Source organism: Epinephelus moara, chromosome 19 (assembly GCF_006386435.1).
Source record: "Epinephelus moara isolate mb chromosome 19, YSFRI_EMoa_1.0, whole genome shotgun sequence".
Classification (NCBI taxonomy): Eukaryota; Metazoa; Chordata; class Actinopteri; order Perciformes; family Serranidae; genus Epinephelus; species Epinephelus moara.
Window position 1 is genome coordinate 22,110,180 of NC_065524.1, and position 112,172 is coordinate 22,222,351.

The 112,172-nt window shown below is 41.0% G+C and overlaps 4 protein-coding genes across 9 annotated transcripts; 2 read left to right on the top strand and 2 right to left on the bottom strand.

The window, feature by feature from the left end:
- Positions 1-8,073: 8,073 nt before the first annotated feature.
- LOC126406734 (semaphorin-4G-like) lies at positions 8,074-38,544 on the bottom strand. The gene is made up of 16 exons (XM_050071201.1): positions 38,208-38,544; positions 31,870-32,146; positions 25,734-25,882; positions 23,534-23,596; positions 23,331-23,429; positions 22,872-22,962; positions 22,677-22,790; positions 21,161-21,315; positions 20,083-20,258; positions 18,182-18,326; positions 17,164-17,386; positions 14,700-14,815; positions 14,451-14,605; positions 13,980-14,038; positions 10,453-13,072; positions 8,074-8,998 (listed from the first exon to the last, which is right to left on the bottom strand). Exons 2-15 carry the CDS (start codon positions 32,015-32,017, stop codon positions 12,063-12,065), a joined length of 2,703 nt encoding a protein of 900 aa, XP_049927158.1. The 5' UTR covers positions 32,018-32,146; positions 38,208-38,544; the 3' UTR covers positions 8,074-8,998; positions 10,453-12,062.
- Positions 38,545-44,232: 5,688 nt separating this feature from the next.
- tp53bp2a (tumor protein p53 binding protein, 2a) lies at positions 44,233-75,757 on the bottom strand. Of its 6 annotated transcripts, XM_050070857.1 has the most exons (22): positions 75,631-75,757; positions 75,179-75,335; positions 62,646-62,793; positions 61,443-61,556; positions 59,866-59,936; positions 58,946-59,047; positions 57,680-57,854; positions 57,302-57,483; positions 57,007-57,171; positions 56,755-56,793; positions 55,055-55,102; positions 53,479-53,662; positions 53,082-53,138; positions 51,230-51,352; positions 50,904-51,025; positions 50,402-50,786; positions 48,383-49,233; positions 47,491-47,628; positions 47,193-47,326; positions 46,381-46,547; positions 46,026-46,225; positions 44,233-45,449 (listed from the first exon to the last, which is right to left on the bottom strand). In XM_050070857.1, exons 2-22 carry the CDS (start codon positions 75,203-75,205, stop codon positions 45,408-45,410), a joined length of 3,474 nt encoding a protein of 1,157 aa, XP_049926814.1. In that variant the 5' UTR covers positions 75,206-75,335; positions 75,631-75,757; the 3' UTR covers positions 44,233-45,407. The 6 variants fall into 6 exon arrangements, with proteins under 6 accessions (XP_049926814.1, XP_049926815.1, XP_049926816.1 ...); XM_050070858.1 differs by lacking the exon at positions 56,755-56,793; XM_050070859.1 differs by lacking the exon at positions 53,082-53,138.
- A 3,691-nt stretch (positions 75,758-79,448) lies between these two features.
- LOC126406952 (exportin-5) lies at positions 79,449-95,648 on the top strand. Its single transcript, XM_050071560.1, has 33 exons — positions 79,449-79,660; positions 80,251-80,372; positions 80,459-80,531; positions 80,621-80,758; positions 81,071-81,253; positions 81,374-81,400; positions 81,512-81,697; positions 82,999-83,075; positions 83,169-83,213; positions 83,314-83,404; positions 83,991-84,074; positions 84,211-84,336; positions 84,416-84,506; positions 84,596-84,724; positions 85,060-85,175; positions 85,279-85,434; positions 86,170-86,211; positions 86,305-86,394; positions 86,563-86,762; positions 86,848-86,950; positions 87,236-87,417; positions 88,770-88,870; positions 88,954-89,050; positions 89,137-89,272; positions 89,447-89,545; positions 89,656-89,702; positions 90,171-90,277; positions 91,052-91,114; positions 91,210-91,304; positions 91,394-91,501; positions 92,013-92,150; positions 93,261-93,425; positions 93,707-95,648. The coding sequence occupies exons 1-33, from the start codon at positions 79,559-79,561 to the stop codon at positions 93,851-93,853; spliced, it is 3,666 nt and encodes a 1,221-aa protein (XP_049927517.1). The 5' UTR covers positions 79,449-79,558; the 3' UTR covers positions 93,854-95,648.
- A 4,922-nt stretch (positions 95,649-100,570) lies between these two features.
- Positions 100,571-101,546, top strand: LOC126406942 (cystatin-like). The gene is made up of 3 exons (XM_050071536.1): positions 100,571-100,956; positions 101,032-101,139; positions 101,254-101,546. Exons 1-3 carry the CDS (start codon positions 100,747-100,749, stop codon positions 101,341-101,343), a joined length of 408 nt encoding a protein of 135 aa, XP_049927493.1. The 5' UTR covers positions 100,571-100,746; the 3' UTR covers positions 101,344-101,546.
- The last annotated feature ends 10,626 nt before the right edge of the window (positions 101,547-112,172 follow it).

Below are 112,172 nucleotides of genomic sequence, written 5' to 3' on the forward strand. Positions count from 1 at the left end.
ATATTTGTGTATGATTATTTTATATTTCAATAACTGTACAGCACTTTGGTCAGCTGAGGTTGTTTTTAAATGTGCTTTATAAATAAAGTTTGACTTGACTTGACTTCACCACATCTTACAGGGAAAAATGTATTAGTTATTTTGCAGATTCTGCTTTTACATAACAGAATCAGTTCATACATAGTTATAAATAGACATAATTATATGTTATCAATCACTGGGTCAATCAATCATCTATTACATGGAATCATACGTGGTACAACTCCAGTGAAATGCGATCCCTTCGCATCCTTTAACTTGTGCATTGTAATTTAATTAGATGAATGATTATTTGATCATTTTGAAAGTGGTCATGATGCATGATAAGTAGCCTACCTTTGCTTTTGCTAATTTAAGTACATTTTGGTGATGATATTTATGTACTTTTACATAAGTATCAAATATACTTGAATGCAGGACAGAGTATTTTTACATTTTTGTATTTCCATCTTTACATAAAGGTCCAGTTTGTAGGATCTAGAGGGACATATTGGCGGAAATAGAATATAACATTCATAACTATTTTCAATAGTTTCTTTTCAATGTATTTTTGCTATCTGAGAATGAGCCCTTCATGTCTACACAGGTAGCCGGTTCACTTCCAAGGAGCTCACTATGTTGTCTCTACAGCAGCCCAGAATGGACAAACCAAACACTGGCTCTAGAAAGGGCCATTCACTTTTTCATGTCAGCCACCATAGTTCTCCTACTAGCTTGGCACACAGAAGTTTCAGTTGGTTGCAATGTGCAACCTCACCAGCAGATGCCACTAAATCCTACAGACTTGTCCTTTAAAGGTCCGGTCTGTGGGATTTAGAGGGATCTATTGGCAGAAATGGAATATAATATTCACAACTATGTTTTCATTATTGTATAATCACCTGAAACTAAGAATCATTGTGTTTTGGTTACCTTAGAATGAGCTGTTTATATCTACATAAGGAGCAGGGGTCCAAGGAAGCAGTAGGCGAGAATAGGCTACTGTAGAAATCTAGGGCTAATTAAATAGGGCCACCCATTACCTGAAGTCTAATATGTTTGATAAAGAGGAGGTATTCATTTGGTTGCAATCTGCAGCCCCACCACTAGATCCCAGTAAATCCTACATACTGATATCTAAGTAAAGAATTAAAATCTCTCTTCCACCACTGTTACTGTTTCAGTGTGTTTTACTGTTATCCTGTGATTGTCACTTGTTGCCACAGTGGCTGCTCAGGCTGTTCAGTAAAAAAAAAAAACATGTCTCACTGTATAGCAGCATAAAGTATCTGGAGTGTTTACTTGTTTTAATCTTAGTTGCTGGTTTACATACTACTTTACAAAGTGAGGAAATTGTTTGAAACTCTGACTGGTGTGTGTAAGAATACAAAACTTCTTGTCTCAGTAAAAAGAATTAGAGAGACAGTTTCCACCCAGTGACAGTGATATTACATCAGTTATGTTGATGTAGTGTTTAATGTTTGAATTTCCCCTGGGGAGTTTAATTTTTGCACAGGAAGGTCAGAGGTCACGGGCAGCTGTGGAACAGCGCCTCTGGAGCTGGCGTGAGTTCAGTGTCACTGTTGTTCGATGACACATTCATCAGGTTGGATGTTTGCTGACATGAAGGAAAGATGCCAGGTTTTCTGGGTCAAGGTCAGTCTCCCACTCACTATGCCAACCTGCAGGCTTGTTGTAGTTAGCCAGATGGGGTCGTGTTTGTCTTACGGGACAATTAAAGGAAATCAACTCAGGCTTATCTGCCACAATCTGAATTGTGAAGAAAAATGCAAACGTCTAGCTCTCCATTCAGGTTGAAACAAAGACGTTATCATTGTTTGACTCAGGTCTGTCCCACAGTCCATCCTGCATCAAACATATGGAGAGAGATAATCCTGCTCCTTCAGCCCAGATGTCATCCAGCCAGGCAGGTGGTGAAAGCTTAACTGGCTTCTGGACTAGAAAACAGTGTATACTAATACAAACAATGCCTATATTAAGAAACACAATTAGATCGCTTGCATCTCAGATTATTTTGTTTCCTTCAGATTATCCACGTTTGATTTGAAGAACACTGTGTTTGTCCTGCAAACAGGGAAGATACGAATAAATGTGCAACCACAGGTGAATGGATGAGCTGAATTAAAAGGAAACTTGGTAATCAAACAGCAGCTTTTATCATATATATATCAGTATATTTGCTGCTGAACTGAGAATTCATGCCAGAGGATTTTCCATAAACAGACTGTCAGTGACCTCCAGTGGTAAACAGCAGAAGTACATTTGATGTAATTGGAAAGAAAGAATCACTAGGTGGCGCTGCAGGTGTGGGGATGAGATGCATCACGGTGTGAGCTCATAGTCCAAAGGGGAAGTCAGTGCGTGGCTCTGAGCAACACACACACACACACACACACACACACACACACACACACACACACAGAAAGAGAGGGATAGAGAGAAACACCATAATTACTTATGGTGATGGAACATACAGCTCCAACATGAAGTGCATCCTCCTCATCCTCACTCTAAAACAAGTGCTCTCTTCCCTCAGGCCACTCTCAAACATCTGAGCTAAACATGATATATGTGCTGTGCTGGAGGATGTTTACACACTGTCAATATTTCAAAGAGTCCAAAGGTCAAAGATCCGACATTTTGTCTCTGCCTCTCCTGTGTGTCAACAGCTGCTGGTCTGTGTGAATCCTCTTTACATCTACATAGGTACACAACACCTGAGCAGCTGTCTGTGTTTGTCTAAATCTGTTTAATTCTTACATAATGCAAAGGAATGGAATAAAATCACATGTTGGAGCCAGTTTCGGTGTTATTCCTCACTGCAGTTTCACCTGAGAGCTGTTATTAAAAGAGCTATCTGGCATCAAAGTGTTGTATCAGAAAAATCTGACACACTTAAGTGTGTGTGTACCTGAGAATGTGGTGTGACTGTTTTCAAGCTGATCATCCAGGTGACGTGTCACCAGGACACAGTCACCTGGGTGTGTTTGCGGCCTCCCCGGTGAATACAGCTCTAATTTCCTCCTCCTGTTACTTCCTCCACTCCTACTGCGCCATCACAAAACCACAGGGCATCTTTTAATGTTTCGAAAAAGCTGCCTTTGTATTGATTTCGTTGGCTGCTGTCAGGAAAAATCAGAGGAAATTGGCTGCTGTTTAGACAACTACAACAAAAGCCTCAAGTGGTTTATTCTTCCTGGCTTCCATTACAATAAAACCAATAAGCTTTATATGCCAGGAATCATTTTAATCTCCTATAATTAACCCTGTTTTGGGGGTTTCCAGGATAGAACTTGATATTCACCACAGGTATATCTTTAGATACCAGCCTGTCTGAGTTTGACAGGCATGTGTCTTGTCTGAAGCAACTTTGACAGACAGACAGCAAGCCGGTCGGGTGGAGTTGAGGAAGCAGATAAAGGGCTGATTGATATGGCAGTGTGGCGTATGTGACAGCAGAGACGCGTGGCTTTTCTGGCAAACCGGTCTGGGAGGAGGCAGAGAGAGGAGCTGCTTGTTTGCGTGAACCAGCAACAGTATCTGTTTGTTTTGGGGAAGAAAAGTGCAGAGTGACACACTTCCCTTTGTCACTTCAATAGACAGGCTTTCCATAATGGTGACATCCACTAAACTATCTCAGGGCAGAATCAACAGCTAACATTATCACAAGCCTGTTCATGGAGCTGCACAATGGCTGCACACAGAAGTAACAGTGAAAATCATCAGTGTTTTTATTAACTGAATGGATACATTTGGTTTGCTCTTACTTGTTTTTCCTCCTTTTTGGGGGGATGTGAGACCACAGGGAAGGACTTAAAGACAACGCTGTCACGCTTGTCCCAGCAGTATTAGCTGTACTGTACTTCACTGAGGCTCCAGATCCTCTTAATTCATCCCAGCTGTCAAAACTTTAATACCACATATCTGTCTGTGTGACATTTCCAGCATCACACAGGGTGCAAAAAAGATTCAGAAGACGTACGCAGAGTTGGGAAATATCTTTTGATGGGTGGATGAAGGAAAGAAAAGGTTAAAAATACGCCTTTTCACATCAAACATTAGACACCAAACCTTGAATTCAGCTCAGTATTTCTCATTTCTTTGTTATATTGTATCTGCAACACAAAGCAGTGAGTGTATTCAGCAGTTTTGCACAACAGAAAGTAGATAGTCATGTACAAGCTATTTGTCCTTTCGCCAGTCCTAATGAGTCACACTGACTTTGCTTTCTGATTTGTTCCACATGACATTTTCCACTTGTGTAACCGTGGTTTAATATGTGGGCTTTTAGGACACTTGCTTTTAAGGGTGTGTCTTTGTGTTCTTGTTGTTTCTGTGACAAGCACAAAAGCACCGCTGCACACGTCTAAATGAGAATTTAGAGCCACGAATAAACAGCACAAAGCAGAGCAGAGACAACAGAGCCAACAGGAACTAAAAAGAAAAACAAGAGGAGCGGGAACTATCAACCGCAACGATATGATTCCTACAACTCTCTACTCTGTCTCACCGAAGGTTACCTTGATATATGATTGATTGTCTGCAAGCTAAAATCTTATCTTTCACTATCATCTGTCACTGACAGCCCTTTCATCTGTCTCTCCTGGGATGATATTTATCCACAGCGTGGATTCACAAGGAAGACAAAAAGATCTGTTGAAATATTTTTTTCTCTGAGATGTCTGGTCCAGGAATAGAACAGGTGTTTTAATCTCAGATTAAGTTACTTGACAGGTTATTTCTTTGAGGTGGAGAGCTTTACAGGCAGATAAATCGCTGTCAGTGTCTCTGAACAACAATAAAAATCTAACTATAACCAAAAACATGCAGCTGTATGTTGAATATTGATGAGAATGATTTTGGAGTTACAGTTATAAAATTTTGTATTCTGTACTTTAATGACCCTGCCTCTTGAAAGAAAGACTGCCACTTAAATTGGCTCTTGAATTATTTTGCATCTAACTAATTTGTTGTATACTTATTATCTTTAGACAGCTGCATATCTCGGAAAGACTATTATTCTTTGAATGCAAGTATAATGAAATAAAGCTGGACTGAACTGAATTAAACTGAACCAAATGAGGTTACGGGGAGTTTTTGCCCAAAGCTTAACCTCTCAGGCAGACCTTTATCTCATCTCCTTCAATTTACCCAAACAAACTCTTATCTGAAGTGGCTAAAACTAAAAATTTGATGAAGGCAGATATTCTCAGGTTATCTCAGCTTGGGAAGATTCAAAAGAAATTCAATAAAACCCTTGTCCCCCTACGATGTCTACAATCTAAAACTCTCGTCCCTCAAACAGAACAAAATGTTTGTCTCGAGTAGTGTCCTCATTTTGACCACTTCAACTTGGCAATTTTCTACGGAGGCCCATTTCCACTGGTGTGATGAACAAAAAAGATTCTGTAGGTCATTATAATGAGAAACCATAGCAAAATAACTTAGTATCTCATAATAATGAGAAACTATACTAACCCATTATTTCAACGTACGTAAGCCATCATTTTCATTTTGAGATACTTAGTCATTATTTTGAGATGCTAAGTCATAATTTTGAGACAAGCAAGTCATTATTTTGACTTTATAGGCTGTATAAAATCAACAGATGTAGCCACCATGATGAGACAGAAGTGACCATGTTTAGACAAAAGGGTGGAGCTGTGGATGAGCCAGCCTGTCCCTCAAGCAGCCCTGGTTTTAAATATGCATAACTTTAAGCCTTAATAAAATTTAAACAGGTGAGTTGCACAAAAAATCCCCCCACAAGTTGGGCATTTTAACATTGGTGTCTATGGGGATTGACTTTCTTATTGGAGCCAGCCTCAAGTGGCCATTTGAGGAACTGCAGTTTTTGGCCCATCTGCGTTGCCTTCATTTTTAGCCCCACAGACTGACACTTGTTTGAGATACTAAGTCATTATTTTGGTAAAATTTGATCAGTTTTTTAAATTTTGTGTCACGCACAACCCTCATGGGTTTACAGAAACCATTAAAATGACGTTGCAGTAAACAATCCAACGTACATGTTATTTTACTGCTCAGTCCTGAAACAAAATACTTTGCCTTTTATCCCAGAAATTCATCCCAAAAAAAAGGTTCCCTTTCTGAAAAATAAAAATCTAATTTTTCATGATAGATACTCATTTATCATGATAGATAGATGAATATAGTTTGTTTTACTGAAAAGTACAACCCCTGTGTCTTCATATACAGGACAGTAAAACAAGAGATGAACCTCATTCTCAACTTCACCTAAATTATATAACAAACAAATCCTGTCCTCCCTCTGTCCTTACATTTTGTACCTTTTCTGTAGAGAAATTTGCATTCAGACTCCATTGATTCTTTTAAACTCATTATTTCATTCAAAAAACATCATTGAATGACTTGTTGCAACCAGAGAGCAAATCTGCAAAGTAAGTCATCATTTTTTAGATATTATATTAATATTTTGAGATGGTTTGTTATCATAATTAATAGCAGGATTTTGTTAATTTGAATGATATTCAGAAGAGGTCAAATTATCCGGTAATTCACAAGAGAACAAGACTAAGAGTGAGGCTAATGCTGCCATGCTAACATGCTCACAATGACAAATGCTGATGTTACTAACTGGTCATGTTAACCATCAAAGTTTCAGGTGTTAGCATGCTAATATTTGGTCATTAGCACCATACACAAAGTAAAGGTGATGGGGACGCCATTAGCTTTGCAAGTCTTTGGTGATTAACGACAGTGCTAGAGGAAAAGTCGACTAAAATTATTATGGGACACACGAACATCTTTACAAAATTATATGCAAATTCATCAAGTAGATGTTGAGATATTGGTGTCAGATTTATCTTGTGACTGCTTGTGGGTTCTCCCCAGAGGACCCAAGTCTTTTGTGTACCCTGTTATGTGTACATTTTGACTCCAACACTTTCATCAATTTAGTTCTAATGCAAAATAAGACAGTAATGTGTCATGGCTGATCAGCACACATCTCATCAGAGCAGCAACATTTAATTAATTTACACATTTCTAAGTAAATGAAATGAAAATATTCCACTCCGCCACTTGTGAGGCAGATCAGGTCCTTAATGCTGACCCTGATTAAAACCGAGGCAGCGTTGCACAAGCAACACACCAACCATGACTGTTTGTTAATCACATGTCAAGCTGTACGCACTGCAGGTACCTGGCACGTTTACAACTCGCCCTTTGGCTGTGTTTGACTGCGTGTGCATGACACGGCTGTCCTATTTATGGCTGTTTTGTCGTGCTGCCGCCTGTAATAAATTACATCAGCTGAGTTATTGTCTAAAGCTGGGTGCAGCCCTCTCACCCAGGAACATGAGGAAAGGTCACACGGATGATGGAAAGATCTGCGTTATATATTGACTGTGGCATTTCTGAAAGATCACATCAAAAGGCTCAGATTAAAGCAGGGCCGGCTGCTCTTTTATAAAAGCAGAGGTAACACTTTCTCTTGTAATGCCTTTATGTGAAACAGGACATGTAGTGTATGTTTGGGTTTGGTCAACAACACTGTCCTGAGACTCTCCAGTTGGATCTGAACCAGTCCTGGGACATCAACATTTTCCATTCTGTGCCGTGCTGTCTTACAGCCCCAGGCCGTGCTGCAGGAGCTCAGGCTAGCTTCCAGTAACAAAGCAGACGCCTCCTTTTCCTGAGTATCTGACAGCATTTATTAGCTCATACAAACGCTCAGCCTCCTCTAGGACATTGTTGCGATGAGGGGGAGTTAAACACGAAATTGAATCCCTTCAGTTGCCCGTAATCATTGGTAATTGTTTCAATGATGACACCATGGACGTCCAGGTTTAAAATGCTGTTGCGTATTCCCAGAGTTAGTAAAACAACAGCATTATCCTTCACTTTTATGCCTGTCATCATCACTAATCTTGCAGCAAGCTTTTCATCACTCACAGTTGACTTCATGTTGAAGTCACTTTCATCTGCATGTCTTTGTGAAATGTGAGAGACAAACTGTAAATATACACAAACAATGATGAGGAGAGGAGGAGGTTGAAGTACAAAGTTTTATTTGAACTCATTATGACTGAAATGTGAAGGAACCCACTGTCCCTTTGTTCTTTGTTAGTTTAGTAAAAGAATTCGCTGTGTGCGCAAGCTTGGTGTAACATGCAAATAGAGATCAAAACGTATGTGTGGACATTACAGTGACAGATAAAGTGAATGATCCCTAATTAATAGCTTAGAGTGAATGTGTAAATTGTTGTGTTTTTCCTCCCATTAGTAGGTTATAAAGATTAAATTCTGTGGTGCCTCTGCATGCTTTTGGCTATCGTGCTTCTATTTATTACATTTTGTGCAACACAGCCGGCTTGTGACGCTCCTCTTTGTCCCAAGCGGCACCGAAACAGCAATATTAACAATAACTTCCAAAACACAATGTACAAAATAACAAAATAAATATGCTTCTTTTTTTAAAATCTTTTCTTTTTCTGGTTTTGCAATAAAATAGGCTCACAAAGCTCTTTTTAAACAACCTTGGCACTTTTCATTAATATTAAGATGAATCCTTGTTTCTTTGACTTTAAGGGAAAAAAAACAGCAGTGTCGAAAATTCATGCAGCAAGTGTGAGAAAAAGGTCATCATACGTCGAGTTTGGTCTGACAAGTGTGCATCAAACAGAGGCTGCACACAAAGAGCTGCTGTCTGCGGAACAAACGTTCCTCGGTGCAGCCAACAATTTTCATTCCAGTTGTGGGGAAGCTGAGCTGTAGGTGCAGAGACTCTCGTGTTGTAGCCCTTATCCGGCTTCTCTTTCTCTTCTGGCGCCACTGTCCACTAATGATGCTGAATTTCATTTCACTGCTCATTAAAAAAACATCTTTGCAGTGGGTCCTGCCATCTAATGCTGGCGGAGAGATGGTATCCCCGGGAATGGAATTAAGAGAAACTCAAACTGACCTGTGCACATCAGACCTGCAACAAAAAAGGATGGAAAAAATTGCAGTAAGTCTCAAAAATGTGGCTCCATTGTTTGTTATTTTAAAAAGCAGTCACAGCATCAGATCTGACTATATGTGGACAAGGTTTTTTCAAACCCAGCTCAAAGTATTTCCATATTTGCAACACTGATCTTCAGTATTTTTGCAGGACTATGTCTTGTGCTTTGAAATGAGGTCAAAGGGCTTTAATGAAGGCTTTTAATGTGCGAAGTGTGCAGCTACGGCCTTCTCTTTTCATGTCTTTGATCAGTGCCACTGACTGGAAAGCTTGGCTTATTGAGAACCACAGCGGCACGTACAATGTCTCACACCCTGACATCACAGGCTTGTTGGATTCAGTCACATGTGCGGTAATGCAAGTGTGCCTCAGGATCATATGTGGTGGAGTACAAATTGCTTTATGTGCACATAAGCATAGAATGTGTACTTGAGATGCTTTTGCATTTCTATTTTGACATACAGTAATAAAATACAAATCCGCAGTCTGACCCCGGGGGTATAAGAAAATAATTGGGAGCTCGGAGAGTGTTTCATACTGTAAATCTCTGGGGAAAGATCTCTAACTCATTCTGTCTCTTCTCTCCCTCCTTCAGCAGTAAGGTCAGACAAGTGTTTAATTAATGCTGCCCTCTGACTCAACAACAGTGAGATGCAGCAAGAGGACACTGATAAGGGAAATAAACTGTGTGATACTGAATGATAATGACCAAACTAGTTGAGATATAAACTTGAGATACAAGTGAAAAGAGCAGAATATTATCTTAGCTTCATTTTTTAGAAAGACAAAACTGCAAAAGAATTGTCAAGCATGAAACTGGGAACCTGAGAGAGTTGAGCATGAAGCTCCTCTGTCATCCTGAATTCTAGAAATTAAAGGGATAGTTTGGATTTTTTAAGTGTGGCTGTATGATACTTATCCATTATAGTTAGTGAATAACCTACATTAGAAGGTGGTCTGTGCAGCGTGCTGGGGGTGTGCCGATCAACATGTTCTAAAGGTAAAATACTGACAATGGACAAGTACCTCATTCAATGCCACTTCAAAAAATCCAAACTATCCCTTTAACACGCAGTTTGACTTCCATGGTTGGGTTCCTCTGATGAAATGTCCTGGTTGAGGTGCTACAGTATGTCTGTGAATCAGTCTGTAGCAGATGTTCTCACTTGTGCATCTCCGAACCTAAACTTTCCCACAAATTATAAACAACCCAGCAGTCAGATCAACAAGCTGTTAGCATGCAGAGGGATTTAAATCCAGTAAACTGAGCGATAACATTGCACTCTCAGCGTTCTGTATGTATCCAGTCTTTAAAACACCGGTGCAGTGAACACGCACTCCAACCCTGTGATCTATGCCTTTAAGTGCTTGTTTGGCAAAGTGCCTGTGTAGGAGAGATGATGTGCTGGTAAGATATATAAATGATTTACCTTGGATGCTTTTGGTGAACGCTGTGCCCCCACAGTCTGTCATCCTGCGTTACAGTTTCATGCAGGGTGTCACTCAGCGGTGGCTTGAGACTCAGCTGAGACACAGTCAGGGTTTTTGCGTCTAATCCACTCGTGTCAAATGAGGTCCAGCAGACAAAGCTGTGGCCTTCGCTGCTGCAGCTCTTCATACTGAGAGGCGGCCAATGAAAAGCTCCTCTGGCCTGCTGGTTCCTGACAGGCTGCAGAGTCAAATAATATAGCATCCAATACCTTTCCCAAAGCGCTTTAAAACTGGTATCTAAAGTGCATTAAAATAATACTGTCATATATTCTTCAGGTTGTGGTGAAATAATCATTATTTAGTATTTCTTTCATTATGTAAAGGTTACACAACATTATTTCCTTGTTTATTCTTTAATTTCTTATGAAACTGTATATATATACTATGGACCCATAAAATGTTTAATGATGTCACTTGTTACCTGTTTGAAGGCACTGCAGACATGAGATGAAACGTTATAATAAGGCATCACCATGAGGCAATTTTTAACCATTTATGATGGATTGTGAGCCTCAACTGCAGCCGTAAATCAGAGCTCCAAGCAGAGTTATGCTTTATTGTGTTAACAAATATTCTAACAATAATTCAAAGTTTACCTGTCCTGCATATAAAGTAATTACCAATAAATCATTAACTGTGGCAGTCAGAGGTTATTGATTTAATTTCTTATTATTTAAACACCACATTTAAATGACTATTTGAATTATTAATATTGTCATTGATCAATAATTAAATATGTCATTAATGATTCATATAAAACAAGGTAATGAATTTAGAAATCCTAAAACAAATATATGGTTAGTAATATTAAATAATGATTAGTTCACCATTTCTTAAAGATGGCTGGTGTAAAGTGAGCTGTCATGAGTTGTATATTATTTTGTGTTGGTTATTGCAACTGGTTAAGTCAGTATGAAAAGTGAGAACCTCGCAAACCAAATTCCTTCGCTCTCCATGTCCATCTCCCTCAATATTTATAAAGTGTGAATGTCATGTTTTAAAAATGCATAGGCCATCTGCGCACTTGTCAGTGCAAACAAACTTTGGCTAGCTGCCCTCCAGTTTGGATCGAGCCAAATACGGCCGCCACACAGCAGAAGTCTTCACATGTATTTATGTTCCCATGGGGCTCCGCTCCTCGGTGGAGTCTGTGTGTCTTTTGCTTTTTGCTTTGTGGATCAGGGAGCTCTCTGCAGCTGAGATCTCAGCCCTGATACTCGGATCAGACTACAGACTGACTGCAGAAGTCCTCCTGGGCAGTATTGAGGTGAGGTAGATTACACTTTCTTTCCATGTCATGCTCTGTCCTTCACTGGCATTTCTCATTCTCACTTGTTATGTGTTTGGGAATTAAGGTTGACAAGCAGCTCACAGTTGCAAAAAGAATGGACGCCTCATCATGGATTTGTAAAAAAAGAAAAAGAAATCCAAAGAATTTAGTTCAGACTCTCTTATTGTTTTAGTCCTCAACAATAATGAGTCATATGACAGGCACTTCAGCACCAGGTAAGAACACAGCAGTCCTCCCACCACAGGGGGAGCCGCGTCTCTACACAGAGCTCTCGTCTGGCCTGGGCAGCAGCTGAGTGTGTTTCCTCTTCTCTAAAATCCTGTTGAGCTCCTCGGCAAAGGAGTAACAGAGCGGTGACGTGCTTTCAGACTCGCTCTGCCGCAGCAGCACGTAGCTGTTGCCATTCATCCTCCTTAGGACGCTGGGCAGCGTGGCCGACAGCCCGTTGGGGAAGTCACACTCTGTAGAGGGATGCTGTGGGGTTGGTGGGAGAGGAGGGGCTGGGGGAGGAGGCTCCTTATTGGGTGATGGGTGACCCTCACCTGGGACAATCTGGAGGAAGCCTCCATCCTGGATGTTGCCGTTATGCTGCTTTGAACCTCCGTTACAAATGCCGTTGCCATTACAGTGGCTTGAGATGGTCTTCAGCTCCATGTGGGTGGAGTTCCTGTGCTGTTTTCTATTCCTGCTGTGTCTCTTACTGTTCGGGTAGACAGAAGCTGCAGCTCGTAATGAGTACTTCCCTCTGTTGCCCACTCGTAGGCAGAAGCCCACATAGACAAGGACCACAGTGAGGACCACACACAGGCCTCCGAGGATGGTGATGAGGGACAAGTACATGGCCTCCATATTCCTCGGGGACAGCAGCTCTGAGTGAGGAAGGAGAGGAGCCGGGGGTGGTGGCAGGGGCCTCTCAGAGGAGGGACGCTCAGTGGGTGCTGGCAGAGTAGCAAAGAAACTGTAGGGGTCTTCCGTTGGCTCAACGGGTGGAGGAGGGGGCAGGTCCAGGCGGATGGTGACATTGTAGGTAACTATGGCGACTTTGATGTTGTTCTCCACAGCGTAGCAGGTGTACAGCCCACTCTGGTCCTGCCGGGCCTCGATGATCAGCAGGCCATCTGTGCCAGTTCTGAAGCCGGAGTTGAGGCCGTAGCCCTGCAGCTCGCTGCCATCCAGAGTCCAGAGGGGCGTCGCCAGGTTGGAGCTGAGCTCACACTGCAGCAGCACGTCATCACCCACACGCACAGAGCGGCTCCGCATCACAACATCTGCAACACACATTAATACACATAAATTCCAACACTCATACTACCATTACTATTAAGTATGCCAGAAAAACATTTAGTGTGTCCTAATACATACTATGTCAAATGCTGTATGCCAAAAATGCCAGAATGTCCTACTGCATCTGGTCGCATTTTGCAGTATGCAAGCAAGCAAGCATGCTCCTCTGGCTGTTCTGACCCACAGTGCTCTGGGTAGCAGAAGATTCATCACACCTACTGAGCCGCAGACAGGTGACAGCCCTTTGACAGCTCATGTTTTCCACTACAGATTGCAATGAGTATGTGAGCATTGGGTATTGTGAAGTATTATGTCCTGATTGTGTGCAATAACACACACTGTGTAAGGGCAGCTGCAGTGCATTTAAGTAAAAAGAGGAAGTGTGCAATTTACAATGCAGGATGAGTTTACAGGTGAAATCTTATGTTAGCATCTGACTTAATATATAAAGAACTTAACCCCATACTGAACTTAATATATGCTGTCCGTAGTTACTAAACATAAACATAAACTCCGATGCCATATTCTTTTACTCCTGCCATAATTTTACCTTGTACAGAGAGAGAACAATGAAGGGGCAGAAGATGCTACATTTTATTGGATTGAAATTGTGAAGAGAGAGAAGGCATTTGCCTGCCTTGAATATCAAACAGATTTCTCTCCAGAGATGGCAAAAATGTGATTAAAGTAGGGAAGAGAGGATTTTGCCAACGCAGTGTGCATAATCAACTTTCAAAGAGGCCTTCATGCCATCTGATGACAACGATGCATCTTTCGAGTCCTTCCTAACATTCTCTATTTTTAATCTCCCTTTCATCATTCACTGCGATAAAAAGGAAACTTTTTTTGAAGCAGCAGCAGCACCTTGCTGCAGATGAGATTTCAGCGTACCGTCTTGTGTGTTTTCACATCCTCTGCTGCCTTGCTGGATGTCTTGAATTAAAGTGGATCTGGGAAAAGGGAGAAAACATAACAATAAGTATTTTAGTGCAAGCATGTACTCGCTGTAACATAAAACATCACCAGTATTGTTAGTCCAGGTACTGAGATCTCTTTGTGCTATATTCTGTCTCATATCATTTATTGTCTCCATAACAGCTTTGTACTGAGTAAGCAAATCTCTTAAGGTTTAATCAGCACACTTAAAGTACACAGCTGCATGTTTACGATCTCAGCCGGCATCAAGTTTCTGCCAGTGTTGTGATTACTCAACAGTTCTGGGAGCTGACACTGTGACAGGGCAGTGTGATACTTGAGGTTTGTCAAATCAAACACACAAAAGGGCACCTGCAGGACTTTAATCATCTGATCCAATCACACACACACACACACACACACACACACACACCCTTCACCACCCACCTGTCTGCTTGTGCCATTACATCCACACACTGGGCTCCGTTCCAGGCACAGTGAGGGTCCCTGGCAAAGATGCAGTCGTAGCAGGAGGTGTATCTGCGACAGTTAGAGAGGGGAAGCTGTACCACACCTGATGGAGAGCCCACGTACACGCTCATCTTGAAGGGGACAAAGAGGATTTAAATACTATATGACCAAGATCACTCCTTAAATGTGTATGTTCATGCAACAGTCAAACACCCTGTTTGATACCTGTTTTGCAGATAGCAGCAGGCTGTCAACAGGCTGGGGTTCCTCAAAGAGTTGAAGCTCCTCGATAATGTGCAGCTGACCCTCGATTTCTACAGCTTTATGTAACCAGCCTTCATCTGAGTGACATATACAAACACTTGAATTAAAAGGACCGCAACACGCAGTAGCCAGCACTACCAGCATGCATTTCTGTCAGCCAGTTTCCAAAACATCTCATTGTGTTTTAGATTGATTTTCTACCTTTTAAGCAGCCATTGATTTTAGGTCTTTTCAGTATGCAATATAAATTAACTTGCAAACACTTGAGACTTGCTTCAGACAGGCAATCCACTTCAATTTTGTTTCTTATCAAAGTTACAACATTGTTGACTCTGAGTGGAAATGCAGCCATTGAGGGAGGTTTACACCTCTTCAGTGATCCAATCACAGGGGGACAGATCTAAGTGTGTCTGTTCACACCTGGCATAAGAATGTGTCTCCACATATGTCTGGAGTAACCACTTCTGATCAGATCTCACTTCTTCACTCTATATGCATATAAACACATACATCATTTCCATTTGCAAAGACCTAGCGCGTTGTTGTTTTCAAGCAGCGGGAGGTCTGTCGTTCTATACGCACTCCTCAAGGCCAGATTATGAATTAGTTTGCCTCGTGGGGACAGACTGCAGGAGATTGTGGATGATTTCAAAGAGAAACAGGAGTTTGGGCAGTTTAATAAGAATATCTGACAATTTGGGTTTTTTTCATGCATGTAAAGTTTTAAAGTTTAACTGGGGCACAGCAGGATGTTCAGAGTGACAGCGGGATTCCTGTAATAAAGTAAACAAGCTAACAGCACTATCGACGGATCGGAAATGTGCAGCAACATATTTGCACCAACACTAGATATCAAACAAAAGCTAGAGACTGTGTCATATTAAGTTGCTGTGAGCTGTAAAGTCACCACTTCCAAGCAGAGGAGAGAAGATAATCTTATCTTAGAGCCATACATTGGAAAGTTTCTCCTCCTCTGTGCCGCTGCATTGTGTCTACAGCGGTCTGTTCCAAACAGTAGCGTGAAAGTCAAGAGCGCTCACTCTGCAGCAAAATCTGGGGACCAAAATGTCCCCAGACTGCACAACACAGTGATTAGCTGAAAAAAAAAAACTGCTCGACTTAAAGCTGTTTGATCCAACTGAAGGGTCTCTGACTGATGATTCAAATCTCTGACTTTCAAGGGACAGCCCTATCTAATATTCCCATCATTTCCCCCCTACAACAAAGCAAAGGATTACTTAAATCGCAAAGGAGTTGTGGTAACACAGCAACACACACACACACACACACACACACACACACACACACACACACACACACACGCTGTTCAAAGGACATCAGTTGAGTAGGCGGTCCTTCAATGTGTCCCAGGACACATTATTATACACTCTGCTGAAAGAATGTGACCATATGCAGATTTGTCAGACCACCTCCGAATGTGGTCTGGCAAGACTGAACTCAAGATGCATTGAGAATGCATTGGGTTCATTGACACCTGTACTTAAAGCTGTCCATGTGTGATTCGATCACCTAAGATGCATGTTAATGTCAGGTGTAAACAGGGCCTATGATGTGGAGTCCTCTTGCAAAACACAACCTTTTTAATGCAAGAAATAGACACAATTCCAACTTTCCTCTTCATGCTGCGTATTTCACATTTTTTGATTGATTCTCTGAAAACTTGTAATGCATCCAATAATCATTTAAGCAGGCATTTGTGTTTGGTAAATATTTTATATTGTGGAGTTTGTCTCATGTTAAGTACAAATAGACCATTAAATCAGTAACGGACTGGGCTGAGATGTAACTTTGGATAAGAATCAACTGCCGTGAAACCCTTGCTAAACATTTTCCTCGCCTAATGGACTTGTGGATACACTTTAAAGACTATGTGGCCTAGGAACTTGGAACATGGCCACTAACACTGGACTCTAAAGTCTCCTTGAACACATCAACAACCTGATAACCATGAATAAATATTGTAATTTAACAAAAACAAATAACAGTGATGAAATGATGGGCTGCCATTTTTGACCCGATTTTCACATTGTAGTGCAATGAATGGGAAAATCTAGCTAATTGGAGGGTTAGAAAAATATGTCAAGAAGTATATGCAATGAGTAATCTATAAAGCGCTGTGACACAAGACTCCAGGAGGCCAATGCACTCAGAAGAAAAAGTCCAGTGCATAACCCCTCATAAAATGAAAGTGGATTTTGTTACCTTTGGAGTAAGCCGTCTATATGCAAAGCTAAGCTAACTGTCTCCTGGCTTTACTGTAGCTCCACATTTAGTGTACAGACCTGAGAGTGGCATTAATCTTTTGATTTAACTCTATGCAATACAGCAAAAAGCATATTTCCCCAAAAATCTATTTATTCTTTAACAGATTGCACAATTAAATCTAATGTGAATTCATACACACCTGTGCCCATGTATAATACATGGTATGTTCGTCCATCTAAGCCTTGGATCAAGTGTACGGCCATGTGTGTGTAGTCTGTGGTCCGCCTGAACAAAAGGGGGCGTCTGTCTGAAGGCTGGACCTGCTGGGACATCAGAGGATGCCTCCTGACAAAGTTCAGCACATCATCGGGCAGGGAGGTGGAGACGTTTATGCCCCTGGCCCTCAGAGCTTTAGTTATACACTGCAGAAAAAAAGCCAAAGAGAGCAATGAGAAAGGGCATGATGAGCAAGTAACAAGGCACGATGTGGGCCGCTGGGAGAGGAGAGACAATTCCTGGCTCATTTGTAATAAAGTTCACTGTAAATAGAGACGGAGGGTGGAGGGCAGAGAGGATGTCACGAGGCTTAGCGGGATGGTCTGTGGGGAAAATTAAGGGATCAAGAGGAAAATGCAAGCCTGTGGAAGATAGTGTCGGGAGAAAATGCCACTTTTTACTTGGACAACAATGAGCCTGTGTGAGTTCAGCAGCCGGCCTGAGCTGACATGCGGGCGACTCAGCTCTATCTGCACCTGACTAAGGGAACGACTTCCCTTCAGCCAACTCCTCTAAGAGGCTTTCACGCTCCCAAGTTAAAGCCCTTGACCATTTCTTCTTTCCGTTTAATAGCAACGTTAAAATTAAGTCCAACAAAGTGTTGAAGTGACACTACAGTGGATAATGTCTGCTCCTGCTAACCATGCCACAGCCCTGACTGCCATGCTAAGCCATTGTAGCCAAAGCTGCAGGCTGGAGTTAATCGCCATGGAAATGGGTTTCAGTGACATAAGCTGGTTGTGTTTTGAACCTCATCCTTGAGGCTGCCACTCGTCCTCTCTATCATTGTCCCTCTATCTTTACTTTGATGAGTGTCATCTGCTCTCTGTTGGGGTTTTCTGGTGTGGGTACTTGGAGGCTGAAGAGGAGGAAGACATTTCTTCTGTGCTTCATCTTGTGTTTAAGAGACGGCGTGTGTGTCTGCGTGCATGTGTGTTTACCGTTCCAGGTCGGGGGTCAGGGATCTTTCCAGTGTACTCTTTCCACTTAGAGCCAGAGTCCTGGTTTTCCATGTAGGGTCCTTGAAAGGCCTCTTGGACTTCAGACAGAGAGAACCGACACACCGCAGACGCCTTAACGTTTTTCCTAAAGACAGCAACACACGCACAGGGTGAGAAAAAGACCAGAGCACAGGCTGGGAACAATAACAGCAGTAAACCCAGTGTTGCCATAGGGACAGCAGTAGAGGTACAGTAGATCAGTGGCTCACCTAAAAGATGGAAAGACACAAATGGGAGGGAAGCACAGAGGAGGAGGTGAGCACTGTCAGAGATAGTACGAAGATAGTTAGAAGTCGTACATCTCTGAGAAGAGTAGGAGTGAGGAGGGAAGAACTACAAACTGGTTTCAGAGAGGTGTAGTAGGAGTTGAGGTAAGAGGTGGAGATCAAGAGGAGACAGCAGCATCCCAACAACAAAAACACTGAAAATAATGACTGTTTGTTTATGCTTTCCACACTGCAAAATCTTCTGCTTTGGCATGACAGCCATAACAATACTTGCAGTAATGAACAACACTGAAAAGTGGAAACTAGTTTCTACAAATGTACATTAGTTTTAATCTGTAAAGGTCTGGTGTGTAGATCTGAAAAGCACCAGTTTCTTTAACGTGAAACTGCTTTATTCATTTTTAATTTGGCTCCTAATAAAAATCTCCTGAACGTCTGGATCTTGAGTTATCAGAGGACAAAGGTGAGCACAGGTTAGCAGGTGATGGGCTAGCAGCCCCGCTCTGACATGCCAAACAGTGTGGAAGAAACACTGATTTCTAATGTGAAACTGCTTTATTCAGTGTTTTTACTGCTTCAAATCACCTGGTCTATTCGTTTTGGAGAGGAGGTGACCTCTGAGGATAACTCGGCTCCTGAAAAAACCTCTTCAACAATGAAAATTGAGGCAATCTGCAGTCTTCACTGCTAGATGCCACTAAATCCCCCTAAATGTTACACACGGGAACTTTAAGATTTTCTTGGAATCAAGCCCATTTTTTGGTAATGTTAATAGTCTGCATTTTCTCTGCAATAGCTATTTCATGTTTAAATATTCAGTAATTATCTCTGTGTACAGTAGTTGTTTTTTAGAGTGGCAGACTCAACCATAACAGCCTGACTGCTACCTGTTTGCTAAGGTAATCTCTTTAAACAGATGTCTGTATCTATATATGCAGCATGTGTCGTCAATGGGACAAGATTTTGTTATCAGAAGCATTCTGGTTTCTGTTTGTAGTCCAAATAGTATTGACCAATCACGTTTGAAAGGCAGGCAAATAGTGGAGAGGTGGAACACACTGACCGAAATGCAATCTTGGAACCCATCGGCTATCGTCTGATAATGATTGAGTTGTGGCATGGAACATCATGTCTTTCCAGGTTGTCCGCTGGCTGCACCAGATCTCCTGACATATTGGCCATTGCCACCAGAGGCTTATTGTCGTCCAACTGACAGCTGATGGGTTCTGATATTGCACCTAAATTAAACCCATCATGTTTAACTTCCAACTGCAATTGTTCATCAAAAATGCATCTACACAACAGGAAGTAATGGAACAAGGAGGAGGAGCCACTGTGAGGAGTTAAGAGGTTAACTTCTCCATCTGCATTTCTAATTAATATTCTCCCCTCACACTGCTGTAAAACCTCACCCAACTTCTTTTTTTTTTCTTACATCGTTTGGCTGAAAAAGTTCTCCTCTCCTTGTCTCACCTCTCTCTTTCATCTCGTCCCTTCCTGTCTCCTTCGGCTGTCTCAATGTATCGATCGCTGCCTTTCATCTTTATCTCACTCATTTACATTTGCATCCTCAAAGTCGCCTCCAGCCGTGACAACACACAAGTTCCCACTCACCACTCCAGGCCGAAGATGCCATAGAAGAGCGTGTCCTGCGGCATGAGGCCAGGTGTGACAAACACGCTGCGCAGCATGTTGAAGTGGAAGTCGTACTCGGGCAGAGAACATGTCAGCCTGGCCTTGAGGAAGGACGTCCACCGCTTCTGGAGAGTTAAACGGCCTCCCCGGTCGCCCTGAGGGAAGAAGAGTGGGGGAGAGAGGAGAAGCAGAGGAGGAGGAGAGAGCAGACAAGGTGATATGAGGTAAGGCCTGGATAATTGATAAACAGAATGAGCACTTGGCTCAAGGTGGCACACAGAGGGAAATGAACCTCCTGAAGCGTGCAACAGATGGCATGTGGAAGCAATAACGATACTTTCAATAAGATTATGGCTTCCCATAGGTAAGACTCCCTGGTGTAACATACAGGTTTGTGTATGAGTATGTGTGTGTTTGTCCCTCAGCAAACTGCAGCACACATAAAGGTTGAATAATATTTGACAGGTTTACAATGGAGAAACCTGACTCAAGGCCACAATTCTTTTGAAAATCAAGCAGCTGACATCTATCTTGCACTTTGATGATAACTTTTAAATGTATTCAGCCTATGGCAAATTGCAAATGTCACACATGCCGCCGTGAGGCATTTCTATTAAGATGAAAAAACAAATATGCTGCCAAGCTTTCAAGGAGAGAACCTGTGAGCTGACTTTATTTTAAGGTGCCACAGGAGAGAACAACAAGTTCACTGTACAGTTAGCGCTCATTGATCTTAACTCCTTCCTGGGTAGCAGGAAATGTAAATCATTCACGTTCTAGGCAGCAGAGGATGCTAAACAGCCTGTCTCTCTCTTGCAGTCATCCATCCCTCTCACTCCGACCCACACTGACTCTGCAACCCATTCATCAGCTACACAGTCTGCTCCTCTAATCACACTGGGGCCTTGTTACAAATGCATTATCCATCCAGCCCCTCATCTGTTATAGCACCCTCTCCTACAGTATCACCAACCACGACTTCACTCAAACTACTCTGATGCAAGGCTTCACTCCCAGTTGTAAATCATAAGCTGCATCTTTTTAAATCTGCACTCACCTTACAAACGCGAGCCACTCGTGCCACCCGGCTGTGGCTGTAAGTTGTCGTCTGCTCCTGGCTACTTTCAGTGAAAAAGTAATAGATCTTATCATCGTCACCGGTGTTGCTGCCCAAACTCTCCCTCACCAGCGCCGAGCCCACGAATTCTGCCTCTGTATGGGGGAGAAAAAGATGCACTGACTCATTCTGTGTTTTTTTTTTTTCCTACTTGATAAATGAATTAGCAAAGCAGCTGACATGAGCTGAGCTGACATGATGCACTGAAACTGGGTATAGCTGTTGCTCTGAACAAAACAGTTAAAGTAATATTCTACCTGTCTGCCTGAGGTTTCTCACCAAAACATGAAACAATAAAGCTAAAGTGAGATAGCTGCAGATAAGCATCTTCGACTGAGCAGTCTGCTACTTGTAACACCAGGGGAAAGGAATATAACAGTCTGAACAGACGGTGAAAGCAAAACCAAAAAGAGATGATGTTTAGATGCTCTGGTTATCTGCAAAACATCACATTGAAGTCATTTCAGCCACGTTTCTAGAGAAATATATTAGCAAACATAAGAGTCTACAGTCACACTGGTGGCTTTGTGAGGCTGTACTGAAAACCACAAATGTCAGCCTCATGGAGGATCTCAAAGAAGAGTTAGGGGATCATCAAAGTTATTCAGATACATTGTCTGGGAATCATGAATGTCTGTACAAAATGTCATGGCAGTTCATGCGGTAGCTGTTGAGATATTTTAGTCCAGACAAAAGTGGTGGACTTGAACTAAATCACGGGCTAAATGAAAATAATGAGCACTCCTCACTTTCACTCCGCTCTTCAGTACAGGCAGCTGCGTACACAAAGGCAGCTGCCCAGAGGAGGAAAGGCTTTGCCCTAAGATAAAGTTATCTTCTGCCTTCTGCATACTGTAGAAGTGGTGAAATTACAGCTCACAGCAACTTAATATAATATTGTCTCTGGCTTTAGTTTGACATCTAGTGTCGACAGTTAGCTATATTACATGAACGTCACTGTCACAACGAACGTCCTGCTGAATACCATTCAAACTCTCAAACTCTATATGGAAATAAAAGGAACAAACAGTCAAATATTTCTACGAACAGCCAAATCTGACTTGACTGACATAATTCTGAGTTAGGTAGGCTACAGACCAGCTCGCTTCTGGAACCAGCCTCAAGTGGCCATTTGAGAAAGTGTAGTTTTTAGAACTTAAGCACTGACTTAATTTTTCAGCCACAGACGTTGCTGCTTTGACTAAACACAAGTTGCAATGTTTAACAATCAGTGGAGCAATCAGTAGAAAAACTAAAATGATACTTTATCGTCAGCTGGCACTGGTAAAGGATCAGTATCTGAGCTGCTGTGGCTACTTCATCAGATTAGATCTTGTCAGTCTGGAGGCCTAAACATTGTCTCAACTGGTTGACAGACAGGGGCTCTGACCTACTGGACCACCCTGTCACCTAAACATGCTAAAAGGGCTTTTATCATTCCAGGAGATTAACCCACCATTCAGCCAGCGTGTAGGGGCATCTTCTGTCTTCAGCGTGGGGAACGGAGAGTTGCGGCGGATGTCTGGAAAGCTCCTAAACTCGTATTGGGAAGCTGTATACATCTGCTGGTCTGGAGGAGAAACAATTAATCAGCCTCTTCAGTTTTTTAGTAAAACTCTGGAGGTGACTGACAACTGCTGGAAGTGCTTACCGACGATGAGGGCAGTGTAGCCTGTTGTCGGGCCGTAGGGACATTTGTCTCTGCCTTCTTCAGGTGGAGACATAACAAACCTCTCCTCGTCCTATACAGGACAGAACATTTAGTTTAATCTTGAAACCACACATGAGATTATACCTCACTTCCTGTTGGGATATATTATGTTTATATACATAAATATATTTATGTATATTTATTGTTTTTTTAACCTTGTCTACTGTTTTTCATGTATTTTTATGCTGAGCTCTTGCAACTCGTTTACAATGCAGTTTTTCTGCAAATGGCAAATAAACTGATTCTGATTCTGATTCTGATTCTGATGAGGAATCACAAAAAACATGTTTATACAGTAAATTCAAGATGCAAACAGACTGCACTTGCACAGAAGAAGAAAGAAACATCGAATGTATTTAAAGTGCTCGAAGGGCTGCAATGTGTTTTGCATTGACGTACTATGTATGCACAGAGGGGTCTGAATGCATGAGTCCCACACATGTAGAGATGAGTTGAGTTGAACCTCTGGAGGAAGCGGATGTGATTAAAACACTCCGTCTAGAAGAGGAAGACAAAGCCAGAAAACATATTATGGTGAGGGAATGAATATCAATACAAAAAGATGAAAAGGAAGGACTAGGGAGAAAGAGATAAATGCCTACCTTATTGTCTTTTCCCTTGAGCAGACACTGACGTTTTTGCTCGGGGGAGGCTTCCCACTCAATCTAACACACACCACATAACATACAGTAAGAGCACACAACAAGTTGGATGGTTTCATATCAGCGACTTGCATAAATTTGAGCAAAATACCACAGATCTGACAGCAGAAAAACAGAGAGTGAGCTCTTTTTGCTTTAATAATTCATACCGTAGGAATTTTGACCTCACAACATCTGAATTTACTGTGCTGTTGAACAGCAGCATGTTTTTCTAACTCTTCTGTAACAGGTGTATTTACAGCAGGAGATGTAGGTGTGGCTGTGAGGGAGTGTTACGCACACACACCAGCAATTATACTTTATGACAGACGCCAATGCTGTATTAACATAATTAGCATAATAGCTTAACGTCGCGTTGTCGGCAGACATGAACAAGGTTTTTCGGCTTCAATGTGTGCTTAAAGGGACTGTCAACATTAATGACATCATCCTACAACACGCAGCAGTTTAAGAACGAGACTTAATCACAGCAACATTGCTGGCAATACAACTTAAAGGGGCAGTTCACCCCAAAATCAAAAATATATATATTTTCCCTCTTAGCTGTAGTGTTGTTTATCAATCTAGATTGTTTTGGTGTGAGTGTTAGAGATATCGTCCGTAGAGATGTCTGCCTTCTCTCTGATATAATAGAACTAGATGGCACTCAGTTTGTGGTGCTCAAAGCCACATAAAATACATTTTAAAAACTCAACACCAATGTTTGGTAAAAATAAAATAGTTCCTACATTAAACTGCTCACAAGGTTTGTGGATTATCTTGAGTAACCAGGTCCTGATTTCTAGAAAGAGACATTGCTGTTGAGTTTTTCAAATGTATTTTTTGGTGCTTTGAGCACCACAAACTGAGTGCCATCTGGTTTCATTATATCTGAGAGAAGGCAGACATCTCTACGGCTGATATCTCCAACACTCAGCAACTTGCACACAACAATCTAGACTGATAAATAGCACTACAGGTAAGAGGAAAAATATGCGTTTTGATTCCAGGGTGAACTCTCCCTATAAGGTAATGTAAATAGATGGCCTTGCCATCAGCTAATGGACATCTAACTATAAAGCAAGGAATCTTCATCTGTCTGTCTGAGTGTGGGTCCTTCACATATCTCAAGAATAGTTCATCCAATCTACTTCACACATGGCAGGTGTACTGCTGGGGACCAAAGGACATGCAGTGTTGAATTTGGTGATATTCGCACACGCAACATGTTCAATTAATTGATTAAATAAACAATTTTGTCAAAGTTATTAAAGTTTGAATAAACAGGTAAACAGCACTCTGTGGCTCTGTGAAGCAGCAGGGGTGGGCTTCAGGGCTCTGCAGAGAGTCAAGCATGTCTTGCAGACTGCACTTCACTGGTGGGTCTGACCACGAGTAACCGTGATTTGGCTGTGTTTTTCTTTGCCACATAAACTTACAACACTAATAACGTTACAGCCAGCAAAATACCTCCACTAATTAAATCCATGCTCTACTTTATGACTGCAGTGGTGATGTGTCAAAGCAAGGGACTTAATTAATACCTCCAATAAGTGTATGTCACCGGTGTTTCTGATGAGTAGCCACAACTTAGGTATTTTTTTAGGGGCAGATTTAGTGATTAGGGGCCCAGGACAAACACCGTCTTGAACAGGCATGTTTTATTTAAATAACTGAACTCAATTTTTGATACTATTTATGGCTGTAATTTATAATTAATTATGCTGCTGCCATTAAATGTATTTTTTTTTTAAAATAAAACTGACAGCACTGAGTTGAGGTAGATAGTATGCTAATTACTGCATAAATCAGAAACTCTTTCTGTGTCAACATGCTCCCCTATGTGGATGATAATAACATGAATTCTGTATCTATTTAGAGTTACAGTGAGAAGATACAGTAGTTCAGTTTCTTCTCATTAATATGTAAGTTTATGCAGCAAGATGCTCCTGTGGTTTAACTGTCTTATTATTGTGTTAAGAGTAATGTGACTACACACACTCAAACACACAAGAGGAGATGACATGGGAATAAATAGTTTTGCCTCAAAATGAAATACTGTTGCCTCAAAAAGTTCCTGCGCTGTGGAATGCAAATGAAGCCGTGGCAGAGTTAAAGATATGGCAGCTGAGGTGCACAACACAGAAACAAACAAACTCACAGTGAGAGGCGAGCTGGCTGAAATGTCAGAGGCATTGAGAGCGAATACAGCCCCCCGGGCCCCGACGTAGAGACGCTCACTGTCAGCCTCCAGCATCATGGTACTGTAGTTGACTGCAGAGGAGTGGAAACGTCTGCAGCCCTGCAGACCTGGGAAAGGAGAGAGGAGAGGAGAGGAGAGGAGATGAGAGGAAGCAGGAGAAGGAGAAGGAGAGGAAAGTTACTGGTTGTTAATGATTGCTTCTGCTACATCTCTTTATCAAAACATCTCCTGCTGCTCTTTAAAAAAACATACATCACAGACACACACCACCAAGGTTGAATCAGTGATATGATTGGTGAAAGTTTAGAAATGACACACTGAGAATCAGCGGGAGCAAAAACCAGTAAAAATAACCCAGTTTTTCTTTTCCTCAGATATTATCAGAGGCATATCCCTGGTGTGATTATTGAACGGCAAAAGTGGTTGAAAAAGCCTGATTCTCATTTTTATGGCACATTACCACCTGGAAATATCTCCACACAAACACTGTCAACTGCTATTGATTATGGTCTGTCTCTATGGGAACAACTGTGGGTTAACAAATAACATTTTTCAGATAGAGCATCATTTCTTCAATTTCAGATTTTCTCCAGGAATTGACTTTTTAATCCTCTGTAGTGCCACTGGACTAATTACTGTATTATGTACACATAAATACAAAACTCATTATACTGTCATTTGGATTTTTATGTGGTACTTTAAACAAAAAACAAAGAAAAAAATCCCCACATGCACTATCATCTCACTGAACGCCTTTTGAAAGCCCTTTAATGTGCATAAAGTTCTTGGCATCAGAGTGGAGGCATATTAAGAGCGAGCACTTTTCCAATCAAACCTGGCGGTATGAGAATAAAGAGAGAAATAGAAATCTATTCATCTCCTGTGATGGATTTCTTGCTGTATGATTGCCGAACGTTGGCGCAAAGTGGTAAGAAGGCCTCGCTCTAAAATCTCAGATTCTTTTTTTAGACTGCTGACAAAAAATCTATTAAACTCCATTGTAGTGTAGCTGCACAGGAAATCGCTTTATGTGACTTCACAGGTGCTTGTGTTTAGTTAGAAATAAGAAAAGTACACAAAAATGAAAAAGCAAAACACTATCAGTTAGGGCCACAACGAACAATTATTTTCACTATCAGTTCATTTGTCCATTATTTTCTAAATGAATTGTTTTTTTCAATAAAATATCAGAAAATGTTTAAAAATGGTTTATTTCCCAGAGCCCAAGGTGACGTCTTCAGTCCAAAAGTTCAAAGCTATTCAGTTTATTATCATGTATGACAAAGAAAAGCACCAAATTATCAATTTAAGAAGCAGGAAACCAGCAAATGATTCACTTTTTCGCTCATGAATGATAAATGAGTACTCGATTATCAGAATAGTTGCCAATAAATTCTCTGTCAATCAACTGATTAACTGACTAATCATTGCAGCTCTATTGTCAATATCTGCTTTCTGGCAGCAGTGATGTTTAAAGGTAGACATTTCCTTTAAGACTGTTCATATACTGACTTTCCTTTGCTCATTTTTAGCGCAGAAATCATTGGTCAATTATAAATTAGCTGGCAGACAGAAAATGAATCACCCAAAAAATGATGATCATACGTTTACGTCATTTAACAAGCAAAAATGGCCTCAAATTTAAAGGTTTCTGTCCAATCAAATGTGAAGACTTTCTGTTTTTGTGTGTTTTAGGGTTGTAGCTAGCAATTACTTTCATTATTAACCAATTTGCAGATTATTTTCTTGATGAATCAACTAATTGCTTAGTCCATAAAATGTCAGAAAACAGTGAACAACACTAAGAGTCTACAGCCACACTAGCAGCTCTGTGAGGCTTTACTACTTTTCATCTTTGTTCAGTATTGGCATGTTAACATTCACATAGCACCAAATACATATGAAAAGTCAGAGATCAAAGTCAAGTTGTTAAAATTCATCCTGAGAGGAACACGTAGATATGTCAACTTTTATTTAATCAGATAGCCTCAAAATAAATAGCAAGATGTCTTTCACGAGGGACCCAAGTAAAGAAAACTATTGACTTAATTGACTTTAAAATCTTATTGATTACTTTTAAGGCTCTTCATGGCCTGGCTCCAGATTACATTTCAGACCTTCCAGTCCCTTATGAACCTTTGCGTAGCTTGAGATCCTCAGGCAGAGGTCTACTGTTTGATCCAGAGTCCAGGCTGAGGACCAAAGGGGACAGAGCTTTTGCATCCAGGGCCCCGAGGCTCTGGAATGACTTGCCCGAGGATATAAGGCTGTCTGAGTCACTGTCTTTGTTTAAGTCTCTTCTAAAAACGTTCTCCTATCAGAAAGCTGATTTTATCTGAGCTGTCCATCTATTTTATTTCTATCTTATTGACTTATTTCCCATTTATTATCTTGAGATTAGTTTTGACCTTTGGTATATCATCTTTACTTTGGTGACACATTTCACACATTTCACATTTTAGTTTGTTTCATTCTCCCTGTGTTTTGACTGTGTTTAGTTATATTGTACAGCACTTAGTAAGTGTATTTTGAAAGGTGCTATTTAACAGACATAGCCAGACAAAAAAGGACAAACAGGCCTACATAATCAGACATAACAAAAGCATATACAGCATCAATGAACTTGAATGTCTTTACCAAATTTCATGACGATGCATCTAACAGTTGTGGAGTAGTGTTGCAGCAGTATACCGTACCATGTACATTTGCTTATCTACAATATTTTTTAAAATGCAACAGGTTGTGCCATCTCAACTGTGCATCTCCCTTCCTCCTCGACTGCCTCAACCATTCGTTGAAATCTCCTATCGTTGCAACTCGTTGTGGGGACATTCCACCTAAAACCATGAACATCAACCTCATGGTGGCGCTTGATCATCAATTTAAAAAACATTTCTTTGGTGGACCACTGCCACACACAAGAGTCCTGCTGCAAGCAAATAAATGTCACATATTTGGTGTGTCTAGCATCACAAACATAAGATTTTCTGCCTTTCTCAGCTTTATATAGCTACATAAGTCCATATAGCCCTGACCAGAAATGAAATTACAACTCCACCATGGACAATAAAAGCCAAGGGATTATGCTTATCCTACACAGCTCTGCTGAGCAAGAAGAAGATAATGAAAAGAGGCCCAACACAACATCAGATATCAGAGAGCCACTTCTACTTAATGTGGGTTTCTGTGGTTTGAGTTTTCTTTGCTTTGCTTCTGTCCCCCGTCCAGTTTTCCAGGCTATATTGGGATGCATCTGTTTTGACAGGACAAGATACTAATGAGCTTCACTCATACAAACACTCAGTAAAGAGACATGCTGCACAGCGTGCACGCACACACACACACATATACACACACGCTTACAAGACATGTTTTGAAGTCACTTGCTGAAGTCATGAGATGACAGAGCGTTATATAAGCTCTAAACATACGATCTATCAGGACTCCACTTAGCTTGGGTAAACATGACACCACGGTCAACACACACACGGACACAGAGAACCTCTAGGCATGACAACATCTACGTAAGAGTGCGACGCAGTGTTGCCACTTGTGGAAAAAATTACAGCGATGTCGTGGTTTAATGTCTAATTAAAATATCTGACGTGACTAATGCTGAGCAGGTTTTACTATCAGCTGGGGTGGAGTGTTGACAGCAATTAAGAGTCACAAACTTGAAAGTGGGCCACTTTTCCTGCCAATTCATGAGTACAGCAGCTCAGCTCGGCCAAACAGAACAGTGTCAGACTTCCTGCCACTCCACTTCCCTGCTGAAGACTGCATGGTTATCAAGTAAGTTGTCATTAAGATTCCTATCAGCTGCTGCAAAACACAATCCACTCTGCTCACTCCAGCAGCAGCAGCAGCAGCAGCAGCAGCAGTTGGTTCCCATCCCAGACTGCTTTGGGTGATCAGGTGTCTACTTTTCCTCCCTCGTTCTCAGCAGGAGGAGGAAGAGTATTACCTGTATGGGATTTTCAGAACAATACCTTTTCCTACGTGATATAAGTGCCTCATTGTGAGTGAAGACAATGCATTATAGCAGAGGCAACGCCTAGGTTTCCTCAGTGTAATCCAAGCATTAGGACACACAATGCCTAACAGCTGGAGCCAGGTAACTGAAAACTACCTCGCTCAGAGTGTGACGCAGCAGAGGAAGATTTATTAACTAGATTTGACAGCACATTTTAGCCTCAGTTTACCAGATCGTGCAGGAAAAGGGAGGTTTGATTCATTCTTTAGGGAAAGACAAGGAGGGAGAGAGGCGAAGAGGAGCCCAGATGATATTATTTACTAAGCAAACACTTGGAGGGACCTCAGCTGATCAACACAGCATGCACTGTTCAGGGACACACACGCAAGCACGCACATTCTCTGAACCTCTTGGCAACAGGCTGTGACGTGACAGCCTTACATACAAATTCACACTCGATTGTCAGGACTGTTTACGGTCCAGAGTACTCTGTCAGGCCAGCAGACGGTACTGAATAAACAAAGTTAAATCCACTGACTGTAATTCCCAAATACTTGACAGGTTGAAATCAGTGTGTGCAATGAGAAGGTGTTTAGATGTAACAGCAGTTTTCATCCTTGAAAACAACCTGCTTCCTCTCTGTTTTGCCAGCGTTTAGCCTCTCAGCTTCTCAAAACTGAGCACTGGAAATCGTCAAATTAATAACCCTTAACGATGTCCCTCCCTTAAAATGTTTTTCTTTATGGTGACACTGCAATGAGGAGAGAACACAGGTACACATGTTTGATTGCTTGTGAGCATCCATGCATGATTTAACAACCCCTCACAGGTTTGGAGGCTCTGCCTTTAGGTTGCTAAGAAACACAGAGATTAAATGGATTAGAGGTGAGTTTGCATATCGAAGTCTTCTCATCAGCAGGAGCGAGGCAAAAGAAACAAAGACAAGAGGTGAAGGCGAGGTAAAGGAGTTAAAGGAGGGCAGTGCAACCATGAAAAGTACAAACTAATGAAGAAAAAATTGAGCAAGAGAGGCAGAGCTTAGGTGCAAAGGCGGAGAGATGGATGGCAGAGGAGGGGGAGTGGATGAGAGAGTGACGGGGCAGCAGACACGGAGATGAGTCGTGTAGGAGGACCTGTGGGCAGGCTCGAGCGCTAACCGATGATTTACAGAAACTGAGATAAAGGTATCAAGAGAGATCTGTAGCAAGAGGAGTAACAGGAGAGAAAAAAATGGATAATGAGTGTAAGTCGGTGATGTATTGTGAGAAAGACAAGTGTTTACAAAGAGAGAAGGGTAGAGGAGGGATATTGTCCTATGAGTAGATCTTATAAAGCGAATCTGGCTGCAAGTCAAAGTGGAGATGTGAGAAAATGTCTTTCACACGTCTGCGTATCAACAAATAAAGTCCAGGATCAGATAACAGCGCTGGTTTGAGGAGGTGCACACACACTTGCCCACACATGCACAAAAAGGAAAATACTGTATACGGCCGTCTTGCGCCATACTACAACAGTTGTCATGGTTACGCTGCCTGTGAACTACCTACAGTGGTGTCAGTCTCCCTGGATGCTCCGCAGGGATCCAAGTGTAAGCACTTCACTCATCTTGCCTCTGTCTGTGTTACACCTCAGGCTACATGCCATCACTCAAACACGGTAAAAGAATAATAATCACACTTTGATAAAAAAAAAAAAAAAATCTATATGATTTACAGAAGAAGCAGGTAAGAATTACCAGAGGCAAGCGGGTGTATGCGCAAGTTGGTGTGCAGACAAATGAGATTGAAAAGAGGGAAAAGACAAAGGAGCTGAGCCAGGAGAGAGTAAAACAAGATAAAGAGAAAGGCGGAGGCACCTGCAATACAGACACTCAACATATGAAGAATTTCTCTCAAGATGTATGTCGTGAAACATGTTACTCTCAGTTTGAATGTAAAGCAAGGCATTAATAATTGAGTTATGAGTCATCTTTAGGTATTAAACAGAGAAAAATCAGTTCAGCATTTAAGGGTCAAATGATAAAGACTTAGACCTTCTAACATGAATATGATCCAACATAAACTGTTTAAAAATTATGCAGATTTTAGACCCCTCCCCCTGTGTGCTTGTGTCCGTGCTTACCGCCGCTCAACACGGTGATGCGTGGAGTCACATCCAGGTCCAGGGGTGTTCTGAACGGGTAGCCGGCTGCCGCACACACACAGCAGCTCAGCAGCAGGAGCCGCACCGCAGAACACCGAGCTCCCTGCATCTTCGACGAGCGTCTCATGGGACACACACTCTCCAGCCGGGGTGTACACACATGCAAAAGGCGCTCACACAAACATATTCACCCCACGACTCACACAGACCCACTCACTGGCAGTGGCAGGCAAGCAGGCAGCCTCTTGAAAGAAACCTGAAAGAATAAAACACACACAAAACCAACAGTGTTAGCAATCATGTCTACACTGGAGGGAAAATGCTGTGCCTGTGGGCACTGTGACTGAAAGTGCCACCTCAAAAACTCAGAGAAGTTAAAAAAAAACAGAGGGAAAGCTAGTAAAGTTGAGCGGCACAGTTCAAACACATTAAATAAGCTGATGTGGAGGATTTCACAAGGATGACGACAGAGATATGAAAGAGACACAAAGTGCATTCGCTCAATAAAATATCGGGGGGCTTTTGTAGATCAATGCCGCTGCATGTTGCAAAGTCTTGCAGTGTGTGAGCAGCAGCTGCCCAGGCTGAACACATGACTGCAAATATCATTAACCAAACAATGACTGCCAAACAGAGCTACGTGGCGATATCACGAACAAACACTTGAGGATTTGAACGGAGATGTGGAGCAATCCAGATTGATAAGGTGTGAAAGCAGTTCAAACAGCCGGCGTACCAGTGAAGAGACAAATCCACAAGGGAAAGAGTTTGAAATATGATCATCTCTATGATGAGTGTGTGTTGTGATGTGAATGCCAATGTTGTTTCTGGCTGGACAAGACCCTCTTTTTGAAGAACTGAAGGGAAAGATGGTGAGAGGAGGGGAGGGAGGAGATGGTTTGTGTCTCAATATCACATGCACCAGTGCACACACCAACACTGAGAATACACTCTATACAATTGAGCATCACCGACATCCTCCAGTTTTATTAGGAGGAATGGTGACATCTCTCTTTCTGTTTTCCTCTGTGTCGCTCTTTCAAACAGTCTCTCTTTCTCTGTCTCTCTGCTAATACTCCACCTCTGTCTTCAAAATGCTTTCCCAGTTCCCAATGTAAACAGTCACTCCTCTGCGCTTTCTTTTCACAAAGCATGCCTCCAGCACACTAAAGAGCTGAATGTCCAAGGAGGCTGCTTGTTCCTCCACGCACACATGCACACACACAAACACAAACCTATTTACACGCATGGATGCAACCAAAGAAAAAAAAAAGAGCAGAAAAGTGAAGCCATTAGCACAAGTGTCTGTGACTGCACTCTTACAGAAAGTCCCAGCGGTCCCTCAGGGTTGACACCATGACAACGGCTGGCTTGAGCGTTGCATAATGTAATGGACAAACACAGCAGAATGCAGGTGTGGGTAAGAGAGATACTGTTATATCAGCAGTAGGTAGTAACAGTGAGACGGGGAATCACAGGCTCATGGACATGCAGCACGTACTGCATACATACACTGTGATGTTATAACCTTGTACTACCCACTGTTCCACCCACAGGACAATAGCTCTGAGTAAGACTTTCATGGACTGCTAGTACTATGGAAAAATACATGAGTATAGTCCTGAACAAGAAATGTGCGTCCACAGACGGACAAAAAGACACCCTGTTGTAAAAATACATAGAGTATCACTGGAAGCTTAAAAGTATGGTGTCTCCAGAGGGTCAACTCTAAAGAGGTTTTGCATGTTTTCAGCCCATTAAATAATACATATATTCTTTTTTAGATTGATTTTCTATCTTCCTGCAGATGTCAGCGTCAGTTGATTTCTCTGTGAGATGAACTCCGCAGAGAGATGTGAAACCTGCTGTAGATTTTGGTCAAATCTAGATGAGACAGCAGTACAATGCTTGGCTTTTGTGGCGGTATTCCTGCCTGTTTCTCCAAACTGAGGGCGTGCCAACCACAATCTGGAGGTAAGACACTAACTACGGATAAGTACCTCATACAACCCCACTTCAGAAATCCAAACTATCCTTCCCTCGTGGGAAAAGTGAAGTGATTGTTTAGTGCTGAAATGATTAATCTATTGGTCAACTGACAGAAAATGAATCATCGAACCTTTGCCTGTTCCAGCTTCTCTAATGTGAGGAGCTGCTGTTTTTCTTGGGTTTATTTCACTGTTTTAAAATACCTTTGGGTTGTGGTCTTTTGGCTGAACAAAACATGCAATCTGAAAATATCACCTTGGACTCTGACAACTTTTGATGGGTGTCTTTCATTATTTTGTGACATTTTAAATACTAAATGATCGCCAGATGAAATTGCTCATTGTCTGTGAGTTCATTGCATTGAATACAACTTCTCAGCAGCTGATTCTAAAGTCTTGGATGTCGGACTTTCTCTGAATACACTGGCAAGGAGGAGTTTTAGAAACTGTCCCTGATGGCAAATTCATTATTTTTGACAGAAAGGAATTTGAGCATAAGGGTGAAGTCAACTAAATCTTCACAGTGAAGGATTTCAGGTCTCTGCAAAGGGATGTCTCTACCGTACTGCAGGAAAATTAAACCAATGGCTAGAAGGTTGGAAATCAATCTAAATGCTTTGCAAATGTTATGTGATCCTCCAGGGGTAGAGAAAAAATGTACAACTCCTTGAGCCTCTAACCCTCAGGATAATCTCAAAACACAGCGAGGCTGCTTTTATTAATCCTGAAATGTAGCAGTTTTAAAGGTTTTTACAGCTCTGTCTTGTTCCCAGTACGGCAAATATACTTTGGGGACACCAATTATTTCAGTCGTACTCTCTTTCAGGATGTGCTGCTTCTCCTGAGGCCTGTCAGACCCTGTACAGGTGTGTCAATCGCCCTCCCAGCCTTGTCTAAGCTCACCTTAAAAGGTGGCAGAGGAGGTGCACTGTAGGGCTCTTTATAAGTCATTTATCGGACTCATGTGCACCAAATCACTCAAATGGGCTGTCAGGGTCTGAACCCTTTCAGTCAATCAGTCTGTCAGTCAACCACAGGGGTCCTGGTGTGGTCTTATAATCCTGAGAGGAAATGGAGTCTATTCAGATGGAAATGTTTCAGAGGAATATGAAGGGAAAGGAAATATGAAAGGAGGAAAGCAGCGAGCAAGGAGGTAAAATGCTGTTGGAAAGTCCAGCAGCAAAGAGCAAAGAGCCAGTAATTGTAACATTCCCAATTCTCTGTCATCTAAAATCCATTACTCCCCAACTTGCTCAGAGTACCGCGGACCGACCCCCCTAAATGCAGAAGCTTTCAATAGTTAATTGGCCACTGAAGCGCACCAGTCAAAACTTTGAGAAAATGTAGAGGGAGACATTTTGAAAATAAAATGAGGGCTGACCCAGAGGAAATCACAGTGACTCTACCGCTCGCGACCTAACCTTTCTAATCTGTCTTCCTGCTGATCTCGCTGCCAGCTCTCTGTCCCATGACATCCATTCACGGAGATGGATTTTATCAGGCAATTATAAAGTGTCTATAAACCTGCCTGAATGGAGGAGATTGGAGCGCTGCAGTGACAGCTCCATCAACAGACGACGATTGTCCCAAAGGACTCGAAAGTCTCTGTTTTTTGGAGTTGGATATGTGTGTGTATCTATGTGTCTGTGTCTATGTGTGTGTGTGTGTGTGACGAATAGTAGAGAAGATTACAGTCAAAGCCATTGAGCTGTGCTTCAACTGAGAGACAGACTGCTTAAAAACACTCTTGTTTCACAGACAGACAAAAGGAAGCCAACTGAACTGAACTCTGTTTGTACCCAGTACTGTAGCTTTACACTTTGTACAGTCACTTTGTGAGTGTAACACTGTGCTCTTTACAGAGACACTGGAGTTTTTCTGACAATGTGACACTGAGGCAAACTGTGTACAGCCAGTGTGTTACTGAAATGTTGCATGACACAACCTCACAGCTTATTTGTTTCAATCTTTTCACTCTGCGGCTGGTTCTCTCTGGGGTTACAGGAAGTCCAAATGCAGCAATGATTACGAGTCTAGAGTCTAAAATAGGAAGTTTGGACCAGAGGTGTCAAACATGCGGCTCGCTGACCAGAACCAGCCCGCCAAAGGGGCCAATCTGGCTCACTGAATGACTTTGCACACCCTATACTGATGCACTTATGGAGGCTAAGAAGAGGTGCCAGGTTTCAGGACCAAGTTAAACAGTGAGTAGATGTAAAATGCTGCCTTAGAGGCATTTCTACCCTGACAAGAATACAGTTCTCTGAAGAAAAAAAAAGATTTTAAACATTGTACAAAATATTCAGCTTCTTCAGTACAAAAGAATCTGCATCAGACGTCTATATCAAAACAATATTGGTGGAACGCTGTTGACAAAACATTTGAGTAGGTATACGTGCGGGTGGAGAAGCTACTTGTCCAGTCCACTAGCTACATGAGTCACCCAACATACCTACATGATCGGCCCCCTTCGCTCTTTGGCTGAGAAGCGGAAGCCCTAAAGAATGCTTAGTAAGCAATGAAGTGTGAGGTTAAAAGAGAGGCAGTTAAGGTTAGAGTTAGGACATGGGTTACATTTCGTATTTATAAGGTTAATCACATCTTCCGTGAACTTAAAGGTGTATTATCGCTACGTTTGACATCATTAGCGTTTGTGCGTTTGTCCTGTACCAGTGGTGGGCAGGGGTTGTGTGTTGTGTAGGCTCCTTTCGGGATGTGGCTGCAGCTAAAACGTCTCAAAACTTTTGATTTGTATATGGTTTGTGCCAGCATTACTACACAGAAGTGTATGGAAAAACGTGCATGTAACGACAGTGAGTAATAGACTAACTGAATGTGGAAAACCTGAGACAGAATGTTCTTCTTTATACTAAAAGATAGGAAAATTGTGAAGGTGTTGTTATAGCCTTTAGGTTAGTACGCTATGGATTTTCTAGTCTGATTGAGCTGCATGTGGCCCATGAGCTAAAGTGAGTTTGACACCCCTGGTTTAAACCTTCACAAACAATAACCAATCTCACTGAAAAAAACAGGAGGCTTACAATCAGTTCAAAATAGCATACAACGCTCCCTGTTCTTAGAGCCTGGGGTCAGAGAGGAAAAGAGCAACAGAGATAGAGAGACATGCAATACACTGTGTGCTACAGATAGAAGTAACAATAGTAAACTTAGGCTGAACTGTAATATTACACAAAGTGCAAACATTTATTTGGCATATGGAACAACTTACTGTTGTTTTGCATGAACATATATCATGTTTGCAGTGTAGATGTAGCAAGGACAATAAATTATTACAAAAAGCATGATCGTGATAGACACTGACTGCCCAATTGTGTGCTGTGCTAAATGCCAGTGAGTGGTTGCAGCAGAATGAGTTACTCGTGACTAAAAGCATTGGTTAAGCCATTATAAATGCTTGATTATAGATGAGCAACATTTGAGGAAGAGGTGATAACCCCTTTATATCCTTTGAAGAATGGGGTGAAATAAAAAAACAATTAGAAGAGACCATCAAGGACCCTATCTACATAACAATTACATACTTTGTGTTAATGACCAAATCTTTGCATATCTTACAGGCCTATCCTTCCACTTACCATCTTGAATTTTTAAAGACTAAGCCAGGCGATAAGGGGGTTCACTGGGTTTCTCTACACTAATGATTAGATCACAGTTACAAAGACCATCAGCTTGGACAGGAGAAGGCTGATTACCAATCTCCAACAGATCAATCATGCTCTATAAGCACCTTCAGCATCATCAATGTGTGTTTACAGCTGATCTACTCCTATCAGAGCTGCTCCTGCCACATGTTTCCCATATGAATCACAGGCTGCAGCTTTACTTTGCATGCTGCCCAGTTCGCCCACATCCCCTGTTGATCTTTCAATCTTACGGGTAGGAAGTCTGTCCAGAAAATGCAGTTCCCGATGAGTTGAAACGAGGTAATGCAGTCAAGTGAAGCAGGAAGGCACATTACGGTTCACTGTGTGACTCAAATACAGCCAATTTTACACACAATCATCATGTTAGTTGGATTTCACACCTGTCTGAATTGGCTCAACTCACAGGTGGGCTGAATATCCCATAATAAGACGTATTAATCCCAAATTTTATATTGTACAAATATCCCAAGTCTGTTTTAGACCATTGCATAACTGTCATAAAGATTTTAAAAGATTAAAAATAAACAACGACGACACAGAGTTATATCACACACAACTATGACTATAGTAGAAATACTATAAAAGCTACCACAATAGAGCAATACAGGTATTTTCCTCTCGGTTGTATCTAAGCAACCATGGTGTAATGTTCAGGGTGTCTTACCTGAATCACGTACAGTTTCCTCAAAGATAAAGATATGTAGGTTTCCTTGAGCTCAAGATAATCCAAGTGGACTTTACACGCCGAAACACACTGTCAAACACACAAACACCCTCTGAGCGACACACAGTACTAACAGTGGCATTGACTCGAGCCTCTTCCCCACTCATTTGCCGTCACAGGTGGCCCGCCCTCCCACGACGCTCACTTCTCCGGTTTATTTCTCACCACCAACCTCTGGATAAGGTGGTCCGCTCCCTTTTATATAAACCAGCTCGTTGTTATTTGAAGATGAGACGGTTCCTAGTTCCACTTTTTCGGTGTAATATGAGCTCCAGCCTGCGCGAGGACAGTTACAGTTATGAGGCAAAGTGAAAAAGGTGCACGGGTGCAACCTGTCCATTTACTGCTGCTGGGTGGCGTCACACTGACACCTAGCGTGCACTGAGGGAATTGCAGCCACACAGGTGTGGTGATTTTATAGAGTCATATACCAGCCAGGGGTGTGCAAACTTGTATTGAATGGGGGCCAGATTTAGTATTGTCATGCTTTTTGAGGTGAGGTTAAAAACATGTGCTCAAAAATAAGTATACACCTGGAGCTGGATCTCTTCTCTGTGATGTTGGGGATGTTACAGAAAGAGACTTGTACTGTTAATTGAATTATATTATCAGGGAAAATGTTCATTTATAAGGCAACTGGAGTAAGATCTTTAAACATCTATACATTTAGGGGCTTCCTTAAACACCAGTTTATTTTTGGAAGGATGTTTTACAAATAAAAAAGGTTATTTAGATAGATGGGGAACGTTTATTGAAGCTGAGGGATGGTGGAAAAGATATGTGACCTAACTTAAAACTCTTCAAGAATGCCTTAAATTGTATTTATTTATTTTATTTCATTGTTTGTCAATTTGTTAAGCTAGTTTGGAATATTGTCATGCATGCCAGTATGACATTGCTATTGTATGACTATTTGTCCCTGTGTTGTGTGAGGTACATTGTTTAGTTTTTGTGTGCTGTTTTTTTTTCTGTTTTTGTGGTGAAGGAGTGATACTGTTTGTTTGTGTATTGGTTGTGTTGTATGTAATCACCACCTGCATAGACTGAGATCCAATTCTACATGTAAATAAATGAAAAAAAAAGAAAGAAAATGATGAATGAATTTTGCCAAGTCTGTCAAAAACGTGAACTAGAATGCAAACAACTGTAAAATAAACCTACTAGTGTTTCAGGTTCACTGTTGCAAAATGTACATTTTTCATCTGAGTCAGAAAATCTTGACACCATTATGTTAGGAGGGTAGAAAAACATTGTCTTACATGTTTATTAGTACATTTTGAATTTTTAATATCCATCCCATTTATGAGTAACACAGTTACTATTCTAAATTCTGTATCTTGGTAAGACATATTATTTTTTTAACTGGCCTAGGAAAGCCGAATACATTTATTTATTCATTTTGAGCAAATACCTATATTACACAACTATGGATAATACATTTCTCCTGTGACCCCAGATTGTATATATAAAGCTTTTCTGATTGAAACCAGCAGTGCTTTAATCCTTCCTGACAAAAGGGAGAAAATGATTAAATCAAGTGGACCTAAACATGTGATTCTCCAGCATTTCATAGTGTAGTGATGCTACTTTGTAAAAAAAAAAATCAGTAATTCTTGATTTCAAGCCCCTGAAAACGTGGTTCTCCTGTGGCCCACCTTGGCCCTGGAGCCTTCAGTAGCACCAGGGTACCACATGGCAATTAACAATCAGACAAAGCAATAAAGATATTAGCCAGAGCCCCATGTCACATGGAAGTTAAGCATATCAAAGGTGTCTTTGCCCTAGATGGCTTCACAACATTCAAAGTGGTTAATAAATAGTTAATTAATAAGGTGATTACTTATCAAGTCCTACCTCTTTATATATATATATATATATATATATATATATAAAGATAAGTAATCACCTTATTAAGCAATTGAGTCCAGAGGCAACAAGCTGTAAAGACAACACAGATGTTATCACCTTATAGACTGATATGGCAAACAGCGGCCTTTACATCTGGAAGATTTTTATTTGGAGTCATGTGTCAGGCTTCCTGGTGAATGTCCAATATTCACTCTGTTTAAGCTCAGTTTTTTTTGGTTTCCTAAGGAAGTATCCAGCTCTTTAGTTGTGTTGGCTAACTTTGTTTGGTGCTGGACAGAAAAAGTACAGTGGGGATATTGGAGCTTTTTCAAGCAAGGCAGAGATCAAAAAGTGGCTTATGGTATGCAGCTCCTGTTCTGGCGGCATGTTGGCTTTTTCATTGAAAACAGCTGCCTGCTGGAGGAACAACACTATGAGAGCATTGAGAGTCAAGCAACACAGTGAGGGGCCATAAAAACAAAACACTGACACTAAAGATGCTGCAAAGCTCTGTGAAGCTGAGGGGAACTTTTCTGCAAGTAGTCATGAGATCATCTTTTTTAAATTTCAAGGTCAGTATGAATTGACTGCAGGTTTAGACAGAGAATGGATGTTTGAAACATGAACTAGAGATGTCAGGTTTTTCCTTTACTTTTGTGGGAGACTCACATTACTCACACTCAGGCATGCAGACATAATTCCACCTGCGGCTCCTAGTCTGTTTCCTCGCCTCCCTCTACCTCTCCTCCAGACCCTCGGGTAAAATGTTATATTTTGCATCTGTAGATTAGGTGAGATTCATGGTGCAGCAGATCCTATAACCCAGTAAATGTGGATGTTGTGGATACAGGAGCTCAACACTTAATGAGGGTGCCTGTGAGGAAAGCCAGCTCCATCGCTCTCCCCGTTCCTATCCCCAGAGAGATGCAAACCCAGTGAAATAACATGCCCAGAGGAGATATACATGGGATTTTAGTCATTATATTGCATAAGGCAACAGTAACAACATAGATCAGATATTTGTTTGTGTGCATGCACCCTGCAGTTTTCCACACTGTTCAGAACAACACAGAGGGCTTGTGTGCTGCAGAGATCGATGATTATAAAGAGGAAAAACAGCAGCTATCTGTCACACCACTGTCTTGTCTCAGTTATACAGAACTTTTAATCTATTATGAATGCATATATCAATTATAAATGCAGTTAGTCGTGTTCAGTGGGCAGTGTTGATGTTGAATGCAAGCTTTTATCTCAACTCCTTAATGCAATTTCATCAGGGGATTTGTGCAGCGTAGGGGCTTTGTCTTACATTCAGCTGCATTAACCCCATAAAACTCGCAAAGGGACAAAACAGAGGAATTTCACTGGAGCTCATGGGGGAAGAAGCGTCACTGTTGCAGGTTACCATGGCAACAGAGGCACCTGAAGAAGTGGTGGGTTGGTTCGTTATGATGACATACAGTATGTTGTGGATATACTCAATACATTGCAAGGTGCAGCACTTTTGTTTTTCCTCCCAGTGTGTGCTTGCTAATAATAACAATAAAAAATGGACTGAACTGTTTCACCCCGCCCGCCAGTCTGCTACTGAGATCCACAGAGACCTGCACACAAAACACAGCATCCAGTCGGGCTCAAACCAGTCAGCTGAAATCCTAGTCATAAAAACTGTTCATATATAAATCATATATATTTTATGTACAATCTAGATCCAAACATAGGTTGTGTTATTTGGGGAAGCTGATGGAAGCCCATCTCCACCAGTGTGATGACAAAAAGATCCTGTAAGTCATCCCAAAATTATGACTTAATATCTCAAAATAATTAGAAACTTCTTCAAAATAACGACTCAGTATCTCAAAATCATGGTTTAATATCTCAAAAAAAGAGAAACTTTCTCAAAATAACGACATAATATCTCAAAGTAATGACTTTGTATCCCAAAATCATGACTTAATATCTCAAAATAATTAGAAATGTTCTCAAAATTATGATTTAATATCTCAAAATAATGAGAAATGTTCTCAAAATAATAACTTAGCTCAAGATAATGACTTAGTATTATAAAACGAAATTAAGAACATACTAAAAAATATGGCTCAATATCTCAGAATAATGAGAAACTCCCTAAAAATAATAGTAGTATCTTTAGATAATGATTTAGCAGTCCCAAATAATGAAAAAACTTTCTCAACAGTAATGACTTAAATCTCAAAATAATGTCATAGTATTCTAAAATAACGAGTTAGTCCCGAAATAATGTGAAACTTTCTCAAATGATAACTTATTATTGCTACACAATGAAAAACTCCTTAAAAGTAATGCTGTAGACCTTAAAATAATGAGGGAAAAAACTCACTTTCTCAAAATGAATACTTAGTGCTGTCTTTTTTTATTTTGCGAAACTAAGGCATTATTTTGCAGTGCTACTTATTTTGATGAAGTTCCTCATTATAATGACTTACAGGATCTTTTCCTCAACATCACATTAGAAAAATGGGCTTCCATATAAACTTACTAAACATGGAAAGGGAGTATAGAGGGGTAATGTATCATGTTATGTTGAGCATGTTAGCATGCTTAAGTTAGTATTCAACTCAAAGTACTGCTGAGCCTTGTAGTTTACACATCACAGAGCTGCTGGCTCTGACTCTTTCAATGCCAATTCTTGTACCATTACTTGTATTAGTGTATTACAGGCTCTGGTGAAGGCTTCATAAATAGTTCATATGGACAGTAGTGTCAGCTCATCTCCTGACCCAGGGAGTCTTTGGTGTAACAGATGAACCCGTTCTGAACACACACAAAACACAGATCACCAGCAAGTATAATGACGGATAAACACAAATGTACATTCAGTACTTGCTACACCAATTACTGTTATTCCCTCCTGAGATTCCTCCTGTAATTCATGTTGATGCTTTTTATATTTCAGATTGTTTCTGGCCACACTCTGTTGGGACCACGTTGGTCGGTGTTGTGTTGAGTGAGGTGATTAAAAGGAAATTAAGTTATTATTTAGCAACACTCTGTAATTATTTAGTCTTGGGACAGAGAAGTAAAATAAAATGTGTTGCCTGCTTTATCATCAAAGACAGAAAACGATCTCCTGTGTTAATATTGTTAGTTTATACTGACTTTACAGAAGCATAATCCGACAAACAAAAGCAGAATGCAATGTGAAACACCTGTGTAATTAAAAACACCTGCCTTTTGTTTGTACTAATGTTGAATGCTGAGCAAATGACACACACAGGCCTACTAATGTGGAAATATAACTTAGAAAAAAAAGTCAAGGCTCACTATATTTAGTCTTGATGAGTCCACAGTAAAAATAAAAAGGTTTATTTCACAGTTTCAGGACTTTTACACACTGTGTAATGTATGGACAGATGTTAAAATGTCTTATCTCACAAGATTTTCAGGATGTTATCTGATATCAAAAATACTATATTATGCTACTGGTGCAATAAATTAAATAACACTGATAAACTGAACAATAATTGTGTTAAATATAGCTGCAAACAGTGATTAGTGGTGTCCAAACACAAAGGGACTTGCTCACTTCATCCCTTCCTCTTTTCTCTTTAAGTTTCAGACTCTGGAAAACGGTTTGATCTTACTGTGCCCTGAACTGTTGTTTCAGAGGGGCAGTTAAACCAGCTGTGGGAGACTTTAAGATGGGTTACCATTACTAGCTGCTAAAGGCTGTCTTTCTTCTTCTCTGTGGAGTGAAATATTTTCAGAAAAAGCTACAGTATCAGTAGCAGTTTGCTTTAGCCACACAACATCATGCATTCATTCAACACTGCAAACACACCACCAACTTACAGGCTCATTTATTAAGTTAATTTAATCTGGGCTATTACTCAAATACTGGTTCGTTAAATCTGTGCGCTCTCTGTCTTTGTCAGGCTTGATTTGTGCTGTGTGCTGTTCAACATCCTTTTCCTCTGCTTGTTAATTCCCTGTTGCGAAGGGATCGGTACCAACTTCTGCCCAGCAGGGGGCAGCAAAGATTGTGTAAAAAACAGACCCACACATTTCTATTCACCTTTATCACAGTATAGGAAAAATGTATAAAAGTCTGCATTCGTGATCGAGCAAGAAGACAATATAGGCTTAGTACAAAGTATTTTTATTGTAAATGTCTGAAGTACTACAGTACATTTGTGGTTATAGTTCCGACAAAAGGGCTAAAGAAAAAAGTAACAAAAATAAATACATCTGCAGTGACAGATATGTGATGGGTTTTGGTAACTCACTGTGAACTGAGTTCCTTTTTATATTTTTTTTTATTTGACTGTACACTAGAGTGTCATCATCGCTTTCTGATTATTACAAAAAGTCAAGATTTCTGGTACTGCACTTGCCTTCTTACACTGCTATATGGTCAGGACATGGTTGTGATAAAATATTAAATTCATACTTGCATGACATCTTCCTGGTCAAAGTGCCTCTTCAGTCTGAAAGTCCATTTTCATAACGATATCATTCCTACAGTAACTTTTCACTATTTTCTGTGACAGAAATATGTGTATACACAGTATCTATGGCATCTCAACCATGTGCCAATGCAGGAAACAGACTGGCTCTCGGGGTATCATAGACCACAGAATGAACAGCAATAGATCAATCAAAAGCTTTTACCACCAATCATTTGTTTATGCAGAACAATGGCGGTCACAACTGAAGCTCCACACCTCCAGTACAGGTATACAGAGGCGTAGTCACTCAACAGATGACGAGAAACAAGCCCCCCCAAAGATTGTCATGGTGACAGAGCATTTCAAACGCATCATCATCATCATCCACTCATTCACCTCATGCAATGCAGAGCCCCAAGTGTGTTAGAAAACGACCAGTAGCCCAGAAAAACACGTTTTTAAAAGACTATTCAAAAGTGTAAAAATTACTGTCTAGCAATAGAAAATACTGCTTGTTCCATTTACATCCCAATGTTTGAGTGTATCTGTCAGTTTAGAAATAGTTTCAGACACTAATTACAAAAACAGTGGAATAAAGGAAAACAATGCCAATAGTGTCTTAAGTACACAGTACACACAGTGCGGCCTGGAAAAATAAGCGAGGGAGAATCCCTCTGTTTTAGATACAGAAAAAAAAGTGCGAAAAAGAGTTCATAGTTGATCCTTCATATTGTTTGGTCTGTCCTTGTTTCTTCATTTCAGCAGTGTCCTTCTCTTCCCCGGTCTGTTAAAGCCTGTGTGCGTATGAGTGTGTGTGTGTTTTGGAGAGTTCTGGCAGACTGGAATGTGCAGGCATCTTTGTGTTTTAAGCCAGGGTTCTCTGTCTTGGCTTTATTCTGGGGTAGAGCTGTTAAAGACAAGAAGACGACGTGTCAACAATGCACACTTGTACATAAAATGCTTCAACATAAAATACACTTTTCATTACCAGGGTTCCTACACCTTATGGCGTTGCATTTAAGACATTTTAGGACTCTTTCATGCCACTCATAATTGAATTGACATCACTGACTGACATTAGCTATGTCAGATTACGGAAAATTTTTGCCCAAATGTTCAATGTAACATATTACATGACTTCTTTGTCATGTGGCAGAGACAAAGTTAGAGCATACTTTTGATTTTGTTTCTTACTTGGCATGTGGCATTCCACTGTTATGATTCCCATCGTGCCCAGTTTGAAAAACTTTGTGCATAAAATACACTGAGCCTCTTATGCATGGCTTTGTACTGGTTTCAACTATGCTGTGAAATCTTAGTTAAACAACCAATTATGGTTGAAATTACCAATTATTTTGAGATTGATTAAGACATTTTAACAGCAATAAAAACTTTATTTTTACATTGATGAATGCAATGCCTTTCAAGAGTTTTAAAGGATGTGCAGGAACCCTGATTACAGTGCCAGTGACTCATGACTCACCCCTAGAAGGTTGCGGGGGATGTAACCCTCAGTTTCGCCCATGCGTGCCCACCACCATTCAATCTCATCCTCGTCTTCTCTGCGCACGATGGTCATGCAGTCTCCCTCGCGGAACATCAGTTCATCAGGGTTCTCAGCGCTGTAGTCCCACAGACCGTAGACCACGCCCCTGTTCATGATGCCCATCTTCTCTTGCACACCTGGGAGGAGACGGATTTAAAGATCACACAGAGAACTAATGAGCACAAAAAGATTCAAGTGTGTGAGTTTCAGAGAGAAACAGAAACAGTAAAAGGAACAAAGCATGCATAACATATAGGAAAACAACAAAAAAAAAAAAATAGCTTCCACTGACCGTAGAGGAACTGAGAGCACTGGGTATAACCCTCCTCCATCTCTTCACATTTATCAGCAGCTGTTTGCATGTCGCTGTAAGTCATAGCAAACACCGCTGCACCGGACTCCACCAAGAACTTGCACACTTGCACATTGTTGCAGGATGCAGCACAGTGAAGAGGTGTCCTGTGTTTAGGGGGTGGGTGGGAAAGGAAAAGGAGGTCAGAACAGAGGAAAAGGGCAGTGGCGGAGGAAGCGTTCAGATCCTTTTTGTATCCCTGTAGTAACAGTACTAATACCACAATAAATATACTCCATAACTAGTAAAAGTCCTGCATTCAAAACCTTACTGAAGCAAAAGTATTTAAGTATTTTAAGCAAAACGTACTAAAAGTATTAAAACTAAAAGTAATCACTGTGCAGTAAAATTATCCCTGTCAATGTTTTACTATTATATGTTATGTTATTGGATAAGTATTACTGCTGTATTCATGTGTATGTTGCATTTTACTGCTGTAGATGTTTAAGGTTGCATCAATTTTATAAACTGTCACATGGTTTAATCTACAGCAATGCATCATATTCTAAAAGATTATTATGTGTTTGTAGCATTGCTGTCCTGTGAGAACCACATATCTCTAAAAGTTAACTTTTCATGGGGTCAGAAAAACAGCCGTTTTCAGCTTTATGACGATGCATTTTCCAACTGACCTTTTAAAGAGTTTAATTAGCTAAATAAGTAGGAGAATTTTCTTAACATCCCCCTCCTGTCACTGGACAGGAGGGGGATGATAAACTCATCTACCATGTCAGCAGTGAACTTGAACTTACCAGCCATCACTGTCAGCAGCATTGACGTTGACACCAAACTGAACAAGGAACTTGACAATCTCTGTATGCCCGGCGCAGACAGCATTGTGTAGAGCAGTGATGCCTTCATCGTTGGGCTGACTGGGATCCTCCACCTGTGAGAATTTACAAGGGGTGAGGGGAGTTTTAGCCCCAGCAAACAGTAAACTATAATCTCTACTTTAATATTTATGCTAAACTGGTTAATACAGCTGAAAACGCAACATTAAAACCATGTTATAATCCATAGCAAATGTTTCTTGTGGTGAAAATGTCTTACTTCATAGATGATTCTCTGGACCAGGTCAAACTCTCCCTCCAGAGAAGAGTCCAGCAGCAGAGCCAGCGGGTTGAACTTCACTCTCATGCTGTGATCGATGCGTTCAGAGTTGGGCTTGCGCAAGTTGGTCCTCTTTCCCTAAAGACACAATCATAACTGTGTAAAATTATCCTAAACAACCATAACAACACAGAGAAGAGAAATGTTGAATCTAAGACGTGAGTCTGCAAAGTTATGTCCTGAAGTCTGTGCTGCTGAGGTGGGAAGCATCCACTCTCTGTTGTGTTCAATCTGGTCTGAGAGCAGAGGAGGGACTTGTTTTCCAGCTCTAAGTGCATTGCTAATCCAGTTTATCCAGAAACAAAATAGTTTCTCTAAAACCATGATTATGCAACCAAATGGGTCTTAAATGGAGGTGACAAAAGGAGTAAAATGGGTCATAATGCAGATTTCTCATTGGTTTTTTCCTTTTGGGGTAAAACCTGCCACATCACCACTAAATCCACTTAAAGAGTTTCACTGAGAGCTTAACAAGCACATAAACTGGTGTTTATTTTCAACACAGAATGAGGCAAAGTGGGGTGGGTATCCGCTTAGTGTAAGCAGAATTAGACCCATTTTCTCCAGAAACAAAAGCAGTACTTGATATGGATTATCTAATTACGTAACATCAGGCCAGGTCAGTGCTTGTTAACCAGCACGTCGTTAAAAAGTAGAATGTGCACAAACTGTAACTCACAACCTGCCCCCTGGTACTAACAAACCAACATGTAATAGGATAAAGCACATGAGGTTAATCTATGCTGAAGACTCAGGACTGCAGTCACACAAACAAGACAGCTGGGAGCCACATGATAATTGTGATTCAGCATTTTAAGGTGGTAATTCATACCGGTGGCAGAGTGACCTGGCCGGTGACCTCAGGTGCTTTCATGTTAAAGGTGTCCTCGCCCAAGCTGTCCTGCTCTGCTCCACTGGGGTACGGGGGTGGTGGGTAGGGCGGGAACTCTTCCAGGAAGCCTTCTGGAGGCGGAGGGGGCAGGTTGGACATTGCGTCCTCCAAGCCAGCAGGGGGTGGTGGTGGGAAAAGAGCGTCATCTGGCCTTGGGGCTGGGTGGGATGGGGGCGGAGGGGGAATAATGTCCTCACTTTCTGGGATAGCTAAAGGTGGTTTGGTGTGTTCAGCAGGGGCTGGAGCGGGAACATTAGCACCTGGGATTTGAGATGGGAGCTGTCCTCCCTCTAGAGTCTGTCCTGTCTCTGATGGGTGGTTCTCTGCACCACTCAGAGAGCTGGGAACATGCTGCCCCATAGATCCCTCCGCGGCCTCTGCTTCACCAGCATAAGTAGGAGTGGTTGGTGTAGTCACAGTCTCCATAGCTGCCAGTGTGGTCTTCTGGTAGAGGAGTTTCTGAATGTTGGGCCCTGCGGGACCCTCTGGTTCGGTGATGGAGCTGCGTTTCTTCAGCGGCCTTGGGGCATTGTAGAGCTTCTTCCTCAGGGCCTCCAGGTCACCATCACTCTGATGCCTGTAGGGGTTGGAAATGAAGGGAAGCAGCTTGGTGGGGCTGAGGGGCCGGGGGATGCGCTCTGTTTCTGGTTGGGGGCCCTCGGATTGGCTGGGACCCACGTTGTTGGCTCCATTGTGATCAACCTCAGATTCTAGGGCAGGGGAGCGGCGGTCGGCGTAAGGATTGTCTGGATGTAGGGAGCCGCCACTGGGGATCACTGGTTTACCGTACACTGCAAACAAAGATAGAAAACAAGTGTTACAACTGCTGTTAGACTACAGGATGGAGTCACATTAGCGCAGCTTTACACTCATAACAAAATAAAAATCATCATGTTAATTAATCTTTAAATACTGTATTTAAAACCTGCCACCTGACATAACCAGCCTGTGAGACTTCGATCAGATCAGCAACAAGCTCAAGATGCAGGGATAAACACTGCTAAGACAGATCAAATAAAAACAAGACCATCAAAATGCTGCTTGTGTTTTTTAACCGGGTTGTATCAGTTTCTAAACCTGCTGCACAATGACATTTTTGTTCAATAAATGAAACACCAGGTCATTCTAAATTACTGTATAATGGATTACTTAATCATACTGGACCTATTACACTCATATTGAACTTCTTCTATGCCCATTTAGACTTTCTACTTTGTCTTTTCCATCTACAGCATCTACTGAATCTCTGTCAGGAGGGGGGTCTCTCATTTAATTACCTGTTTTTTTCCTGTTTCCCTTAAATGTCTTAGCAAAATAATATTGTATTTATGTCGCAGAGCTAGTGTGAATTACATGAAAATTCTCGGAACAGACGCAGGAAGGAAGACAAAATTTGTTCCTTTTAATTTTCACAGTTCCAGTCAGAAGCAGCAGGTACGGTTGCCTGATATTGCGTTTGTAAAGGGAAGATGTAACAGATGGCTCAACCTCTCTCGCTGCTTCTCTGGTCAGTGGCGTGTGAATATTTTCTTGTTGAGTATGCTGAAGACAACAGCAGTAGGGCATGTTTACCTTTCAGTGAATATATCTCAAGTGACACAATATACTACTTTTCTTTACCCTTGTTTACATCTTGACCCTCACGTTGTTTTAGCTGTACCTTATTTTTTTTTTTTTTTTTACTCCAGCATTAGTCTTCAGATTTAATTTCCATCTCACTTAAAAGGATACTTACTTCAGAGGCTGACGTGTAAACCTGGAGATTGACGTGTTCATATACTTGTTGATTTTGTGTGTTACAGTAAGCATAAAGACAAGGGACAAGGACACATGATGTGTTCATGACCAAACAGACTACACCTATTCAATCAATTACCAAGGAACCCAAATGAGAATGACCCCATTCATCAACACTGTTCATGCACTACATTTAAAAAAGTTACAACTGGATATTCTTACCACTGACAAATCCATTGGTGCGGTTCTGAGACCTGTTGAGAGCACCCTGCACACCAGGCTGCTGCGTGTACATGGAGTAAATGGAGCTGGCCGCTAAGGTCTGGGGCTTACTCAGGCTGGCGTCTTTGGAGGAGGGCAGCTCTGGGGTGAACGGCCGTACTGTGGCTGCAGGTGGAGTGTCCTGCTTGGAGGGTAAGGGGAGTGTCTGGCTCTGTGAGGGCGGGAGAGGGCCGCGGCCCTGGGCAGCCTGGGGCTGCTGGCTGTGGGGCTTGGTTTTAGGGAAGGTGCCTGTGTTGAGACCTTGTTTGCCGTAGGGCACGACACCAGGGCCTTTTGGTTTGGTGGGAACAGGAGGAGGCACCTTGACTGGAGCTTTGGGAGCCGACTGGGGAAATAAGAGGAGAGACAGATAGAAAATTTAACACCAGGGTGTAATCCTGCTGGTAATAACCAAATTAATTTCCTTTTTGGATGTGAGTACAGTGTTTCCATTCCCTCTCACCTGAGCGTCCCTGACCAGATCATCGCTGCTCTGGTTTTTGCGGAGGGAGGTGGCGGGAACCTCAGTTGGCTCGAACATGGAAAATGGACGCACCTTCCTGTCCCTCTTCAGTTCCGTGTCATCTATTCACAAACCACACGTACAGGTGGAAATCAGTTTTGTCTCATGTTCAGACAGTGTGATTATAAAGAAAACAGAACAAAAACCCCTTTGAAAGCTTTTGTCCTGCTGCTTTACTGTTTCCACAGTTACAAGAAGAGACTGCAATGTCGATTCTGTGGAATGGCTGTATGTGCATGTAGTTTGCATGTGTGTATGCCTCTTACCTTGTTCTGTGTTAGAGTTGGAGTGAGAGGTCATTCGTGGCAGTGTTGAAGCTGGACCATGACCATTGGTGTTGGATTCTGGACCTGAAGAGCCCCAGTCTGCCAGCTTGGATGGCTGATGGCCTGTGGGACCCGCAGGAGAGCAAGGAGAGAATAAGGAAATATAATAAAACAGTGTGTTAATGTTAAGATTTAACACAGACATGGATGATAAAATAAAGCACCAGTGCACAAGGAAACTCGCTTCAGCCATTATTTATCCAGATAAACGTTCCCAGAGCTGTGTGTTATGCAGAGTCACACAGAGCAAACAATCATGGATTTTTGAAAAGTGATGGGAATTTTATAGCATTTTGCCTTCTTCATTACTCATCATTTGTTGTTTTGGTTGACTGACTAAGAACCAGCCAGTGGCCATGCACGTCCGCAGACATCCACAGTCAGATGAGCCACAAAAGCATGAGGGCTCTTGCAACGAGCAAGATTTGCATCACATCAAAGATGGCAAAAACATGATGATTTCCATCGCAGTGCCTGCAGAGTGTAATTAAATGCTGCCTCTCAAGAGGTGTTGTACAAATACACTAACAAACAAACACACACACATTTTGCGAGCGAGACCTGATTGGGTTGGTCAGAATCCACACAGAATGTCAGTTCAACTGAAGGTTATGTGTTTGTTCCAACTGACCCATTTAGAGCGGCAGAAAAATAACTGAGGAGAAAGCTCAACAAACACGCTTTAACAAACAGCAGCAAAAACAAGCAAACAGGACCAAAAGATCCAGCCAGGAAATGATGAAAATATCTCATCTTTTTCAGTGAGAATGACTCTCATGAAACATAAACACAATGAAACAAAGCCGCTGAAAAGCACACACACACAAACACAAGTGTGTACCTTTTCTCTTAGCCCGCAGCTCTTTCAGAGGCTTAAGCAAGAACATGGCTTCTGAGGAAGATGCATTCGAAAGACAAGAAAAACAAAGTAGCCTTAGAGCTCCAGATCTCCCCTTGCTCAAGACATGCTGTTGGCTGGGCCCAAGCAGGGGCCCCCCTGAGGGGCCACACAGAGTCCAGCACAACCCCCAGGAGCCTGGCTGATGCTATGCACAACGTCTCTGCTAGAGAAGAACTGGGAATGGGTGTACACTAAGAGCAGATTCCTCTGCATCCCCGCCCATCCCTATCTCTCTTCTTCCCATACTGCAAATCAACTCAGCATGCAGAAATAATTGCGTGCAGCATCATGACAGCCTGGGAAAAACCTGTTACTTTTACTTCCTGTATGTGGAACTGCTTGAAAAGGGAAAACATGGTTGATGAGGAGGTGAGAGAGGGAATGAGGGAGGGGGGTTTCCCTTCTGCTGTTGTTTTGTAATGACTAATTTTGGTGTCGGATCATTCATTTTTAATAATGTAAAGCGCACTGCTGGCCCACTATCCACTGGGGGACTGCTTTAGGGCTACGAGAGCGAGTCTAGAGATGAAGCACGTGAGAAAGAATTACTGAGAAAGAGGATGGCACAAAGAACATCTTTAAATGGGATATGTTGCTCTGGTCCATCATCGGTTCGGCCAGACTTTGTTCCCCTCCATTACACAGCGCACATGTTACTGCAGTCCGCTGGGAGAGGGTGCTGGTGCAACAACAGCTTACTCTGTTCTCTGCTTGCTTTTAAAAGAAAAACAAAAGATGGGCACAAAGAGACACACACTGTGGCATGAAAAACTGTTTCACTCACTGCAAAACATGTCAAAAGTTCTTAAGAAAATGTAATGAGAGTGAAAGCAAGAGTTCAAAATTCAGGCTCAGCAACACTCTGTCACAACACACCATCCAACTAGCTACCTTCTGAGCTCAGAGTGACATCACAACCAGCAGGTGTCCCAGACTCCTCTGCTCCTGCTGGATTTGGGACAGTCTTATCACATTTCAGTTAAAGAAAAACACACCCAATTCCATGATGACATTCACAAAGAAACACAGGGAACTGTAGTTGAGGACTCTCTGCTATTGGTTTCCTTACATATTTGTGGTCTGACAATTTAAGCTTTATTTTGGACTCTGCTGCTGAGTGAGCTGTTGCAGACTCAGCAATCGCCAGATGTAGCTGAATAAATTACATGTAAAAACACAGAAGCGCAGGTCCGCTTCCAAGTCAGAGAACTGAGTCATGGTCAGACAAGAAAAGGCTTGAGTTGAGAGGTGAAAGGCTGCAGACAGTGTGTTGTTTCTGGCTGCTCACCTGTGCTGGCCTTGCTCTGTGGGTCGTGGGCTGGAAGAGTGGCAGTGCCGTCCGGGTATGCTGGTTTTACAAGCAGGTCGTGCCTCACTGGGCCCCTGGGCATGGTGGACGACTGGATGTACGGGCCAACCGCCGCCACACGAGACGGACCCGACTGCTGTCCAGCTTGGCCATCTGAGGGCACCTGTTCATGGTAAGGGGAGGAGAGAAAAAATAAGAGGAGCAGCATAAGTCAGTGAGAGTAATCCAAAATATCTTGTATTAGGGTAGAGAAAGAACACATATAGATGACAAAATGGTAACCGAAAATTCTTATGTTTTGTTAATGATACAAAAAAACAGTTGAGATCATGGAAAGCATGCTGAAATCATGGTTAATATTAAGGCACTAATCAACAACATTAAAAGTCTACAGCAATCCTCTAAAGCGTGATGTTCATTGCATGACAAAAACAAAATTGTGTGATGGATGAAAATGGTGAAACAGCTTCATTGTCTTAGATTCTTGCCACTAGAGAGGCAAAAAATTCTAACTTTGGCCTGAGGGTGGCACCAGAGCGGGTCACAATTTTACTCAAATCAAAAGGATTTATTGTGGTCAGCTGAAATGTTCAAAGATTTGTAATGGAGTCTTCTTTATTTTTCTAACTTGTGGGCGGTGCTAGCGGAACGGGCATAACAAAGACATGTGTGAACTTTTACGGTGAACGGTCATGAAGTAAAGTCTGACAGAAGTGGGAATTTAGACCTGCTGGTAGGGATTGATGATGGGTCATGTTTCTCTGAGGACCATGACCGTCTATAAATGCAACAAATTGGCAATCCACCAAACAGTAATTGAGATATTTTACTAAGGGCCAAACTGTTGGAATGATTAACCAAAATCACCATCCTCTGAGCTCTGCTTTAAACCACTTCCACTTGTATTTTATGGCACTGATTCTTCGCAATCCAACTGTTTAGCTACTACTGAAAAACCTCAGTGCTACAAGAAAGCATATGCATTACAGTTGCTGATTTATGAAGATTTAACTTACCCAGATTTATTAAATATTCATGTCCTCTCATTTTATAAGCTTTTTAAAAACCATGTTCCAACTGAACAACATGCAGTAATTTTAAAGCAGTCAGGAAACATGTGGGCTCTCCCCCTTGGACAGGATGTAAAATCCACACTGACAGTACAACCTCTTAAATCCTGTAGCTTAATTTCAGGCTTAATTAGAGAAATCTTGAAGTTTAAAGACAGTAACGTTGTCATAAATACAACACCTCAAAGAAGAAGTTAATGCTTTTTAAAGCCAATACACAGACTGATTAACTTTCACTTTAAACCTAAGCTAAGTACATGAAACATCTTTCAAAATACAGCTCAACCCTTGGACAAAAACTCATCCTACAGCTGATGTCATTATGAGCAGCTGTCCCTCTAAAATAAGATGAACACGGCTCACTTTGCTCATCAAGAGTTTCAAGGCAAAAAAAAAGACGAATGGAATCTGATGTGCCAAGTCAAACTTAAAAGATCGGAAAGAAAAGAAACACATATGTTTAGCTCCAGCACTAGTTTAGTTACCTGAAGATGAGTGTCTTTTGAAGCCCTCTCTTTACCAGGATAGCCATTCTTGAAAAAAACAAAAGCACAAACATGCAACAGCAGTTCAAGACACCAAACAATCCCCTTTTTCCAGTCTAATATAAGTCTTTTCTGTGTTTCCTGACCTATGTCACTAAGACGGAGCAGGATGACTGTAGGCTGGCAGCTCTTAGACTGCCTCTCTCCAGTCAGTATGGTTATACGTGCTTTTTGGGTGATGTCAGCCAGACGCTCGCTGTTTGGTTGGAGGAGAGAGCAGCTTGGATGGAGTGTGTCTTTGTGCGAGTGTGAAAAAGGCCCACTCATTATGATTCTAGGCAGGGTGTGGGTAAATCACCTCCTCACTAGGGCCTATTCAGGCCTTCATCTCTAAAAACACACACACATGTGCACACATGCAAACAAACACTCATGCACACACCTTTCTCTGTTCTGTGCCTACTCTATTATCAGGGGGGCATCTAAAGAAAAGTTTGGCTTCTTTAAAGTTGGATTAGGGTGCAAGTTGCTACTTTATTTAAAAGGCTTCCAGCAGAGCTTCAGAAGGATATGTTAGTCTCCATTATGACATTTATTATTTATGTTCTAACTTATAGGTCACTTTAGATCTTGTACGCAGCATCTGCTAAGTAAACACTGCATGCTGGAAACTAAGAAGGCTATTTTTTGAATGTACAACACAAGAAAAAAAAAAGAATCTGATGGCAGTGAATACAAACAGCTTTGTGATTTGCATTACAAAGTTATAAATCAGCATTATATAATGAAAAACAATATTTGGGGTTAATTAGCTGAATGTTAATTTGATTGAAAGAAAGAAAGTTAATGTTGGAAGCCAATGAAACACCTTCATTATGTCTGAAAGGAAGTGGACCTGATTGGATATATAATTACAGAAATTACTGCATAGAGGACAGCATAAAATTACTCATTTATCTGAGAGGGTAAAAACATAAATCATCCATCGTCCAATCTGAATGATTATGTTTTCTTTCTGGCGACCCTTTCATCTTTGCTATCCCTACACAAGCAGTCAACCTCAAGCAGTGAGCATGTTAATTTTTCTTCCTCACAGTCTGTTGACTCTTATTTACAGTCCCATGGCAACCTGTGTTCAAAACAACTCCTGGAAAGGGGCGAGAGGAGCAGAGGAGGAGCAGGGCGACACCAGGCAGCAAACTCGGAGCCAAAACTTTAACACCCATACGAGTGAGTACAAAGACTGGATTATTCTGCCTGCTAATTTCTAGTATGTGTTGAATCCTGTCATGTATTTTATTATAAAATGTGTTTGGAAAAGTTTTTTAAGTAAGATGCTTGTTTGTCTTAAGTAAACAAGTCATTTGCCTTTTCCTGTTTCTGTCAGGAGTGCAGCCAGAAAAGATAGCATCTCCCCTGACATTCCTGCCTGTCTGAGATGTCAGCCCGCACTCATTACTCCTCTCTCATCTTCAGGAGTTGTTTCTGCCAAATGGGACTGAAAACACAGCTGAGTGAAGAAGTGGGAGTGTTAACTCAGATGCAGCTCTATGACATGATCATAACGATGATCAATCCCCACCAGCTATCTCAGAAAAAGAGATCAAAGCATGGAAAAAGACGAATAGGAATTGAGTCCTTTGAGTGAGGTGGTCACTAGGTTTGCCCACACAGAAGATAGTGAGGTTAAGGTGCCTTACATTGGCATGGGTGAGCTCTGAATGCCAGGGCGTCTGAGGCTTCCGGAGGTAAAGAGAGATACAAACAGCCTTTATTATACGGCCACTAGGGGGAGCTCTGATCAAAACCATTTCCATCACTTATTTGAAGATATGAATAATAGTGGCTTCACAAATTGTGAGCAAGTCACATTAATGCCTTTCACGAGATATAAATGATGACATATGATGTGAATGTTTTTGTTAATGCTGCTGTGGTGTGACAATACTTACAGGCAAGTTCTCCTTCTGCTGCAGTGCTGCCTTTTTCTTCCACAGCCGATCTCGTAGCTCACTGATGCGCTTGTCCATGGCAGCCACCTCCAGGTTGCGCTTATTCAGGCCCTCTCTCTGCTGCTGCAACTTAGTGTTCTGATCCTGGTTGAGCTTGTTCCTCAGCTAAGCAAAAGGGACAAGACATGAGGACAAAAAGAAGTTACTTTAATGTAATTTAAAACAGATACTCTCTAGTCTTTGGAGCTTAATTTTGTTTTGGTGTTGAATTTAACTTAGTTGTATTTCTGCACACCTGTAGCTCCTTGTAAAGGCGGTCTAGTTCAGCCACAGAGCTCTGGTTGTCATGGAAGTTGTCCATTTTGCCATTTTTGAGCAAGTCCAGCTGTCGGCTGAGCTCCTCCACCTTGGACGCAGCCATCACTAGTTCTCTCTGCTTTTGCTGGAACAGGTTGTTCATCTGCTCTATCTCCTCCACTGGAAAGGGAGAGGGATGAAAAGGAGAGGAAGGTGAAGAGAGGGAACCACAGGTAAAGAGAAGGTGGGTGAAGATGATGGAGGTGGGGAAATGAGAGACACAGAATATTATGAAGGCAGGAGTCAAAAAACTAAATCAAACCTTCCATATACAACATTCTGAGAGGCAACCATTCACTTAAGTCTTAGAGCTTACCCAGTTTGCCATTGCTCAGGCGCTTCTGCTCCACCTGGCCCTTGAGGGCCCGAACCTTCTTGAGCCGAGTTTCCTGGTTCTCGATGTTCTCTCGGAGGCGCTGCAGCTTCTCCTGCTCAGAGGCCTGCTGCTGCTGTCGCTGCTCCTGCTGCTTCAAGTAGCGCAGCCGCTGCTCCTGGACAGACAAAAGAGAGGAGAAAGGGGGCAAAGGTCAGAAACATAATTAAACAGACACATCCCTGTTAACTTTCGTTATGAGTAATCCATTGCCGAGGATGTTTTACTAAACAGCTGCTGTCCAAGTGTCTTCAGAGAAGGCCTTGAACTACACACTGTGGTTAGAAGCTGACAGTAAAATGGCTGCTGTAAGAATGCTATTCCCCCAGTAACTGCTCCTGCAGGCTGTTAGGAATCCATTTTATATCAACGTACCTGGTTAAATAAGACATTCTGTGGAGCTAAACAGTGTCAAATGTTCAAAACAAAAAGCCAGTCTTGAACTGTGACAGTGTGCTGTACACCTGACAGAGCTCTCCCAAACAGGTTCTCAGATGATCACAGCACAGGCTCTATGCGGAACTGCACCATGTGATGTGTGCCGATCGTCATGCCTGATTGTTTACATGGCTTGTATGCAAGTTAACATACATGCCTGCTTGAAGCTACATTCCTTGGCTTGCTATAATATAGATCAGAATGCTTAAGTTTTCCTAATACAGTACATATGTGTGGATCAGCAGAGCAAAAACATTTTAAGGTGCCTCAGCAAGAACCAAAAAAGGCATAGGAGGAAAAAAAAGGTCAGTCAGGTATTTAATTATATCACGTCTGTTTTCTGTCAAATGTCTTTCTCACCGTCACCAATAAATCCAGAGCAAAATGAGAAAAAAAAAGAGATCTTCAAACACCAGAGGAGTCCTACACAGTGAGAATCCAGGGCAGGCAGCTGTCTCAGGCTTCTCAAATTATAAACACTACACCTGCAGCCATCCACAACTCATCTAACCTGTCTATCACAACACGTGCACCCTATCTCAGCATCTTTACTTCCATAAGTGCACTAGACTTGTTTTATAGCCTTTGTTTTGTGTGCTATCTTCTCACTTTCTCCCAATATCCCCTATTTAATCCTGCTCTATTATTTTTCTCTCCTCCTCTGGCTTTTACTTTCATCTCCGCCACTTAAACCTCTTCACCCCCTGTATCCACCCATCTCTCTACCAGTCCCCATCTCCCCTTTCATCTTGCACTCTCGTCTTTATGCACCTTGGAAGCAAGGAGCTGTTGTTGAGCTTCTATTTGTTGCTGCTGTCTGGCAGCCATCTCTTGTAGTTCAGCCAGCGTCATGTCCATCCGGGGTGTCGCCACCTGCGCAGGGACAATTAGAGGGACAAAGGACAAAAGACAACACAGTCAATCTTGTGTAATAAGCTCTATCACTGCTCTATCATTCAAGGTCGAAAACAAGACAATGAGTGTAGCCTTGAAGTCAGAAAAGCAAAAGCAACAACAGACAAACACATGTGGGGAGAGTAGTGGAGCAATCCCTTTACATTCCTATTTAAACTCTCATAAGAGGACCGACAAAGGCCTTTTTGTGATTTCAGGATTTGTATTACATTAATTTTCAAATGATATTCTTAAATTATAAATTATATGAACAATCATGTCCACGTCATGATGCACTGATTATTTTTTTACTTGCATTCATACACTGACTGCAGGGCATTTCTGAACTGAATAAAGTAATAATACCCCTTTGCAAATCATCAAGTAGGCTTGTTGTTCAGTATAAAAAAACAACAAACCAGGTCACAGAATTTTTGTAAACAAAAAAATCTATGACCCACATGACGGGAATTAAAGTACAAAATGGAAACTTGGTGATGACGCATCAAAACATCCTCTGCCTAAAATGAGCCAAGGAAGCTATGACTGTAATCCTGATGTTGTTTTAATGAGGTGAAGTGGAAAGCCCTTATAAAGGAAGTTCAGTTCTATTGTTTTTCCACTTGAGTTCAAAAATTAAATAACTGAGAGTGCAAAAGTATGAATAAGGTGTTGCCAGTGCTTCACTGGCTCAGGTAAAATATTTCATGAGGCTATATCTTACTTTTTTTCTTCAAAAAGAAAGCATCCTGCTGAACGTATTTCAAATTGTGTATAAAGAAGACATCCAAACTCACCCCATTCTCCATTCTTCTGTCTGGGGGACCCTTCACTCCATTCCTCTTCGGCTCTGAGCCTCTTGACCCACCTGAGTAACCGATACAATAAAATAATTCATCAGACATCATAATCTACTGAAGACCTCAAAGCGGCAACCTAAATTTAGTCCAAACCAAAAAACACAGCAAACCGAGCTAACTACTGGCCTTTGCAGACAACTGTGAAAAATGACAGGAACTTTCCCCTTGCCTTTTTGCCCGTCACTGTCTCTGACAAACAAGGGTACACACTGTACGGCTTTGTCTGGACTTGCTGCAGAGGAGGGTGTAGATCAGTAGACAGCCCGGCAAAATAGACTGGCTAGTGCTGAATGATCTTAGCTCCTCTGGGAAACAACTGGGATCAGTGCTCTTTGTGACTTGCAGTAATCTCAGGATTTAACCTAATACATAACCGTCTGGCGGTGGGTCCCACAACTGTGTGTGTGTGTATGTGCTTTTCTGTGTACATGAATGCACTTATATCCAACCATGCTACTGGCATTTGACAGCTAAAGGGTGGGGGGGGGGGTCTAGCAATCCAGATCCCATCTTTAAAGCATCGGACTAGGACCAAAGCCTTTTAGCTTGCATAATGGTTTTAGATGACCCTTGACATACAGTATACATGTTAAATACATGCACTAATTAAGTGTTGGTGTGAACATAACATCATGCTAAGGCTCAATAAGTGACATTAAGTGTGAGATTACTTAGCTAGCTCAATTCAGCAGTAAATAAATGTTGTCCTCTGAACGGGTCAGGCAGCCTTCACAGCATCAGGAAGTATGAGCATTTAACCGCCTGCATACTACAGGTGGCACTGAGTACAGCAGAATTCCCATAAATAATATAAACGCCACAGAAACAGGAGACCAAATGTACCCATCCTTAAAAAAATACGGCAACAGAAAAAGGTATTTCAGAGCTGTGTTGCAAACACTGAGCAGAGCTAAGCTAACAGTGTGGGAAAACAAGAGCAGGCTAAGATAACAGGAAGGGAAAACAGCCATCTAATCCGTGGGCCAGACTCAAGCTGTGAGGGGTAAAAGGGCTTAGTTACGCAACTGGGGGCTGAGAGGATAGCGCACGACCAAAATACTAGAGTTTTCTGTGTTCCTAAGAAAACTGAAAAGTAACAGGCTTATGACGATGTGACTGGGACACCCTGGCCTCCAACAGTACGGCTAAATAAGGCTTGCTCAAGGATTTGAGGCCTGCTAATATAAAACCTTTCCTGGATAAAGGCGGTCGCCAGAGCACCACTTCCGAACCTCTCTAGTGTGAGAGGAGAGGTGGTCTGGTTCATTCTAAGCCTCAAACAAGCTGTTAATATAAATTTACTTTCATAAATCCTTAACACCGGAGTGGATGTGTGGACGTTTAGAGGCTGCTGGCATGTCAGGATTTTACTACGTTGGTGTCAAATGTCTTTTCTCTGGGGACTGCCCTCACCCAAACTATGACTCATGTGAGAGAAGTGACCATAGAAACCCTTGCTTCTGCTTCACTGTCTGTATGCACAGTTGAGCTGTGTGTTGGAGATGGACACTTACCAGACTCCCTGCTAGGGGGTCGATTGTGACGCAGAAAGAAGCGCACCTCTGCCCTGTGTTGTCCCCACCGTTGGAGCACATCCAGCATCCTCTCCCCATCACCTACAGCTCGCTCTGCAGACAGAATACATAAAGATGTCAGCGCTCAGGGGTGAGATTAAAAACACACCCATAAATTCAATATTAAATATCTAATTATACTTAATTTGCCAAGGTTAAAACACATGAAAATACCAATGTAGGTCAAGTTTGCATGTGAAGTTTGCTTTGCAAGATCCCGTCCAACTATTAGCCTGACACTGCTGGCCTACACTGAAATGAGATTCATTTTACCACCATCTGCATCTAGTTGATCTTTCTGAGTAATGACCTCGGGGAAAACAACTGTGATGTGTTGTCAATTATTCTGGCTGGTTCTGAGCCAAAGGGCTCATCATCCATTCCTCAGACATTTTCTTCAACCTGCTTAAGACCATTTCATTACACAAATGGACTGACACATTACAGTCAAGCAGAGGTCAATGAAAGTGATCTATTATAATGGCATGACTGCAAAACAAATCAGTACGACCTGTAATATCCCGGTTATTAATAGCTTTACATCTAAATTTGATGCTAAATGTCATTGCTGTGTTTTCAAGGAGAGTCAGTAGTGGCCTGCAGAGAAAAATGGCTGCAAAATGAGACAATCTTTTCAGACTACTTGTGGAAGTACTCAAACACAATAATTGGCACTTTCTTCACTCTTACGGCAGCGTCACCATGGAAACAGCTACGAAGCCTGGCTCCTTGAGTTTTGATTCTGAATACCTCCTGACTCTCAGAGATGGGGGAAAAAGGGGAAGGCATAAAATCTCAACCCCCCCACCCTCCCACCTGAGAGATGTGGGAGATGTTTGGGTGCTTGTGTTTGTTACAGGGATTATGGGCTCTGCTTCATTTGTATTGCAGCCCCAGAAGAGATAAGCCCTTCAAAAAGAAATCACCAAGCAGTTGACCATACAGCTAATCTCCATATATGGGCTACTTCAGAAAAGCAATTTCCCTCTAATTAAAAGGAAGGCGGCAAACAACTGTCTGCACGCTGACTCCTGTCCCTGTCCCTATCCCACAACCGAAACAGCATGTGACTGTAAATCTCATGCTCTTCATTGTGTGCTGAAGGATAAGGATAACACTGGGTGAGCTGGCACCGTCACTCACCAGATCCACGCCACATCTCTGACAGGTGGCAGTCAGACTCCCCCGGCTCCTTGCACAACTCCACCACATCCCGGCACAGCGTCTCCGGGGTAACGGGAACCTCAGTAAAATGCTGGTCATTGTTACTGAGGTATACTGTCAGGAACATCTGGGGACAGCGGGGGAGAGAGAGGGGGGCAGAAAGCAGGGCAGATTAGACAGAGAAGTTGAATAACAATACAAGATAGAGGAGTGTGTGTGTGTGTACGGAGTGAGAAGTGTACTTCACTCGCACTTTGCAAACATTAGTTATATAACATTTGTAAAAGTAATGGCACACTTCATGTTAAAGTTCTGTATAACTTTGTTCAGACATGACGGCACATTTACAATTGAACTTAATTTGTAGTTGAAGCCAGAGTGGTACGGTCCCATCTAGTACTAACATTTCTGTCCTGACTTTTGCGTAGAAGTGGATGCTTATTAAGACATCAGACCGACATGTCAAATTGTCATCAGATTAACATGAAGGGCTGCGCGTCTCAAGGGGGCTACAGATAGCAGGATTTGTTTCCCAGCCCTCATTCCTGTGTCAACAGAGAAATCAGAGGCCAGCTCCCAGAATTCCATTTCACCTCACGCCATCCAACTGCAAACTAGTGCTGTCACCACTGTGAGAGATCCCTCTATCCCAACACACACACACATACACTAAATACTCCTGCCAAGCAGTCTCAAGAGATAGACCCACTGAGGACTCCGGAGACTCTGGATTTGGATGTCAGTGTGTGACTGACAGATGATTGAGACTGGTTTAGGACTATCTAAAAAGAAATGGACTATCTCAATGAAGATGTCACTGAAGTGGAATGTGAAAGCCTTCAGCTACTGCAGAAAAAAAAATGAACACATCGACACTGAGCAGAAAATTGAGCTGTCTAACAGCAAGCTCCCTGAAAGCTGGTATTCCTTCACATTCAGCTCTATAACTATGACAGCTTCTGTATTGCTGACAGAGATTAGAAAGAAATGCTAATATATGTATATAATACTTAAACAGGATATTCTGTAACTTTATAGTTATAGGCATTGGGAGTCTAACTGAATAAAAGAAAAGAGGTCTATGTCAAATTAATGCCTTGACAGTAAATTTGAAAATACACAGCTGGGAGTGAAATACCATATTCTGTGTAAGTAAGACTCTAAAATCAATACAAATGTGAACATGACAGTGAAAAACAGTGTCTCTGTGTAATCATATACAGATGTATGCTAAAGAGGCTTTCAGGGCTGTGCTGGAATATGCTCCCATCTGTAATCTGATCACACAAAAGGAGAGTGAAAGTATTGATAAGGCCGTAATAAAACTAATATGACATAGCATAGGTGTCCTGGGGCATGGCACAACTTGAACTCATCGGACCTTTCTGTTTCAGCCCCAGCTTTTGGCACAATGTAATATCTTCACAGTGACTTCTGTAGTGCTTCAGCCTAAGAACTGGAATAACCTGGAAAGTGTGTAATTGTTTAAATAGTATTGTTTGTCTCCTAAACATCCAGGTTTGACTGCCACGTTTTTCTATTCTCAGCACGCTGCCGTGAACGGCTGTGCCTACAGGGGCCATGGTGGGAACATCAGGTCAGCAGGGTCACGAGCACAAAGGGCTTGAGGGGCAAGCTTGCAGAGCAGCTGCAGCCATGGTGCGGAAACAAAAGTATTTGAGTTGCTTTTGAACTGTGGGTTGCACCAAGCAAAAGCTCAACAGCCTTAAGATAAGTGGCTTTATTCCCCTTTTCTTCTTCAAATGAAGCTCACTGAGTGAGCGGACAGGTGACATGTTTCCTCTGAAAATCTCCTTAGCAACATACACAACCACAGGAGGTTTGTGTTTTTGCGGTGATGAGGTGACGGTGGAAAGGGGGAGGGGGGTAGCGGTGTGACTCAGAGGACCTGACTCAACTGGTTTGTTCCATACGGATGTAAATGAAAGATCCCCATCAATAGAGCGAATTAGCCGTGAGTCATCCTTGTCAGTAATCTACAGTACAAAAAGCCGTAAGAAGACATTGCCCCTATCACCGGCCATAGAAGACCTAAAAGATCTGTGGTGAAAGACCACCCTGGAGAACAAAGCAAAAACCAAGACTTTTCCTTTCCTGTCTGCTTATCAGAATAGTTTTACTGTTTGTGGTATGCAGCTGAGAACTTAACTGGATTCAGTCAAGATAATAAATGAAACTGTCGGGGACAGTAATTAAAATAAAACCTCAACTGGCATCAATTTCATGTCAGCTTTAAGCAAAAAAAAAAAAAAAAGCCATTCAGAGATCAGCACAGAGCAGCTGACATCATCACAACTTCCCAGCAATGTAGGACATTCAAATGACCCTGTTAATATTTGGAGAGTGAAAGAGAGACAACACAGCGGGGGGGGGTTGCAGGGTGGGAGAGGGCAGGACTGAAAGGGAGCGAGAAGACAGGACACACTAATGGGAGGGGAGTGGAATCTTGGGGGTGGCAATGCCTACACTGAAAGCCAATTCTCTTCAGCACTAAAGTTAATGATCCAGGGCCACCACTACCCAGTCCTATCCTCGATCCACATGAGTTAGCACTTTGCTGCTGACCTTCATCCACCGAATGAATGCGGTCACTGCTTATGGGATAGAATATTGCACACATGTGCCACAAACATAATTAATTAAGATAATCAGGCCAATTTTCATACATCTTTGCATATTCATATTGCCTGGGGACAGATTAAACTCTCACGTTCCATTATCAGTAGACCAGTGTGTGACAACAATATGACTTTACGTGTTATTTTGTTATGCATAAACAGATGCTGTGATGTACAGTCTTTCAAAATGACTAAAAGTTTTCTAGTAATAATAATATTTGTTTTACTCCATAACACCCAGCCCTACTGCAGAGCCTCTGCTATCTTGATTAAAAGGAAAAGACTGTCTTAAGTGGCGTACCGAGACAGATAGGTGAAAAGAGTTCCCTGACTCCTCGTTTTGACTCAGCCAAACAACTTGAGAGTTCATTAAATATTCATCGATACAGCAGTGAGTAAAATTAAACAGCTCAATAACAACCCGATAGCTCAAAAACACACAAACAGTAGCACAGCAGCTCACCAGGAAGCATCGTCTTAGGTCGTCTCACACAACCACGGAGCAGAGCGACACTCATTTGGATTGCATATGACAACGTTTGGCAAAAATATGCTACACTTGCCTCCTGTCTATCAGAGTGGATGACAGAAGCAACTGCTGAATTGCACTTCCTGCCTACCTGAGACAGGGCAAAGGGATCGCCCTGGGGAAGGAGAGGGCGGACAAGCTGCCTTCGCTGCTGCGGTTCACTATTATAGCGATAGATTTCTAATTCCATCACAGCATCAGCTAAGTCAAAGCTGTCTGCCAGGGTTTGGGACTGGTGTGACAGCTCAGAATTGCAAACTGACAATTATAGCCAGTGCAAAGAAATGTGTCCATTAACACTGCAGCCTGCACTGTAGATATTCCTAAGAGCAGAGCAGCTATAAGGCTAGGTCATTGGGGCTATATCTCAGGGATTAAGTTAATCCGCTATATAAAAATATAGCCTTTCAACAGACTACTGGCTCAGTATTACAATAGTAAGCTTAAATTCAATAGCCTGCAGCTAGGCTACAGCCACTAGGCCTTAAGTTTTAAAAAAAGAATATCCTTCTGGGTAACCAAGTCCACAGAGTATGCAGGTGTTCACTCTTACAAACAGAGGTCACAGTCCAGTGCCTGGTTTATGGTGGTTAAATCTATAAAATTAGGAACTGCAGTATCTTGGGCTGAACAAGAAAACTATTGAGTCTTTAGGGTCAATGGCACATGCTTAAGAACATCTGTTGTAGACACAGAAACATAGATCAGAGTGTGTGTGTCTCTCTGAGATGAAAGGCTGTAGCATCAAACCATCAAACAAAAGACACTGTAATAAGAAAACATCTTAGAGGGAAAGAGTGGCTACAGCTGGCAGCATGCACTTGACCTGCCCTGCTGAAAAAAGCTGTGAGGTTGAGGAAGAAAGACGTGAAAAAACAAAGAGATATTGTAACAGTTATTATGGAGGGAAACAGGTTTCTTTGTCAGTGATTCTATAGTGTATGAAAGTAAATAAATGCAGCCCCAGTAGGGAGGTGCAGGACTATATTGCCATTTACTGTAAGCTGAGGATATCTGCTACAAAGCCTACAGCCCATAAGATGCTGATGTGGCCCTTTGCTGTGTAATTTGGATCCCTTCTCCCATTAAATCCAGAGGGGCCACGAAGCAGATGCCATTGATTGCAGGCCTGAGGGGAACAGGCTTTTCAAGCCTCTCTAGTTGTTTAGACAGAGGACTCCAAGATGACTTGAGTTTAAAGATCAACACTGCACCGTAGCCAATTACAGCAAGGAATGCTGTGTTGGCGTGTGTGTATGTGTGTGAGAGGCACTCCCACTGATCGTTTAGATAACGAACATGTGCACTGCAGCAAATGTATTCAGACAGGTCTAAGGAAAATTAAAAACAAGTTAAAAGAATGATCTTTTGACAATGTTACTTGTGGGAAGCCTAGTAGTAGCGCATCAATCACAGTGTCCAACCTTGACAATCCACTCTCTCCTTGTAAGGGTCAATTCCACTGTGTTAGTCTCTCAAGATCATTGTCCAAATGCAATTGTTCCCATATTGAGTTAAGTGTGATCAAAACTGTCCCCCACTGCAGTTTCCCATTTCCAAGAATAGACAAACCACATTAGATTGCAGTGAAATGGAATTACTCTGCAATATCAGGATAACTAGCACATGAAAGCCCACCCCGTCACTGAGAATTCATCAATATAACTAAAAGATATCCACAGCAAGGTCGGGTTGGAGTTCATTCATTATCTCACTTTGATATTTTACAGAAAATCTGATTAGATAACCTTATGGATGTTCCCTGTTAAATCAGCAAGTACCTGATTTTCTATTTAAATCAGTTTCTTAAAAAAATGTACCTTTGTTTTGGTCCGTAATGTTTGTCTTTCAAAGCTGTGTCTATTTTTCCTAAACACTATGGTTCAAACTGGAACTGCAACAACACTATTTTCATTAATGATTAATCTTCAGATTATTTATGCTAATAGTTCAGAATGTAAACTGTAATAAATTCACCCCTCAAATTGTAGGAAAACATAATTACTATCTACTACCTAACATTGCTCTAAGAGTCAAAATACCCAAATATGGTTAATTTAACATGATACAAAATAAAGTGAAGAAAAAATAATTTACTTAGTTGTTAGAATTGTTAATTTTCTGTCAGCCCATGGATCTAGTAACCGTTCCAGAAATATTTCAACTATAGTACAAAAGGCTGTTATAGAGGGTTGTGAAGGAGCCTGCTGATTTGTATGAGTCATTGTAAAAGTTTGTCCTTCACGCTGGAGTGTGAGAGAAAGAAAAAGGTTAGTTTTCTCTGTAGTGAGTACTGTTAAATATATTTTCAGCTTCACACAGTGTTGCATGAGTGTGCTTAATGTCAAACAGAGAACCTGTACACCCATGCATATTATACTGTGTCGCAATGGTCCCAGATTGACCTGATTACAACCTCCTGCTGATAAAACAGTGATATATTGTAATCAATTATGTTAATTTCTTAGTTGGAAAAACTTTGCTTAAGTGAGGGCCACAGTGCGGTATGCTATTAACTAGCAAAATCATTTCTGTGTGTGTTGGATTCACACTGGCACAATTTACATTAACACCAATTTGGGAAACCTGCATTATGCTCCAAAGATAAAAGAGCCCAATATCTGAGAGTGTGTTAATGATTACTATGCAAAACAGTAAGTTAGTCCAGTTTTATTTATATCTTTATTTTATGAATAGCTGAGCAAGTTCGGACTATATCCCTGCCTTGGAGGAGCATGGATGTAGTCAGATCAAATGAGGCAGAGTGTCATAGAGGCTTGATATAATACACTGGGATTGACTTCCACATATAAACAACATCTAAAGCCTAAGGGAGAAACAGGACAACTGGGAAAGTGGACAGTGTGAGGCAGAGTGACGGCAGCAGAAGATAACAGGGGCTATATCTTTGACCGTGCCTGAGGGGGTCTCACCTAAGGGCTGCCGAGCCTTCTGTCTCCACACACTTTCAATTATACGTATTGCTGTGGTAAGCGAATGAGTCAACTAGTTCTTGTTGAGGGAGTCACCTCTGAATCTGATTACGGCAAGTTTGTAAGACACTGCTGCAGCATCATCTCCCTGTGTGTGTGTCTCCGTTCTCCCTGCCACAGCTTCAAGAGTTGACACAGTTCCAGCATAGCAGTCCTTCAAAAAGACGAGGCAGCAGAAAAGTCCCTAATGGCTTTATGCATTATTCCTCTTCATCTCTCTTTCACTCTCCCTCACTTTCTTTATGCTGCATTGGAGGGATGAAAGGGCGAGGGAGAAAAGGTCAGGGGTAACAAACAAGAGAACGCAGAAGGAATCTGAACTCACAGTAGCCTCGTTCAGCTGCAACATTTCCAAAAAAAAAATGCAGCTTTTACTATACACTGAAGCTGCAGGGAGCTGCGACTCTTCGATCAGGACAACCTCTTCTCTCTGTCTGCACTGCAGTACTTAGCCTATCACTTTATGATCTGTACTCTCGCAATAGTCTTCCATTCCTGCTCTCCGTGATGAGACCGTTCCTACTTTGTGCTTATCTGGGAGATAAGGGAAATGGGAGGCGAAATGACGCAGAGGGGAGCGGACGTATCCTTTTTTCCAAGTGTTCTTGACAGTTGGATGAAGTAATTCAGGGTAAGAACAAGGCCACAGCAAACTGGAGGGTATTACAGATAATATACACAGATTTAAGTTACATAAAAGTGCTTTATAAATAGTCTGCCGGCTGCTCTGTTGTATGGGAGTTTATCGTATGCAAAACTCTTTTATCAACGCTTATCTCATAAAAGAAACTAAAAGCCAAGAGGCACCATTTCAAAATGAGGCAGACGCACTAATTGGCTTCCTGAAAAAAATGCAGAGTGAATGGTGTGTTTGTTGTGTTTAATCTGTCATATGCAAAAGAGACTTTGGTGAAAAGCAGGAGCGAGGGTGATTGGGGGAGGCAGAGTACAAAAGCCCTTTTTCAATGCCGGAACTTTTCCAGGAACCTTTTTCAGGACTCAGGAACATTCAACATGTTTTGTTCAGAGGAACCGGGGTCTAAATTTAGTTCCTGGGTGATAGTTTCTGTCCCCACAAAACCCTGGAACAGGGATATGACTCACAGATCGGCACGTACTGGTTCCCAGAAGCATCAATATTAGGACTATAAATGCTTGAAGGTCCAGTGTGTAGGATTTAGGGGGATATATTGGCTGAAATGGAATATAATATACAAAGTATTTTTTCTTTAGCGTATAATAACCTGAAAATAAGAATTGTCATGTTTTCATTCCCTTAGAATGAGCTCTTTATATCAACATAGGGAGTGGGTCCTCGCCCATGGAGTTCACCATGTTGCACCGCTATGGTTCTACACAGTGGCCCAGAATGGACAATCCAAACAGTAGCTCTAGATAGGGCCATTTGCGTTTTTGTGACGGCCACCATTGTTAGAAGCCCCTCCATTAAGAGCCGAACAGCATCGGAAAAACACTGATTTTTAACATTAAACTGCCTATTCAGTATTTTACCAGTTTAAAGCATCAAGTACATTTGTTTTGAAGAGACCTCTGCAAGTAATTCAGGCTCCTGTAAAAAAACAACTGAACATCCGGACCTTACGTTATCAAAGAATTTGAGTACATTAACAGGTGCTGGACTAGTGGCTTGTCTGTGACGAGCCAAACAATGTCAAAGAAACACTGATTTGTAATGTAAAACTGCTTTATTCAGTGTTTTTACCAGTTTTGACCACCTGGTCTGTTTGTTTTGGAGAGGAGGAGTCCTCTGCAGATAATTCGGCTACTGGTAAAAACCTCCTCAACAATGAACACTGAAGGAATCCTAACCTGGAGTTCTAGCTTGGCACACTGGAGAAGTTTAAGCTGGTTGCAATCTGCAATCTTCACCGCTAGATGCCACTAAATCCTAAGTACTGCTTCTTTAAATTTCAATAAATGTTGGCATTTAAACATACTAGAAAAACATCCACTCAAACATCAGAGTAGCACAGCAGTAAATTATAAGGAACTGTGTATCAACTGTGTTATTTCCTTGTTACATGCAAAAAACTGTCTCCAAAAAGCCACTGCTTTCTGTTATCAGTCTAATATTTTACCATTACCTTCGTGGCTCTTGAAATGTGATTGAAAAATGCAAATAGCATCACAACGAAGCAACTTTAGTTCCTGCTTCACCTTAGTTCCCTGGACTTCTAGTGAAAAGGGGCCACAACTTTCCTAGAAAGCTGATTCCCAGACCACCCTGGTTACACCTCTGAACCATGGCCTCCCTGTTCTCCATGGCTAGACTAGTGTTTCGACCTCAGACAATGCTATCACAATGCCCTCGGTGCTTGACAAGGGGTCTTTATGGAGTTGCACCACTTTAATGTGTAATTCTGCTTTTCACCTGGATTCCTCACAGATGGGAGTCACTCAATATTCCATGGCAGGTAAGCTGATACCTGCTCAGGTGACTCTGGTGTGCTTCCTCTCAGAAACCAGGCTAATGTGATACTGGTATTGTAGCAGTAGTACGCTGCAGAGTCTGACAGTATGTGTTCAAGAAAATTACTTAAAAGATGAACAATTGTCTCAGTATGTATTCTTTATTCTGCCCTGTAATGATTGAAATTAGGCTTGTGTAAAAATGTTACAGTACTCAGTGACAACACATACATAACCAGCTTGTTGTATTTTATACACCACTCTTTTAGCTAATACAGTCATAACGATAATTCTTCTTCAAATAAAAGTCAAAACAATACCCTTGAAAGTCCTTGGCAATCACTGATGGGGCTGCTTACGTAACCACCACATACTCTCCCACAGACTAAACACAAAGCCTATGGTGGCCACAGAGAAAGCCTTCTCAGGTTTCTGTTGACACATACAGCAAAATCAGGCTTCTCAGAGCATCACCTCATCTTCCCACCATCATAACACCGTCTAGCAACAGTAAGATTTGTTGCGGTGTAACTGAGACTTAGTACAAATATGTGTGTGGTCAAAGAATGCAAAACTAAATAATGCAAGCCAAGCACACAAAAGTTTATCTGCCTGAAATCTACACAGCAAGCAACTCATGTCATGGGAGAGGAATGAGGAAGTGGTATGATCCGGCATCATTTGAAATCCAAAATCATGTAGGAACTTTTCCCCAGCTGATGTTGACATATTTTTTATCTTTTGGTTTCTGTTCTTTTTTGTTGCTGGCATAGTCTAATGACCATAATTAATCTTGACAAGAAGTACACAGCAATGAAATATGGGCTAATAAACCAGCAGAGAATTCAAGCCTAAATGTGGTATTAATAAATGTCTGCACAACAAAGGCTGCTTTAGGTAGAGATAACAGTAAATCAGGGGTAAATGAGTTATACCTTGCCATGGTTCAATAAAGGGTGAGCATCCCTTATCAGGGTGCTGCCACACCACAGGCACACACACAATGTGCTCTCAACAACACGCTGTTAAAGAGTCCCTGCAGCTCATTGTGTTCAGGAAACAGTGACCCCTTATTTACCAACCCAGCCAGCAATTACGACACTACATTCTCACTACCCCCGAGCCCCTGGCCTGTACAAGCAGGGTCATGGGCTACGGGTGTAATTTCTAAGACAATACCTCACATCAGACATGGCTATATAGAGGCCATTTTGTGTTTATCAGGCGAACACCAGAAGCTGTATCTCATTCAAACACACCAAAACACACACACAGATATATTCTCGGGTGACAGAATCGGGGTAAAGGGGGCAGTAACAGAGGTCTCGTGCAGCCTATAAAGAAAGAGATCTTGTATGAAAACATGCAAGGGAGCAATTTATATTGGTGTCCAGAAGAGCAGCACTTGGTGATAACAAACAACCATGTGCCAGCAGCAGACTGAGGTCATGCACCAGACAGGAGGCATCCAAATACGACTGTCTCCACAGCTAAGATGATTAATTCACTGATCAAGCTGTTTTACTGGAAGCACAGGTCTGAGCAGAGACGGGTATCATTAGTAGAACCTGAACATGCTACTACAGAGGATATGACTGGATTTTTCATTGACACTGTTGTCAAAAAGCATGTGACTTAACACATTATTTCACCAAAGACACAAAGGTTCAGAATCAACCAGAGAAGTGGAGGCAAAAAAAAAAAAATCTTCAGCAATAACATTAGGATAATGACTGTCCTTTCTTTTATAATCTAAACATTCAGCAACTAGTGCTGAACCAGCATTAGTTTGAAACAATAAGTTAATTATTAACCAGCAACTATTTCAACAATAGATCAAAAATTTAAGTCCGTTACCAAGATGAAATGCCAAACATACTCTGGTTCCAGCTGCTGCTTTTCTCTGTTTTATATAGCCTAACTGTAAAGTAGGTCTGGGCAATATATCAATACACACAGAAAATGTTGGCTCCTCTGTGGCTCTTTAATGTGGGTTGAGATGCTATATGGCACTGCTGCCACACAAAGAAAATTTTAAACCCCAGCATGCTTTTTTCTACCGGATCTTTCCCCAGTAAAGTAAACTAAGCTGAAGAACCAGTAGGGAACCTTTGAAGCCCCTGTATTGTTCTTAGAGGTTATGTGCTGGTTCTTCAGCTTCATTAAGTCAGTTTATGGGGAAATAATAAAAAGACTACATTAAAATAGCCTAAAAATGGTGTGTTTGCAGCAGATGACACATTAAAGCAGTGGCTCTCAATCTCCTGCCCCACAAATATATTCCAGTGCTTCCCACAGAGGACATGAAACCTCTCCAATAACGCTTAAGAAGTTATTACTAATCATTTATATCTTAAGTACAAGTGTCGCTTAGAAGCATTTGGACTTGTCAATGGTATTATCTGGTATAATTTACGGGCTGCCTGGGTCTAAAATTTAAAAACAGTATACTGCTACATGGCACCTCTATATATATCTATATATCTATATCTATATATATATATATATATATAGCACTAAAAAGCACAGTACAGAGCCTTTCAAAGTTGGGTAACATATAGCACTAAGACAGGTTCACCTATAAATAAGTCAAAGGACCACTTTTGGGTACTGTTTAGCGCCATTTTTTTGTCTAGAGTGTATATCGATATTGTGATATGAGACTAGATATCGTCTTAGATTTTGAATATCATCAGTAATTTGACAATTCAGCATTTCCCTCGAGACAAAGTCCTATCCTATCTTGGTTTACAGTGAAGTGGTGGAATTTTCTGAACTTACCAGCCTACTGCCCTTATAAGCCCTACTTGGTCATCACATCCACGTTACTGATCATTTTTTATAAAAAATCTCATTGATCTAAATATTTTGCGAAAGCACCAATAGTATCACAATATTATTGCAATCATTATATTAAAAGTATCATGATATTTGATTTTATCATGTTGTAAAGTGAATATCTTTATGTTGGTAAACCAAAATGAGCAATATAAATATTTCACTTTGGGCTCTAGGAAATTCTGACGGCCACTTTTCACTACTTTATGGCATTTCATTTAATCATCGATTAATTAAACAAACAAATCAATAATAAAAAATGTGTTGACTGCAGCCCTATTTGCCACGACATACTCTGTTAAATAAATTCTAGACATAATAATTTCATCTGAGTTAAACGATGACCAATCCAGCCATCACTTCTTTGGACTTTGCTCATTTCTCAGCAAGCAGGCAAACTTGTCCCTATTTCTATTTGCTGGAAAGAATATTTCTCTCCACTGTCTGCTGCCCTCTCTTACACACATCAAAGAAGTGCTGAGAGACAGAGGCTTTCACTGCAGCAAAAGCAATGGACCTCTGATGATGGTGATGATGGTGATGACATGGCAGGAGTCCAGAGCTGAGGTTAGCGTAGTGCCATCCAGACTTGGCAGACCCCTTCTGCTTGTTGTGTGTGTCCTGAGCAGGATGGATGTGTATATACTAACAAAGCGTACCATGACAGCATCTACGGTGACGTTAATGACTATGTTGTTAGGCAAATGTTAACTGTCCCAATACTGGATATGGATGTAACACAGCATTTTGACGCAGGGGACTGGTTTACATATAGGGCAGACGTAGTTGTATGCGTGGAAGAATACCTCAGAAAGCAAATAAATGACATAGCCTCTAACCACATGCACCGATCACACACACGCAGCTGTCACATCGAATAAACTTCACATCAGAAACCTGTGCTGCCATAATACAGACACAAAGTAGCAGCCGCATCAACTTGCCACGTCAATTTAAATGTCCAGGTATCATCACAGCGGTAACAATACGCGGTTAAAGCGGTTATATAATGTCGAAAGCGTTAATATTAACCTACAGGACAGCGTTAAAACTTATAGCCAAGTAAATAAAACATGAACTCACCGGCATCATTTTAGCTTCGTACCGCATTTAGCTAACCAACACAGCATGAATCCTCACTGGCAGTTTCGTCGAAAGCTGTTGGACTGGCGATCACTTTAATCCCAGAGCCTAAACCCGCGATGGGCAAGGCTACTTTCTCCTGCTTGGGGGTCCCGTCCTGCATTAAAAACACAGCACAACGTTGTTTCATCACCCACGACAAAATATCCAAAAGTATAAAACACATTAATGTTTACTGTATCCCGTGTAGAGGACCTGTTGCAACGAATAACAAGGCCTTCACGGCAAAAGTTTCCGTTGTAGTTCTGAGAGCATCGCTGAGAACTTTGAAACGGCTCGTTGGGAGCGCGAGGCATTGCTAAAAACCCTCACGTTTTGTGGTTAAACTACAGATAAAAACATATTAGAAATCTACGCGGGGATTATTTGGTATTATTTTAGGTTTTGCTTACCCGATACGCCGAGGTAATGAGCCCGAAACCCCGGTGACTGACAGCGTTGCTCGATAGCTCGCAGCCTATCCCAGAGTGACGTATCGGGAGGAAACTCATTCCAGTTTGGAATTCAGGCTCCGCCCCCTCCTGGAGCAGAGACACCCCCAACGGCTGACCGGTGTAACCGTGTAAACACGAAACTGTGCCCTCTATACGCACTTACAGGAAATAAAAGTTAATTTATACTGCAGTTTATTCCAGGTTAATGTCATTTAGTTGGACGAAAATATTCTTAGCAGCAAATGTGCTTATTTTAATGGCAGAAACCAACCTGAGTCCACTCGAATAAATCTAAGAGGTCTCACTCTGCTCGTGTTTGACAAGTTGAAAGCTAAAGTTGAAGTGGGCGGAGTTATGACAAGCAGCCGGAAGTGGAGGAAATATTCAGATCCTTAAAAAAAAGTTTAAAATTTATTATAAATTAGTTCATTATTAATTAGTTAAATTTATTTTTATTAGCTATTGACCTGAAAGAGTTTTTTTTAAATACTAATAATTTAATACTAACTTTAATAGAGCCATTAGAAGTTGAGTCTGAATCATAATTATAATCAATAATTTCCCAATTTATGAACTAATTTATGCATTTATAGGATCGTATATTTCCTAATATGTTATGAAAAATGACAAACACTTTGGTGCTCCATAGGTTATCCAGCTAGTAGTAGTAGTAGTAGTAGTAGTTTTCTTTTTTTCTATTTTAATTTAATTTCTATTTATGCACTTATTTTTAACTTATTTTATCTTATGTCTATTTTAATGTCACTGTTTTGTTGTTGATAAGGGGAAGTGTGGTTGTTGTTTTTTGTCTTTTATGAGCTGCTGGACAGCTGAATTTCCCAGCGGGGATAAATTAAGTTATTTCTATTCTATTCTAGTAGTATTCCTTTCATTTAATTGCTATCTTATTGATACAGTTAAGAAATTTCTCAAGGTTTACTCCTTTCCTAACCAGCCTGGTTTAAATTCCATAAAACATGGTCATTAAATTTTGTTTTCTTTCTTCAAACTTTTTAAAATAGAATGATACTATCTGAAAATGTCGCAAACTTGTTTACCATATTTGTGCCATTTTCTATACATGTATGACAACCCACCCTTTAGAGTATTTTTGATTTGTTGAATATTTTTTAATATTTTTGTATCAGAAATTCTGTTTTCACTTTTAGACTACCGTCAATGTGTGTTTAACTTTGAAAACCCTGATAAAAAAATAGTTGGAAAAACATGAATTTTATAAGGGTTAACCTCCAAAGACAGCGGAAACTATCCAAGATGTCACCCACTGAATTTCTTTTTCATGAAGGTCAACCAGTGGTTAGGTTTATGAAGCCCTGCTACCTTTTGTCTCCAGTTCAGAACCAGAGACATGTAGACTTGGGTGGGAGAGGGATTTAGATACTGAGACTGATCAAGTACTGTGGAGAGACCTACATAGCAACGGTGTTACTCGTACTCTAAACTCAAGATATAGATTAATCAGTTCAGTTGTCTTCATCAGACTTATCTCACCCCTTCAAAGCTATACGTTTTTTCCCCTACTTTCTCACCCCTTTGCTTTAGATGTGGTCTGGCTGAGGGCCCTCTTCTTCACTCCACCTGGCAGTGTAGTAAACTACAAGGCTTTTGGCAGGGGGATCTGTGATGCTTTATCCATAGTCCATGGAGATATTCTCCCAGTGGATCCTGACCTCTTAAATGCTAATATCAGACATAACCATTCCATCAAGCGTACAGAAATCCTATCGGCTATTGCCAAAAAATGTATTGCAGTGAGGTGGATTGGATTGTGGCTCTCAGAAGTGAACAGGTGCATACCTCTGGAGAAGATAACTTTATGTGAAATATGGCAACCTTTAAAAACTATATGGAGAATCTCCCGTCCCAAATAATTGAATGACTGTCTGCATGATCTTTATTTTTTATCACACTAGTGTTATAGACCATGCAACTGTGGATAATGCACAAAAGGTATCTCAGATGTTTGACAGAGTGACCCCCTATACTTTGAAAGGGGGGTTGTATGCATCCAGACCTTCAGCAGCTACCTAGACATCCTTGTATCTGAAATGTTTAGTCTATAACCAATAGTTTCACATTTTTCAGGTGTAAGCCTATTTTAATATGTACATATAGAGGGTTACTGTTGCCATAACTGCTCCCCCTGTCTGTATCATTAACAGATTCCCTTTTAAAGCAAGTTCAGTTTAGGTGGCAAAAACCATAGGGTTCATTCTGTCTAAAAATAACGTCTTAAGTTCAGCGAAAGCTAATATGGGGCTCCGGAAATCTGAGCAGGACAAATCAAGTGGGTATCTCTGACTTTTTCTGGTATAATGTTCTCTCTTTGTGCTTCAATAGACAGTTTTCCTTACTAAGCCACTGCAGAGGAATAGTAATGATACTGTTTTAAGACAGACTTGGAGAAAAGTTAAACCTATCCCTTAATTCCCCCTATCTCTGACTAAAAGCAAGGCTGAATTACAAAGCGGGTGACTGCGCAAGGGTTTCAGCCTTTCCATATGTCAATGACTTGTACTAATTTAATGTACATTTTAATTCGGAATAAACTTTTTTTCCCTTTTTTTTTTTTTTTTTAACTTTTTCACTGAAGAAATGTTGACATAGCACAGTAGTAAAATCACAGGTGTAAATAATGTAATTAATTGTGACTGAATTCCATTTAGCTGTGTATGCGGGCTCTCTGTCAGCTTATAGTGACACTTGAATAAAACAGAGGTGTCATTAATGTTAAGTTACACCTGTGTTTTTATGATTACAAGTCCTACTTAGCAGTGATTTTCTAGATGTTTGTAAGGGTAACGTAATGCATCCATCGGTGACTGAATAAATGTGACATTTTTCTTTCATACTCCCACTTCTTCCAGCTGGAATGACAATAAATCAGAAAACAACTGTTTGCTAATGAGATAAGCGGACAATCTACCATGGAAACCCAGTGCAATATTAAATGACTAAATGAGACATTATTAAATAAAGAGAGTAAAATACATAAAGACACCAGTGAGTGTGAAATAATTTGAAGAGCTGAGAGGTGAGGGGTTGGTTACTGGTGACTTAACTCCACTGTCATGAATAGTGACATCATGAAATAGGTATTGTTGGGGGAAAGAATATAATGGAATAAAATCAGACTTTTGAAAAAGTCATTTTAAAAAATATATAATTGAATGTAATTTCTATAAAGAGAATGATGACACAACATACCAGTTGAGTTTGAATCATATTTATAATCAATAATTTCACAGTTTATTGACTAATTTGTGTACTTATGAGATTGTTTATTTCCTTATATGTTATGCAAGAAGACGAACAGTTTGGTGCTCCATAAGCTTTCCAGCTTGAGTCATAATTATTATTAATAATTATCATCATATTTTTTCGGAATGTATCCTGATTTTATCATTTTGTCTGAGCTGTCTTTTCATTTTATTGCAATGTTGCAAAAATTCTTGCTTATTACATTGATTTTTAGTTTTGACCTTCTGTTTATTTGTTATCTCTGTGACATTTTATAATATTTTAGCTCGTTACGTTACATTCTCCTTGTGTTTTAAATTTGTTTATTTTTATGGTAAAGCACCGTTTTAAGTGTGTTTTGAAAGGTTATTTTTACAATAAAATGTATTATTATTTTTTAACTCAGAGGTGAGTTATCTTCAGTATAGACGATCTTGTAAAAAAAAAAATGGCGCTTCGACTACGTCTCCCAGAATTCCCCTTCAACGGCGAGCCACAAGTTCAGGCAGCACATTTTGTGCACGTTGGTACCTCCCTGCTCGTACACAGCTCACTGTCGTGCAGGTGTTTTGCATAAGGGCGCTTCGCTTTCGCCTCAACAGTGTGCCAGACACTACCTGAAGTCATGGCTGACCAGGTGGCCGCCATGTGTGAGCAGCTTATCAAAGCTGTGAATGTGATGATGGATGCAGAAACGGGCCAAATTTACCGACTGGAGGCCCTAAAGGTAGCACCGTTTTGGGCTGCTAGCTAGCGGCTAGCTAGCCCAGCTTGTAATTTATTGTAGCTGTTATGAAAGTAGAGTCAAGTACCTGCGTAGATAAATAAAAAGTCTGTTTTTATCGGTATGGTTTGTAACGTTAGTGATAGCGTCAGTCAGACAGTTCATTTACATTTGTTAACGTTAGCTAAATTTACAGTGATGATGGCAAGATGGTTTGCGAGCTAGCCGGTGTGCCATGATTATCACCTCACCACCACATCCACTCATATTCATTCATTCATTCATAGAATCAGTAACATCTGGTTCACTACTGGCCGTCCTGTGGAGTGTTATAACAGACAGAGCTCGATTTAACAACTGTTAACCTAATGTCATGTTGCTATTGGCAACACTGCACCTAGCTTGGATGGCTAGTTGTAGGTTAGCTTTATGCTATTGGAGTGTATATTGTAATGTAGCTGAGGCAGATGTTGCTGTAGCCTCATGACACTGACACAGTACATGTGTAGGGTAATATTAAGTGTTATTGTAATCTTTAAAATTTCAGTTGGTCTTGGTGTGTGTAATGTAACAAGTTTAATTTCTCACAACAGTTTTGCGAAGAGTTTAAAGAGACGAGCTCCTTCTGTGTCCCATGTGGCTTACAACTAGCAGACAAAGCCCAGCCAGCTGTAGTGAGACACTTTGGTTTGCAAATCCTGGAGCACGTCATCAAGTGAGTGCACCAGAAATCAAATATATCAAATAATAATGACATGATAAAAAGCTGCATATTTAAGAGAAAGCTTATTTTTCTTGCAGGTTCAGATGGAACAACATGCAGCAACAGGAGAAAGTCCAGCTGAAGGAGTGTGCCATGCAGTTGTTATCGAATGTAAGTGTGATGGTAATAACAATCTGTCTTGAGGCTCAATTGAAACTTCTTTCTGTCACACTTATCTTACTTGTTTTGGGTCTCATCAGGGCACTCATGCCATCCTGGAGGAGGAGAGCCACATTAAAGACGCCCTGTCACGAATCACTGTGGAGATGATAAAGAGAGAATGGCCTCAACATTGGCCAGACATGCTGAAAGAGATGGAGGCTCTCACTAGCCATGGGGTGAGTAACTTATGTAATGCAGGAAACAGTATGTTAATGCATATAATTTGTGTCCTTTGTAAGTTTGCATGCAATTTGATTACAATTATGTAACCACTCACATGCAAGTAGATTAGTCATGTTCGTTTGCATGTGGTGGCGTCATGTCAACTATGCAACTGGTGGATTTCAGCAACTATGAACCAAAACATCATGTGCAAACTATATTCTTGGCCAAAGCATACAGCCTTTCAATCCTGTTGTAATGGACTTTTAAAAGTCAAATATATATTAATACAGTAAAGACAAGGAATTCACTTGTGCCTATCACAGGAGGCACAGACAGAACTGGTGATGTTGATCCTGTTGAGGCTGGCGGAGGATGTGATCACCTTCCAGACGTTGCCCACCCAGCGACGCAGAGACATCCAGCAGACACTCACGCAGAACATGGAAAATATCTTCAGCTTCATGATGGCCATTCTGCATGTTAATGTCGAGGACTACCGGAAACTGGTCAGTGGGGTCTTAACTTTTAGTTTGTAGACATAAGACGCATTAAGATTATTTTCAGTATTATTATGTTGCTCAAAGTAAAGTGACTTTAATATTTGCCTGACTTTTCTTTTAATCCAGAAAGGGTCACCTGGACATGAACTGCAGGTGAGAAACATCACTGCATTTCTGCCCAAAAATGAATATCTTATGTACTTGACCACTTTGTTTATTTCTGTGTCACACACTCTTCTCTCTTCCTTTATTTTCCACGCTCAGGCCAGAGCTCACTGTCGAGTCGCCGTGGTTACGCTGAACACACTCGCAGGCTACATAGATTGGGTGTCTCTGGTGCACATCACCTCTGGAAACTGTCATCTCCTGGAGATGTTGTGTTTGCTGCTGAGTGAACCGGAGCTGCAGCTGGAGGCCGCGGAGTGTCTGCTCATCGCCATCAGCCGGAAGGTGAGACACACAAGTGGCAGAGGTTAAGGCATACTGCTTGCCTGATAGCTGTGAAGATATTATACCTTCAGTCCCATGTCTGTCTCTGTTAGTCAGATAGTTACTGCTGTGTGATATCTTAAAAACATCTTACCAGGTTTGAATGGAATTTGTGAGAAGGTTAGGCCATGGGTTATGTTAAGAAGTGGTGCAGATCTGGAGCAGTAGCGCCATCATGTGGCTGTTTGTAACACACTTTTTTTTTGGCTCATAACTCCTGAACTGAGAGGTGCGGAAGAGTGTTTTTCTTTGCATTCCTAGTTGGGTTGTAATGATCATTTTCATTGTTGATCAGTCTGTTGTTAATTTTCTTGATTAATCGATTATTTGTTTGCCCTATAAAATGTCAGAACAGTGTGAAAAATGTCCAAAAAAGCCCAAGATGATGTCCTCATATGTCTTGGTTTGTCCAAGATTTTCAGTTTACTGTCACAGAGGAGTAAAGAAACTAGAAAATATTCACATTTAAGGAGCTGGAGTTAGACAATTTGGACTTCTTTTTTCTTAAAAAAAAAAAACCCTCAAACTGGTAAATTGATTATCATACAAGTTATAAATTAATTTAATAATTGACAGCTTATCGATTAATCATTGCAGCTCTAATTCTTAGACAAACCTAGCAGTTTTGCAGTTTTTCTTTCCATGATGACTCCTACAGATTTCATCAAGTCATTAACAAAGTTTATTAAGTGAATATATTGATTAGCCCAAAAAGTTTTGAATTGAATGTGTGGTTTTCAGATAAATATTTTTGTAGACTTGGATTATTTGACATTAATTTCCTTGACTCCTCATTAATTGTGCAATTAAAACTTATTTTGAATGATGTGTGCACATTTAAAAAATTTGATGGAAAATCATATAGATGGTGCTGTCACTACATGATAATTTAAATGGCTATAAGTCATGAATCAGACACTGTATAATCCCTTATATTCCCAAACAGAATTTAGGCGTCCTCCAAAAATCAAATCCACCGACAGCCAATAAACATAACTGTCACTATCACTATCTGTATTTGATGTTGATCCAGATGCAGATTTTTAAATATTAAAATAACTGATTTAAAGGATCATGCAGCCTTGGTGATAGTACGTGCTCTCTAAATGCTTTCTAGTTGGAATATGAAACTGCCTTATCATTAATTATAGAAGCGTAGATGAGATAAGTCACGCTATGCTATGTGTGGTTACAGCCTATAAAGTTAACATTAGATTAACAGTAATAAGTCTTGTGTAATCAGTTGTGTCTTTCTGCCACAGGGCAAGCTGGAGGATAGGAAGCCGTTCATGCTGCTGTTTGACGATGTGGCCATCCACTACATCCTTTCTGCGGCCCAGTGAGTACAACTGCTTCTCTCCATCATCCCATCATTACAGGCTTCATGCTACCGTTGTCACTGTTACTGAATTGTTTGTGTGTCTGGTGACAGGTCAGCAGATGGACTGGCAATATGTAAGAAATCCCCTGAATCACAGTAAGTAATGAGATGCAGATACTATGGAGCACAAAGATAAATCTAAAGTTTATTCAGCACACATTGCTGTGACTAATAGTCGTGTGTATATACCTTTTAGAGCAGTGGAGGTGGTGGAGCGGCGCTACATCTTCCTGAAGAGGCTGTGTCAGGTGCTGTGTGCTCTGGGAGGACAGCTCTGCTCATTAGTGGTGAGTCTTAATTTGGCCACACATTTATTCCTGTGTTTACATTGTCTTTTATCAGGGCTTGGCCAAGGGCTGAACAATATGGGACAGTAATCTAATTGCAATTTTTTTAGACTGTTGTTGCTCAAAGTGCGGCCTACGGGCCAGTGGTAGCCCTCAGAAACATTATGTGCGGCTCCTGAACCTAAAAATAAAAACACATGCATTATATTTTAGTCATTTGAGGTCCATTTCAATACTTTCACTTTCAGTAGCTTACATTTTCATAACTCCCATCGCCACAGTACTGCTGTGAGCATCAAAGCTTGATCGTGCCATTTTACAAGTTGTTTTCTCCATCTACTGTCATTTGCATATGTCACATGGAGTGTAGGGCAGCGTGTGTGCTCATGGAGCCCACGGGGCTAGGTGTTTCCGAACTTCTGGTCAGTAGGATTGGGTAGCATTAGAAAAATTGCCACTTCAAATTTGAAATTTGTGTACGATTTCGTTCAAACCAAGCTTGGTCCATGTTGACACGTTGGGTACAATCACAAAGGCATGTTTTAGCAGTTCAGACTTTTCATTTTAATATATTTTCTCTCCACAGGGTTCAGATGTCGAGGTGGAGGTACCTGCAAATCTCAGCAAGTACATGGAAGCCTTTTTAGCCTTCACTACACATTCCAGTCAGGTGAGATAACAATCATTTACTGGTGGATTTTACTTCAAGCTTTCACCTCTGAATTTAGTCAAAGACTGCATTTAAATCTGTAGAATATGAATCCTTCAGCTGTGTTTGATCTTTCTTGCGACTGTTTTATCTGCAGTTTTTGAAGTCGTCCACTCTGCCTTCTTGGGGAGCTCTGTTCAGACATGAGACTCTGTCGAAGGACGCGGTTGTTGTGGAGATGGCCATCAAATTCCTCAGAGCGTCTATGACCAACCTAGTTAAGGTGAGACAGTGATGTCAGTGCTACCACTCCCGGAGTACATGGAAGATGAACAGGTATAACGGTTTGTTTTTCTCTGCAGACTGGATTTCCATCTAGAAACGATAGCCCAAGTTGTGAGTACTCCCGTGTGGACTTTGACAGCGACGAGGACTTCAACTCATTCTTTAATTGTAAGTATTATGGATTCTGTTTTACTTCGCTAAACAAGAGTACCCTTTATTTTATGTTGTGTTTCACAGTGTGTGTTCATGCTCAACAGCTTTTCGAGCACAGCAGGGAGAGGTGGTGAGGTGTGCATGTCGTATTGTACCTCTGGAGGCTTTCCAGATAGCAGCAGAGTGGTTACAGTATCAGATCGCCAGCCCTATTGATACTGGTACTACCACATGTAAGTGTTTGTCCTCATTATTTACATGTTGGGGAAGATTTTTCTGTACATTTGTGGTTGGTTTGGTTAATTTAACATGTGAAATATGCAGCGATATGGAAATAGATTTGGGCTTAGAGGGAGTCCTGATTGGTTAGATTTCCTGACTGCCCCCTCAGGTCCAACAGACTGATTTTGATAGTGACGTAGGAATGTGTATGCATGAGCAACATGTGTTTTTGAACTTTTCCTAGCATTCAATTGAAGGACTTTGTTATAAGCAAGTTTACATGATGATGGTCATGAATTTTTACATTCAGCATATTAACCTGACCTCTCTCTCTGCACCTCACCAGCTAAGTCAGCGGAGGGCCTGTGCTCCCTCCTGTCTCCATCAGTGGTCCAGTGGGATGCGATGACCGTCTTCATGGAGTGCATGGTTGGACAGATCTTCAAAAATCTGGAGGAGGAGGTAACAGAAACAATTTTAAGTGACAGAACAAAATTGTGTGAGAAATATGTTGATTATGATGACATGAAGGTTTGTTCCCCTCCCTCTCCCTCTCGCTGTGTAGAAGTTGCCCATAGATCAGAGCATGGAGCTGCTGCAGGCCGTGCTAAACTACGACACCAAAGACCCGCTCATCCTGTCCTGTGTGCTCACCAATGTTTCCGCTCTCTTCCCATTTGTCGTACAAAGACCGCACTTCCTGCCACAGGTCCTCTACAAGGTCAGCTGAGTTGTCATTGGTTACTACATATTACTTATGTGTTTGGAGTACAGAGGCGTCATTATCTGTCTCTGTTCAACCAACTAAATTGTCGGTCTCATGTATTCTGATCGAAGGCCGGAAGTGGGCATGGTTTATACCACAAGTCATGTTAAATCGGAAACTGTATTTCCTCACCAAATATTAATTAGCAGCTCAAGTGCTGTGCCTTCAAAGCATCAAATTGATTTAATAATGGTATAGAATTAGTTATGATATGTATCTGTCAATCTGATACTGTAGCTTCTCTGTCTCTCTTTTTTTAATTTTTATTTTTACCTAAACTTAGTTTTAAGATTTAAGTCAGTATAAAATAAATAAGAAATATACCCGTTAAATAATACATTATTTAATAAATAATTATGGCTATGATATAATTCCTGAAATAAGGAAGAAGAATAAATGAATATGAATATATATGTGATACAATATAGTTCATTAAATAAATAAATAAATAGGTTTTTGTTAAAAACAAAGGTCTTTTTTCAACAGACTACTTTTATTTATTTCAGGAGACTTTTATTTCATAATTATTTCAAGAGGCTTTTATTACCTAATACCACATTTATTTTCTAGCTCTTTTTATTTCCGTCTGTTTAAATAATCATGAAATACTTTGTAGGGTATTAGTGGACGCTGAATCATTACATACCCAATCAAAATACCTTACAGTATTTTATTCTTTTGTCCCTGCAGCTGTTTAAAGCCATCACATTTGAGATTGATCAGGAAAATAAGGTGAGTTTACCTTCACAGAAAGCAAATATTAGTGATTTTCCTTATCTGTAATGTCGAAGAGGAAAAATTAAATTGTCCGACTGACGTCTCCAGGCACCTCGGACCCGAGCCGTAAAGAACGTGAGGAGGCACGCCTGTTCTTCCATCATCAAAATTTGCCGGGATTACCCACAGTTCATTTTGGTAAGTGTGTATGTCTCCCAGTGAAATTAAAACAGCATGAATTAGATTATACTTGCTCTCAGTTGATGGATTTTATGCTCAACATGTGTACCTGAAGTACATCGTGCTGATGAATAGGCATGAGTAAATATTTGGGACTTTAACATAATTTATTTTCTCCTCTTCCAGCCTTGTTTTGAGATGTTTTACAATCACGTGAAGAAGCTGTTCTCCAGCGACGCCACGCTCACTCACATGGAGAAATGCTCGCTGATGGAAGCTCTGGTGCTCATCAGTAACCAGTTCAAAGACTTTGCAAAGCAGAAGGCGTTTCTAGATGAACTGATGGCTTCAGTGGTAGCAGAATGGACCTCAGACGAGATGAGACAGTGCGTTTCTCTCTTTTTCCCTCAAATTGAACATGACATGTTTTAGTGTCCTGACAGATAATTGACTGTCTTCTTTGTGTTTCAGTGTGCTGTGGAACCCTGCCATGTTCCTGTCCTTTGTTGGCGCTGATCAGGTGGTCACCGAGCAAAATAAAGATAAAGACACAGTGGGGCTCAATAGAGGGCGGGTAAGTGTGTAGACTGAGTGATTATGTCTGCTATAAGGACTGTAGCATTTCAACGTAGATTTGCTTACTTCACGCTAATGTGTAAGACACTGCAAGGAACGTCATTAGTTTTGCAGGTATTTTGTTATTAATTAAAGTATTGGACAATTTGGATTTTTACCTGATGATGATGACGTGTGAGGTGACATAATCCGTGTCACTAACATGTCTACAAAAAGCTTGTAGTTAGCTATAACAATGTAGTAATCGTTTAACTGATTGTTTCTTTTTTTGACTTTCCTCTAGTTGAGTTTCTGCTTGTACGCCATGTTGGGGGTGGTGAAGCGAGCACGCTGGCCTGCAGACCTGGAGGAAGCTAAGGCTGGTGGCTTCGTGATGGGCTACACCCCCGCTGGAGCACCCATCTACAGAAACCCCTGCACCGCCCAGTTTTTGGCCTTGCTGCCCAACCTGCTGGCTCTAATCAGGTACGCATGTCGGTTGACACCAAAAACTTGTGTTCAGTCATGTTTCCATTGTGTGGAACTGTGTGGAACTAACACACATCATCGCATTATGCCCATATCAGGACATTTACACATAGTTTGAACAAACATGGCACTCTTTTTTAGGTGCCGGGCAGCTCTTCTGCCGGCCCCTCTTTTATTTGCTAATGTTATTATTATTCTTGCTACGAGGAAATGTGCCCTCTCATGAATATATAAAAACAGGCTAATGCCAAACTTCCTCAACTGGCAGTTTGGGCTAGTAGTCCTGACGGTGGTGCTACAGCAACCGTCTCAAGTTTAAAGCTTTGAAAATTTATAACATATCAGCCATATATGCTACGACTTTCACTGAAATGTAGCCACACATGAGCAGAAATGCTCGGATGCTTCATCCTGCAGGAGTTAGAAAGTCTATCACTCAGTTTTTCTTAAACTGTAAACTAAATAAACCTATTTCCGGCTACATTTTTTTTGCAGAATAAACATGATAATACCTACTCAGGCATTGTGCTATGTGAGTTAGAGTGACATAATTTCTAAGATAATTTTATTTTAAGTTAGTTAGATAATTATGGTCCAGACATTTCAGATCTGGCCTTAATTTTTAGGTGGGACATGTATGTGGGTGGTTGACGTAAAAGGGTTATCACTCAATACGTTTAGAGAGAGACGTTAGAGAAAATCGATTAATTGTGTTAGTCCAACTAAAACCAGGCTTTTAAAATATGTGTAAACATTGTAGTCTGAATGAAGTCGTATTAAATCAAATTTCTTAAAATCGCTTGGGAGTTGAATTATTCCTGCATGTATACAGTCAATGGGACCCAAACTGGCCAAGGCGCTCTACGCACCTCCACAGTTTCCGCCCTTGGCTTTGACCCAGAAATTGAATAGCATTAAACATATAACAGAAGAAAAAGCCGGTAACAACATGGTGAAATCTACATCCAGAGCTGTGCATTTTTGGATGTATGAAATGTACAGAGCTGTAAAGTTGTCCACCATGGTACAAGTTTGTTGCTAGCTAACCGTAGCTAACTTGTATGTCAGTTGTTTGGGAAAAGGGTCCAATACTAACAAGCTGAAAGGGGACATATCACCACCTATCATAGCGGACTCGGACATACTTCGGTCAATAAATCGATTCCCCTCCTGTGCTTGAATACTGGGACAAGGACTGTAGTCCAATTAAATGGCCTAGTTGAGCTATAACTGTAGCTTGACTTAACTGTGCATGCAAACGTACTAAGTGTCTCCAACAGTGTCTCAGTAATACTTACTACTATTGTACTGATCTGTGACCAGTCTGTTTTCTTTACTCCTCACTGCAGGACTCACAACAGTCTGTTCTTGCCAGAGAACATGGCTCGTCTGAGTGAGACTTTCTCCAGGGCCCATGAGGTGATGGATGCAGAGAAAAATGTGGTTCTTGGTAAGAGGAGCGTTTTGCTCATTAGTGAGCTGTCATCTGAACGGACTGTGGTTAAACCGTCTCGTTTTGTGTGCCTCTTCCAGGTCTCTCTCAGCATCTTCTGGATATTTATGACTCTCCTGTGTATAGAACCAACCTGGAGCGAATGCAGGGATTTTTCACCACATTGTATGACAACTGGTGAGGATTTTCCCCAAATTTTTCTTTTGTATTGGTTATACCTCACGTGCTGTTGCAGATTAAATTGTGTCTCTTTCCCTCTGTAGCCTCCATGTGCTGGGAAATGCAGGTCTGTCCCTGCAGCAGGAATTCTACACCATTGAGAGGTTGGCAGAAGAAATCACTGGCTCTGCTTTCGTCTCCCTCGACCATGTGCCTGACCACAGACTTCGCCCCATGATTCATATCCTTTTGCTTTTGCTTGATTTGAATTGCCAGTTTTTTCGGTTTCCATGCTTTAGTCAGTGGTTTGTTGCACATAGGTGTGAAAGCTCTTTTTCCTAGACTCACTTTAGATGAATACTACTCTGCATTAACGAAGCTTTATGTTAACATGTAATTTCCTTAACTGGTGCACGTGTATTTTTGAGGCAGTTGGTGATATCATGCCCTCAGGAGTACTACAACAGTCTACTCTGCCCCCTGCTGGGACCTCTGTTCGCCTACATGCTGCAGGTCAGATCTCCACACTCTGCAGCACTTATCATTAATCTCACCATCAGATAGACTATATTCACTCAGTCACTGTTGTTTTCTCACAACCTCACTTTTGTTTCATACTACAGAGACTCAACATCAAGTGGCAGGTCATCAACCAGAGGACCTCTGTCAAGTAAGCTGTTTGTTTCTGTATGTGTTTTTGTGTATATATCAGGAAGCTGGAAATTATGTATTTAAAAACAGTTAGTTCCCTCAACAAGTTCCCTCCCCCAGCTTTAGCTCTTTGGTCATAATTCTTACTGTAACAGTTAAGGCACTTAAATACTGGTATATTGTTGATAAGGAAAAACTAAATAACAAAAATAAGCAACACAGATGTCAGTAATGCTCTTCAGACTCTGACCTTTTAACGCAGTTGCAGCTTGCAGTTGCCTTTTGAACAGGGCAGGCACAACTCACTGACTAAAACTGAAATTGTTTGCATGAGACCATGTCCCAGGACAGACTATGAACGTTTGAGCTGTGGTTTCGCTCTTGGTTTCAGAACTGTTACACCTCTTTTGGTAAATATGTTATATGTTTAATTCTTTGATGACTTAAACAGGATATGTGGACTAACTGGTAACCTGTTTGTCTGTAGTGGGGAGGATGAGGAGGAGGTGGTGTGTCAGGATAGCCAGGTGACGCAGGAGATGCTGGAGGAGCAGCTGGTGCGCCTGCTCACCAGGGAGGTGCTGGATCTGCTCAGTAAGTTTCAACATCTCTGTTAACTTCTCCTGTATCCATACAAGTTGAGCAAACAGTTGGGGGTGTTAGAAGGAATTAAAAGTGAAATATATGAAGGGGTGGTGAAACATCAAATTAATACAGACTCAGTGTAATGATAATTCATCACCCGAAAATGTTATAAACAGATTGTTTTGAAATAATAAGTAATAATAATAAGTATTTAACAAAGAAAGAAGTGTATGCATTACAGCATTACATTGAGCACTCTGTGCCAGCCACTTTGCATTTGTCGGCATAAGTATTGATTAGAAATAAAAATTTTATTACAATGATGTTAAACTTGTTTTATGATAGCAATATAATGTCCCTGTCTAAACTCGCTGTAAAACGAAGCGTGACGTGAAGCCCGGGGATTAATTCCTTAATACTGCTAATGCACTTTAGTCATGTGGTATGGTTGTGTTCGTGCCAGCTACACAGGCTAAAAACGGTTTCAGAACACATCAGGAAAGTGCAAGTATCAGCCATAATTCCTGGATAGAGCTGAGACTCTGCATATTGTGGTAGATCAGACTGTGTTGCTTCCAATGGGATTCATCTTGGGTGACTAACAACCTCTTACCTGGGTTTAAAGTCATTTAGCTCGACTGTACAGTACCAAACTAAAATAGCCAAGATACTGAGGATGATTTTTGATGTTGCATATTGAAAAGGTACTAAAAAATATGAGGTGTGTCTGAACAGCTTTTACTCATAATGATGCATAATACTTGTCTTTTCCTTTTATTCTAGCTGTGAGCTGTGTTTCCAGAAAAGGACCTGAACCAGCAGCAAATAATAAGGAGGAAGTAGATGGTAAAAGCCAAATTTAAACCATTCGAATCAATAGTTTGATTTTGTTTTTACTCTGACAAGTATCTCATGTCTTTGCTTGAAATGTGCTCTCATAGAGGAAGACATGATGATGGATTCAGTGCAGACGGCGACTCCTGCTCAGCCCACAGAGGAGCTCACTGAGCTGGGAAAATGTCTGATGAAACATGAGGTCAGCCTGAGACATTACATTCAGAGGACAGTATGGTCACTCATTAAATGCTGCATGTAAACTCAATGTTTCTCCTTTTCTTTGCCCAGAGCATCTACATGACCATGTTGACCCTCTCCTTCACCTCACTGTCGTGGAAGGACACCACGAACTGTCACCGCACTGCCTCCATGGTCTGCTGGACACTTCTGCGGCAGGTAGGGATGTAATGGTACACAAAAGTCAGGACTCACTTCATACCCAGGGAGTCACAGATTGGGGTGAGTTCAGTACAGCGGAACCCCCCAAAAAATATATAAAAACACGTTTCTCTTCATTTAATTTGAACAGACAGAAGTGCAAGTGTCAAAGATAGACAAAGTCCTCTTGCTGGGGGCTGAAGTAACATTTTCATTATTAAAAAAAAGAAAAGAAAGTAAAACATGGGCTCACCTGGCAGAGCGTGTACATTTAGTCTCAGTCTACCTCAGCAACTTGCGTATGATTCCAGCCTGGGCCCTTTGCTGCACACCCCCAACAAAAAAGATGCACTTGTATTTTCATTTAAACCTTTGCCACCTTTCTGACCACTGACGTATTTCTATCTCTCTGTAACCCCTCTGAAATACTAACTCAATGCCTGTGATCTGAAAGATGACTTTAGAAAGTATCTTAAATTGCCACATATTGCTAAAGCTTTCCTCCCACATCCACTCTGTGTCTCTTCAGGTCGTAGGGGGTAATCTTCTTCCTGAGGCGGTCACATGGTTTTATACCAGTGTTCTTAGGGGCCTTCAGGTTCACGGGCAGCATGAGGTCTGCAACTCCACCCTCTCTCAGCTGGCGATGCTGATCTATGAAAACCTGGTGAGGCTAAAGGCGGTATTCTCTGTCATATCTGCTCTTAATGTCTGCCTTTGTTTTTCAGTTTTCAGCTGCAGCTTACCGTTATTTTTGTTATTGATTAACGTGGCCAATATTTTCTTGATTGTTTAAGATGTCAGGAAATGGTTAAAATGACCACGGTGAGGTCTTCAAATTACAGGTTTTATAGAGTCCAAAACCCAAAGATGTTCAGTTTACTATCATGTGACAGAGAAAAGCAGGAAATCCTCTTAGTTGGGGAGCTGGAATCTGTGAATCTTTGGGGGTTTTGCATGAAAAATGACTCCAAACAATGAATCCAGTATCAAAGTAGTTTCTGATTTATTTGCTTTAATGTCACAATACCAGAAGTTCAAATTGTGATTTAATACTAGTATAAAAAAATGACCTCTTTGTGGGGCGTCGGTAGCGTAGTGGATAGTGCCAGTGCCTCATGTACAGAGGCATCACCTCGCTGCAGCGGCTGCGGGTTGGAATCCAGCTCGCGGCCCTTTGCTGCATGTCAGTCCCCACTCTCTCTGTGTCCCCCTTTCACTCACTGTCCTGTCATTAAACGCAAAAAGCCAAAAAAAAAATCTTTTTAAGACCTCTTTGGATGCTAATAAAAAATAGAAAAGAAAAGGATTATTATATTATTTTATTAACAACCTGCATACTGTGCTTGTGCAGAGGAAGTCACTTAACACTTACTGACACATTTGATAGGTTTGTTGCTGGAGTAAATGCTGAAACACCCACAGATTGAGGACCAGTGTATTTTCTTCCCAGTTGTTTCATCTGTGCAGCTTGAAAATCTGATTCTAGATCATTTTTTTGTTTGTTTTTCTAAAGGTTTGGTACTTAAAATACTTATACTTAATAGAATATGTAATTATTGAAGATCATACTGTTTTGAACATGTGGCATTAAAAAAGTATCCAACTATCGATACTTTTGACAACCTTAATTTGATGTCAATCAGCTCTAAAGTCATGTAGTACCAGTTTCTTTAGCGGTAATATAATACAGAAGTTTCTGTCTGTGCAGCTTTCAAGTTAATTGCTGAAAATGCATCTCTTGTAATCTCCTTGCCTCTCTGTCCATCTCTCTCAGCGGCCTCGCTACATCGAGCTGAAAGCTGTGATGACTCAGATCCCAAACATCAATGTTGATGCTCTGGACCAGTATGACCACAGGCTCATGGACCCCAACGCCCAGAAGATGGGAGACAAGAAGAGGAAAGACCAGTTCAAGAAGCTCATCGCAGGAACTGTTGGGGTAATGCCACATTTAGCCACTAGAGGGCAGTGCTTCTCTGTTATATCCCACTGTAGCTGCTCATCACAAGTGACCAGAGAAACCAGAGCCTAACAGCACAAGTCATTACTCAGCAGTGTGATTCTGGCTGTGCTGTAAATCTAATGTGCTCGGCAGCAAAAAAAAAAAAGAAAAAGTGCAGCAGCTCAACAGGGCTGTACAGTGTAATGAAATTCTTTCTGGTAGATCTCGGATAGCTCTGTGTAACCTCTCCTCTCTCTGCCCCCCCCCCCCGCCAACAGAAAGCTCTGTGCCAGCAGTTCAGGAAGGAGGTTCATATCCGGAATCTTCCATCCCTCTTTAAAAAGCCGAAACCAGACAGCGATGTTGCCAACAGTGAGGCGCTGGGCCTGGCAGCTCTCTTCACCCCGGAGAATGATGCCCTGTAGGAAGACAGCGGATCTAATGAACTTCATACTGACTGAGGACGCAGTTATTTGTACAAACTCACCGTCCTCCAGCTGGGGCTGTACCTAACATAACTGTCAACACCTCTGTTGTTCAATCTTTAATCCAACTCTCATTGTGCCACTGCACGACTCATGAATTACACCTTTCCACCAGTCATTTATGCAAGCTATTATCACACAGAAGAGCAAACTACTTCTCCATCCTCTCGCTCATACCAATAAATGAGGTATATGAGCTACGGAGATTAGAAGTAAATATTTCAGATTAAAGAATGGCCTGTGTCTGTGTCAGATTGGGTTAAGAGATGATCTTAAAATAGCAGACTAACCATTAATATTTGCTCTGCAGCAGAAGCTTCATCGAGCCACAAAACTACTTTGATTCTGTCGTTTCACGTTTTCATTTTAAGGGGCAATATGTGCCCGTTGCTCAGCATCACGCACACTAAGCATGTCTGTTTATGGGACAAGGGAATCAAACTGAGAGCCCCGCTGAGGTTTGATATTCAGCATACAAGTCGGCATCTAATGATGTCCAAACAAGCAAAGCCAGTAGAGCCAATAGCTGCAGGAGTAGCCTGTTAGGAAGAAGAGTGTGTGTGTTTGTGTCACTTGTGGAGAGGAGGAGACTGTTTGTACTCAAAAGAAAAACTCTTAAATTCAGAGGTCAGTGTTGGCAGATATGTTGTGTGACCATGCTGCTGCTGTCGAGGCTGTTACATTCTGGGTCAAGAAGAAGAAAAACCTTGGACACATAATGGTGCACATTTCTTTATTTGCTGTATTTTTATCTGACTGAACGAGCTCAACTGCGGTCTGATTCTGAAGGATGTGCTGAAGGGTACCTCAGGTGCGACCTTCCCCAACATGGGGTGAAGATGCTTTATGGAAACATACTCTAAGAAAGAAAACAAAGCAGCTGGATTGTGTTTTCATGAATGGTTATTATAGATATAAATATGAATGACCGTTTTCTAGTTTGCAGATATTACGAAGTAGTTGTTTTAGGCTGCTTGCTTTTTGCCCGTCGGCACACTTTACTGTACACAGCCCACGTACTGTTTTCAATTGCTTATTTAATGCATATCATACTACAAAGAATTAATACAGCCACATTTTGTGCCAAAACACTCACAGTAGACCTATTTGACAAACGTGACCAGACATTTGTATGTGAGAAGCAAAACCTACTAAGATACAACTTTTATGAAGATTATTTAAGGGTGGACTCGACGACTAATGTGTAGCTTAATCCAAGTCTTTCTGTTGTTTTCTAGCTGTTCAGTTTGTGATTGTATTCTGTTTTTCATGTCTTGTTTTTTATGTGTTTGTACTGGTTTTTCCAGTCGTATGAAAAAGACGAACCAGCACTACATTCCCCTGTTGTCTAAAGGATTGTTTTTAAGCATAATTTGATGGGTGTGTTTTGCTCCTTCATGGTAGAGAATGATTTGCTTTGTGATGTCTAGATTCAGACCAAAATTATTTGGAGTTGTTTGAGCTTTCACTTTAAATGCACCTAGACTGGTCTGCACTTCAGATAATTATTGCAAACAGGTTCACATCATACTTGCACAGGAATAAGAACATTTATGAAGCTTGACTTTCCAATGAATTCTCCTGTCTTTGTCATGACTGTTTGTTCACATGCGGCCATTTTTAAAAAAAGCTTGTCCAACACTAAAATGTTCTGTACAAAGGAGAAAATAGGCTTTTTAAAAGTGTAGTGTGGTTTATATTTTGTTGTTTTTAAATAAAAAAAGATTGATCTTGATTTCAGTTTATCTCTAATTTTCTTTCTTTTTAAAAAAAAAAATAGAATAAAGACAGAAGTAGTTAAATTTAAAAGATGAGTTCTTAATTACTATAGATCGACATATTTGGGTCTTATTAATTATTATATGTTTTTGTTACATATACACCACTTTCAACATTTTGCAAAATGACCAACACGAAGACATAGTTGTAAATATACATTTGGGTGAAATAAAATTTAAAATAAAAAAATAAATAACAATGTGGAAAAATAAATTATACCTTTAAAGAAGCATAAGCCTACATTTCATTTTCTTTCTGTCACCATTTTTAAGTTTTGTACTACATTATAATGATTTTAGTAACATTACATTGACATAATAAATACATTGTTTTTTTAACATTTAGGCTGTTAAATGTCTCAACTAAAATAAAAATTAAATGTGTATATACATTGACAGATCTTCGGAGCTACCCTGCTCATTAAATATATGCAATATTTCAACATAATTTAAAAATACATATTTCAGACACAAGCTCATTGCTAACCCAATTAGTTAATACTCTACTTTTATCTTTTAATAATATTTCACATTTTGTATGCACAATTAACACATTTTCAGTGTTTTGCCATGTCCTCATTTACTCCCCATGATGCTACACCACCCCTTAAATCGATTAAACAAACAAAAAACAAACGAACCAAAAAAATGCAATCAATTTAATTCAATAAATGTAGTCAAAATTTGGAAAGTTGAGTCATGTTTCTGGATCAATTTCTGTCTGTTTTGTAAATATGTAATAACTGCCACTGGTTATAAAAAATGATGACGATTAATAATTTTCCAAAACCTGTTTTTACTAATCATTACAATACTTTTTATGAGATATTTAAATAAAAAATATTTACATTACTGAAGGAAGGAGAGACTTAGAAATTATATTTGTAAAAGCAGTACAGACTCCGGGTCGCTAGGGACGATAAAGCGCCATTTGCTATTTGCCAACTGCCGTAAAGCTGCGCAGTGAAGAAGCCCGCTGTGTGATGACGGCTGTGTAATGTTTACCGACTACCGGTGGTATGATATGTCTTTTCTTACTACAAAATATACTGAGAATAAATAAATAAATGCATATAAGTTAAATATTCATGGCCAACAGGCTGTCGTTTGTTCTCTAAGTGTTTAACATCGTACAGACAGCATCATACAAGTTTAACGGTCGGTAAAGAAACACCGGTAACGTTAACGTTAGCTGTAGCAGAGCAGCCGTTGGCTCCACAGCCGAGTCAGCACATACAGAGGCGACTACTTTGTAATCCATTACAATAAATTACTACTGTAGTCCAGGTACAAGGTACTATTTTTGAGTATCACAAGTTTATGTGTCTGTATACTTCTACTCCGCTAACATTACATGTCAGAGATAAGTTTAATATTGAAAGTTAGCGTTACTTTTGGGCCACTAACGTTACATTCATTTCACTGCTATATTTACTAGTTAATTACTTAACAGCTGAGGAAAATTTTGCATGCAATATCACTATGTTAAATATGATATATTGTCATAAATTAAACTACCTACAAGTACATAAAGTAGCTATAATTAGCTCCACCTCCAGCAGCTACTACATTAAAAAACTGCACACAAATTGCATTAATATTGATCCAATAATATAACACTGACAGGGCAGGAGTGCTTTCACCTCTGATACCTGAAATACATTTTGTTGATAGTACTTTTGTGTTTTTGAATGCAAGATTTATACCTGTGTCTGTGGTATTGCTGGTAATACTTATGCAATTAATTTTCCACCATTGCTCTTATGCAATAATCTGTCATTGCTGTTTAGTGTTAACAATCCTGACAATCTCCTTATGTAGTTGGCTTCAAAGTTATTTTTAAACATTTGTCCACAAACATTACATGCAGTATGGTCTGTATCCGCTTGTTCCTGCAATTAATTGAAGCTAAAATGTGGTTTGAGATTGTTAACATGATATAGAGTGTATCAATATGTTTGCCTGTAACTCAGATGGACATTTATCTCTAAAAACTATACTTTCTACAAGCTTAAACAAAGCTCAGCCGCATAACATGATTGTAATGGTAGGTTATGCAGTGTTCAAGAGGTTTAAGAGAGGATAAGATTAGATATTTCAAGTCTAACTTAATGGAAAATGTATATGCACCTGTGCACATTGAAAGAGTTATTAGCTGCTGTAATTGAGAGCTGAGATGATCCTTAATTGGTTAGTCGTTTGACAAAAAATGATTCTGCAACCGTTTTGATAACTAATTAATCTTATAAGCCATTTATCAAGAAAAAATGCCAAATATCATCTGGTTTCAGCTTTTCAGTTGTGATGATTTGCTGCTTTTCTTTGTCATTCATGACAGCAAGCTCAATATCTTTAAGATTCGGACTGTTCGCTTAACAAAACAAGAAACTCTAAGATGTCACCTTGGGGAATCTTTAATTTTAATAATTTTTATTTTAACTACTTTTTTAGAAACTGTTAATCGATTAATTGTGAAAATAATCGCTGGATGAGTCAATAACAAAAATAATCATTAGTTTCAGACATACTGTGATTATTCCTCCTGTCCATACTGGCATAAAGGGATACTTTCCCAGCGCACAAAACAAACAGAACCCTGCACCCACCTTCAGTATGCTGTCTCCCACCCACGCTACACAATGTCTCAGGATTCTGGATAGCAAATGCTTTCAAGTACAACAAAGCAATCTTTTATTTATTTTGTCTTTTTACTTTGAAAAAAGATCCAAAGAACATACTCTGTAATTTCTTCCTCTCCAGTAATCCCTGTTTACCCCTATGTCTTGTAGAGCCCATTGCCCATCCAGCAGCACCATCCTGCTTTGCCATCACCGCTGCCTGGCTGCAAGTCGTCTCATCAGCGTGACTCTGCAAACTTGAGCTCAAGACATTTCCTCAACATTTCACTGCAACAAACACACAACCCACAGCATATTACATGATGAGATTTACAAAGACACAATATCTGCAATTTAAAACTCTACAAAGAGTGGATGATAACAGATCCCTTTTTCTTGATCGTACGATTATTAAGTATTCATAATCCCAAAAAATCCTGCAGAAACTTACTAAACCTGTTGTCACTCTTAAATTTTAATTTAAAATTAATTTTAAATGAATTAAATTTAAATTTAATTTAGTGACTAACACTAGGAAAGAAGTGGAACTTAGTTAATATTTTCTGACGCTTCTCTGGAATAAATTGACAATTTTAACTGAGTGGTATTAAATCTTATACATTTATTGTTAACCTCTTTATAGAGGGATTTGTGTTACTGGAGATAAACAAAATTCTGCATTTAAAAAATAAAACTATAAATTAAAAAAAGAAAATCACTCCCTAAAAATGTATTTGCCATCCTTGGATTTTGGCATATTTGTTTTCAGCAACATTAAATCAGTGGAAATAATGTTTTCAAGCTCAAGAAGAAAGTCCTTATATCAGATATCAGTAAATAGTTAAAAACAAATAAACAAAATAACTGACTGCATAATTGACTCTCCTCAGTTTAATGTTACAGCCCCCTTTAGCAGCAGTTGCCAAACTGCTTAGCTCTGTCAAGTTAAATCGGGGAGTGAATAGACTTTTTAAGTCCTGACACAAATTTTTAAACAGATTGTGTCCTGGGCTCTCATTTTTCTTGTTAGAAAATTACAGACTGAAGCAGGTCTCCGATCAGGATCTGCATTTTGCTGCACTTCTGTGACCCTCTATACCTTCCCAAGTCCTGAGAGCCTGCTGCAGAGAAGCATCCTCACAGCATGGTGCTGCTGCCACCAGGCACTTCATGTCATGGTGGGACTGGTGTGCTTCTGTTAATGTGCAGAGTTTACCTCACAACAAATATTGCATTCAGTATGATGAGCTTGAAGCCTCTTTAAAGTTGCAGTGGGCAGTGCCCTTGCTGCAGAGACTCAAAATGTCTTGCTCAAGGCAGATTTACAGCAGAGGTATTTGATGTCCCTATTTCTTTTCATCGGCAACATCAGCAAATGCACAGGAAAAAAACAGCAAAAAAAGAAGTACATTTACAGTAACACAAAACATGAATACATCACACATAAGTTACAGAGTATTAACATATGACAGTCTGTTAGATCATTAGCTCATATCCCCATTTTAAAGGATATTTAAGGCCTGGGGAATTTTGTTTTATCATTGCCCTGACTTAAACCTTTCAGCAGCCTTGTTATGTAATGGTTTCAAATATTCCTTGGACTTTGTAATGTAGTTTTTTTGCAAGGAAATGTACTAACCAGTTGTTGGACTTTAAGTAAAATCACTTAATTACACAAAGGTGACCTCCATTTAACTTAATTATGTGGCCTCTAAAAACATTTGGCTACACTGTTAGGGTATGTGAATTTTCTTTGTATTTTTTTTTTTATATTAAAGTATTTCTTTGTGTTGATCAGTGTGGAATAAATATATTTTTTTCACATAATTTTAAATTAAATGTGTGTGTTTTAGTGTCATACAACAATAAATGACAATATTACTGCACATTTTGTATTTTATTTTCTTTGCCTCTTAAATACAAGCAGAATTTTATTGCCATGAATTTTAGGCATGTGTTGGACTGACAAAAATCACAGAGGACAGGTTGAATGTGCCAATCATGCTTTCTTAATGATCAAATTAGGTCACACCTGCGCTTGGTGATGTTTATCATGTATGATTATTCTGTGTGTTGCCTGGAATAGTTAACTATAAACTGAAACGTTGCTGCATTTCTCTTAATAAATAAATAATGGTTACTCTAATGCTTTTAATTTCGTATATTTTATTTTTTAAATTCCATTAACATACACTAGTCTGTTTTCCACCAGCAGCTCCAGCTTCACGGCAGCTTAGCAACGCGGTTGCCGCGCAACACGGAAGTTTCTGGTCGTAGTGATTTTCAGTTCGGACATTCATATTTTAATCAACACATTGGGAACAGGTGTGCGTTTCTAGCTTGTATGGTTTAACCCGGTTTTAAAAGCGAGCTCCGCCACACTGAGGCGATAACCTGGAGTATTATTAGCTGCCACAAACAACTTGTTGGTTTCAGGATGTTCGTCTGGGTTTGTATTTATGTTTTTGCATCGGCCGGTCGGTGTGTAACCGGCGGACATGTGATGACCGGTCAGCCATATGAAGTCCCGGTAAACAGCAGCCAGGTTTTAACTGCAGCACGGTTTGCTGTGGGTGAATTCAACAGAGCCAACGCTGAGGACCACTTTGCTTACAAAATTGTGAATATAACCTCGGCCAAAATTCAGGTAAAACTCAATTCTGGAGTCAGTTTAAATTTAATACCGCAATGACTGTAATGAGTGCTGCTGTTTCCTGTACAGATGGTGGCTGGAATAAACTACATCCTGGAAATGCAGCTGGGGCGTACAATGTGCAACAGAAGTGACACAGTTGACAGTGAACCATGTGTTTTCAACTCTGAACCCAAGGCAAGTTTAATATTTTAGGTGTTGCACAACCCTCTCAGAAAAACTGTGCTTCTACATTTTCTTCCCCAGTGTGTAAATTGATTAAAGTGTGCTTTAATTTGCTATTTATTTCAGGAACTTCTGTGCCACTTCATTGTTACAGAAATCCCTTGGAGAGATTTACGCACACTTACTCAAAAGAAGTGTTACCCACCTAAAAATTGACTGATATTCTGATTTGCTGCTGCCAAGTAAACAGTAAACAGTTATCACCGAACAGTGTTGTGTGTTTCAGAAATAGGGCTTATTAATATACTGTCCACACCCTGTATTTATGTTCATAACCCAATGGTTTCGTTGGCTCCCAGATAATGCCACTTGTTCCAACACTGAGTTGAATAAGTTCAGTGACCTGCACTCACTCTGCATTGTATAGGGCGAAAAATGGCATAATTATTCCAGTGAGTGACCGGGGCAGCTTTACTGTGCCTCATCTCTCAGTGTGTGTCCTGGCAGCTGTAAGGCTCTGGTTGCGTGTCAAGCTTGGTCAGACACATGGCTGCTAAACGGAGACGAGGCTACACCTCTCCGCGCTACAACCACGGTCTCCAGAAGGGCTCTGCATGGAGGATTACAGGCATTTTCAGATTACTGCTCAGCAAGACTGAACTGTCTGCTGCTCTGACCCCCTTTTTTTACAGGGTGAAATAGACAGCTCACTGATAATGTGCAGATAAACACACACGGCACAGGAGGGAAATTGTGTCAAATACTGTACGAGGATGTGTGAGAGGGTGTAGTTTTTGTTTGGGGCAGCAGTGGCGTATACAGATATTTGATCTTGTACCATTTCAGGGGGTTTCCTCTCTCAACCACATTTTTTCTGTATCATTCTTACAAAAGAAGGAAATACTAAAAACAGGATTAGTGACTGATATAATGTGCCTTAGTTGCTTAAATCACAGACATTGCTAAGTTGTGTGGGGGCAAAAGGGGCAACGTCTGTTTGGCTTTGATTACAGTAAACAGCCGCATGGATAAGCGGTTCACTCACACACACACACCCTCTCACCCAGCCCATAATGTCTCTAATCATGGATGTCTTAATCAAACTGAGCAAAACATAAAGAATTGGCTGGCACAGTGGATTAGTTAGCAGGGGTTAGGAATGTGGGGGAAGGGGGACACTCCTTAACGTAGGATGACTAACATCGGAGCTCTGGTGCCAGGAGTATGCCCTGTCCATCTGCCATTCCACTCACCCACCCACCCACTGACACACTAACAGGTGCGTGCACGCAGATACACGTGTGTTTTCCGTGCACGTGCTCACATACTCCACCCTGCACTCTGGCCCTACCCCTGTCCTCACTTAGCCTGGGCAGCAGATGGTGAGGGGCAAGGCTTGTAGCCCCCCTCCCAACTCCAAGCCACCAGCCCATCACCCCCTATTTTTTTCCCCCACGAACACCACCCCACCCCTCTTTGTGTTGTTGAAGAGCCTGAGTGTTGAAAGGCGAGCCCCAGCTTGTCTCCCCCCCCACAAATCCTTGGCTGGCTGCCATTGGCGGGACTCAGTCAGGTGTCCTAATGCTTCAGTTAGGGGAGGAAACGCTGGTTAATCTGCCCATCGCGTGCCACCGGCCATGGCCTGGCCTCTTTGTGTCTGGCACCCCTCTGATCAGTCCCTCCACCCCTTCATCTGTCTTTCCCCCTTCTCTTCCAACCCAGTTTCTCCACCCCAAGACAGTGTCATCCTTTCTTAAAGATCATCCCCTCTTCCTCTCGGGACATTTTTTAACTACGTTCTTTATTAGACGAACCCAGTAGTTTTGAGAGTTGTTTTACATCGCTGTTGATGGATCGGACTGTTTTATGATCCTTTCAGTCATTAAACTTGTCTCCATTTTGTGCCGACTCATCACAGGCACCCAGTATACCTGTAAATACACCTGAATATTACGCCATTTTTCTTTCCCTTTCCTTCTCACCTTCAGTACTTAGTCAGGCCTTTCAGTGTATACCATGTGTTGAAGTGTGTAACTCTCATCATGATCACTCCCTGCTTTGTCAGTCCAAAGTTATAGTGCATCATTGTGAAATAATATATTTTATCAAGGTTGCTTCTCACATACTTGAAGTTAATACTAAATTGCTTCTGCTTAAATGGAGGTATTGGCACATCAATATGCCGCAAGAATGGACTGAAATCTCCAGTTTAAATCCTTCACCTCTTGTGTAGCTTTATCACTGTTTCTTATGTCAGTGTTGTGTGTTTTGCTCTCGATCTTTCATGCATCATCACATCGACTTTCACCTATCTCATTATACAGAAGCAGCATCACCCCGTACTCCCGGAAGGTGCACGGCTCTGATTAGGATGAATGATACTTGGATGCTACTTGGAGGAGGCTGATAGGGAGGCTGCGGTTGCATAACCAGTGAGGGGTCATTACCATTTGACCCCTGCTGACCTCCTTTTTGATTGACCCTGGGTTTGGTCACCGCTTCAGAGCACAGGCAGGAGTATAAGGTCAGAGTTCAAAGTATCCTCAGCTGTGCTGTCATGGAAACAGCAGTGTTTGCTCTCCTGATGGTCAGTTTTAATCTACGGACAGTGGTTCATTCAAAACCATAGTTTCATTTGCTGTTATAGTGTCTCACCTTTGACACGTTTAGTGTCCTTTAAAGCTCCGAAACTACACCTGTTTCTTTTTTTTATGTAGCTACAGTTAAACATAAAATATTTATCTTTGTGGGCTGATATTAGATTTGGAAACACTGAATACAGATGTGTGTAGTGGTTCCTGTTGTTGTACTGATGCTTTCTTGGTTGTTGTGAGGATAACGTGGCTGCACCTTTGCCCAGTTGAGGTAGTGCTGTGAGCTGCTCGTAACGTTTTACGGATTAGTTCCTTGTGCTTTACCTGCTATTTTGTATTTTACATGCTGTCTTGGTGTTTTCATCGTGTGTGCCATGTGCATCAAAGCATAGATCTTTCGTCTCCAGTGTTGTGACCAAAGCTTCGGGATCCGCCATTGTGGTCAATCGAAACACACCCGTGGTTTGTTTTTCCACTTCCTGTTTGTGACTGTTGTGAAGGGTTTCCTTGCAATCAGTGCTGCGGCAGGGGGGGGAGAGAGAAAAATCAATACTTTCAATGTAACGTGTGGCCAATGGAATAAGGGAATGATTTATGTAGGGATGGCTACTCCCCGAATCAGATGGGATTTGTGTTTGGTGGCTGGATGAGTGGAGGGGAGGAGGGGTGGTGGCACAGAGCACCCAGAGCAAGAAGAACTATAAAAGGTTAAAAAAGTGTGCTTCACTGCTGTTGATCGTGGCACCACTCCTCTCCTTTTTCCCGCTGCCCCTCTCCTCTCTTTTCATCTCTCAAACACACCATGCTCTCTGACTGTCCCGCTTAATCTTAGTGCGGTAGTATTATGAGACTAAAGACCGACGGGACGCACTCACACTCACACACAGCACACATACACACACCATGAGTTTAGCAGGTTGTGGACCACCAGCCAGAAACAGCATATGCCCCTCTCCTCTCCAGATTAATGGGAGCATGTTAATATAACCGTACAGTCAGAGAGGAAGGGATAGGGGCAAGGGGTAGGGAGGGGTGGGAGATGCAAGGTAGAGGGAGAGAGTAAGAGCCTTGCAGACAGACTGAGATTCAGAGGGAAGCGCGAGGCCTTGCAGACAGACTGAGATTCAGAGGGAAGCGCGAGGCAAGAGGAATGAGAGCAAGTCTGCAAGAAAAGGAGGCTGAGAGCAAGTCTTGGAAAGAGACAGAAAGATGGAAGTGTGGAGGCGGGAAAGAGCGAGAGAAGCGAGGACATAACAACCATAGAAAAATGTGTGTATGTGTGTGTGTGTTTGCTTTATTGCAGTGGCCCCACCTACCCCTCCATCCTGTTAAGGAGGCACAGTCCTAAGGAGGAGGGGTAGGATCCCCTCCCTCAGCCACAGACACACACATACTCTCTCTCTCTGGCTCATACACACACTCTGCTCCGTGAGGGAGCAGTCGCTGAAGAGCTCTGGATAGACCATGCGAGGTTCTGCAGGTGTCCCACCCTTCTCTCATCACATGGATGCTTTAGAAGGTACTATTTCCATTTGTTTGTTTCTCGTCTCTGCCATGTATCCCAATTCCTCTTCAGTTTTCTTTGGTTTGCTGTTCCTTCTTTGCTCGAAGATTTCCTCTCTTCATTGTTCAGAGTAATGTGTGAGCCTCTGCTGCTTGTGTGTTTGTGTGAGATTGCATGTGCGTTTGTGTGAGACTGAATGGATGCGTGCATGGTTGTTTACAAGCTCTACTGTAGCCGCAGGTCTGACAACTTTAGTAGAGTGGATTCTATTAGCTACATGTGTTTCAGCTCGATCTTATTTTATTATCATGTAATGCCTCTTTTAAAACTAATTGTACGCGGGTCATGGCTTCGGCTGCTTGTTGGATTATTTAATCTCTCGTTTTATTATTTTTATTGGCGCTCAACTCTTTAGGGTGGAGGGAGACAAAGCGCATTATGAATGCTCTGTGTACACCCTCTGTATGCGTATTCATGATGTTTGGGTCGAGGCTTTCAGTCAAGTCAAGTCTAGTAGAAATACACGGCAGCATTTTTACAATAACAGCAAAGTATTGCGGTTTTTCGGGTGTGATAGTGACGATGGCAAGTGTGAAAGAGTTTGGAGATGAACAGAGTGAATTTTAGGAGTTTTTCTGGGCAGTTAACAGTTGTCACATTGCCCAGAATTTGTTACAGTAACAGCAACACAATTAAAAAACTATAAGTCAGATGAGTTGAGCCCATGCTGCGTATTGTTTGTCATTTTTATCATAAAAATGTAGATATGTGTGGCGCATAAAAACTTAAAAAGCCAAAGGCTGAACTAGATTATGTGCTTTGTTAGAGTGAAATAAGGGAGATGAACGGAAATGGCTAATAATCCTATGAGTGAGTGAGTGAATGACTGAGTGACTGAGTGACTGAGTAAGAGCACATGTCTTGCATGTAACGTGCTCTATTGGCGAACACCCAATACACCCCTCCTCTGCTCATACTGGAGATGAAGGTACAGGAGCAACACTCCTCTAATATATTGATACAAATATTTATTGTAGACATTTTAGTTTCATATGCAACAAAATCTTAAGTTTTAAATTTGTTATAATTCTACATTTAACATCTCTTTCATTTTATGTGACATATTTACGGGGATGACTGAGCCAAGATGCTTGAATTATTGTGTGAATTATTTTGGTTTCATCTCTGTTAATATCCTAAATTAATAAGACATTTGGCACACTTTCGTAGCTTTTGTGTTTGTTCAGGACACAGTTATGACTGTACGTTCTGTAATTGACCATATTTTTAACTGTGTTGACGTTTTCAGGGCAGCCCTGCTCTTATTGTCCGTCAGTTGTATACAAAAATTGTCCAGGTCAAATTGGTAACCATTTGTTCAAACAGGCCTGACAAATAACCTCCAAATCCATCCTGCAAATCTGTTTCTTCCCCAATATGTCCCCCTCATCCCTTTCTTCTGCTCATCCTTTTGGTTAAAGCAGTGCTCTCTCCCCCTCCTGTTTTTTCTTACGTTTGTATTGACCTGTTAATAGTATTATCCACAGAGCGTGTGGCAGGGCCAGGGTCACATCCCTGTAGGGTTCGGATGGTCAGCCCTCTGGCCACAGTTTGGTCCGAGAGCGGCCAATAGGACCTAAGCTGTGGTCATCCTTCAATCTAGCTCCTTTCATAGCAGAGGTCACTCGAGTCAGAGGGTAATAAGTTTAACCCCTCGAGGGGTAAGAAGTCAGAGGTCACACACAAGGCTATAGGGAGAAGGTTTGCATCATCAATCAGTGGCACTCCTGGTTATATCTGTGCATATTGATGACACATGCTCGTTTCTGCCAATCTCATTTGCATGGCTTCCTAAACACAAAGGGCAGCCATTATGATCATATAATTGTGATCAAAAATAACACTGGTACTATGGCCGACGTCAGTTTATACAATAATAGTTTCTTAACCTTTCTTTGTGTAATCTTAACACACTTTATTATGCAGACATTTTGATAAGATCCTGATTAATGTTTGTAAATGCCATCCAGTTTTATAAATGGTAACGCTGTTGTAAAAAAAGCAAAGCAGGAATTATGTTCCTTTTTATCTTTTCAACTGCCTTAAATACTTGTTATGCTGAAATACTATGATTTGATAGATAACCTTTTTTAATATAACTAATTTGAACCACTAACGTACCAATTCATCCAGTATGAAGGCTGGATATCTGCGTTACATGTGTGCAGCTCTTGCATGCTACACCCTTAATACCATGCTGCATTGAATGTAAACAGCTGAAAACGAGGAGTTTATCAATATTTTGATCCATTTTTCCTGTAAAGGAAAAATAGTAATCATTGTGTATGATGGCTTTATGTGAACGATCACAGGTTTATTTGTAGGGGTGTGGCCTTTTTAGTGCATTTCCACACATATGTGCCGTTATACATCGTCTGAGCCTCACAGGTGTCTGTTAATGCGTTTAATTAATCACCCTTTAAAGGGGGTGTTATTAAAATAATGTCCCACAATGATGGTGTGACATTTACTTAAATTCTACTGCAGATGAGCAAGTGTATCGCTCCCTGTAAATCTGAAATGGTGCTGTGCTGATGTTTCAGCATCTCCCAGAGGTCTCCTCTCCCTGGCTGATGTTAGCGATGTGTCAGCATTAAGCTAGGCCTGCCTGCTAGGCTGCTGGGGCCGTGGTGGCGACCAGCCCAGCCTGGCCAAAAGCCAGACCAGACATGTCTTGGCACCAGACAACAGAGACGTGACAGGATCAAGGATCGGGGGGAAAATATGCTCATACAGCATGCAGTATTGTTGATCTATATTTCCAGCAAAGTACAATGATACGTATATTATGCACATTCCTAAAGGATTTTAAAAATTAAAGATTTTCACCCCCCCCCCGGTTTTTCCTTTTGATTCAACAGTGTACTGTGAAGGGAGAAAGAAACGATGGGAGGGAGCAGTGGATGAAAGAAGACATGCGACAAAGATCCCAGGTCGGACTCCAAACAAGAATGTCATACTTACATGGTACGTTCTCTCCACCAAATCAGCCACCATGGCGATCCTGATGTGTATCAGTTAAGGGAGGCTCCACGTGCACATTACGTAAATAGGCTGTGGTGCATATATGATAGCCTGAGCACACTATAGGTTGTGTGCATGCCATTAAGTGTGTGAATAAGAGAGATGTACATGTTGCTCAGTCAGCTATTGCACAGACAGAGACCATCAATCACAAATGCATGGTGAGCCGCATTGCTCTTTTCTTGGTCCCTCAAGTCCTTTCTCTGGGCTGGAATTACACAGCACTTTACCTGCAACACTGCATTTTTCTGGACTTTGTCTCAACACTGCACTGTAACTCAAGCAACACATTTGTGCGGTGCCATGTCTTTTTAAGCTATGACGAGAGGTAAAATTTTATGGTGTAACTTGTAAATCTGCCCCATATCCACTGTTTCTATCCGCTTTTGATTCTCTAGTTGCAGTAAAATGTGCACACGGTGAAATTCTGTAATGTTCGTAGCTTCTACACTGTCTTAAAATAATGGCATGAGTGCATCGTATCTTATTGGAAGCCCTTCCCTTGCTGCAACTACTGTACGCCTTTATTAGCCTCACAGCAATGCTTCACCATGCTTGCTTGACATCTTGTTTCCCTGCATGTACCTGATGTCAATTCTTAAAGAGCCCTGCGTGTGCCTCACCCCCACATGAACTGCCCGTTTCTTTTGTCCTTATGTTTGACCAGTAAGCACATTCTTACTTCTTCTTCTATGCCTTGTATTTTCCCTTTTACAATTTAATTTATTTTATATTGTCTCTCAAACTCCCCCATTTGCTGTTTTGAATTATGTGGAGGACTTAAAATTTAACAACACATTTCATCAAACTCAGCAGGAACACCATCAAATTAACTATAGTTCTTTGCTATGGGTGGGTGCCAGGTGTATTTGATAGATGAGTGTTTAGAGACTTTAGGCTTTGGATAAGACATTAGGGGGAGTGTGCTGAGGGCTGTGTGCATTTTGCAATACTTGCAACGGTTTTTGAGAGGGCGTGTGATAATCAGCAGGTGGACTGGTTAATGTTGTGATAAGAGCAGGTGATCGATCATGTGGTCAAGGTCTTGTGTTTCAGACATAGTTTGATCAGCTGAAGGGTTCACTTCATGTTTAAAAAAAACACACCCTGTACTTTAATGGAGCAAACATCCCTGCCTTTCTAAAGATATTCACATTTCTGTTTCACCACTTGAATCAAATAGAGTTGTAAAAAAGATATAGAGAAAACTTTATTAAAGGAGTGAAATATGCTGTATTGTGGAGAGGGTAATATTGTCTATTACGACACCTACAGATGTTTTTCCCCCCATATGAATATAGAAAGGAACCTGCCCTCTGATGGGGTCTCACTGAACTGATGAGGTGCCCTGGTTGTCGAGAAATGCTCTTTGTAAAGGTCACATATTACTGCTTGCTTGTTGTGATGTGGCCAATAAAACAGCCAATAACTGACCCGGTGAAACATGCACTAATTAGAGTGTTTTGTCAAGGGTTTTATCCTCACGATTGAAAACATGTCATTTAAAGCAATGCAAAATAATTCTACACATCCTCGTTCATGAAACTGTGACGCGTCACATTTAAGTAACGACTTAACCAGGAACCTATAATTGAATAGTTATTAAAAAACAGACTTCGACAAGCAAACTTAAGATTAGATGTAAGTTAAATTCCTTCTGGTTATGTTGTGGTCTGCAAGTTTAAAAAGTATACATCCCCTGTAGCCCAAGGTGAGCCATGTGCTAACATCGGGCACCCATTCATAGGCACACAGTAGTTAACAGAGTAGGTTATCACACTAATAAAACTGTAGTGTTTTTCCTTCAGCTCAGAGAAAAGCAGAGAAGACTCTTCATTAGCATTTTTATGGTCCCTTCTTAAACATGACTCAACATTTTAAAAAGCAGCACCTTTTACGTACAATGCGATCTCCAAGTGTTTAAGTTTATTAGGAATCATAAAAACAGCCAAAATGTAATATTGCATCATCGCTTTTTTTGTTCTGTGTATTTTTATGAGTCAAAAATAGTTATACCACGGAAACTGATACCATTTAAGTTCAGTCAGGAAACTATTTTGTAAATGTGGCGCATGATTAAGAGCATAAGGGTGGTATTCTTTTAGGGAGATGCTTTGAGTTACTGGCCTTGTGTTGTTTCCTGTTAGGCTTTGTTTAAATGAGTTGGTACTTAATGTGATATTTGGTGATACTGTGTTTAGGTAAGGCAAGAAGTTGATAAGATGGCGAGGCCTCATTCGGTGCCGTCTGTTAAATCAAGGTGATGAACGGGGACCTTGAAATGACCAGAGGCCTATAACAGAATGCTCCCTGGGAAAAGGCCAGTCCTCCACTGGGCCTAAATCGACTCCCTACTCATTTACATGAGACATAAATTCACATTTAAATGGCAGAAAATTGCTCGGGTGGCTGATACACTGGGGCATATGAAATTATAATTGTAGTCAGCCGCGTGTATGTGTGTGTGTGTGGGTGGTACAAGATTGAGGAGATGTGTGGAGGAATTATGTGTCCAATAACTGAGATGGGATGTAAATATGGTCAGGACAGTCAGGAGTCTGATGTGCTATCGGCCCATTTCATCCGAGACTGCAGTGCAGGGGCTAAATGGCAGCCCGTCCCACACTGAACGGATGGCAAATCAAAACGTGTCTCCACAGGACTATAGAGAAGTGTTTCATATGAAATGAAGAGTCTAGTCGAAATGGAGTGTTTGGTTGCCAGTAGATTGTTTTTATCGGTAAGATTACTGGGTCTACAACTAGCAAGTATTTTATTATTGATGAATCTGCAAATTATTTTCTTGATTAATCATTTGGTGTGTAAAAGTTCAAATATTTCAAAAATATTGAAGAGTTTTTTAGAGTCCAAGATGATATCTTGTTTTGCCCAACCCACAGTCCAAACCCAATTTACAATAGGGCTGCAACTAACTGTTGTTTTTATTGTAGATTAATCTGTCGATTTTTTTCCCCTCAATTAATTGATTAGTTGTTTGGTCTATAAAATGTCGATCGGTAAAGCCCCAACTGACTTCCTCAATTGTCATGTTTTGCCCCAAACCTAAGGATTTTTAGTTTACTGTCACAGAGGAGTAAATATCAAAAAAAAAAAAAAAATCGATCAAAAATCAGTTGATCGATTGTTAAATCAGTTGCCGAGTAATGTAATGGTTGAAAACTAATGGATTAATTGTTGTAGCTGAATGAATTTTCTGTCGACTAACTTATCGAACAATCGACCAGTCGTCGCAGCTCTAAAGATTACCAATCCCTGTGTACAAACGCACATTGCCACTGACAAAACCATTCAGGGAAATTTGATGCAAGACTAAATGCTGAAAGAACGATAACATGTTCACTTTAGTTTCATATAAAACACAGTTTACCTCTTTATATTTCACATGGCATAAATGGCTGTGCATTAGATGAAACTACCCTTGGTTCAGCTTGGACTGTTGCAGTTTGATGCCTTTCACTCTGCCAGAGACCTCGTTGTGCCCCCTCCTCATCCTACTATCCCCCTTTCCCTCCCTTTCTCAGTGCAGTTTTTTTTCTTCTTTCACCTCTACAGTAGGGCTCCTCTAACGGAAAGGCTGGAACAAATACACATGTCACATCAGTTCAGGGAGATCCCAATTGTTTTTATCCAGTGTGCACCTCTCAGAGGTCTATGGGTTGCCTGTGCTTCTCAGCATGGCCTCGTATACACAACCCCACATCATTCCACATGACTCATGCACACTACGCTGCATATGCACTCCAATTTACAGACTCATACATTGTACACGTACATCTGCATTTCTCTGTAAGCACTCTCACACACTGTTTTCTATCTGAATCACACCACATGTCATTCAGTCC

What these genes read in the sequence shown, in the direction of transcription:
- LOC126406734 (XM_050071201.1), bottom strand. Translation starts at nt 32,017, where the DNA reads ATGAGACGCTCGTCGAAGATGCAGGGAGCTCGGTGTTCTGCGGTGCGG. An exon ending in GAGTGGCTCGCGTTTGTAAG is followed by an intron (nt 20,259 to 21,160) that starts GTGAGTGCAGAT and finishes TTCTTCCCTCAG; the next exon opens with GGCGACCGGGGAGGCCGTTT. An exon ending in GGCATCTTCGGCCTGGAGTG is followed by an intron (nt 18,327 to 20,082) that starts GTGAGTGGGAAC and finishes TGCTGTCTTTAG; the next exon opens with GAAAAACGTTAAGGCGTCTG.
- tp53bp2a (XM_050070857.1), bottom strand. Translation starts at nt 75,205, where the DNA reads ATGCGGTACGAAGCTAAAATGATGCCG. An exon ending in AACAGCTCCTTGCTTCCAAG is followed by an intron (nt 57,855 to 58,945) that starts GTGCATAAAGAC and finishes TTGTCTGTCCAG; the next exon opens with GAGCAGCGGCTGCGCTACTT. An exon ending in ACAGAGCAAGGCCAGCACAG is followed by an intron (nt 53,139 to 53,478) that starts GTGAGCAGCCAG and finishes TCCCAAATCCAG; the next exon opens with CAGGAGCAGAGGAGTCTGGG.
- LOC126406952 (XM_050071560.1), top strand. Translation starts at nt 79,559, where the DNA reads ATGGCTGACCAGGTGGCCGCCATGTGTGAGCAGCTTATCAAAGCTGTG. An exon ending in CTTCAACTCATTCTTTAATT is followed by an intron (nt 84,507 to 84,595) that starts GTAAGTATTATG and finishes CATGCTCAACAG; the next exon opens with CTTTTCGAGCACAGCAGGGA. An exon ending in ACAGACTTCGCCCCATGATT is followed by an intron (nt 89,273 to 89,446) that starts CATATCCTTTTG and finishes TTAACTGGTGCA; the next exon opens with CGTGTATTTTTGAGGCAGTT.
- LOC126406942 (XM_050071536.1), top strand. Translation starts at nt 100,747, where the DNA reads ATGTTCGTCTGGGTTTGTATTTATGTTTTTGCATCGGCCGGTCGGTGT. An exon ending in TAACCTCGGCCAAAATTCAG is followed by an intron (nt 100,957 to 101,031) that starts GTAAAACTCAAT and finishes TTTCCTGTACAG; the next exon opens with ATGGTGGCTGGAATAAACTA. An exon ending in TTTTCAACTCTGAACCCAAG is followed by an intron (nt 101,140 to 101,253) that starts GCAAGTTTAATA and finishes TATTTATTTCAG; the next exon opens with GAACTTCTGTGCCACTTCAT.